Below are 144179 nucleotides of genomic sequence, written 5' to 3'. Positions count from 1 at the left end.
ACTTCCGTGTTCATGTCCTAAGACTTCCTACTATGGAGGAAAAGAAATCAGGTGAGCTGGTTGGAGATGAATTTGGAGAAGCCAGCTGAGTTGCAGTCATTGCACCTGCTGAGGAGCAGCATCCAGGGAAGAGCTAGGAGTTGAAAGTCCAACCCATGTTCTACCCTATAAATTTTTTAAGAGTTATTTTATTTTTATTTGAAAGGTTGATTTACAGAGAGAAGGAGACAGAGAAATATCTTTCATCTGCTGGTTTGCTCCCCATTTGGTCAGAGCTGAGCCAATCCAAAGCTGGGAACTAGGAGCCAGGAGCCTCTTTTGGGCCTCCCAGGTGGATGCAGGTTCCCAAGGCTTTTCCAGGCTATAGCAGGGAGCTGGATTGGAAGTGGAGCAGCTGGGACACAAACTAGTGCCCATTTTGGACATCAAGCTTGAAGACTGAGGAATAGCCCACTGAGTTACAGTGTCAGTCCCACCCTACCTTTAAGCTGTGGGACATCCATCTTGTCTAGTTATGTACTCAAAGTTGAGGTCATCAATGGGGTGGGATTTAAGGATTCAGGGTTGACATGTATCAACCATGATAATGCTTCTTTTGCATATCCAGCATTCAGTTACTCTCTTGAGTTCTTTAATGTCATAATCTGCCTGTTTGCTCATTTTGATAAGACACAACGTGATGTGTTTGCAGAGAGCTAAAAGGAGTTATGAAAATAGACACCTGACTCCCACCCCAAGTGATTCAATATGTGATAAAATGATGGAATCTGAAGCTCTGATTATTGCAAGAAAAAAAACCCCTCTCTTTGACAATAAACAAAATCAAGGGCCTTGTGCATATTAATAGTTTGGAGGTGTAGGTGAAACTGTTGTTCTTTAATAACATATGTAAATGCTTCATCATTTTAATTAACAAAGTCTTTTTTTCTTATAATTTTAGCAGGAGGTGTCTCAAGGTAAAAGCACAAGACCTGGATTTATGTGAATACAGTTTTTCAATTTCATCACTGAAATTTATTTTTTTGTTTAAAATTTATTTTATTTTTATTGGAAAGATAGATTTACAGAAAGAGAAATCTATGGTCCACTGGTTCACTCTCTAAGTGGCTATAAAGGCCAGAGCTAAGCTGATCCGGAACCAGGAGCCAGGAGCTTCTTCTGGACCTCCCATGTGAGTGCAGGGTTCCAAGGCCCTGTGCCATCCTCTGCTGCTTTCACAAGCCATAAGTAGGGAGCTGGATAGGAAGCAGAGCAGCCAGGACACTGACCAGTGCCCATTTGGAATCCTGGTGCATGCAAGGCGAGGATTTAGCCGCTGAACCATCATGCTGGGTCCTCATCACTGAAATTTAAAATTAGTGTTCTCCCAGTGTGAAAAGAGATGGCGAAGACTTTACTTGTTGTCAAAGGCATTATGCCAGAGATTGAACCTTTCTTAGGTGGATTTGAATGAATTCCAGAAGTTATTTGTCATGATATGTCATCTCCCAGAACCTAATCTGTGGCAGGTACTTTTATTAACAAATTTTATATACTCAAACACAGTGGCTCAAAGGAACCAGTTTTCATTCTGGCAAGTTGTAATTTCCCCCCTCCCATTTTAGCCCATTGACTATATATGTAAAATTAGGTTTGTCTCAGAAAATACAATCTGTGAGTCAGAATTTGCATATTTCGTATATCCTAGCTGAAGAATATCTTCTCAAATTTTTAAGACCTTAAAAAATGAATTGGGAAAGATAACCAAACCTTGGTTTAGCAATTTCCTTAATAGTCTTATCATTTTGTCATCCCCAACAATGCCAAATTGTTAGACACTGTCCTTAAATGATGTTTGAAATCATACATTACTTTTTAAGTGTAAGGAGCTATTATATGAACTTTGAGACAAAACCAAGCTTCTACATTCCTGATGGAAATTAGACAATGAGGCTAATTCCTCCCTGCTTCTAGAAAATGAACTGGGTAACCATGGGCTTGGAACCCACATAAGGGTTCCTGCAGGAGGAGGTCTCACACAGAAGAGGCCAGTCCCTGAAAGGCACGACGTGTCGCCATGAACTTGCCATCACAGTTTGTTTTGGGATGGATGGCCCTCTTACAGTTCATCAAGACTATAATGTCTTGACTTTTTCTTCTCAGGTTCTTTTCATCTTCACCAATTCATTGACTCTATTTTATATAAGGATTAGGGGACACAATTTCAGATCTGGACTGAGCACTCTGGATAGGGCAGAGGTGAGGCGCACCTTGGCGGCTTATGATCCTACAGGTTTTGAAAGACCTAGGGTGTCTAGAGAATCTCTAAAAATTAGTCACAGTAGAAAAACAAACTTGGCTGGGTAGTTGGTACGGCAGTGAAGATGCTGCTTGGGAAGCCCGCATCCAACATCCGCGCCTGGTTTGAGCCCCAGCTCTTCTGCTAATGTCCACCCGGGGAAGGAGCAGGTGAATGTTCAAGCACGTAAGGGTCCTTGCCCTTCATGTGGAAGACCCAGATTCGGTTCCTGACTTCTGGCTTCAAAACCTGGCCCAGCCCCAGTTGTTGTGGGCATTTGGGAGAGTGAAGTAACAGATGGAAGATGTCTCTCTTTCCCTTTCCTTTCAAAGAAAAAGAAAAAGCACATAATGTTTTTCAAAAGTCTTTCAAAAACACAACACACACACAAACACACACACCACTCCCACACCACCCCTGATCTTGGGATCCAGGAGTCTAGGACGAGATATTCTCAACATTCATTCTCAACATTCATTCCAGTCATGCAGTTGGTCAGAGAGCTACAGCTTGAGAAACTCTGCAGATTGAGCTGTAGCTACATGGCACTTTTAATGTTGAAGGAAATTGATCAGCTATTAAAGTCCTGGCTTTTATTTGTGTAGAAATGATGACGTTCTGTCTCAGTAGTCTCAGTAACCTCAAATGAAGGAGGGAAGGTGGCATGGTGTCTTCTCTAGGAGACACCGTGAATGATTTTGATGACTTCTGCAGCCTAGTTGGAGGCTGCAAGGCAAGAGTAAATATTCTCAGAGATCTGTCCTGGGCACAATGACCAAATACAGTGTAAGAACACTGACCTGTGCTTACAATAACGTGTTGTCAACTCACTCTTTCTGCATTGATTTGTTTCTTATTGACTCATGACTGAGCCAGTCAATTAGCTAAGAATCAGCACAGAGGATAATGATGTATAATAATAATGGGGTTACAGTTGATCCTGGAGGAGCAAGGTAAAGAGTGACAACTCCAAGAAGTGAATTCTGATGCACTAGCAGCTACATAAGCACAACAGCACTCTCAGGCTCAAGATGCCGTTGTGTGGCTTTCATGTTTATATCCTTATTCTTATATAAGGATATTACTATTATAAGGCTGCACAGGCCAAAGATACGTTAGACCACAGGATAGGTAGCATGGACATGTATTATGTGTTCTACGATGGCTTACCTTGAGCAGGCAGTTGGTGGAAAATAGTCATGGATCTTAAAGCTTCTAGGTCATTTAACGAATGTTTCTGTGCACTGGGAGTAGGGCTTCAGAGACCTGGCTCATGTTTTATGTTGACCACCATCCAGACAGCTGCCTTGAATTTCTCAGTCAAGCTGAAACTGGCATTCAATTTCTGGTTGTAGCAAACAGATGTAGGAAGCTTTCTAATGTTTTGGGCATTTGTTGTCTTTTGAATGGCCAACTCACTCCCTCAACCTGGAGACTTCAAAGTCCTCATTAATTGCTTCAGATCCCTGATTTCTATCTCAAAACCTGGAGAAGAACTTAATGAAGATGCATTTGGGAGAGGGACCTTTCCCCAGGAGTTACACAGTGTCGGGGAGATCATCAGGCAAGGTACAGGCATTGGGGTCCCTGCTTCTGGTTTCAGAGTCTTTTGCTTCTTTCTCTAAGTCATTTTCTTCCTCTGCAAAAGAAATAATTCCATGTCCCCATATCCCAAGCCTTCATGAAATTGAATCTCAGTTATGGAAAAGTCCCAAATCAGATTCTGAGGAGGCAAACAGGTTAGGGAGAAGCCCTCTGTCAGAATTTACTGCAAACTGTGCATAAAATATTAAAGTCCTAAAAAGCAGACACAAACATCAGTCTAGGGGCTTGTTGTAACCCCTGAGTTTGTTTCATAAAGCCAAGCCAGAGACAAGGGTTTGTGTGTAAGTTGCTTGATTTAGGAAGTGAGCTCAGGGCACCAGGAGAGCAGAAGGAGGAAAAACCCAGCAACTACTAAGTTGTACTACTGTCTTTAGCCACAGTGGTGGGCTACTGGAGCGGATGCTGCTGGTACCCTCTGAGAACTATGAAGAGTCCATCTCATGAGATGGGCATGTGGCACAGATTTAAGACCCTGCTTGAGACCCCCTCATCCCATATCAGAGTTCCTGGGCTTTGAGTGCCAACTCCACTTTCGATTCTAGCATCCTGCTAATGCATGCCCTGGGAAGGAGCAGGTGATGGCTCAAATACTTCTTGGGTGCCTGCCACCCACATAGGAGATCCACATGAGGCTTTTGGTTTTGGCCTGGCCCAGCCCTGGCTGTTGCAGGCATTTGGAGAGTGAGCTGGAGGATGGAAGATATTTATAAAAATGTCAATAAAAATGTTGAAAAAATACATTTCATAATTGTCTCTGCAGGGAACCCACTGGGTCAGACATCCACAAGCTGCTATCCTGATTAAGGAGCAACCCCAGGAATTAATTCCATCCAATGACCAGGTTTGCACGGCTGCTTGGTGATTCCTGTAGATGTTGCAGGTAGAACTCCTAGGTAGGCATGCAGTAAGGTGCACTCAGGAAAACCAGAATCAAAGGTTGAATCTGGAGAGGGTGAAGTGGACGCAGTCACGCATAATGCAGTGCTCAACAGGCAGGAGAATGAACAAGTCAGCTTCACCCTTCACACCTTTTTAAATGGCAGACTTTGGAACATTCTTCCGTTGACTCGACATGGCATTGGGTAGCTTCCTTGTCCTCTTGCTCTCAGACCTCCAATTGCATGTATGTTCCTCCTTGTCTTTTAATATCTTAAAGTGTTTAAATTGTGCTTCCCTTCCCCATGAGAAACTGGTCTCCTTGAGTAGTTTGGGACTGAGCTGAAGCCTGTTGACCTGAGTTCACTTGGTAGATGATAAATTCTTTCTTTACAAGTGTGATTATCTTTACAGGGGCCTGTGGCATCTTCCTACTTCCAACTATATTGAGACCCTCACTAATTAATGGGGCTTGGAAAGCAGCACATTTAATGAGGGGCAGGGATGTGGGAGCACAACGCCAGGGTGGTGTTCGGTTTTCATCAGTAATTCATTCTGTTCTTTGTGTTTGCTTCCATTATGATTCCTTTACAGCCAGTAGTACTCAGAAAGGACACATATGTAAGCAGCTGCAGCCTCTTCTTGACATGTGCTGTGTGCAAACAAACAAGCAACAGCAACAACAACAACAAAAACCCCCACACACAAAGATACTAGTCCTTTCTCTGCTTAATGCTTCCCTACTCAGCTGCAGTCCTCGCCAGCTGGAGATACCATCGAGGTGCTGAGCAGTGTCTAGGGACTGTGATAGGTGCTCAGGAGACTAGCATTTGTTGAAATGTTTCTGCTGGAGGATCTGCAAGTGAACTCAGTGTTTCTTATGTGAATCTAGAGCCACTTACACAAGAATACTCACGACAACCATATTCAGAGTGTAACTGGGATACTGGATGGTTCTCGAAAGGCATTCATTCATATTATGGTTGATACGAATTCAGCTCCCAGAGGGAGGGCTGTAAATAACCTGTGGTCACAAACTATTGTCCCATCTAACTTCTCACTCTAGGGTATTTTTTTAAGATTTAAAAATTTTTATTGAAAAGTAGATGTACAGAGAGGAGAGACAGAAAGATCTTCCATTCAATGGTTTGTTCCCCAAGTGGCTGCCAACAGCTGAGCTGAGCTGGTCCAGAACCAGGGGCTTCTTCTGGGTCTCCCACAGAAGTGCAGGGTTCCAAGGCTTTGGGCCATCCTTTGCTGCTTTCCCGGGCCGCAAGCAGGGAGCCGGATGGGAAGTGGAGCAGCCAGGACACAACCTAATACCCATATGGGATCCTGGTGGATGCAATGTGAGGATTTAGCCACTGAGCCATTGCACCAAGCCTTCCAGCTCTAGCTCTAATGAAGCAGAATCTCTCAGGAGGGTGCCCAACAACCTGTGTTCAATTCTCACAGTTTCCTAATAACCCTGAAGCTTGAAAATCACTACTTAGGAAATGGACTTTAAGGTAAAGATACACCAGAAAGAAAGATGGGAAATGATCTTAGAATGTATACCATTCTTTAATCCTCTACTCCCCATACTTATCTCTGGCTTTGTGGAAAATTCAGTGCATCATCATCATTCAGAATATGGTGATTTTGTTAGTGACCTGGTCATCTTTTCACCTGCTCGAGAGCAGGTGTTTCTTATTTTCTTTTCTGTATGCTTTTATGTTCAGACTTTTCAAGAAATTCTGATCAGGCAGGATTGTTACCATGTAATACAGGATGCTCCAAATGGATAACATTCCAGCCAAGTTATTTCCTTGGTAACTGATCTTGCTTATGTTCGGTAACAAGTATTCATGACTGCTTTTTCATGGACATTCATCTTTGGTGCAAGGATCTTCACATGTGGCAGCTTAATAAAGAAAACGCTAGATAGCTTTAATCCCATTCCTCTTATGGGAGTTGTATGCATGGCCAGTCTCTTGTGCTTTATTATTATTATTTAAAGATTTACTTTTATTTGAAAGGTAGAGTTAGAGTATGAATGAGAACTAACTATATTTCATCTGCTGATTTATTCTCTGTAATGGCCAGAGCTGTGCCAGACTGAAGCCAGGAGCCAGGAGCTTCTTCTGGGTCTCCCACATGAGTACAAAGGTCCTAACACTTGGGTCATCTTTGGTTGTTTTTCCCAGGCCATAGCAGGGAGCTGGATCAGAAATGGAGCATATGTGATACTGGCACCACAGCTGGAGGCTTAGCTGGACACAAGAAGGTCCTAATTGTTAGGACAGGAATGAAACATGAGTACTCAAAATATTATCTAGAGCTGTGTCACATAAGAGCACATAGTAATTGGATATCACCTGTGCCAGACATGTTTTGTAGGCATTTCATTAGCACACGTACTTGTGATTCTCAGAAACAAATATGGGTAATAGGTGTTCCATTGGCTTCATTCTATACGTTGAAAAATTGAGGGACCGAACTTGCCCAAAAGTTTTATATGGTTGAACCACAAGTGGAGCCCAATGTGGTTTGGCTCCAAAGCCTTTGTTCTTTATGATTGTTGGGGTCATGACAGAAGAGTAATGTGTTGTATGTATGTGTGTCTGTGGGGAGGGGGGAGAAATAGGAAAATGTTAAGAGGGAGAATGCAAGGCATAAGTGAAGTTAGAGATGCAAGGGTGTGTAGAAATATTCATTGGTATATGTTATGAGAAGTAGTAGGAATACAATAACAGGTGCCACAAACCACAAAACAGAGCTTAGCTTACCTAGAGGACCAGATAAGATTCCAGCAAGAGATCCTGAAGTTTCTTTTCCTCCTTTCCTGACCTTAAGAAAGAACTAGAGATAGCTTCTAATTGTCTATCCTTGCTTCTGAAAAGACCATCATGTTAAACATCTCCCTTTGGAGCCATCATTCTCCATCCTAGCCTGAAGACCTGGCTCTACTTGACAAAGATTTGAGAATTTAGGTGAGACAGGAAAGCTTACATTTGAGAATGGGGAAGGAAAGATGATGAAGGGGTTATGAATACATTGTGAAAGAGCATGAAATTTGCAGTAGCGAATGGAAGGAATGGGAGACTGCCCTGAGGATATGACTGCTGGGGTCCAAGCCCAGAGCAGCTCCTAAACCTACAATCTTGCCTCCACTAGAGGTCCAGACAACTACTCCAGTAATTTAGGAGAGGGAGCTATTGAATGATCGGGAATGATTATCTCTACTTTCTTTTGTTAGTAGAGAATGATCTGATCTGCTCGTGTGCCCCAGTGCTGGACCTGAGCTGCCTCCTACATCCTTAACCTTTTCAGTAAAACACAGCAGTCAATGAAATATCCTTTTCCCTGGCTACACAGGGACCTTGGCAAAGAGCTCCTTGGTACTTCTGAAATGGAACCTTTCACCACTTTTCTTTTCCCATCAATGCCAGCAGAAGTAACATGGGAGCTTTCATTTGAAAAATGTCATTCTCATGTTATTCTCAAATCACAGTAGATCGGTGTAGATTGGGAGTGATTTTGAACCATCCAGACTGGGGCAGGAGGGTGCACCAGCTGACTTTTGATCTTCCTAATTCTGAGCAGACAACTGGGCGGTGTGAGGGGTGGGTCCTACGCGTCATTTGGAACTCCCAATCAGTTTCGGTGCTAAGATGGGACTTTGAAAGAGGAGATGGGGTTCTCTGGGTAATTTGTTTCTTTGAGAAACACAAAGATGTTTTCAGGCAGAACCGTGACTCCAGGGACCACAGGAGGTTTGAGACAATCAAACACGTGATGGGAAAGATCTCTTGGAGAGGTTTGACTGTTCATCTCCACTGGGACTCCTCTCCGCAGCACATCATTGACTTCAAGGCAAGAGGCCATGAAAACACCTCCCCGAAGACAGTAAACTCTCTGTTTTCTAAAGTGAATGGAAAAAAAGCGGCGTGTTTTGGTTCCCTATATCAGTTTCCAGAAATGAGTATATCGTGCAGTGTGCTTCAAACTACAACACAACAGAATATAATTAGCCATGTCTTGGATGATTCAGAAGCTCCTCTGAGACCTTGTCAATATAAATAGCAAGTATTTTGTGCTGCAGCTGCGTGGAAGGGTCACTTCTCAGTGTCTTCTAGCAAAGAGTCAGAAAAAGAAATAGCATTTCCTCGTTGCAGTGTATTTTATATCGTCCAATCAATTGGACCTTATAGTTTACCTGTAACTGCCAAAGGATTGTTACAGGTATGTGGAGTAAATACAGAAATGTAAGCTGTAGGCTCATTAGTTGCAAATGGTTATGTCTACATAAATTCTTTGTCAGGGCTGAAAACTGAGTGCCCTCAGTATCCTCTCCACCTGCCTTCCCCTACCCTGCAAAGGCTGAGAACCAAATACCACATATCCCAGGGCCCAGGCCCTCTAGCTGTTAGGCTATACTGGTCCAGGTTTGGACAAGAGGGTATGATGAGGTAGGCAGCATACTTTTGTTTCTGCTTTGATTTGTAATTGGTCACAGTGACACCTGCAATGTGGGTTACAGGGATCTCATTTTGCAGGTGTTGATATGTCTAGCCTAGTGCAGAGCCAGCTTCCTGTTCCTGGGAATTCCTCCCAATGGGTGGCTTTCTGACATTGACAGTCACACTGTAGTTCAGGATGTGGCTGTTAATTCCTCTCGGGTAATTCAGGAGTTCTCTTGGTAACCCAGCTGTATGTTGTGACTTTGGGAGCTGTTTCTGAAACCCCAACCTTAGTCTGTTTCCTTGGCTCTCCCATGATTCAGTGATGTTTTTCATGCCTTATTATGGTTCCCTTCACACTTAGATTGGCTAGTATAGCTTATTTTCTCTGCTACTGAATCCCGGCTGTGACTGATATTGGTATCAAGAGGGTTACAGACAGTGGACTCAAAATAAAAAAAAATTGGAAGATTGGAAATCTGGCTTTTTTGGGGACCTGATGTGTTTTGAAAGGAGCACTGGTTAGGTCAGAGTTGGAATAGAGTGCTGGCAGTGGGTGACATGCAGTGGCAGAGTAATGAGTTAAGTCATCAGCCAGCAGTCAGTTGGGATGAAGTGTCTGGTGAAGGCGAGGCTTTGGTGGACTCTGCCTGCTGGTCGTCATGGGGAGAGCGAGAGTGTGGAATATGAGGGAAATGCAGTTGGAAGGCTGTAAATACTGGAGAACTTGAAGAAAGAAAATGGTGTGCTAGGGGCTTTCATTTGATTGGTTTCAAGGATGTTCCAGAGAACCAAGGACCTTCTGTCTTAGAGGTATCCTTGATTTCACATAGCCAAAAAAAGCTATAGCTTATTTTATACAAACATAATTTGATCCTGTGATTGACAATAAAAAGATTATATGACCTGACAACGCTATGAGGTATATCTTAGGGGAGTTTTGAAATTAGTTTGCAAAGAATGGGGCTTGCAAACTGAAATGGGCTATTTGGGCAGGTTCACTCGAACCTGCCTTCAGATTCCTTAAATGCCTTTTTTTTTAAGTACATTTTTCTTTTTTAAAGATTTCTTTATTTTTATTGCAAAGTCAGATATACAGAGAGGAGGAGAGATAGAGAGAAAGATTTTCTGTCCGATGATTCACTCTCCAAGCGACCGCAATGGCTGGTGCTGCGTCGATCCGAAGCCAGGATCCAGGAACTTCCTCCAGGTCTCCTACATGGGTTCAGGGTTCCAATGCATTGGGCCATCCTCAGCTGCTTTCCCAGGCCACAAGCAGGAAGCTGAATGGGAAGTGGAGCTGCTGGGATTAGAACCAGCACCCATATGGGATCCCAGCGTGTTCAAGGCAAGAACTTTAGCTGCTAGGCCACACTGCCGGGCCCTGATTCCTTAAATGCCTTTGAATCCCCTCTGAGCAGTATAAGTATCTTTCTCATCCCCTCTCTATCAAGGCCTACATAGCCTACATAGACTCCATGCTTGTTGTTCTAGACTTAAAGAGTTAAGCCCTCTTATGCTTCAGAAGGACATATATAATGTCTACCTAGGAATACTAGGTTATACAGTCAAAAAATAAGATTTTCTAATTTATGTCAGCAAAATCTGATTTTGGTGTGGGAATGAATGATCAGAATCTGGGTTATATAAGAATTGATTTTTAAAAAGGATTTATTTAATTTTTATTTGAAGGATTTACACAGAAGGAGAGACAGAGAGAAGATCTTCCATTTGCTAGTTCACTCCCCAAATAGCTGCAGCAGCCAGAGTTGAGCTGGACCAAAGCAAGGAGCTTCCTCTGGGTCTCCTATGTGGGTCTTGAGCCATCCTCTGCTGCCTTGCCAGGCCGTAAGCATGGAGCTGGATGGGAAATGGAGCAGTAGAACACGAACAGGCATCCATGGAATACTGGCATTTGCAGGTGGAGGATTAGATGGCGGAGCCATTGTGCCATACCCTAGAAGAACCAATATTTTATTGAATTTTTAAAAGGTTAATTTTATTTATTTTAAAGGCTGAGTAAACAGAGAGGAAGAGACAGAGAATGAACCCTCAATGGCCACAATGACTGGGGCTGAGCCAAGCCAAAGCTAGAAACCTGGAGTTCCATCCCAGTGACTTGGTCCACCCTCTGCTGCTTTCCCAGGTGTATTAGTAAGCAGCTGGATTGGAAGCAGAGCAGCTGGGATTTGAATCGGTGCTCATATGGGCTGCTGTTGCTGCAGGTGGTAGTTTTACTCCCTAAGCCACAGTGCCAGCTCCAGAATCAATGTTTTAAAATGTCTTGATTTATTAATATGAGTGTATATTTCAAGGATTCTAGATTCATTGAGTAGGCACAACTAGGCATTGTTACAATTCTGTAGGCCAGGGGTGAAGACAGGAGATGCTACTGAAATGGCCACTTTGATAACATTGGGTCTATTGACACACTGAATGGCAAAGGACAGGAAGCAATAGCAAATGCCAGAAGCATGGCAGAAGTAGGAACAAAGGGCCAGGTGCATCTTTGTTGGTTGTTCACTGAACACTGCATTTCTAGGCATATGTAGGTGACAAGTCTACCAGGATATCTGACTAGCTATGTCTAACTCTATATATCAACCATCAGTTCTATAAAATTCTGCAAAACTGAGGCCCAATTTTAATTGCAGTGATGGAAAGGCAAAGGCTTTCATCTAAGGAGTTTATAAACGTGGGCCCCTGAATGAGGAGGAAACCAGGAGGCTGACGTTCTGATAAGAATACAGTGTCAATTTTCTTCCTAACCTTGTTGTAACTATTTAATAATTCAGATCCACACTGGGGGGAAAGAAGGGAAAAATCAACGTGTTTGAAGGCTTATTGGATTCTGACTTTGACTAACATTAACCCCCTGGGACCTACTGTGAATCACGGGAAACACTGTGGTTCTCTAGAAGTGAAAAAAAGATGGAATCTGGGCCCGCGTTTATCTCCGTAATCCTGGCAGGTTTGTGAAATCATCCTGTGATTATTTCCCCACCTCATGGATGCACTGTTGGAGTCGATATTTCGGTATTTTGGGAATTGCCACCATGGCTTTGTGGAAGGAAGGCTGTGCACTATGAAGGCACGAGTGGGAGCTAGAGGTGCTTCTCCCTATCAAGAGTGGATGACAACAACAACAGAGGTCTACAAAACTCCAGGAAATTCATGGGGCTTTGCACCATTATAGAAGACAGCAGGGGTGGTTATTTCTCTCATAGTCTGCTGTTAGCTCATCTGTTTGACATTTTCAGGAAAACCATGAGTCTTGGAGCTCACCAGAAGATTACTGGAAAATTAATCAGAGAGGGACTGTAATTGTATTTGTGGCTTCATACATCAAATTAACACAGCTTTTGGTACATGATATGGAGCTCTAAATTTGACAAATATCCTTTTCTCCCCTGTTCCACTTAGTACTGACGGCCAGAATTTGGTGTATTTTGCCTCACAGAGATAGCCCTATCCTATCTGGGCTATATGAACCTCAAATTCTGAGTCATATTTTTGTTGCTGGGATATTGGATCAGACCATGAGGTTGATGCTCCATATCCATTCACACTTTTCTTCTGGAGAACTTCCCTTAACTGCAGAAGTTACAATCAAAAATGCCGTTTCCTGGACATTCTTGCAGTTAAGCCTTTGGATGCCATTGAATCTGAGCCAGTTAAACGTGTGTGTGTAAGATGTAGGAAGCAGAAATGAGGCTGAGGCTGTACTTTTTGCTGCGCTTGCTTTTCTGCAGGAAGTGCAGCCCAGGAGAGATGATTTTTCTTCTGGCAGTCGCATTAGCACAGGTGCAGGTGATGGCTAGCTGATTGGTGAGTATAGAGGAGCATCCGCACACCAGCAGGTATCACAAAACCCAGTGCAACTTTCTGCCATGGCCGCTCTCACAGTCGGAGCCTCTGATCAGACCATGTCGTGTCCTTCTGAGCACAGCAGAGGCAGAAGCTCCTTGGCAACCACCGTGAACTGGGCTCCTCTGTTTCTGAAAGCTTGACTTGGAGGCTATGTCTTCAGCTCTATCTGTGATTCAGTAAGTCATTGAAAACCCCATAATTAACATATCTTAAAAATTATTTTTTATTTATCTAAAAGACGGAATTTTTTTCCTATTGCTTCAATTCTCCAGGGGCCACAGCAATAAGAACTGCTGAGCTCATTCTGGATCTCCCTCTTGGAGGGTGGGGAACCAAATGCTTGAGCAGCAAAATTAGCAGGAGATCAGAAGCAGAGCCAGGATTTGAACCTGGATACTGATATAGAATGTGGGTATCCCAGATGGAGCACCGTCCTCCCCTTATAACATTTTCCTCACTTAAATGAACTTTAACAGACTCAGTTTGCTATGAGTAAACTTGAACCAATGTAAGGCTGTAAGAATCCACTTGCCAATATTCTTTATGAGGAGCAAGCAACGTGCTGATGTGGCTCCTCCACTATTGTTCATGGTTATGCCTTTGGTTATTCTGAAGAGAAACCTGGCAAAGGATATGTGTCAGTTTCTGTCTTCCATTTCTCTTTCACCTGCCTCTGATTCTGATGGGAAACTGGAGGGGCCAAAAGAAGTGAGACTGAAAGCTGCTGAGGCAGTCAGGGGGTTAATGATGGGGTTTTCAAAATTCACCTGCATATTAGAATCAACTGGGAAACTTTAAAATTCCAGATCCCTAAGCTGTCCCAGACAAATTAAGTTAAACTCTTCTGGTGTGGAGCCCAAGATTCAGAGGTTAGAAAGTCTTTGAAGGGCTTCCAATGTGCAGCCCAGGCTGGAGAGCCACTTCCGTTGGAAAGTGAGAGGAGTGTGAGCAGCAGCTGTGGAGAAATAACCCACCAGTAAAATAGTACACTTACTACCTTTCTGTCCAGAACTCAAAATAAGGTCTCCTTGAGTTACAGTCAAGGTGCTGGCAGGGCTGATCTTGTTTCAGGAAACCCTGGAGGGAATCTGCTTTCTTGTCTAGTTTCAAGAGTTGCCTGCAGGCCTTGATTCTTGGCCCCTTTCCATCTGCAAAGCTGGTGAAGCCTGGTGGAACACAGCACCTCTCTCTGGTCCTGCCTCCCTCTTCCACTTTGAAGGAACCTGATTGCAAGGGCTCACTGGGACAATGCTAAATCATCTCCACATTTCCAGTTCTGTTGCTAGACAGCATTAGTTCCTTGTTACTGAGTGACCCAACATAGTCTTAGGTTTTGGGGTTGATATGGATAACTTGGGGCCCAGTGTGGTGGACTAGCGGCTAAAGTCCTCGCCTTGAACACGCCAGGATCCTATACGGGTGCTAGTTCTAATCTTGGCAACCCCACTTCCCATCTAGCTCCCTGTGTGTACCCTGGGAAAGCAGTCGAGGATGGCTCAAAGCCTTAGGTTCCTGCACCCACATGGGAGACCTGGATGAAGCTCCTGGCTCCTAGCTTTGGATTGGCTCAGCTCCAGCCATTGCAGTCACTTGGGAAGTGAATCATCAAATGGAAGTCTTCCTCTCTATCTCTCCTCCTCCTCTCGGTATATCTGACTTTGCAATAAAAAATAATATGAATCTTAAAAAAAAAAAAGATGGATAACTTGGGGAGGACCATTAGCAGGCTTGTTTTAAGGAAATAAGGCACAAACATACTGAGGAAGAGACAGCCTAGGTCTCCTCCTCTATACCTTTGGAATATGAAGAGGCTACTAGAGGGTCCTCATCCCTCAGTGCCATTATGCTGCTAATTGTTGATTAACAGGAAGCCCGGCGCACTGTGGATGCACACTTCTGTAAGAAGCAGAGGAGACTAAATCACTAATAACTAGGTAACTTTTGCTAACTTACAAAGCCCTATGTCAGTGCCTCTCAGTTCCAAAACCTGGTAGGCTGGCTGTTGACCAGGGCAAAGCAAAAACATGCAGGCCATCCAGTTGGCTCATCTGTGTGTGGTTTCTTGGGCTCTGCTAAGGCATCAGGAGGGACCTGCCAGTTCCTTGTTTCCCTGCTTTCCAAGAGACATTTAAAATGAACCATTCAAAATTGAGAAGTATTTATGCGGCAGATGTTGTCCAAAGCATATTGCTTTCTATCTGGTGACCGCTGGATGCAGGCCAACCCATCTAAGCTCCTCTGGGGACCACATGTGGCAGTAAATTCATCCAGCAGATTTGCTAGGGGAGCACTGGCTCATGAGAGTATTTCTGGGATTTTTTTTTCTTTTAACCTTCCTGAATAACTGGTAATACCTGCTTAAGGCACTTGTGCCAAGAGTACCGGAGGCATGATCTGTGACATAAAACACGGTGAGCTTAGCATTCATTTGTTGGCAGGCTGCAGCAGGTTCTGCTTCCCCAGGAAATTCCTGGCTGAGCCCCCAGGTACCCTGCAGAGGCTCACAGTGCCGCTTTGCCCTTCTGGCCTTAAAAGCATTTAGATAGGCTGGGAACAAGCAGCTGCAGCCCCCAGCTTGGCACCCAGCCTCCTGGACTGCAAAGTAGGTAGCCTGTGGCCACACTAGCGGAAGGGGAGGAGGAGGAATGGAGTCAGGATGCAATGATAGGATCACCCTGGGGTGTCTCTCTGGCTTAGCGGCTGTCCCAGCCCAGACTCAAACCTTGCCCTTCTGTGTTCTTGTTCCTGCAATCTTGCAGCTGAGGCCAGAGGCCACTTTACGGGGAACTCATGGGAGGTCTTGATTGCCTGGGCCAGGAGAGAGGATCTTTCCATAGCCAGTTAAGTGAATGGTCCCAGGAAGTATAATAGCAGGATTGAATCCTAGAAGTAAGTAGGAGGGAAAAAAAAAATCACTAGTTCTTTCATTGTTATAAAGAAACCAATAAAGATCACTGCATTTCCAATCTTGGCACATGGTTTCCTTTGTTATAAATGGAATTTTAGCTCAATTGGCATCATTTTTTTTAAATAGAGGATGAGCAAGTTTGTTATTTTTTTAAAAAAAATAGTTATTCATTTATTGAGAAGGCAGAGTAGTGGAGAGGGAGACACAGAAATAGATCTTTCATCAGCTCATTCATTCACCAAATGTTTGCAACAAATGCCTTGGGCTAGGCAGAAGACGAGAGCCAGGAACTCCATCCAAGGTTCCCGCGTGGGTAGCAGGGACCCAAGTGCTTGGACCATCTTCTGCTGCCTTCACAGGGCGCATTAGCAAGAAGCTAAACAAAAAACAGAGCAGCAGAGACCCAACCCAGTGGTGTGAAATGGGGCTCCAGCAGCCACTTAACTCACTGTGCCACAAAGCCAAGTTCTGAGGGGTGGAGGGGGAACCTCTTCCTGTGCATGGCACCTCTTTTCTTGCCCTCCCTTTGCCTAACACTGGATGGAGTTTCCATATGGGCCTAACTGTGGCACTAATAATACCGCTGGCTGTGACCCAGCAAACCTTCCCTTGCCAGACACCGTGGAGCACCCTTGGGTTGGCACCTCACTCACTCCTCTGGGGGCTTGTGGAATGAGCTGAGCCTGACAAGGTGTGCAATGGCTCTGCTATGTCCTTTGCCAGCATTCCAAATGATAAAGTTACTGGTCAAATATTTGCAATTTTGTTTTATACTTAAAATATGCTGGCTAATATGATAATGGCCACCAAAAATGACCTAGAACAGACTTATAGGGACTTGGAAGTGTTGCTTTATTAGTTTTTTGGGGTTTTTTTTTGGAGGGGGGGGAGTCATTTCCCTAAGCAATAATGGAAGTTCTAGAGGCTGTTGTTTCATACTGAAATTTAACTGCTGTTTTCTGCACAGCAAAATAGATGCTGGCTAGATGTAGGCAGGATGAGTAAGAATGGAAGAAGTAGGCAGGTGTGAAGCTGTGAGCTGAGCTTCTATTGATAGGTGTGATACTAGCCATGATTCTCAATGCTTGGTCCCGTGAGAAAGCGAAAGTACCAGCACTATGGTGCTGCATATTCATTCCCCCAAGCAAGTCCCTTCAGGCTGGCTCCAATAGGGAGTTGAGTTTTGTTTTTTCTTCTTCCTAAAGTATACCTTCTTCACTGTTGTGGCAACCCCAGTGTGTGCAGAGTTTCTCAAAGTTCCTCTGCTTCACATGTGAGTCCTGAAGGTCACCTTCTAAGGCAGATGTGCAAGGGCTCCAGGGACCTGCCAGTGTTCCGTGATCTGGCAGTTGTGTGTTCACACCTGGGGGCCCAGAGCCAACCTGCTCAGGCACAGGGCCCAGGGCCAGCCTGCTCAGGCACAGGGTACTGGGGTAGCTTGCTCAGATACAGGGCCAAGAGCCAGCCTGCTCAGGCACAGAGCCCAGGGCCAGCCTGCTCAGGCACAGGGCCCAGAGCCAGCCTGCTCAGGCACAGGGCCCAGGGCCAGCCTGCTCAGACACAGGACCCAGGGCCAGCCTGCTCAGGCACAGGGCCCAGGGCCAGCCTGCTCAGACACAGGACCCAGGGCCAGCCTGCTCAGGCACAGGGCCCAGGGCCAGCCTGCTCAGACACAGGACCCAGGGCCAGCCTGCTCAGGCACAGGGTACTGGGGTAGCTTGCTCAGATACAGGGCCAAGAGCCAGCCTGCTCAGGCACAGAGCCCCGGCCAGCCTGCTCAGGCACAGGATCCAGGGCCAGCCTGCTCAGACACAGGATCCAGGGCCAGCCTGCTCAGACACAGGATCCAGGGCCAGCCTGCTCAGGCACATGGCACTGGGGGAGTACAGTCTTGCATCAGACCCTGAGAGTCTTTCATCATGTGTCTGTGACAATGAGGCTGACGCAACAGAGCGGAAGGGCTGGCAGCGCTGGGAGTTAAGTCACTCTGGCAAAAGAGCACAGAGAAGAGTACTCGAAACACTCTCTTGAGGCATTCAGATTACTAGCTGCTCATTGCCAGAGAGCATCCTATGTATGATTGATTGGCTGATTGGAGAGGAAGGGAGGGACAAAGGGAGAAAGGAAAGAATGAGGGAGGGAAAGGGCAAGGGGAAGACAGAGAGAAGAGAGTATTAGAAGGCAAGCGCCCCTCCTTTAGGACGTGAGAAAAGGAGGTGAAGGAGACTCTGTGGTGAACTTTAAGTACTTCCCTATTGATCTACTCTTTTATAAGGGAATGAATTCATTAAAAAAAATACATTAAATAAAAGGCAAAATGATTTAGCATAACTCTGATGTGATTTAGAACAAGAAGAGGCTGCAGAACCTCAGTGGTTTTTCCTAGTGTATTTCTGGGGTGTAACTGAATATGTGGAATTGACTGTTCCCTGACCCAGTTCCTAATGTGATATTGTGATCAGATGCCAAGGTGCACTGGGAGTCCTACCCATACGCCTAAGTTGTTGTCAAATACCTGTTTGTTTCGGATTTCTAAATACTTAAGTTCCTTCCTCCTCCCACCCTTCCTTCTATAACAAATGCAGGTCTATGCTGAGTGCCATGTGGGACAAAGCACAGACACTCAGCTTTTGTTTTTAAGAAAATTACATACTGGCTTGAGAAACAAGATAAAACGGGGAAGCAGGTGATCTGTTATATGAGATCACACCATAAGCTTGGCGTGTGTGTGAGTAAAAACCGATAGGCTGTGTTATGAGATGGCATTGCGAACGCAGATTTCAATGACGCTGACCGTCCGAGGGTAATTCAAACAGGACACTGTTCAACTCTTCCCACTCCTCTCTAGCAGTTCTGATTGGCTGCTCCTGTATTGGTTTCCACTATTCTCAAATTGTTCCTGTGTGAGAGTAACTGCCAAACATCTATCTTTAACATAGGAAATATGAAGAGTCCTACCCAGGGATTTTGCCAATAGGTCCCATTCCTGCTGCCAACTAGCTCCAGGTACAACTTGCCCATACTCACCTGTCACCTGAGAACATCTCTCTTAGAACACAGTGGGCCTAATGTCCTTTGTGTTTTATTTTTATAGATTAATTTATTTGAAAGAGTAACAGAGGTCTGGGCCAGCTGAAGACAGGTGCTAGGGCCTCCCTTCCCATGTGAGTGGCAGGGGTTCAAGTACTTGGGCCACCTGCTGCTGCCTTCCCAGATACGTTAGTAAGAAGGAAGCTGGATCAGAAATGGAGCACCTGGGACTTGAATCTACACTCTGATATGGGATGCTGGCATGGAAAATAGTGACTTAACCTACCATGTCACCATGTAGCCACCAACATGATGCCAAAGAGAGACAGGATTAGGAGTTGAACCAACTGCCTATCCTCAAAGCCTGCAGGCTTGGCCACTGCCTTCAAGAAAGAGAAGGGAAACGAATCCTGTTAAGTTTTGCTTTGTGCCGGGCACTTGGTAAGCACCATCACATTCACTGTTTTGTGTAATCCTCATCACAGTATTTAGAAATAATGTACAGTCTCTAGTTTTGTGGTAGAAATAAAATGGCAGCTGCAAGTGGTTAGGTGGGTTACTTGAGGTCACACAGGCAGCACACAGCAATAGGGCTGGGACTCCAACCCGAGTTTTTCTGACTCCCAAAGCCCCATGCCTCTTCCATGATTTCAGGTGATAAGGAATAGAGTGTTTGGGGACACAGTGCTGGGATACCACTAAAAAGTGGTTTTTGGTGATCTTGGAGAGCCTCTGCCTGGCTCCATGTTGTCTTTGTGTGGGTTGTAGTCACCCGCTCGTCCTTCCCTGTAGCCCCTGTCTTCTCCCTCTCCTACCCTGGCCTCCTTTCCCCTCCATCCTTCAGCCACTTAGGAATCTCATTTTTAATTTCCATCAATAATGTCATGAGTTAGTTCTCTTGCTTTCTCCTGATATGTTCCCATTTCCACACTGTAATTCACGCTAAAGTGGTTTAGTGATGAATGTTTCTGTTTTTTGTGCCCATTCTGAATTTCCAGAGGCTGGGAGCCACATCCCTACCTTTCATCTGTTTCAGGTTCAGGGCTAAGGAACAGGCAATCTGTAAGTATTTCTCAATTCGCAATCCTCTCTGGTTGCCTGTCAGTGTCCACTGCAACTTCTCCCCATTGTGTCATTGCAAAGGCATTCCAAGCTGCTCCCCATTGGTGCCAACTCACGCTCCACTTCCTGCCCTTGGCCTCTCACATATCATGTCCAGCTTCAGAGGGAACTCGGGGATGAAGGCTGTGCTGGCTGCCATGATGAAGTCTATTTCTGTTGTTCTCCATTTGAGTGCCCCTTTAGGGACATGTAGCTTTTGAGCCTGGAAAATAGAGAAGAATCCTCTTCCACCTGCTTTTCACCTTTCTGTTACCTAACGTATGTGGCAGGGCAGAAGGTGATTACAATTTAATATTCTGCTTGTATTGTCAAAGCTAATGGTGAGGCAGGCGTTTAACCTTTGATTAAAGTTATTAGTACCCATGAGTATAGATAATGGAGTTTCACAACTCTTTTTCATAGCAGAATCCCAAACTTAACCCTTGCATGTGAAGACATTGACAGTGAAGACATGAGGCCTGACGTGAAATATGTTTATCCTTCCATTTATAAAGGTGAAGAGCCCATTCATTAATGAAATTTCTTAAAGTTTCCCCTTGTTCTGCCAAGCCACAGAGAATGTATTTTTCAAAAGTCCCCATTTTTCAGAGAGGGAAACTGAGACTCATTAAGAATTTTGTTTTCTTAACACATGTGGGTATCAGCTGTATGGAATAGTCCATCTGTAAGCCTCCTTCATCCAGGACCATCTTCAGAGCACATAAGGCTCTCATCTGGCTAGCCATGTGCTCTTGACACAGACCCGATGCCTATGCTGCTTGTATATTTGACATTAGCAATGAAAATGGAGCAGACAGAAGAAGATTTCCGTTGTTTTAGCAAAGTTCATCAAGTGGGAAAAGGTGAATACTTCATCTCCTTGCCCTGGCAATATGACCAACATTTCTCTCTCCATATCCCTTTTCAATCTTCATCTCTCCTACGGGAAGATTCCTCGTGACAGTGCTGTGACGGTCACTCAAAAAGTAATGCTGAGGCATACGCATGTCAGGTAACTGAAAAGCAGCAGTGTTGGGGTGGATCCTAAGAATTCCATATACACCGAGGATGCCTGATTCAAATACTTTCCATCTGAGTCAGAACCACCTTCTAACTAGAGTGGCTCTAGGCCACTCGGGTGTTTCCTTGAGGACATTTAAAAATACATAGGACATCCGTTGTCATGGCAACAGGGACATAAGATGGGCAATGGGGGAGGTGGGACAGGGACCTACCAGCATTTGGTGTCTAGGGGTCAGAGATGCTGAATTGTAGCAGTTCTCAAGGAAGGCCACCCAAGGAATCATCTCACCAGAAATGCCTTATAATAACGCCTGTGCTGAGAAACAATGGGAGGAAAAGGCATTATATGTAAAGTAGTCATCATCATATTTATATTTACTATAATCATTATATATTTTTATTTTCTTTACTGTGTGCCAGGCATTAGACTCTGATGGTGAAGTGAAAGCACTTTTGCCCTCAGGAAGCATAAGGTTGGTGGGGGAGAGAGCATATTTTGCCATGACAGCAATAACCCAGGAGGCCAAGTGAATAGAGGAATGCCCTGGAAGGATTTTCAAAGCTCAGGCTGCATCTGCCACTGCTGAAGCTGAAGCTGCAGTCAGCAACGACAAGGTGGGCAGAGCGGTCTGGGGACGGAGCATCTGTTGCTAAGGCCTGGAGGTCAGAGGGCATGGTGGCTTGGTAGGGGGAAGGGGGCGAGGCCAGAAGTTCAGTGTGCTCCCACTTCCAAGGTGAGCTGAGTGGGGACTAGGGATGCAGATGGAGAGGGAGGCGGGGGTGCAGGCTCCTGAGACTGTGTAGGAGCCCCGAGAAGCCTCACTGTTTCAGCTGAGGGAATTATCGCAGGAGCGTACAGCAGGGCTGGCACCCTGGAATGAAGTTTTGTGAGTGCCCATATTGTTACCCTCTTCAGACACGGACAAGTCCCCTGAGGAGCAGCTGGAACCAGTCCTCCTTGTGGTTGCACGGCTACCGTGTGCTCCCAAAGGCTGGCCCATCCTCTCCCACCTGTGTGTGTCTGGTCAGCAGTGCTGTCATCAGCCCCCTGGCGAGGAGGGGCCTTCCATGGGCAGAGATCTCCCTCTACTTCTGAGATCGCAGGCTAAGCTGGCAGCCTGGAATACCAGGAAGACTCTAGAAATAAATGATCCGAGTTGGAATTCTAGCCTCACCCTTGGTTCCCCCTGTGCCCTCAAGTGGGGTTTTTAACCTAAGCACCCCCATCTGTGCAGTGGCATGATGAGAAAGACTATCTCCTGGGGGCTGTGTAACGATCAGATGAAAGAGCATGTGCGAAGAGCGCAGCACTCGCCAAGGAGCAGCTTTTATTCCAACAAGGAGTCAAGTTTAGTTCAAAGGTTGAGCGTGTGCCCTCTCAAGCCTCATGGGTAGTTTGCAAGTGAAGTCCTGGGACTTGTGACCTTGGGCACCTACTTACACTCAGCCCACCTGGTTTTCCTCATTAATAAAACAGAGGGTGTTGATCGTCTCTCCTCTAGAGGGCCGAGCAGGACTTGATTTGAACCATGAAACCTGTCAGAAGAGCACTTGGCCTAAAGTAAGCGCTCATAAATATTTCACTAGTATTTTGCTACAGTGAGCCAGACAAGCAAGTGGGAAGGAAGTCAGATTCTAAACTTTGAAGAAGGAGAGAGTGTTTTACAAAGACAGGAGGGTAAGGAAATCTGTGTTATTTGAATGCTTAATAAGTCCCTGGAACATATCATTGCAAGAGTTCTTTGGAAGGTTAAACATGACAAGGCACCCCAGTGCTCACACAAGACGGTTGCTGCTTCCTCCACGTGTGGCAGCTGAGTCTTACAGAGTTTGTCATTGACTGGTGCAGACATCAGAGGATAGGCAATGAACCCTGCATGACTGACCCCTGCATCTTTATGCCCCCTCCCTACCTTGCTGTGTCCAGCTGTGTGAAGTGATGTGATCCTTAAGGCAGTGAAGGTACCAGGAAAACGGTTCCACTGGCATCAGAAGGGATGCTGGATTGCCACCTCTAAACTTTCCTTCCTTTCAAGACACTAGGGTGCCTGCCGACCTCTGCACGACCAGCAGGTGTCAGTGCTAACAAGGAATTCCTCCACTGGGTTCTGCAGAGGTAGTCTTCGTCTGCCAGGAGCACGGCAGATACAGCCTTGCCAGGAAGGTTAGCCTGGAGGTGCCCTTGTTCCAATGGGACTCTGGGTCAGAGGAACGTGTGCAGCAGAAATGAATCAGAAATCAGAAAAGTGGTGGCAGAACATGTGGGTCTTTAAAAGTTCATGGTGTCACTTTCTAAGGAATCATTTGTATTTGAAGGATGGAAGTTTCTTAAAGGTGGTTAATTCTGGCAACTGAAGTTATCAATTGGTTATTGGTTATCGGTCTGTAAAATGTTGTAACTGTGGGTTTACATTAGTGAATAATGAAATGCAGTCTACCACAGATGCAAATTTTAAAAACATATACACAATTTGAAATGCCCTGTAGTTTAGAAAATGCTGACTTAAAAGATGATGCCATGGTATTATTTTAGATGGAATCTTTTATGTTCAATGTTTGAGAAGACTTAATTTCCAGGATTAGAGGAATTGAATGGAGAAAACACTTGCTTTGGATGCAGATGATGTTGTTAGGGATTCAGTTCTCTGAACCTCAACTCTCTCATATGTAAAAATGGGTAGAATTAGGTGCCCACATGGGAAGGTGGCAGGCATGTGGGGGCCTGGAGGTGCAAGCTTGCTGGGGGCCTGAGGGATGGTTCCGGCAGGGATGTGCAGGGAGCTGGGGGCCTGCGCCCAGATGGGCAGAGTAAGCCTGGTGATTTCCCCATGTCCTTGGTCCCAGGAGGGGTGGGGACAGACCTAGGATAACATGCTGGACTCGTGCACTGGTGGACCAGGCTTGGAGCACTGTTAGCAGGCCTGGGTTCTGGGTGTGTGGAGGAGTAGGGTCCTGGGTGGACACACATACTGGGAGTTTGGGACCTGGTTGGCAGGCAGAGCTCCACATCACTCCCCTGGAGGCCAGCCCATCATTCCACTGGAGGATTGGGCTTAGGAAGGCTGCACTGGGGAACCCAAGTGCTGCTGGGCTCAGGGACCTGTAAGGGGAAGGGCATGTGTGGGAAGGAGGAGTGCTGAGGGAGTGTGTTGCCACCGAGGAATGGCTTCTGTGGGACATCCATTGACAAAGCCACTGTACTTGCAGGTAAATGAGGGGGCTGACAACGACTAGTTTGGAGGGGGAATCCAGCAACTTAATCCAGGTGGCAGGAATCAATTTCTTGAACCATTGCCAGTGCTTCCCAGGGCCTGTGTAAGCAGAAAGCAGGTGTCAGGAGCTGGCTTGAGTATTGAACCTGGGTATTCCAATGGGAAATGCAGGCATTTAAACAAATATTTACTTATTTGAAAGTCAAAGTTATGGATGAGGGTGAGGGGAGGAGAGACAGATTTCCCACCCACTGTTTTGCTCTGTGAAGGGTCACAGCATCCCAAAGCCAGAAGATTCATTCATGTCTCCTACATGGGTGATAGGGGCCCAAACACTTGGGCTATCTTCTCTTTAAAAGGTATTATTATTTGAAAGGCAGATTTTACAGGGAGAGAGGTCTTCCATCTACCATTTCAGTCCCCAAATGGCTGCAGTGGCCAGAGATGGGCTGGCCTGGAGCGGGAAGCTAGGAGCTTCTTCTAGGTCTCCTATGTGGGTGCCAAGGATTTGAATCATTCTTTGCTGCTCTCCTAAGTCACAGGCAGGGAGCTGGATGGGAAGTAGAGCACCCATGACATGAACCGGCATCCATATGGGATGCTAGCACTTGGGGGTAGAGGAATCGCATCGGCCCCCATCTCTTGCTGCTCTTCCACAGCCATTAGCTGGGACCTGAATTTGAAGTGGAACAGCCGAAACAAGAACTGGAGACCCATGTGGAGTGCCAGTGTCACAGGTGCTGGCTTTGCCTGCTATGCTACAATGCTGGTCCCCAGGTATAGGTGTTTTAACCTCTTTCCTGCTAGGCTAAACATCTGCCTATTAAACCAACAAACCTGCAGTAAGTGCAGTCTTGACATTGATAAGCCTAGGTTGACTAACACTAAGGAATAATTTTAACAATTTTATATTTTTTAAATTCTTCCTTTTTCTGTTGTAAAATCAGTTTTTGCTTTACATGTTTCTGAAATATTTATTTGAAAGGCAATTACAAAGAGAGAGGGAGAGAGAAGGAGAGAAAAAGAGAAGTCTGTCTATGGCTCATTGCCCAGATGGCTATGTGTACATCTAGGGGCTGAATCTGCAGCCAGGTGACTGGAACTCCATCCAGTCTCCTACATAGATGCCAGGAGCCCAAACACGGGCCGTCTGCTGCTGCTGCAGGTACAGCAGGTTCAGAAGCAGAGCAGCTGGGACTCAAACTGGACCTCTGACATGGACTGCCAGCATCATAAGCAGTGGCTTAACTCACTGTGCCATATTGGCTCCAACCTTTATGTATATTCTAGAGGAAGAGAGGGAGAAACAGACAGAAGGAGAGACTGCTTTCCTTCTGCTGGTTCTTTCTATCAGTGACCACAGTGTCCTTGTTCTGAATCCAGGAACCACGAACTCACCCAGCTCTCCCGAGTGGATGTCAGGACACTAACCACACAAGTCATCAATCCCCACTGCCTCCCAGGCTCTGCACTGGCAAGAAGCTGGGGTCAGGAGCCAGAGTACTCATCTCCCAGGCGCTCTGAGATGCATGTGCTGTGTTCAAGGTAAGGCTAAACTGCTCTTGGGGTTTATGCTAAGACAACTTACAGAGGTGTGTTCCAGAGCTTGTAAGGGCCTCGCAGTTCCCTGCAGAAAGTTTCTTATACTTGCACTCCTTTTCAATCCCTGTTACTATTTTCTTGGGCCAGATGCATGTCTTCCTTCCCCCATTGGGTGATAAATTCCTTGCACCCTCTCGCTGATGCCATATGGGTGGCTACCTGCCTTCATAGCCACCGTGGCGAGGCAGAGGAGCAGCTGAGGCTGTGGGAGGCTATGACATAGTTACCAAGCATCAGAGCCAGGATTCAAACCCAGTCATCTGAGGCCAGGGCCGGGGTTTGAACCTTCAGCCCTCATGGCCTCTCCCTTTTTCATGGCCTCCTGACACCCACTAGCTCATCACTCACGTGTTGTCAACCTTCCACAAACAAGGTTTGTTGGTTGGTGGGTAGACCCAGAACTCGGGTCTGATTCCCTGCAGAGGAGTCGCAGCCTGAATTGCTGCATCCAGCTTGCGACGGAGTGTTCCAGAACCCTGGGCCAGGCCTGTGGGGACCTGAGCTCAGGGTATAGAGGTGAGGGAGTGTTTGCAGGGGAGAAGATGCCCACAGGGAATGGAAGAGGGGCCTGGGAAGTACAGCTAAGGGGTCTGTGGTGCTCACAGCATCATTGGGGGGAAGGCAGAAATGGAAGAAACTACAGGAAGAAGGCTGGCTAGACATCAAAGGCCAAAGTCATTTGAATTTCATAAATGGATCTGTGAGGGAAACCTAGAAAGTGGAGAATTAGGTCTTAAAGACTCTGGAAAGGTCTGTAGAAAGAGAGCCGCAGTGAGAATGTCCCTGCCACCAGGCCCCATTTTCCTAAGATAATAATGACCTCATGTGGGCAGGGCTTCATTGGCAGGGTTTTTTCTCCTTGTCAACCTATGCTTTCATCAAGGCTACTCATTTCTCCTCAGAAACCAGGATAATCACAAAGAAACGGGTGGAACTTCGGCTCTGGTTCTCCAAATAGGATCTTGTTTCAAGGCAATAGCTTTGAAAGCTGGTATTATGGAGAGATTTTCTAAATTCCATTTTCTCCCTTCCTTAATAAGAGCTGGGCTTTGGGGTGTTTTTCTGGAAGGTTCCTACAGAAATAGGAGTGGGCAGCAGGAAACCCAAGGAACTAGAAACAGCTGGAAAGAGAAGGGGTGACAGGGAAGCTTCTGTCCCAAGACAACAGCTGCTGCAGAAGCTGCGGGAGCCCTCAGCTCTTGCCTCTGCCTCTACTGTCTGAGCTGGGAGCCCTGAGCTATGGGATGTGGCACCACTATTTGAGCTGTGGGTGGTTGGGAGAGGTCTGACAGGGTCCTGCCTTCCTGGGAAGAAATTCCAGGGAGGGATGGAGAATATGAAGAAGAGGGAAGGGAGCAGAAAGGCCAGAGGATTACATTGAAAGAGGCTGAGGATTGAACTAGAAAAAGGAGCTCCTTGAGACTTCAGTGGAAAAAGCCTGGGACCATCCACCCGAGGGCCAATAGCTGGGCTAGCTGTTGTTTGATGGGGCTTTAGTGACACACCTGAGCCCGGGTAAGTTACAAGCCACAGGCATTTCTCATGGATCAAGGTGCCGGCAGGTTTGGCTATCTGTTGAGGGCTGCAAGAAATGGCTCATCCTCACAGGGTGGAAGGCTGGAAGGCCGGGGAGCTAACAGTGCTCAAGACCTCCCTGACCCCAGACCTGATGGCTGTGATGGCATTGTTCACTTCTGACGGCCTTGCCTGACCATTCTGTCCCCCTCCAGGCTCAAGCTGGTATGGTCATTGTTCATGATGGTGATTACACATGACCCTGTCTTAGTTCAGGATGCCACAACTACAGCATACTAGGTGGCTTAGCCAACAGACTTGGGCTTCCTGCAGCTTCAGAGGCTGCACGTGCAGAAACAGAACAGCCCTGTGGTTGATTCTGGTCAGGGCTCACCTCCTGGCTTGCAGGTAGCCGCCTGCTCACCATGGCCTTACCCGGCATTGGCCCCGCACATGATCATGGAAATCTGTCTCAAACTGCCTTCCTTGCGAGCACTACAGCTCCATCTTTCAAATTTATTATTTTTTTTCTTTGAAAAGTAGATTTACAGAGAGTAGAGACAGAGAAAGATCTTCTATCTGCTGGCTCACTCCTCAAAGGATTGAAATGGCCGGAGCTGAGCCCGTCTCTGGCCAGAAGCCAGGAGCTTCTTCCGGGTCTCCCATGTGGGTGCAGGATCCCAAGGCTTTGGGCTGTCCTCTGCTGCTTTCCCAGGCCACAGGCAGGGAGCTGGAAGGGAAGCGGGGCTGCCAGGATTAGAACCGGTACCCATCTGGGATGCCAACACCTGCAGTTAGAGAATTAGCCAATTGAGCCATCATGCTGGCCCCTAGAAGCTCCACCTTTAAGACCTCTTTAACTTCCTAAGTCACGTTGAAAATGAGAACTTCCAGCTAGGCTCGTTGGCACTAGGCAGTTACAATTCAGTCCTTGCTAATTTGTCCCACGTTTGTTAACAAAACGCAGCTACACAGAGGGAGGGCTCTGTGTGATCACTGAGTGTCCATTGTCCTTTCCTGGACCTGGCACATGCTAGGCACCCAATACGTACCTGCTTAATAAATGGCGGGCTGCCTTTGCATATTGTAGTCCTGTGAGCAAACTTACTGGTGGACTCCAGCCCCTGAAACGAAGCCTAGGCCAGTGACGTCATCTTCCTTTCTCCAACCTTCCACAGTCCGAGCTGGTAGGAACAGGTATGGGGTCCCTACAGCGTGCCGGGAGGCTGTGCACCTTGTCCTGGGCACACAGCTGGCAGGCGAAGCCAGGGTTGAGAAGTGCTGATCTGGATGTGAGAAGTGGCATTTCTCGGGTTCCCAGGGCGCGGGGACATGCCCGGAGGATCGCAGCCAGGCCTCTGGCTCCCTGTCCCTTCCCACTCCCCGAGCAGGGCTCTGTGCTCCGGCCTGGGGCCACGCGGACACCGGCTCTGCCGCAGGAGGGCAGCAGCTTCCCAGGCACCGACGGCGGCCGTGCACGCCAGCCCCGCGCGTTCCCACAGAGCCGGGCCAGGCCGGGCCTCCTTCCCTTCCCTCGGCATGGACGGTGGCCCTGGGAGGGAGGCAGGTGGCTGGCACGCAGAAGGGGCGGTTTTGTTCTCTGGGAGAGGAAGCCGGGTGGTCTCCTCAGCGTCTGATTGTGCCCAGCACAAAACCCCCATGCAGCGCGGTGCTGCTGGGAGAGCCGGGCTCCACAAAGGTCCCGGAGGAGGCTGCCAGGGGCTGCTGGGCCCTCCGGGAAGGGGCCTGGCAGGGTCCCCGACGCCCGTTTCCAGGGCGGACAGCCGGGCAGAGACCGAGGCCTGGGGAGCCACGCTCCTGCTCCTCCATCCAGAGTCCCGGGGGCTTGTCCTTCCTCACAGAGCAGCTTTTGTTCTAGTATCTGAGAAGCCTTTCCTGAGGGAAGGGACTGTGCAGGGTGTGTGTGTGTGTGTGTGTGTGTGTGTGTGTGTGTGTGTGTGTGTGTGTGTGTGTGCGCCCACACAAGGGTCCCAGAAAAAGTTCGGGAGGAGTAAGTTTATTTGGTTGCATGTTTGACATTCATGTGTAGTTAAGTACGTGTTTTCCAGGAACTCTTGGAAGACTCTGTGTGTGTGTGTCTGGTCCATGTGTTGGACCCATGTGCCATGAGGAAGTGGCGACCATCGTTTATGCCAGGTTTAATTGGCCCTTCAACCCAGGCGACGGGAACACCCCATGATACCTTGAACCTGTAGACTTGTAGAACCTATAACAGGTTCACTGCCATTTACAAAAAAAAAAAAAAAAAATGATTTGGAAGGCAAAGTGCCAGAGCAACATACACGTTGGCTCTCCATCTGCTTGTTTATTCCCTGATGCCTGTAGCAATCAGGGCTGGGCTCGGCTGAGGCCAGGAACCACGCGGGTCTCCCATGGGGGCGGCAGGATCCCAGTGGATATTGCCTGCTGAGCCTCGGGCATGCCAGAAGTACAGGATGGCTGGGCCTCCAGCCGGACCCTGGAATAGAAGAGGCAAGGGGCCCCAGTGCTGGATTAACCCAGCCCACAGTGCTCACCCCTCACCGCCCTCTTTAACATGGCTATGTAAATGCTATTGTTACGTTGATGATTTGATTTTCTGCCCCCCTCAGTAGCATCAGTTGGGTCTTGTTTTTGCCTATCCGTCAGCCGTGGCTTACAGAAGGGGTCTTTTTGGGGGAATAATTCCCACCCACAAAGATTTGAGTTCCCTAAAGAAACTTTGAAAAATGCCTCCTTGCCAACATGACAAATGGAAAATGATGGTCTTTAAATAGCACAAAATGGAAAAAAAAAGGGCTACTTTTCTAAAAAAGTGCTCCCTAAATGAAAAAATGTGTCCATCAAGTGTGGAAGTGTCCTATGCTTCAGTCCTGAATTGGGTTACAGAAATATTTTGTAGGGGGGAGGGTGTGGGGAGGGTGAGAATAAGGGGAAAATCAGAAAGGGGAGGAAAGAACAGGTGAGTCCTCGTGCTGTTTCATGCTGTTTCAAGCGTGGGTCAATGAAACAGTTTATTTAAGACAGTTCTGTGGAGTCTTAGAGGTGACCAGGAGCTTCTTACATCTTAATGTAACATGTTAGTGTCCCCGAGAGATTGCCAGTACTAAGCATCAGATCTGGACCCCATTCTAAGGTATGTTTTTGCCTTCAGAAAGAAATCAGAAATTGGGGCGATTAGACAAGACTAGCCCGACATGCACAAACCCTTTGACCTATTGGAGTCAACACAGGTGGTCTTGAAATCTTCATTTTACTTACATGCAAGGTGGTCAGATTAATACATATGCCCCATACATTTTATACAATGTGTTTATACACACTCTATTACTTGATATTTATACCAAATCATGTATTAGTTACTTGAAATTCTGACGTTACAGGGATGTCTGGTAAGGTATCTGCCAACGCTACTTGTGTGTGTAGGGTTCAGCAAAAAGCAGGTTTTAAAATAGAAGTTTAGGTTAGCAGTTTGTGGGTAGTTATCGAGAGCGATCTGTTACAAAATGTTACTATGCCACCCTCTGCTGGGGAGACAGGATAGACTGCATGGGATGCTGAAAGACACAAGGAAGCTGGAACCGGGGTGCCCAGAAGGAAAGGGGTTCTTGCGGAGACAAGAAGGAACTTCAGACCCTGCGATGGCCTTCGCTGACGGAGTCAGAGCTGCGGTCCTTGGAACCGGGCGCTGCTGAAGCCGGCTTGTCTGCGAGACCTTCAGCTCCTCCGGGGAGCAGGGTGAGCTCCGCGCTCCCCCTGGTGGCCCCTTTGAGTATCACTGCCTCAGACGCCACTCGTTTGTCCCGGAAATTTCTCCCACTTTCCCCTCCCAAGACACTGCCTTCACTTTTCCTGCCTTTTCCTCCTCCTTCCCCTGTCAGCTTATTCATTCGAAGCCTGCCCTCTGAGTGACACCTAGCGACTGCTCTGGCCCAGGCCGAGGCCACACAGAGTTGTGCATTGTTGCCCCAGTTTTGAGACCACCCAGGCTGGTGCCCGAGCAGAATGAATGACAGCTGCTGGGGTCAAGTGCCCAGCGGGATTCTGCCGGAACGGGGGAGTGCGCTGCGGCCCTGGTGGCGTGGTCCCCACAAAGGACACCCGCCCCCGGCGGGAACCGAGTCATTCCTCCAGCCCCACGCAATTAACAGTGCCGCGGGCTTCGGGTTCTTTTTCTCCACCGGGTGCATAATAAGAAAAGCCGCAGGAAGGATTTTACTGGCCAGGAGAAACCTTTCCTCTTGGGCGAAAGGCGTCCTGCTTTAAGTGACTGGGAGTGGTGACAGGATGGGGTTTGGAAGGGAAGCGCCTTAGCCCCCCAGTGTAGGCTCAAAGTGTAAGTCACAGCCATCTATTTTAGCGATGTGCTTGAACTGCACCCTGGTTGCTTTTGGGAACCAGGTCTGGATCCACTGCTCCGCCCTCGCATTCACACTGTGTCTGAGCTGCCACGTCCCTCATCCCAAAGGGCTTCCCCCCTGTCTCCCACAGGTGACAGAGCAGAGCACGCTGCACCCCAGACGACCCTACCCAGGACGGAGGTGCTTCCGTGAATGGCTCGCTGCTGGTCACCCTGCTGGTCAGCCCCCTCCTTTGCCCAGCTGGACCATGCAAGTACCGGATGTGTAACATGTTAGGTGGATTTGTATCTTTTTTTGGTCTGAGACCATTTTAGAGAAACTGGTGGAAAGCAAGGGTTTGTAGCTTCCAGAAAAAGCCAGTGCAGTTGCTCTTAACTTTCAGGTGTGTGGGCCTGTGGACAAGAGACCCTGCTCGCAAGTGGCTCCTCTTCCCCCCACCCTGAGAAGGTTGGATGGAGGGGTCCCTCACGCAGCTTCAGTCCGCTGTGTCTTGACATGGCCTACCCTCCCTTGATTGAGAAGGAGCCCTTGGCCATTCGTGGCCAATAGAGCAGTTCACAGGCATCATGGCTGTTTCTGGAATAGTCCTGCAGATCTTATCCAGCTCTTTCCACAAGTGGCAGCGAGTAATCACTGAGGTAAATCTACCTCATTTGAAGGTCAGGCAGGAAATTAGTTTTTGGGGAAGAATTGGTGGCAGTATTACAGCCCTCTAATTCCAATGTGGAAATGGTTCAGTTTGAGAACCTGGAATCTGACATGGCTGAGTAGGTGCAGACAGTTCACGCCCCCTCCTGGGGCCAACCACAGCCAGCTCCAGGGCTTGGGCAGGGAGAGGCAGCTAGGGCGCATTTTCCCTGGGGCTGGCTCCCCCAGCTGGTACTTGCAGGATGTGACCGGCGGTGAGGCGTCCTAGCCCAGCCCTCCTGAGCTCGTGGCAACACTTGCATGTGTGGACAGTTCTTTTCTTTCAGGAAGAATAAACAACAGCAAAGTTGTGGATGTAAAACTTTTTTTTTCTTTTTAATTGGAAATATTTCTACAAAGTAACGTTTCCCAGGCTGCACGGAGTGCCTGTGCTGGGCTGGCGAGTTACCCTAGAGGACCTGCTTTCCAGAACAAATGGTTAGTACAGAACACAAAGATGACAGGATGTCACAGAATTGATTTGACATGATTAATTTTTGCCCTACTAGCATCATGACAACCATGCACATTAAGTTTTGTAGTGTTTCCCAAATAGAACCTGGGTATTACATGGTTGCTGTCGAGGCCTAATGTTAGCTTTTATAGGCACATAATGCTCAGGATCTATATAAAAAAAATCTAATTGTGTATCAGAGGCTGTATGTCTAGATTTTCTGCGGGTTAGCGTAATGAAGTCCATTTGTCACCATTTTTAGGCAAACTCCAAGGCAGCCGGGATTGTCTGACCACTCCCACCGAGCGTTTGGACTGGATATTCTTGAGGGCAATGAAATCTCCTAGAAATCCCGTAGCTGCCTCACCTGAAACTGCCGTTTTGTCTTGCAACCTCGCTGACATTGTCACAGTACTGACTCATCTTCTACCATTTCTCTGAGGGACACAGACAAAACAGAAGCAGGTGCCACTCCAGCTGCAAGTTCTGAGTGATCGGGTAAGTGGAATTCGACACAAAGAAATATCATGTTTCTCTCCTTCCAAGCACTTTTGATTAAAGTCATTTCCAGATAAGAGACCACCCATCCAGTGCATGGATCTTAATTAGGGAGCGCATTCATTTGGCTTCTATAAAGTGTAGCAGTGAGTTTATATTTTGGTACCTAGACTTCCTTGGGGGAGTGATTTTAAACTGGAGAGAAAAAATGCTTCAGATTAAAAAACAAAAACAAAAAAAAAGAAACGGTTGTTTAAATTCTTCCTAAGACCTCTCCTCTCAGTATTTTCATGACCATTAGCTCCATTCTTTCTGGCTCTTCTGCGTCCTGTAGTAAGAAAATGAGCTCCCTTGCTGGTGCCCCATTTTTCTCAAAGTCCTTCAGCAGTGGAGTGATAGGGGCCATTTGCCCCAGAGTCATCCCTTCAGACTGGGATGGCAGGAAAGAAGGGTTTATTTTTCTTACTGGGAAAGCCTGAGCGAAGGATTCCACGAATGACCCCCCACTCCTACCACCTGGTACCTTAGCTGACCATTTTAGACACGAGACCCAGGGAACCACTGGGCCATCCTGCCCCTACTGGGACATGTTGATTAAGTGCCCTTTTGGAAAGCTCCATGCTCCAATGGAGTGGTATTGTTCGGAAGTATACCTGATGCAGGGAAACCAGAGGGCGGGCTCTCTGATGTCACAGAATGGTTGGCAGGTATGATGTTGGGTATCTGGGACTCAGGGACAGAGGATACCGTGACCGCAAGGCCATTCAGAAACTTCATTTTTGCCCCTCTCCACAGCTTGCTAGATGTCTGTGTTTACTGTCCCACTATTAATAATGGTACAATCAGAAGAAAAAGGTAAAAGAAAAACCCTTCTACTGTCCAACTGGTCATTGATTGTAGTTCAGCAAGTCAATCTTTGAGACTAAAAATCCAGTTGGGTTATGAGGGACTTTGAAGTGTTTTTAACCAGACTATGTTTTTAAAACTTAATGAAAAACCAATTTATGGGGTCATATATCAGATAAATTAATCAGATCTCATCAAGATTATTTTTGGTACACCTTGTTAGGTAAGACAGGACAATGATCTAGAAGTTTCAAATGTGGATGAAAATTGTGTATTTTGGGTCACTGCCAAATCCTCCCTTGTGCTTGGATTAACACCTTGTAATCCTGCTGGAGTAGGGAGGACAGGGAGGGAAGGGGCCTGCTGGAGAGGAGGAGCTGTCGGGGATGGACTCATTGTGACTTGCTTTACGCTGGTCTACATCTTGGTCTCACTGTCAGTGGCTTTCTCAGCTTCGCTGTCCTGGGCGATCAGCTGGTAGGGCTTCTTCATTTCATTCTCTTCAATCACCGAGTTGCCCATTTCAACGTCCCGGTTCTTCAGTTCATGTCGTGACAAGTGCTCGACAATCCCAGCTCCCAGAGAGTCCCCCAGGACGTTGGTGGTGGTGCGGAGGCGATCCCTACGGGCAGGGCGCGGAGGGAAGGGAACACGAGGCTCCTTAACAATTTCATTTCTATTGGAAACTGACCAGAGAAGTCTCCAGAAGCAGCCCTTCCGACTCAGTTTGGTGTCTCTCCCAAATGCATGGATATATAACCGACAGGCAGCATTTCTGACAGTAGCTGCTAAAAGTTATAAGAATATAGAGCTGATTTGTTTTTAATCAGTAATGTCATTGTAGTTAGCTAGAGTCCTAACTCGGGGGTGGGGATTAAAGTTTGCCTTAGTTTTGGACTGGCTTGCATTTAGACCAGTGGTTCTCAGTGTGACCCAGACAGCCATTCTCTCTCTCTCTCGTGAGGTAGGATCCTGCAAAGACTATATGATGTGTTCTATCACAATACACTGAACGCGGACTTCCAGGGCTCCGGCTGACTGGTATTAAGCGGGATAATGTTGGTATATAATTTATTATCACCCTTAAAATAGAAATTTTAAAAATTCCTTTCTATAATTTGACAAATATTTTAAAATGTCTATAGTCATTTTATTTGAAAGACGAGCTTTTATCTAACTCATTTACTCTCCAGCTGCCTGCAATAGCTAGGCTGCCCCAGGCTGGAGCCCAGAGCCTAGAACTACAGCTGGGTCGTCTCTCAGGTGAGTGGGGGTGAACGAAGCACTTGAACACATTGTTGGGAAGTTGGATGGGAAGTGGAGCAGCTAGGACTTGAACTGGGCATTATGAAATAGATTATAGGCATCATAAGTGGCTATTTAACCATGTGACAAAATTGATTGTTGTAACCCAAAGAAAAAAATGCTTTCTTGGTCCTTCAATACATTTTTAAATGGACAGCTCAAAAACTTTGAGAACCATGGCTTTGCACCATAAAAGTGAGTCTGCGTGCTGGGAGTGCTGACTGTGGCCGACAGTGCTGTGTAGCGCCCTTGGACACAGCCTTCATGGCACCCCCAGCAAGTAGCAGGCACGAGCATTGCCATGTGAAAGAGGTGGAAGGTACAGTGGTAGGGTAATTTGCCCAATATCACTCTTCATGTTCATTGGTTGGCATCAGGTCAATATAAAACGCCTCCAACATCTACTGTCTCCTATTAGGCATTTGTTTTAGGTATCCTGGGGAAGATTTTTCTAAAATGGGAGGAAACTTGACAGAGCCCAGGGGCAGAGATGGTTACCTGGAAGGGCAAAGGAGAAGGGGGCAGGGATGGGGGCTGAAGCTTAGGATCCAAGAGTGGAGAGGGCACGTTCGTGCAGGTTTCCCTGGAGCCAAAGGTCTGTTCCACTGAAGGACATGAGATCTCTTGCTCCTGTCTGCACGGCCACTCCTTGCTCTGTCGGACTTGGATGGGACAATCTGGGCTGCATTCCATACCCTTGGAATGGGAAGCACAAAGAGGAAGGGCCCGAGCCAGCATGCAGCTCTGTTCCAGCCACCATGGGCCACATTGTGCAATGTGGACACAGCCTTGCTGATGTACGCTGGCTTCACAGACTCTGGGTTTCCCAATCCCTGAATGCCTTGCTGGAGTGAGAAGGATAGCTGCCAGATGTGCCCTCTTGACTGATAAGGGAGCAAGAACACATGCTGTCTGGGGCTTGTTTCAAGGCCGTAAAGACCCTCTAATTGCAGGTCTGGCTGCCCCTCGTGGAGGACCCCTTGACAGCAGGCTGCCCTAGCGCAGCAGAGAAGGGGGACCCTCCAGTGTGAAGTGCACCCAGTCTGAGTACTCACAGGAACCAGTCCACTGCGATGATGAGTGTGATGTCATCAGTGGGCAGGCCTACAGATGTCAGCACGATGACCATGGTGACAAGACCAGCCTGAGGAATCCCAGCTGCTCCAATACTCGCGGCTGTGGCTGTGATGCTGTTGAAAGAAATATGGAAATAGGAAACAAACGTTTTTTACAAATCTCCCAAGTAGAAAGTGTGCCCTGAAAAACACACAGGGGGCCCAGCGTAATAGCATAGAGGTTAAAGCCCTAGCCTTGAACACGCCAAGATCCCATATGGGCGCTGGTTCCAATGCCAGTGGCCCTGCTTCCCCTCCAGCTCCGTGCTTGTGGCCTAGGAGGGCAGCCGAGGACAGCCCAGAGCCTTGGAACCCTACACCCATGTGGGAGACCCAGAAGAAGCTTCTGGCTCCTGGCTTCAGATTGGCTCAGCTCCAGCCGTTGCAGCTGCTTGGGGAGTGAACCATCAGACAGAGGATCTTCTTGTCTCTCCTCCTCTCTGTATATCCGCCTTTCCAACACTCAGGGCTAAGGCCTGGCTTGCTGTGCTGGTAGGAGAGGACGTGATTCATACATGTGTAGCTGAGGTTTAAAACAGTGAGCCAGGGATCAGACTGTTCTCTGTCATGTGCTAATCATATGTCAAGGAAGATGACGTATGACCTTGAGTTGGGTCTATCGTGACTTTAAAATGAAGCAAGCGGAGGCTGTCTGCTTTTGCACATCCCTGTGCATTTTGTACAGTATAAAATGCCACAGAGTTAATTAGACTTGGCTCTAGTCATCTCCCTATTACATGGAGGGTTGTAAAGAACTTGAACTTGCAGGTAAAGCTGTCCTCTTAGAGAGCCATCCTGGCCCGGTGACACAGAGGGGAGAAAGAAGCAGAAATGCCCAAAATGCCCCATTTGGGGTCTAGAAGAGGGCATTTGTTGTAATCTTATTTTAACTTGTCTCTGTGCAGGATAATTTCAAATATAAAAATTTGTGGGGGACCCCCCCCCAACCCTGCAAAGTGACTTAACATTGTATTTTGCAGATCAAATTAATAAACAGCTCACAGCAATGTAGGAAAAAATGCTGATCTGGATTATGAGGCCTAAAGTCTTCTGTGGTGTTAGACATGGTGCGTGGTATTGGCCAAGGAGCCGGAGTGGGGAGTACGCTTGAATGTGCCCATGGTGCCCAGAGACAGCCTGCGAGGATGCCAGAGAAACTGGCAGAGAAGCTGCCTCTCCCAGAGGAAGCTTCGGGACTGGGGGAGGCAGGTAAAGGGCAGGTACTTTTCACTAAGCACCTGAAATGTAGCAGTTAAAAAAAAAAAATCTCTGTAAAAATCTAGTTCTCAACCTGCTTGTCAGTATGGTCTGTCATCTAGCTCACACTTCCTAAAAGTCAGCCCCCGTGCCCCCAAAAAAGCTCATCTACTTTTTAAACTACATTTTCACTTTCTAAAAACCTTACCTATATAAGGTAGCATTTTTTAATGCTTCTTAAAGTACAATGTATATACTAAGTATTTTGTAAACCCTGAAGTGTATCTTAAATGTGTCGATACACAAATTAAGAGGCAAATTAGGGATGGTGGGATTCCATTCAGTGTAAACAGAATGTATGTGTGTGTATCTAACTCACAGGTCTTTCTAACCCAACACGCAGCACGCTCACCTAGAGAAAGAGCAAGGCAGATACAGAGGCAGCTAAGTCTCCATTTTTACCCGCTGTGCTGCTGTATTATTTGAATGTTGGATGTTCACATCTGTCATCTCAAAAATACTTGCTGCAAACCTCAGCCTTTTGTTTGCACAGAACTTTCCTCGTACCTGATGGTAATAATCTGGCCGAAGTTCAGTTCGAAGTTGTTGACTTGAGCGATGAAGATGGCGGCCAAGGCCTCGTACAGGGCCGTCCCGTCCATGTTGATGGTGGCCCCCACAGGGAGCACGAACCTGGTGACACGCTTGTCCACGCCGTTGTTCTCCTCCAGGCACTTGAAGGTGATGGGGAGGGTGGCAGAACTGAGGACAGTGAGAGAGCGCGTGTCAGCTAAGGGGCTGCTTTCGACCCTGTCTGGTCTCTTGGACAGACAGTTCCCTTTAGGACATGGGACAGGAAGGAACTAAGTCAGCACTGTGTAAAAGGGGAGAGGGGTTGGCAAGCGTGGGGCCTTTCCTGGGGTCACTGGGCAGCTCTCCCTGTGCCTGGCTTCCTCTTGTGACTGCTTACCCATCACAGCAACCTCACTCAGGCAAGGTCAGCTGGGAGCGGGGGAAAGACAATGGGCAGCAGAGATGGCTTCAATACTGTCCCCAAAAGGACGCCTAGCTGGCCATTCTGTGAAGCCCACTTAGATCAGCTTAGCTTCAGAAGGGAAAGACCCAGTTGAGGGGCTGGCATTGTGGCACAGCTCGCTAAGCTGCTTGTTGTAGGGCTGGCATCCCAACTCATAGTGCTGGATTCAGGTCTGGTTCTTCGGCATCTAATCCAAGCTTCCTGCTAATGCAATTGGGAAAACATGTGGTGATGGCTCGAGTACTTGGACCACTGCCACCCACAGACGAGACCTGAACCCAGTTTCTGGCTCCTGTGGCCAACTGGGCAGTGAATTAGTGGGTCCAAGATGTTGTTTTCTGTGTCTCTCCTCCTCTGTCTTTCAAGTTAAGAACCTTAAAAAGTATTTCTGGAAGCTTCAAACCCTGAAGAAAAGATCTCCTCCTTTCAACCATAGGGGCCCTGAAGAAAAGATCTCTTCCTCCTTTCAACCATAGGGGCCCTGGTTCAAAGCAGTTTCCCAAACACATTGAGGAGTGGGCGACACGGTGCACCCACCTCGATGACGTCCCCAGAGCTGTGATGAGGGCTTGGAGCAATCCTCCAATGAAAACCCAAGGGTTCTTCCGTGTCACCAGGAAGTACAGGAGCGGCAGGACGATGACGGCGTGGATGAGCAAGCCAACGATGACCGTCACTGTGTACATGGCCAGCTGTCCCCCGATCACACCCATGTCTTCCATCTCAACAATCTTCCCTGCGATCAGGAAGAGGATGCCCAGAGGGGCGTACCTGTGGAGAACACACAGGTGACTCGAGTCTGATAAGCCATTTCCTGCCAAGTACAGACTGGTAAGAGAAGGAGAGGGAGGGGTTTCAAACACTTTTGCTTTAGTTCCTGTTCAAACTTGTAGAAACTGGGTCCTACATTATGTTGAAGGGCCCATGGTTATCACAGAGCTGGCTTTTGGCTTTTCCTCTCACTTGGGATTGCTCTGGGACAGACTATCCCCCGTCACCTAACCCTGTGGGGAAAAGGCAGGTCCAGAAGTTTTGTCGTGCACCTGTTTTGCTAGATGGACGTATTTTCCTCATACCTGGCTCACTTTTCTGATCCTCCGAGACACCTGCCCTGAACTGACACATACAGATCTTGTATGCCTGAGCTGGATTGCCAGTTACAGTGAGAGGCACAGGTTAGTTCTTCTACTCCATGGCCCCTTTTCCCAGAACTTCACAGCACAGATAATATTCTTAGTATTACTCTTCAAATCTCCTTTCTCTTGAGGTCAGCTATGAGGAAAACTTTTTTTTTCTTAGAGTGCAAATAGAAAACACTATTTATGGCAAATAGCAACGTTTGCCATAAATAGAAGGTGACGAAAATACATTCAGAACTATTAAAATGAATAATGTGCACATACGGATCAGCACAACCGGGGGTCCTAATGAAGGAGTGTTACCCCCAGCTTACTGCATTCGGGCCTATTTGCCTGCGGACTAAGTAACTCACAGGCACAGGAGAACCCTTGCTGCTTACAGGCCTTGCCACCCAGCTTCCATGTCCCTCGCCCTGTACCATTAACCACAACCAAGCTCATGTCACTGAAAATCAAGGAGCCAGTCGCCCTCGAGGAGACGAGTCTGTTGGCAACTGTGGAAAACTAATTTCAAATTGGAGAGAAAAAGAGGAAATCCAACAATGCTTCTTCAAAAGTACAGGCCAGGAACTCGCAGGGGTACCCGTTCCCAGATGTCATCACCCAGGCCTGGGTGCGGGGCTGAGTACTGCAAGACAAGCTACATGTGAGGTTTGTTCAGTGTTTGAATGGGCTTCTTTCACAGGAGCGCTGAAAGGTGCAGGCATTTTAATGATGTGAAGATGAATGTTCAGCCTGAGCCCCGCCAGGACTTCAGAGAGCCTTCCAGTTGGAAGCTGCTATGGAGACCCCATTGTGGTACATCACTGTGCCCTAGTTCATATCCATCTTGTACTAGCTGCTAAAAAATGGATTTCTCTGGTTCTGGTGGCATAAGGACAAAGGGCATTTTGGTTCGTGTTGATGAGTAAGCATTTTCCTTAGCCAGGGACGCCTTCCTGCCTCGGGCAGGGGAGAGCCTGCACTGAAGCACCGAGAAGATACTCAACCCGAGGCCTACGCCAAGTAAACAGTTCTCTCCCTGCTGGAAAGAGAGCTTCCATTCCAAGGTCAGTGTTCCCCTGGAGAATTGGCTTTTTACTTTGTTTCGTGCTATATGAAAGGAAGTTTTAGTAAACCATGCTTGGCATTTTCCAGGAGTCCTACAGGTATGGTAACAAAACTGCCCTGTGCATTTAAGGCTGACCCAGAGACATGACCTCTGTTCTTGCCAGTGGTCTAGGGACTTCTCTACATTTGCAGCCTTCGGCTGGGAATTCCCTCTACGTGCCTTTGTGCAGCTGGCTTCCGGTCTTTCCGGTATTAACAAAACATTGTCACTTCTCCAAGGCCTCCGTACCATCATGGCAGCACATTTCATGCCTTTTCTCCAGTCACTTGCTGTTATTTTTGTCCTAGCATTTGTGACTAAAGCATATGGTTGATGGATCTGTCATCTGTCTTAAAAGCATCTAAGATCTAGGATATCAATTTTTTTTCATTGCTGTATCCACAATGACCGGCATCATATGATTATCGTACAGTAGACTTTATCAATAGATGAAGTAATCACTAGATAGATCTGAAATGGAGGAATGAGGAGTGGAATTCCTTTTCCACTAGGATAAATGGACATCTTTCCAAGACAAGGCCATGGAACTTGTTAAGAGAGGCTTACAGACATACGTAAGGCCTTGGTAGGCTCAGAAATTGCAGAGAGAGAGAGAGATTGAAAGAGAGAGAGAGAGAGAGTGTGTGTGTGTGTGTGTGTGTGATGAGAATGAGATCACTGCAGCCATTCTACCTGTTGACAGCTCCCTCAACAGAGAACACCTGCTGACGGCTGTACGCATCCTGAGCAAATGGAAATACATACCACATAATCACGGCCACTAGTCTCATGATGGCTTCGTTGAGAGAATCAAAGAAGTCTCTCAGGGCCTGTCCCTGCTCCTTCATGTTTCCAATCACGAAACCAAAGCACATGGAGAAGACCACGAGTCCCAGAGCATTGACCCCATTCACAGATCCCGGAACTGGTACCAGCTCCTCGGTGATCCGTGTGAGGGTCTCCATGGCCTCGGACACGTTGTTAATCACAGCACCCACGAGCGTTTCATTGGCCTGGACGGGCACTCGAAAGCTTCTTTTCTCATAGGTGGTTTTAAACTTAAAGATAAAAGCACAACAGGGATTAAAGGTGATTTCCATTTGTTCTTTGTAATTCTCTGCTGTCCAATTTTCCTTAGTGATATATACTGCTTTGTGTCCTAAGAATAAAGTCATTTTCTCCCTTCCTTCCCTCTATCAGCTCACTCATTTATCCTGTGGCAACCCCCCACGACTTCCTCAAAACATAAATATATAACTCAAATAACTATAAATTGAATTTTTAAAAGCATAAATATTCTTTTTTGTGAGGATGATGCTATAGGAACACACACACACACACAAATCACCAAATATCCTCTCAAATCCCACAGCTATGAATAAAATAACTGTGCTAGTTCTACATTGCGCAATTGCTGAGTTGATCCAATCAAACGGGACATATAATACCTTAAAATTATAAAGTACTCATGTTTGTTAATGATTTCCACTGACCAAGTCCTCCAGGGATCAGGCTTAGTTGGAGATTTCAGTGGCTATGAAGTGTTCCAAAAGCAACACTCTTCAAGCCATTCCTAATATTATCAATGCTTAAGGATAGATGCTTAATAGGATGACAACTTACTTTCTCCAAGTCCACAGTGGCATTTCTCTTCTACCTCAGAGATGGTCTTTTCCCCATAGCTGCTGCATAGATGCCTCTGACGGGAGACACTGGGTGCATTACTGTGGTCATGGGACGCGAGGAAGCCCATCCCGCCAAGACTTTAATGAAAGGAGAATGCCTGGCATTGGTGGCATGGGTTATAACATCATGAGAGTGTAGAAATGAGGACTGGATCTAGGCTGGGGAAGCATCCACAGCCTAGCAGGAAGTGCTCGGCCCTCTCTTTACCAGGAATAAATAGAGGACTGTCTTGTCTCCAGGGAAACCACTCTTCCCAAAGATACGGCCAACTGTACATACGGTGGACACCCTTAAATGTCCAGTGGGACTGATGGGTAATTTCAAGCAATGACAATAGACTGGCTTGTCTGTCTCGTATTTGTCAGCTCCCAAATCTCTTTCAAAGGCTGTGTGTGAGTTCTGTGGCTTGTACAGGGTAGATTTTTTCCATCCTGTTCAGCCTTTCCTATGCCTCCCTGCACCTTAGTTTGAAGCTTACTCAAGAATTGGAATCTCATTTGCATTCTGGTCTAAGTGAGGCAGATCTGGGGAGATACATTTGCTTCCCCTTCAAAAGCAAATTCAGTAAATCTAAATTTTTTCCATATGAAAGACATGGAAATCAGCATTTTTTTAAATATCACTGACCAACTACAATTATCAGCCCATGGTGCTGGGCTTGGCTGTTTGAACTGAAAGGAGTTAGTTGCTTCCAAACAAATGAAATTAGAATTATTAGAATATGACCCCTTAGCCTTTTAAAAGAAAGGATTGTTTGAATTTTTCAGCATGCAGATATATCACCTACTAAAGTCTCCATGAAAATCTTTATAAAGAGGGAATTAAAAGCGATGGCACCATGACATAGCAAGTTAAGCCTCCATCTATGGTGCCAACATTCCATATGAGTGCTGGTTTGAGTCCTGGCTGTGCCACTTCCATCCCAGCTCTCTGCTCATGGCCTGGGAAGGCAGTGGTGGGATGGCCTCAGTGCTTGGGCCCCTGTACCCGCAAGGGGGACCTGGAGGAAGCCCCTGGATTCAGACTGGCTCAGCTCCAGCTGTTGTGGCAGAAACCAGCAGATGAAAGATATGTCTGTCATTTTCTGACTTAACTCTGCCTTTCAAACAATCTAAAAGACAAAAAAGAGGAAATAAAAGTCCAAAGGAAGACTTGAACATGTAAACTCCAGTCACCAGGGTGGGCATTTAGTCTAGGGGTTAAGCTTCTAGCTGCAGCCTGTAATGGAGGGCTGGCGTTGGAACTCTTCCTCTCCCAGCTACTTGCTGACCCACGGGTGACTTCAACTATTCTGTCCTTCATGGGAAGTCTAGATTGGCTTTCTGGCTCTTGGTTTCAGATTGGCCCAGTCCTGAGTACTGTGGGCATCTGGGGAGTTAAACCAGTGGAGGGAGTGAAGCTGTGGGAAGAGCTTTGGCTTTTTATGTCTTTTCTTTATTTTTTTTAAAGAAGATCTATTTATCAAATAAGTAAGTAAACAAAAAGCCCAGTTCTCCATGAAGTCGGTGTTTTACCGAGATTTTAAGCAGAAGGGCTAAGGACTCACCACTGGAGTGAATTGGCACTTTCTGCAGAAATGCTTTGGGAAGTGTTATTTAACTCACAAGGGTCAACTATTTCCTTTTAATATTTTAAGCAAAAAAGCCATTTCATGGCATGAGTTTAGAGTGAACTTAAAGTGTTATGTTTTTTAAATACTTATTTTCTACTTGAAAGGCAGAGTCTCTCTCTACGACACAAACACAAACCTTCCAAGAGCCCAAAATTCTCTCTGCGTCTTCCTCATGAGCAGCAGGGAGCCAAGCACACAAACTACCACCTGCTGCCTCCCAAGATTTACCATTGACAAGAGGAGCGGCTGGGATCCAAGCCAGCACTCCAGTACGGGATGCGAGTGTCCCATGCTGTCTGCCTTAATAGAATGTGTTTGTATTTACAGCACAGAGACAGGGCTTGCTTGGCTCAGAGGCCAGAATGACTGGACCTCACTGGCCTCCAGGCAAGAGCTCAGCACTCTGAATATCCCTGTCCGAGAAGCAGAGTGGCGCAGTGAAGAGAGGACAGAATGTGGTTGGAGTCAGGTGGGCTACTTACTATCTGTGAAAACTTGTCCCTGTTCCATAACTTCCCTGAGTTCTCAGATGAGTCGTCTCACAGTGAAATGAAGACACTGATACGCCCCAGAGTTATGTGAGGACTAAATATAACATGCCTGGCCCAGAGCAGGCATTCCATAAATGATAAGGACATTCTCTTCTGAGAGCGTTCTCTTTTAGGATCCGTAAGACCTTTTGTAGACTTGTAGAAATAAGGTCAACTGATTTTTATACTAAACCCAAACTCCAGAATATCCTAACTTTCCTGAAGATAAGTTGTAAATGTATTTTGTGTTGGGGTGGGGGGCTTTTTACATGTGAGGAAGCAGAAGCAGGAGGAAGGTCTCTTGATTAATCTCCTTAATAACAGAATCAATGAGAACTTGTATATGCAAGACACATTGTATCAGGAGACTAAGAACTCTTCAGTGTAAGCTCAGAGTGCCGCTCCTGGAAAAGACACTCAGAAAATGAAGTGCTTCCCATCTGATTGGAAGGAGTAGTTCTTAATGTAGAGATGTAATATCACAGAGAAACAGACTGTACCACTTGGTTTGGTATGCCAAAGAGGAATCTGAACCGTGAGTTAGTGGCTGTGTTTACCTGTTTAAAGCAGGCTTCCACCAGATTTGGAGGGAACATGTTCCTGCAAAGAAACGAACAATCACGTGAAAACGTTCCCATGCTGTAAGGTTGCTTTTTGAATATTGTATCATTATGACTAAGGTTGGGAGTGTATTGAATCAAGCAGCCAATGGACAAAGATTTTGCTGGATTTGATGACTTGAACACACCCCTAAGGACTAGCCAGGAGAGTGAAATTCCTTAAGGACCACCAACTCTTCTATCCTCATAGGAGCCAGTGGGAATCTTCATTCAGCCACAGCATCATTAAAACCCTGCTCAAAGGAAGAACCAAACTGGGAAGGGAAATGTCACTAGCCATCAATATTCTGGCTGAGGTGCTATTTAGCAGTGGCTATTGCCCTGAATAGTCTAAATTAAAATCATGGTCAGAACATGGTTATCCTAAAAATAAATCCTCCCAAAATCCAGGTGATGGATACTGCCACTGAATTACTGGAGCTTCTGAGGCTCCTTGGTGGCTAATGGAGAGCTGGGCCATAAAATCTGAACTGGTGAGAGCCCGAGAGGTTGTTCAAGCAGCTGCCAATGCGTCAAGGAGGGACAGAAGCACATGGTGCTCTGAGGGATCAACTAGCCTTGATATAACAGGATTCTAGCTCTCCGAACAGTAGAAATGATAGGGAAAGAAAATATAACAAAACACTCCTTCCCAATCCAGACTACTTGAGGACAAAGTCCATAAAAATCATACTGAAAAGTTTTAACCAGCTGTATGAGCTGAACGATCACATACCAGCTGAGGCTAAGTTGGTAGGAAACGTCATTCTGATGAACTAAAGAAGCCCCATGGAGTTGGCCGGTGCTTACACTCAGATGCTGCAAAGTTACCCATGGGTAGACTGAGACATGTTTCCCTAGGAGATTTTGTGTCCCCTAACTCTCTCCTGAATCTACCTGCCACAGAACAATTCCTTGGTTGGCTTGTGAACCCAATGCTTTAGAGGAGTGATTTTCCGATGTTCAGTGGGGAACCCCTTAGAGTCAGCGTTGGTGACTGACACAGCAATCACTTCGCTGGGAAGAGGGAAAGATGGGAATAAGGGAGGCAACTTTGGGAGGACAGGCTGGCTGGGGCTACACAGTGGGTGAATGCTAAACAGGTGGCGATCTGGAGGCCTGTGCTGGGACATCTTCCACTTTCCTTTCTCGACTCATCCTTCGTTCTACTCTGTACGTCCTGGGAAGCTGAGCCCTGTGGAGTGCAGCCTGTGGCTTCTGTTGCCTTCTGGCTTCTCATCGAGATTGACCGAGTGGCCTGTACCAGTAGATCACAGGCTGGAGGGAGACTAATTCCATGTGTATATTTTCCTGGCTCGCTCTTTGACATGAAGCAGCAGTTCCTCTCCTCCAGTTAACGATGTAGCTCCCACTCTGAGCCCCTCTCCCTTAGCCACAGCTCTTCCGGGTTCTAGCAACAGCCACCACCTTTTGCCTCTTCACAGCTCGGGGTGGCAATAAAACAGCTTTCCACTGTGCTGGTTCTCTGGTGCCTCATTATCCACATAACTTGCCTGAGCCTCGCCCCCTGCCCCCATGCCTTTGCACACTTTCTCCAGCGTCTGAGTGTCTTATGAGACCTGAGTGACACAAGAGCAGGTATAGAGACAGCAAGTGGGGATATCACACTTTGACTTACTTCACAGTTCTATATTAAACCTACTGTATCTAGGTCTACCCCAAGCATTACTTAAGATTCATTTGTAATAGGGTTATATTTTGTTCAAACAACAATGCTGAAACCAGACTGGAATCTTAATCTGTCAATTCCTTTCTTCATAGCACAAGAGGAAAACCTTGGGACAAATATGACCAAATCATCTCCAATGTTCCTTCTGGAACTTCATGGATGTGCGTAATGGATGATGATAGGGATCATGAGTTTTCATCAGGAGACTTCATGACCAGACCACACTTGAATAAAAAGCTGGATTAAGAAGCAGTCATTTTTCAAGGTGGATGTCAGAACAGAGAACTCAGTGACCAGATTCTGACTCTTAAAAGCAGCACTCTCTCCTCTCATTTTATGAGACCAGCAAACATATCCTTCCTTTAGCTTCTGCTAGAAAGCAGAAAAAATGTGCCCTTCCTTTAGGCCTGGCAAGGCCAGCTGAGTCAGATACCTCTTCCAAGGGTCCAAAAGAGAGGAGATGGCAGTCAAAATGTACTCCAGGGACGGGCTTGCGAGGACCTACCTGATCAAGTCCAGGAAGGCATCTGCAGCTGTCACTTGTACAATTTTGCCTTCTCTGTGCATGTTTTCCTTTGTGCCCTTCCCAGGATGGATGATGATGACAATGATTATGCCAATCACCACGGCAATGATGGTGGTAGTCATGTAATAGACTACAGCTCGCATTCCCATCTTTCCTGATGCCTTACTATCTAGGGCCGCCATTCCTGGGGAAGGCAAACAGAAGATTTTCAGGTAATCAGTTCCAGGGAATTCTACAGTGGAAGTCAGTGGGAGCAGCATTTCCTTCCATAGTCCCCCTACCCTCATCCCACTTGGCAAAGGGATTTTTTAAAATATATATACATCTTGGAATTTGGCCCCAAACTTACAAAGCATCATAAATGGTGAAGAGGAAAAGCTATAGAATAGCTAGAAATCAACCGCATCAGCAAATACACATCAACTGGTTTTATTTGTGGTGATTTTTTTTTTTCCTCCCAGGGGTTGATTTCACACACAAAAATCTGCTCTCTGATGATTTCAAAGTATAAATGATTTCCTAGTTAACTGTTAGCTGGGGAAAACTGAGTGTGAGTAGTGAGTATATGTTGTGAATATAAGGAGAAGTACTGTAAGAATGTTCTGGCAAGTTAATGCAAGCACTGGGGATTCACACAGATGAACACATTCAATTCTTTCAAAAGAAATGTTTATGCATGTATTTTGGAATTATATTTTTCCAATGTATAATTTAAGCTATCATTCTGATCACCTGTTTTCAGTTAGCACTGAAGTAGACATTGGGATAAAAGGTCAAAGTTCACAAGCATTTCCTCTGTTCCATTTATCTCACAATCACAACTTAAAAATATATACATTTTGGTGGATTTTTGAAAAACTGCACAGCCTTTCTCTGCTATCCAAGCAGGTGTATAACACCTGAGTGTGTCTTGATCTGCAGGACACCCTCAAGGCCCACCTCTGGCCAGGTGCTATCCTAAGTTTAAGAAGGTGCCATGACTTTCAGATGGAGGATCTGTCTCTCCCTCTCTATAACTCTGTGTTCCAAATCAATATTTTAAAGAATATGAAGAGCTCAAAAGATTAAATTAGTTGTTTCCCCACTTCCTTCTTCATTCTCCCCAATGGACTAGATTATTGGAACGAGATAACATAATCCAATTACACTTTATTGTTTAACATGTATTCAAAGAGTATGTTTTGATCCTATCAATGAGGAGTCTCAGATTCTTATGTCTTAATATTTAGGTAATGACTTTACATTAACTTATACAGGTTATTTAAAAATATATACAAAAAAATGTGATCACCACATGGTTGGGTTTGCTTAATTAAATTAGGTGTGAATTGAAACGACATCAACTCATCATTTCATTTGCATTTGAATATAATTTTCATGATATGCAATTATTTTTAATTACAAACTACAAAGCAAATTTAAAAACAAGTAACTAAAGTTTTTGATAACAGCAAGTAGAATAGAGGGGAAATTAAAATCTGGATTGTATACAATTAAGTTTAGGGAAAGTTTGCCCTCTGAGAATGCCAGCTGCAGCTTCTATAAATGAAGAGGTTAACTTTGGCATTGGGATTCAGTGTGTGAACTTCTTACTCCTGCTCGTTTTCAGGAAACCCAACCTCTGTTCATTAAAATGGTACCACTCAACCACATTATAAATGGACTAATCTACCCTAGAGTATCCTATCCTCCCCTTCCACTCTCAGGTCTGACTCACCTCTCAAAATATCTTGGCTTTTCTATGCTCAAAACAATCTATTGGAAGGGGCTCACTCGCCCATAATTGCCTGAATTTTGTCACCCCCAAAGGCTGTCATTCTCCCAGCTCTTTTCCCTGCCAGCCTGGGGAGCAGGATAAGCACAATGGGCTGGGATAGCCTTGCGAGCAGGGGCAAACAGCAGAGTTTTCTTCCTCTTTCTATTCTGTTCCCATGCAGCTCTCTTCTGAGCTGCAGCCCACCATTCCTGGCTACAGTGAGTCAAAAGGAAAGCCAAATGGGTGAGGACAGCACGCTGGAAACCAAATCCACAAAGAATGAGGCTTCAACTTCCTCCCTCCCCCATGGCAAACTGCTAATGCAGTACTCATTTTAGGCCTGTCAACTTTTAAGAAATGAAGCTTGTAGCTTGTTTAATTAGAAAAATCAATGAAAAACTTTTGCCATACTCCCTAATTCTGAATCTGTGAATGCCATCCATCAAGGCATTTTTGGGGGCAGTAAGCACAGTCAGAATCAACAGTCAACACAAGGTCATTTTCCCTCGAAAAGATCATGGATTTTCCATGCTGGTCCTTCCCCCGAGGAGGTCTGCAGCCTTCCTTGCCCACCTCTGCTTCTGGTACCCATGCTTGTAAAAGTGAGGAGATCACCAGGAGCAAGGCCATGCAGGTGGCAGGGCAAGAGCAGCAGAGGTGTCCAACCTGTTACACAGTGGCCTTAGCACTGCTGGGAAACCAGGTGGGAACTCTGGGAGACAAAACCCCAGGGGAGCAGGATGCCATTCATCCTGTGCCTCAGCTGAACTCTGACCACCCACTCCCCCTGGCGCCATGAAATACGAGACTCTCTTCATCCTGAAGCTAAACACAGAGCATGGCTAGGGACAAGGGCAAAGTCTTAAATCACTTTGTCGAAATGGGAACTTTGGCAGGAACATCCTAAAGGCTAGAGAAGGAGGAAAGTCCACTTAGCCTCCTCACTTGAACAAACGCGACGAAAGGGAACTGGGGCAGTGGGAAGGTGGGAAGCCATCCGGGTATGTGAATACTGGTGGGAGTGTTACAACAGCCATGCATTCATCTCAGTCCATGGTTGAGAAGCATTCCAGAGCTGGTCCTGCAGATAATGATCTGAACTGGTCTCTTTGTCCTCATCTGGTCTGGAATTAGCTAAACTAGCTCCTTTTGAGACACGCTGACATCTTTATTATGAAGTTAATCTGCCATCAGAATCAAGTCACTCTTAAAGGAACCCTGGGACACTGCTCCAGGGGCTAAGATGGCTCTTCCAGTAAGGAAGACATTGATATTTTGGGGGTTAACTTTTATGCTGGTCCACTGACTCACCAAGTGCCACCTCTGACCGATGGTACATGCTTATTTAATTTCAGGACAGCTGGGTAATGCGAATGTTGCCAACACTATTTTATGGGTGAAGAAAGAACAGGTCAGAGAAGGTAACCGATTTGCCCAGGATTGCATAGTAAGTTCAAATGAATGAAGTAGGGAGGGCCATGGAGACCTCCTGGCTGAGCACTTGGACTTGACTTTCTGAAAAGCTATCCATTAGTAACCTGTCATCGAGCAAGCAATGATTTCTGTATAACTTCTTCATGTTTACCAACGAGTTCAGCACTGACAGTACATGGAATGAGGCACTTTATGGAATGGACATTAAAACTTTGCTTCAGACACCTGGAAGTTTTAAGCAAGCAGCATGCACTTGGGGAAGAAAGTGGAAAAGGGTAATTCTTGACACAAATAGACAATGACCTCTTTATTTATGAAGACAATCATTTGCTAATCAGTTTCATGCACCAAATAAGTGATTTTTTTCTTGAGGAGCAGGAGAAAATATTTCATAAATATGTATGTGGAACTCTAAGTCTGTATTATAAATTAGGTTTCTTTGAGTGTAACACTTGGTAAGATTACTTGGAAAAAAGAAATATATATTCAGCCAAGTATTGAAGACTAACACAAACAATGCCAGTTTCCAAGGGTCCGTCATTTGCTTGGATTTTAGTCTCCCACCTGCTGAAAACCTCTGTCTTTTACATTAACCTAGCATCGTATCCCACTCCTCATCGGCTTCCTCTCCTCCATCCTCCATCACGCCTCCTGGTTTTGAAATGTGGACTCTAAAGAAGCCTTCTGTTTCAAATTGTCATTCTGCTGCTTTCGCAGGATGCTTCCTTGCTCTTCCTGGGACCAGGAAGGACAGTGGGGGTGATGGCGACTGCTGCACCTAGGTTTTAATTGTATTGTGGAAGTGCTGCTCCTCTGCAAAGCACTTCTCCAAAACCCGTCTAATGAAAGCCGCCTGTTTGCAGCTTCAAGACGGGCACGTTTACCACAAGGAAATCAAGGATGGGGTCACGGTGTACCGTATTCATGAGAATACAAGGAGCTGGAGTTTTAAAAGGAAATGTGAAACTCTACCACTACATTTCATACTACAGGTGGAAAATGGGCTTCCCTGTGCCAAGTGGCTGCTCACTGCTGCCACATGTAGGACCCTAACGGAGGAAGTGAGGGAGGGGAACCAAAAGCAGTGAAGGGATGAAGTAGGACCACTCAGCAACTACCCTCAAATCTGTGTCTAAGGCCATGTGAAGCTTTCCTGCCCTCTAACACTTGGATCCTTTATAGATTGTTTAAAAAGTTCTAGGGCCTGGCACGATAGCCTAGTAGCTAAAGTCCTCGCTTTGAACGCGGTGGGATCCCATATGGGCACCAGATTGTATCCTGTCAGTGCCACTTCCGATCCAGCTCTCTGCTTGTGGCCTGGGAAAGCAGTCAAGGACAGCCCAAAGCCCTGGGACCCTGCACCCACATGGGAGACCCAAGAAGCGCCTGGCTTCTGGCTGTGGATTGGCTCAGTTCAGGCCATTGCAGTTGCTTGAGGAGTGAATCAACAGATGGAAGATCTTCCCCTTTATCTCTCCTCCTCTCTGTATATCTGGCTTTTAATACTAAAAATAAAATAAATCTTTAAAAAAATGTTTTATGAGTCTATGGGATCTAGAATTGAAGGCAAAGAGTGCTTAGATTTCATTTTTGCTTGGGGTACTATGTGCCCTTGGTTTTCTCATCTAAAATATTAATCTGAAAGATATTAATCATTTACCTTGCAAAATCAGAGAAATCACCAACCATCAATGTCATTGATAAATGACATTATCACTCCCTTTCCTAGAATTTTAGTGCCAAGAGACCAGAGTAATAAGTTTCATTGATTCCTGTACCCTCAGAGCCTGGAACATGGGAGGTACTCAATGATTATTTGCTAATTCATCAGTCTTATTATTGCTTCTATTGTTCAGCATAGAATCACTCTATGAATTTCAGGCACTAAAGGTACATTTGTTGGCCCAGCGCAGTGGTCTAATAGTTAAAGTCCTTGCCTTGAATGCACTGGGATCCCATATGGGAGCCGGTTCTAATCCTGGCAACCCCACTTTCTATCCAGCTCCCTGCTTGTGGCCTGGGAAAGCAGCTGAGGGCGGTCCAAGGACTTGAGACCCTGCACCCATGTGGGAGACCTGGAAGAAGTTCCTGGCTCCTGGCTTCAGATTGGCTTAGCACCAGCCGTGGCAGCTGCTTGGGGAGTGAATCATCGGACGGAAGATCTTCCTTTCTGTCTCTCCTCTCTGTATATCTGACTTTGTAATTTAAAAAAAAAAAATCTTTAAAGGTACATTTGTTTTATGTTGAAATTCTGACTCACCAATTTTGGTCATTTGTTCTACCAAGTTAAAGTGCAAGTTCTGTTCTGTCTGGAACTCTGAGAGTCAGACTTTGTGGGGGAGGTGACACCATACCTAGTGTCACCTTGAACTTCATTCCCAGAGAGGGCGCAGGTAGCTGGGGGCGGGGACTGTCATTCACAGCAGAGTCCTCCTACAGCCACCACCCACCTTGGTCCCCATTTCTGCTCACTGCCTCCCCCAACTCCTATATGTTGTTCCTTCTTTTACTAGTCGATTTCGCTCTTGCACATGAGCCCATGGAAGTAACTGTTTTATTCTATGTATCCACAAACTAGGAGGATGGACCACATGGAAAACAACCAACAATGCAGAGGTGAGTGGCTGGGTCTGAATGAGTGCCGCCTAGGTAGATCATAAAATTGACAGGGAGGTCACGGCACAACCAGTACTGTCAATGAACACAGGAGAATAGGATGGAAAAGTCCAGCGCACATCAAATGCTCTTCAGATGTGTGGGGATACAGGAGTTACCAGGTCACAATGCAAAATGTACCAATCACTGTAGGTACCAACCAAAAAATAAACAAAAAATCTGCAAGCGTAAGCAGTTCACTTTTATCAATGATGACTCACAGTGAAGACGGCTAACCAGTTCCACCAAGAGCCGAGCACAATTGTGTAGCATTCACAGTCAATTAAATCACAAGGATTTTCACATACGGGTTTTCATCCTGGCCAACATTTCCTTTCTATTATGGCTTTTCATAAGATCACAGAACTTGACATTTCATTAGCACAAAACACTACTTAGCTTTCTAAAGTTGAATTGCCCAAAAATGACAAGTGGGGCTTCCTCAACAAATGTGTTGCTTATGATGGCAAATAACTTGTCAGGCAAATTGATTTTTTAAAAATTTGACCCTTAAAACTTGTCAACAAGTCTTTTTCTTCTAACTTGAACGTTCCCTAGGACAATGAAGAACAGAAAAAGCCAAAGAGAAAAATCTTCTTTTGAAAAAAGTTGTTAAATGGAAAAAAAAAAATCAGTGAGGCAGACAATATTATTAGTAGCAGGAAGAGTCAAATAAATCACTTTTGACCTCAGTCTGGTTAGGCTAAGCAGACAGTCCCTTTCCCCTGGCTACAGCTGTGTTCTGGGAATGAACTTTCATATAACGGAGCAGAGGGTAAACTGAGGCCCCATACCCACCACCACTCACTCTAACATCCTGGTACCCTCTGACTTAATCTTCGGGATGCCCATTTCCTCTGCAGGTAAACCAGCTGGTAGGAACTCTGAGTGGCCACGTTTTGTTTCTCCCTATAACGGACTTGCTCAACCGACAGGCTCTTCTTACAGCCCAACGCAGTCACACCATGGGGACTGTAAAGCTGTTGGCCAGACAGCTCACCCCAGGGACTTCCTGCCACTCTCAAGGCCGCCGGAAGCTCCCTCGGAAGGGCGCAGCTCCGGCATCCCCTTCTCAGGGCCGGCAGCTGCCCGCGCGAGCCCCACAGGGAGGTGATTTAGATACCCATTTACCCTCCACGTTAGCCCATCCTTTGCTCACAGTATTGGAATGTGCCGCACAATATGCTTTTTTGAAGAGGGACCAGAGAGTAATTCATCTTCTTTATGTGTGCTAAGCAGAGCAAGAGGGAGAGCCGAGGCGGACCCACGACGAGCTGGGGAGCTGTGATTAGGAACAGCTGACGGCCTCAGACCCTTTCTCTGCTTACCTCATTGTAAGAGCAGAACACAAAGGAATGACTGTCCTCCTGCCAAGATTCAGAAACCAACGGCCAGAGAAAGTAGCCGCGAAAAGCAAAGCATGTGTCGGGCAGAGTGGGTGATGGGTTGATCAAGGCGACTCTCGGCTGTACCTGCTGGACCTGGCCTTGGACAGAAGTCTGTTCTTGGGGGAGAGGCGTGGGTGGGCGGTCCCCTAGATTCCACTGGGCGCACTGGTGTCAGTGAGGAAAGGGGGCAAGCTCAGCAGCAGCCAGAGCGAGAGGGCAGCAGGTTGCTTCAGAGGTCCCCCACTATTTTTTGTCACAAAATAATCATGACTTCCAAAAAGAGCAGTTAGTATTTTCCCAAACTGCCCTGTTCCCTCTGGATTGCATTTCTTGCTATGGAAAAGACCTTGTCACATGACATTCTTAGGGAGTTGATGGGAGGGGGGGACACATTTCCTGGCTGGTATAATGCTGAGTGGTCATGATGGAATTATGTAGTGGGGCTCAGTTTGTTAAGTGTTTCAGGTTGACTATAGAACGTATTAGGCTCACGGACGGGGTGCCCTTTCTTCCTGCCAATGATCTGTCCCTCACAGAAGAAAAAGAAATGAAAGTCCCCTAGATGTTGAAAGCAATACATGGGGCCCTGTGCGGTAGCCTAATAGCTAAAGCCTCACCTTGCATGCACCAGGATCCCATATGGGTGCTGGTTTGTGTTCTGGCTGCCCCACTTCCCATCCAGCTCCCTGTTTGTGGCCTGGGAAAACAGTCAAGGTGGCCCAAAGCCTTGGGATCCTGTATTTGTGTGGGAGAAAGAAGCTCCTGGCTCCAGACTTCGGATCCACTCAGCTCCAGCCATTGTGGCCACCTGGGAGTTAACCAGCAGACCGAGGACAGAGGATCTTTCTCTGTATCTCCTTCTCTCTATATATCTGCCTTTCCAATAAATCTTTTTTTAAAATAAATATATCTTTTTGGGAAGTATCTAAAAAAAAAATGAGTAATATATGGATGCTAAAAACCAAGTCAACTGGCCCAGCTTCCAGAAGAGCAACTGAAGCAAGAGCAGGACTCCAGGCCTTCCTTAGCAGAGAGCTTGGGAGGCAGTAAGTTCCCAAGCTCCAGGGAGCCACACAGGCCCGTGGGCACCTTGTCTGTTCAATTTCCCATTCTTCAGCATCAAAAAGTTCTGGAATGAGGACCTAACCTGAGAACTCTGAGTTGAATTTTATTCTGAAAACTAAAATTCAGACTTTTTTTTTTTCAAAATGATGCATTTCTAAAAAAATAACCAGAAAGCAACATGTATCCACCTTATCTATTTTCTACAGGAAATCTACATGTGACTTTTACTATATGAAAGAATGGCTATAATTAATTGTATACTATTGATTTATAAAATGCAGATTCACATTTTGCCAGTTAACAGAGTATTCAGGGTTACATCTTTGAGGGCAGTGGTAGGGGGTAAGACGATAAAGACTGTGTAGATAAAGAGTTGATACCAGGCGGAGAGATCAAAAAGTAGAGAGACCAAAAAGTAGACAGACATTTAACAGAAAAATTTCTATAAGCACCTTTATCTCGGCGCACTTCTTGGGTTAGGGCCAAGAACACTCCATTTTAGTTTTGGTTCATTTTCTCAGCATTTAAAAGCTCATCAATTGTTCTTATCTAATCTATAAAGGAATGGTCACGCCCAGGGAGCGGGGGATTATTCTTCCAGCTACCTGAGCCAAACAATAAAGCAATATCACTTTGTAGAGTGGAGGGGGAAAAAACCACCAACTCTTATACATTTTGGAATTGGTCAGCTTTCCTCATCTCTTACTCATAGTAAGAACATTCTCTCCTTAGAACAGGAAAAAGTACATTTTTTTGCCCCTTGCTCTGAGGGCGACAATGCAAACAATGGGATTGAATCATCCCCGATCGCCTGCAGACAATGGCCAATACTTTCTTCCTGCCACAGGAGCAGCTGTGTCTGCACAATCTACTGTTTACTTCCGTCATGTCCATGTGTACAGTTACTGCTTCTCGGTTTCATGTTTTGATGTTTTGTATTTAGGACAGTCCCTTACATACACTTGTTTTATCCTGAACAGCTTTCAGAGTTCCAGGAGGATGTGCAGAGAAAGGATGTGGAAGTGACATCTGGTTGAATTGAGGTGGATGTTGCTTGGGAAGGGTTGGGAAAATCTTTGAACCTGGAATTTACAAGGCAGTTGGAGATGCTGTCATCACTCTTCAGGGCAAACACCACTAGTGAGTGAATTCACCTGGGCAAGATATGATCACCACAACGACACGTACACACACATATATGATTATACACTATAACATATACCCATCTATTCTATATATTACCATATATATACCACTCTTACACAAATATTCACATGTGAGTGCAGGTGAACTAGCATCAACGACTCAAGGCAAAGGGAAGCAGAGTGCCAAACACCGATTCGAATCAATCAAAGGGCTGTGCTGGTCTCATCACAAATAAAAGAATGAATTGATAAAGGTAGTTGAATTATACTCTTTTTCCTGAAAGTGACTATTAATTGCTTCTACAATTAAAATTTTCATTTCTTCATGAATTATTCAACATTTACTAAGGACTTTTTAAAAAAACAAAATATAGATTTTTTTTCTTTGAGAGGCAGAGAGACCAAGTTCTCACCTGTTCTTTCCTCCCCCAAATGCCCACAGTGGTACCTGAAGCCAAGAGCAGACAACCCAACCCAGGTCTTCCCCAGGGGTGGCAATGACCCAATTGCTGTTAGCTCAGAGTGCACATCAGCAGGAAGCTGGGCTAGAAGAGGAGGAGCTGGGATGTGAACCCAGGCACTCTGGTATGGGAAGCCCAAGATATGGAGATCCCAACGGATGCACCAAACACCCTCCAGGCTTAATAAAGCAAACAAAAACCTGGCTGTACTACAATAAATAAGATTTTAAAATATTACTATGGAAATGCCCTGGAGAAATAAGACATATGCAATTACATATAAGAGTGAGTAATAATGGAATTAGGAAAAAAAAAAACCCAGAAATTTGTTGGTGTGTCTAGGAAAGAAATGGCTGTAGCCACAGTGAACACAAGATACTGCTTGGTTTGAATCCTGGCTCTCCTACTTGTAACTTTTGAGCTTCTTGGTTAACAGGTTTGTTCTGAGAATAAATAAATCAACCTGTGTGATGCTTTAGAACAATGTCTGCCACAAGGTCATGACTATGTTTTTGTTTCTGTTGTTTAAAATAAACATTTTTAGCTGTGACGGGTACCTTAAAATACAAGATTTCAGTAAAAGGGGAGCATGTGCTAAGAGCTTCATCTTCCAGATAACCCTACATGGTGGGAACTAGCAGAGGTCGGTCCTCAGAGAGCAGGAAATGGGGAGGTTAAAACACTTGTTCACCAGCACACAACTACCGACTGGCATTACTGCCAACTGACCTTGGTTCTTTCTGGACTCCAGTGGATCCTTTATACTGGATCTTTTGTTTTGCATTGGGTTCATCATATGGGGGTACTGTAGCAAGAATCTGTTTAATGCATATTTTAAAGGATGCCCCATATCACAACATGAAATGTATGCATATTGCATAGTAACAGGCAATGATGAAAGCCAGTTGTCACAACACAGGGAGTATCGTCTGCCCCTGGAGTAAGATGTCTGCTACGCCACTGGACTCATCACCTCGCAGTTTATCTGCTAAGGAGCTATGCTAATGGGGAAGCCTAAATCAAAGGAGAAAACTCTGCCACGGCTCATCTCTGACTGCGAGGACCCTGGGTGCTTCCTAGAAAGCCCAGGCCGCCTGGTGAAACAGCAGCAGCACTTGCCCTTCCCGTGCAGTTCTACCCAGCCTCCTGCATGCTGCCATGTAAGCACTCCTGGTCCCCTTGACTAGCTCTTCGACACTGCGTAACTTTGAATTTTGAAACAGTGCTTAGAAAGAAACCGAAATTCCCTCGAGACAAATTTTCTGCTTTTGGAAGAATTCAAAGCAAATCTGGTCTACGTCATTAGGGGAGATTGTATCTTTTTTGTGCAGAATAACTGTGTATTGCTCCTTCAGGTAATTGTCAGGTGCCACTATTTCCAACAGTTTACCTAATCTGGAATGGCGCCCATGGCTCCATACTCCGGCCCCCAACCTTCCCTGAACTTTGCTTCCCAATTAACGCCTCCCCTATTCTCCCAGGCCAGCTAGCCTGCTCCATATTCCCTAGCGGTGCCTGGAGTTTTCCTATCTTTGCATCTTTGCTTTCAAGGTTTCCTTTGTGCTCATTTCCTGTGGAAAACTGACAGCTGGTCCAGCCCCCGAATTCCCACAGCATTTGCTTTGTGCTTCTTGGCATCATAACCTGCTTTGTTTTACGGTCATGTGCGTACCTGTTGGGCTTGCCATTAAAATTTTCAACTCCTTGAGGCTAGAGTCTTACACGAGGAGGCAATGTCTGAGTACCTTTATTGCCTGCACCAGTGAACACAACAGGAATCCAATAAATGTACCTTGGATCAGATTCAACACTCTGAGTAGCTACTCTACTTTGCCAGGGTCCTTCCTGAACATGTACAGGGCTGAGCAAGTAACTCCTGATTCACTGTGTCCAGTGCAGGGAACAGGGAATTAGTACTGTTTCTATGGAGGAAGCATGGAGTTATATTCATTCTTTTCATCACTACTTCCCACTGTGGGCTCAGGTGAAGCTTCTAGTCACATGGACTGCTGCCAAGCCCTGTTGCTCCCCATCCTGTAGCAGTTGCGTAACTGCCTTTTGGATCGCAACGCAGGAATGTACATTTATCCCCATGGTCCAGCCTCATCGTGTTGGTTTCCATCCAGCATTGCAGCCCATTGAAGTCATTCTGATTTATGACCACAGGCATATGTAGCAGAAGCCATTCTTTTGCAGCTTATGTCATCTGAAAACACAATGTAGGCGTCTTCTACATCTGAGTCACTGATAAAAACACGGGACAGGACATGGTTTTCTAAAAACTTCACTAGGGTACTTCACTGAATATGTTTCCAGGTTGATTTGGAGTCTCAGACACCTCTTTTTAAAGGATTTATTTATTTGAAAGGCAGAGTTACAGAAAGGAGAAATAGATGGAGGGGAATCCACTGGCTCACTCTCCAAATGTTTGCAACATCTGGGGCTGAGCAAGAACAAAGACATGAGCTTGGAGCTCCATCCATGTCTTATACATGGGTAGCAGGAGTTCAAGTGCTCAGGTTGTCTTCTGCTGCTGCTTTTCCAGGTGCATTAGCAGGGAGCTGGATAGCAGTGGCAAAGCCAAGGGTGGCCATATGAATGCCATGGGATGGCCCAGGCCAAGAAGGAGGATCTCGTCCTCTCTGGGCAGACCCTAGAGATGGAAGTGCCAGGAAGGGCCCTACGTCTGATCCTCTCTGGCAAGGAAGCTGAACGAAAGGAGCTTTGAAGTTGATGTTCATGGGATGGAAGCAGAATGCCAGTGGTAGCAATCACCACTGTTAGTCTGGTGACTACAGATTCAGGTCACACGTGCTCACTGCCCTGGTCTCCACTGCAATTCCCAGCAGGCACGTACAACAAATATTTTAATTATGACCGCTATTATTTCCACTCCATAAAGGAGCCCCGAATACCAGAGACTTCTCCCACAGTTAGAGAGGGCTGTGACTGGTTTAGAATCCTAATCCTCTACTCCCAAAGACTGTGTTCTTAAGACCTAAACAAATTACCACAGGCAAGTATGTACTTGCTGCAGACAAGCCCACCACCATTCAGCAGGACCCTGTTCAGCCTTTCTGATGCAAACGTTTTGTTTCTCTGCAGAGATCGATCCAGGGCTTGGTGTTGAACAGTTCTGTGACTTCCCACCCCAGCACCTTGCACACAGCTAGCCTGAGGAGCTCAATAACGAACAAAGAAGCCCAGGCGGGCACCACTGCAACGCATGACTTCCGGTGCAAATGCAGTGTGGACACAGAAGGGGATGAAGTGTGAACCCATGGCAGATGCTGTCAGGACTAGTTACCATGAGTGGGGAGAACACTCGGAGCCATGCAAGATTTGTCAGGGCAGAAAAGGTAATGGGGCCGCCCGGGGCCTTGGGAGTCCACAGCATAGGTTGGATGCCACGTGGATGCTTGAGCAATAATGCTTAAATATGTAGAAATGTGAAATGCTTGGAGCAGGGAGAGGAGTTTGTAAAGCAGTAGGTGAATGGGATACCATAAGCAGGGGAGCTCATATGCAAGCGACCCAAATGAGCCCTCATTTTGAAGTGTAAGAATGAACCTTCCACTGGCTCAGGCAAGCACACTGCATTTTCTGCACCTGCAGGTAACTCCTGCTCTGCTCCCCAGCGGCCCCCTCAGAGGAGGACTGACGCCTCCCGTCCTCGGCTCATCTGAGAAACGCATCTCCAGGACTCGCTCCAGCCCTGGAGACAAAACTGAGCTTTGGCATTCAGAGCTCACAAGCCCCAGGGTTAGTACAGCATTCCTCAGAAACAGCACATAAGACTGAGAAAGGGGCACTGTTAAGGATGAGGAAGAGAGGGGCCCTGGAGCAGAGGGCTGGGGAAGCTGAAACAACCCGTGAGCCAGCAATTCTGGCAACACTGCTGGGACTACTGGGAAAGCTCATCCCAAAAGGAGGAGCAGGATCAGGGCCAAATCAAATCTGCCTGTACATGTTTACCAGATGTAACTTTGAGAGGCAAGAATTCTGTGATGGTGATGTCAGAACCGATGAAGAGGTTAGGAGAACTCGGGAAGAGCTAACTGGGGAAGCAAAGGTTAAGTGTTTACATGACGTGGCAGCACATGGAAGGTTGAAAGGCTGAGCCGGTCCTAATTGCCAGCCACAAAAACATGCTGCCAAACACCTAGTGTCTGTCCAAATCTACTACAAACCACTTCTTCAGGGAGGGAATGTGAGGGATGGCAAGCAGCTGCTGAGAAGCGTGTCAGCCAGGGAGGCTGCCTCCACGTGGCAAATTTATGTGCAGACTCACTAGATAACAACGTTACAGATCCCCAATGTGCAGCAAAATGAGGGGAGGAACCCAATCACCCAGAACACGGAAGGTCTGTTCCTCTAAGGGGTCAGGGGCGTACCGCCCTGGGGAAATGCATTAAAAACAATCCACCAAGCCATGCAGCTTCTAGACTGGGCTTGGTAAATCCCTACCTGCGCTCCCCAGCATGTCAATTCTTAGTGCCCTTCCCTAAATCATTACAAGGCTTGTATTTTACAGGAGCCATGCCAAGTTTTCAAATTCATCTTTGAGAAGTATCAATTCTATCTTGTTTTCTAGAAGACATGCATAAGATTCCTAAGAATTTTTCTTGGCAAAATTGTCTTCTACTGTGCTTTGTACCCGAGTTATCGTGCGAGAATAAGAAAGTCATGTGATACAGTGGTATTAGTAAGACACAGCTATATTGGATTACTTTCTTTTTACTGAACATCTGTGGCCTGGATGTGGCTCTGTGGGTAACCTGGGATTCTCCAGAGGTCTGTAGAAGACGTGAGTCTAGCTCTGTCTGTAACTGTATACCTGTTATTGAGGCAGAGGATGAAAAGAACACAGCAAACACACATTGTTCCATTTTTAAGCTGTAGGATTCAGCTCCAGGGGAGGGAAGAGACCTTCTCTCCTGCTCTGAAATTTACCGAGAGCCAGCTCTTCTGCTAAAGTGCAAATACAACTTCCAAGCTTTGAAGACAGAGGGCCCTAACTACTGAGGGGGAGTGAATGGAATGTGTGTGTGTGTGTGTGTGTGTGTGTACACATGCCCACACCAGTTGAAGGCAAAACTGCCAAAATAAACCTTTCCTCACATCCGGAAATGCCTGTCAGGGAAGCTAACTAGCTGGCAATCAGAAAACTCGCATGCAATGCTGGTTTCAGTGATAGGTACGCATGTGTACACACACACACACACACACACACACACACACACCATGGCTTTAGGAAACATTCCACCAAGTACTCACAGAAAGACCGAGTCAGTGAATCTTTTCAGGAAAATCACAGCAAAGTTCTCTTGTTTAAAAAGAGAAGTACACACACACACACACACACACACACACACACCCCATATAACCCGGCAACAGGGTGCATTCCTCGGAGTCTAAATGCTTTTTTTCCTGGTCTGATATGGCCCAAGGCAGCAGCAGAGTAGTCACGGGACTTTGGAACTTTGATCCTTCCTCCTTTCTGAGATGCGGGTGTACAACCTAGTGGTTAGGATACCTGCATCCCATATGGGAGTGCTCGACTCAGACCTAGCTCTGGGCTTGAGTTTCCTGCTGATATAGCCACCTCCGAAGCAGCAGTTATGGCTTAGGTAATTAGGTTATTGCCGCCCACGTGAGACTTAGAGCCTGGTCCTGACTCCTATCTGGCCCACGTCCAGGCCAGATCTGGGAGTGAACCAGTAGGTAAGAGAGGCCTCTCTGATTCTCTACCGCTCAAGTTAAAAAGAACAAATAATAATAATAAAAAGACTGAATTCTCAGAGAAATGTTACATGCTACAAACATCCAAAACTCTTTAAAATGTGACTGGTGACTTGATAATAATCCTCATCCCCCATGATGGAATGCCAAGATACTGACCAAAACGACCCCTCCTCTCATGACACTTTTGTGGTTGGCTGAAGATAGAGCTTAATATCGGGGCTGTCTAATTACAATGTACTGGGGGAGGTTTCCTGGAGGAAGTGACATACAAGGTAAGACAGAGGGTATGCAGGGCCTGGAGGGGAGAGGCAGACCCCGGGGCAGGAGTCCTGGGGGATATGGGGTTGGTGTCTGGGGAGTTGGAGTGTCATCAAGTGGAAGGACACACAGGAACTACCTAAACTATGCTGAGATAGTCAGCTTTTATTCTAAAGGCCACACAGGGAATGAGGTCAGAGTGGAGTTTTAGGAAGATCAGAAGGTCTTCACGTAAAAAGAGGTGGGTAGTGGAAGAGCAAGCCCCTGGTTGGTGGGAGGAAGACAGAGACAGGAAAGAAGTAATCATGCAAGGGTACTTCACAAAGTTGGTGAGCAATGGAATTAAGGCCTAAGTTCATTGCGGTGTAAAATTTTAAAAACCCAAAGTTTTTTGATACACATTTTAGTTCCTGAACATTTGGACGTGTCATTGTAAAGCAGGAAGTTGCCTGGACTCAGGTGAAGGGGGTGGACATAGCTGGAAGGGAGTTAAGGAGGCAGATCAACAGGGCTATGGGGTGCAGGAGTGATCTAAGGAGAGGGCTGAGTTTCTGGTCCTTAGTTTTTACGCTTACTGGGCTAAGAAAAAAAAAATCCAACCAATCATTTTAAATAGCTTTACTACTTTCTCTGAATCTAAAATAGCTAAATTCATCTCCATATTTCCATTCTTAGAGCAAGAATCCACTTATTCCACATGCTCCCACTGACTTCATAGTAATGAATTGTCTCTGTAAACTCTTAGTAACTTAAAAAGGACCAGTGGCTCCTTTTTGGCAGGGAGATGGGGCAAGAATTATGAAAGCTTTGTCTACAAGCTTATTTTGCCAACAGTTTTAGTTATATTTGTTGGCTGCTCTTTCTCACTGTAGGTATATGGAAGTAGCAATTGCACTGTAGCACAGGATGGTCCTAATTCGATATTCATTGGTTGATTAATTTATACCAGCTCCCAAATGCTGTGGTTACTGAGGTTCTTCAAAGTACCCTCCACCTGTGGACTTCTGCTTGTATCCCTGTGACTTTCACAAATGAAAAGCAATGAGAAACGGAGGACGATGTTAAAAATAAAATCTTATGAAAGAGGCATGTCATGCGTGCAGAGGGCATGTAGCACTGCTCGGGATGACCATAACCCTCCTTGCAGAGCCAGGTTTGTATCTCAGCTGCTTTGTTTCTGCCTCCAGCTGCCTGCTAATGCTCATCTTGAGACATCGTGGGTAATGGCTCAAACCTTTGGATCTCGGCCACCCATGGTGGAGGCACACATTGAATTCGAGGCTCCTGGCTTTGGCCTAGCCCATTCCCAGCTGTGGAGGGCATTTGAGGAGTGAACCAGCGGAAGGAAGATATCCCTTTTGAGTAAAATGGGAGGAGCAAAGGTGAGAAAAAGAGAAAAAAAGGGGCGAGCATTGAGGGTAAAGGTGAGGGAGAAGACAGGAGAGGGAAAGAGTCAGACTATAAGACTGGAACAAATTCAATGTATGAATGTAGACTGACTCAAACTCTACAAAGAGAAAGAAAATGATAAGTTTCCGAAATGGACTAGAGGACATTATTAAAAGATTATTACCAATTTTAAAGTAAGTGATAATGGGTATGAAGATTATGTCTGCGGGAAAGAATTCTCAGAGGCAGATAAATGACTAACTGGAACCGGCCCTTTTCTCAGACTATAGGAAGTTCCCACCCTGATTTCAGGAGGGAGGGTTTCTGCTCTCATCCCAGAGACACTCTGGACAGGTTCACCCAACATTTAATCTGGTTTCCCCACCTGCCTCTGCACTAAGAGGTGGATGCCCATAAAACAGGTAAACCAACACAAACTCAACTTCCATCTGATTCCAGAATCTCTTCATAAAAGTGAAGTTCATGTTTCTAAAATTCGGAACAAAGTTTAAAGGTGCTCAAACAATCTGTGATGGAACATTTTATGATTCATTACTTTTGGGAAACTGGATTCCCAACTAGGAAGGGACAACTTACTCAAGGGCTAGAAAATGAGAAAAATTATTAGAATAACCCTTGGAGTCCCTTAACCTATAGAACCTATAGCTTCCTCTGCACCTTCACTACCAACAGCAAAAATAAAAATAAAAACAAGAGATTACATTAAGCACTATGCATGACTGGAAGAATTTTAAAATCCTTCAAGTATGTTGTAATTGAAAAAAATTTAAGAGCCATGGATCTGGACTTGGGATATTTTCTCAAAATAAGCTATACCTTGTCTTTTCAACACAGTCAGACGTTATTTTACAACAAATCTGGTGGAATGAAGTTCCTGAGAGGGACAGAAATATCTAAAAGTCAAATAACAAACTACAGAAAAGGTATAGCCCTGCGTTTGATGTCACTTTTCAAACTGCCTTGTTGCCCAACAGAAGATAGGATTGTGTTTTCATCTGGAGGCTTAGAAGTAGGAATTTACACCAATTGTCTGGTTTTTGTTCTTTTTTTTTTTTGCTTTGTTTTGTGATAGAGATAACAAAATTCTCAGAGAATCCATTGCCAGTGATCCAATCAGATTAATTCAGCGAGGGCAATTTTGTGACTTTTACAGTTAAACACACAGAAAGAATATAACAGCGGCATTATCCAATCAGTACTGCTCATTATATATGCTATAGACATATGTGTTGGGTGGGCTTTGCGTTATTTTTTCCCTTGCACTGAAATCTTAGGTCATTAATAAAATTAAGGTCATGAAAGATCAAAGCCCTACACTTTTCCCCCCCCCTGAATCTTTTCACAACACATGTGGTAAAAGATAAAAATTGCTATCTCCGCTGACTACTCATTCTCTGAGCTGTTCATGCTTTTACAAAGCCCTTTCCCAAATCTCTTTCCTGGTGAAGCTGCACTTTTTCCTGTGATATGGACTATCTGTGCTTGTAGCGGCGCTGGTAACAGTGACTTAGTACTTAGTACCACAAGGCCAAAAGAGTTTAAAAAAAAGATTTTGCAGACTGGAATCAACTGAACTATATTCAAAGTTACATTAGTAAAAAGTTTACATTTTGATATTAAAGTTTGTTGCTCAGAGTAGTATGGTTCTTCCTTTAGACACACAGGATACAGAAATTTGCATTCATTTCCTTTCAACACCAAGGCAGGGTCCTCCTCCTTTAAAACTTAATCATGGAAAGGAGTTTAGACAAATAATGATTCTTTGTACATCTAGCCATGTGCTTGGTCCTCAGAGAAGGGACAAGTACAAATCAAGTGGTAAGCTCATTGCTAATTAAAGCCTTAATTAAAAGAAAAACCTAAGTGATCACACAGACATGCAGACTATTTTACATTAACTCTTACTCTCCCATTCCACAAGAAACAGTGCACAATTAAAAAAACAAGGCCAAAGAAAGAAATGAGAAATGAGTGGGTACTGTAGTGCAGTGGCTTAAGCTGTCAGTTGGGATGTCCTGATCTCAGAGTGCCTGATTCAAATCCTGCCTCTGCTTCTGATTTAGCTTCATGCTAACATGCCTGGAAGGCAGTAGATGACAGCTCAAGTGCTTGGGCCCTTGCTACTCTTGGGAGTCTGGGCTGGAATTCCTGTCTCCTGGATTTAGCCTGATCCAGTCTCAGGTATTGGGAGTGTCTGGGGAGTGAATAAATGAAAGCTATCTCTCTCCCTTTCAAATACATATCAAACAAGATATGCTAATGAGAAAGTTACTGAATAAACTGTGATAAAAGAAACTGTTCCCTTTTAAAGTCTAATAATTTAGAGTGACTGCTGCCTTTTTTCAAAAAACGGATTTCAGTTGTAAGCACAAAATAAAATAGATCCTTAAGGAAAAGCCCTTCAGCAAGATTTGCTGCCTTCTGATGTTGACAGAATTATCCATCCCTGGAAGAGCTATCAGTTCTATCTTAATTTTTATACACGGCTCTTTCAGCATGGGTTGGCTGACTGGTGGAACATTAGCAACAACATTCCAAAGTGAAATGGACTCAGATTGCATTTACACAGTGGGCTCGTTTCCACCTCCCGCTCATCTGAAAGCCAAAGGAAATACTCTCCCCAACAAAAAACTTCGAAATGGAGTGTATCTCCACTGAATGTCCAGAGGGAAAATGCGTGTTTTGGAGGATCGAGGATGCTTTGGTCAGAGAAACTCACTACAGCTATTTTTGTCTTTTTTTTTTCTTCACACTGCAGACCATTTCATTCATGTCTTCCTTCAAAGTTTGCATTGTGACTGGCATGCGGCTGAAAATAGAAGTTGGTCAGCAGTGAGTGTTGGTTGAGAACTCACAGTGCTCGAGGAGTTTTTTAAGAGAAAAGTGACCCAAGTATATTCAAACTACCAAACACCCATGTATTTCTAGCAACGTAATCAGAGAAAAACAAATGAAAACGTGTTATTCTGTAGTGTCCTGTGGGACCACATTTTACTGGAAGAGATACCAGAGCGTCAGGACTTCGGAATGGATGATTTCAAAGGGGAGAACGAGTCACTCATGGGACAGGTGCTGTGCCTGGCCTTTATACCCCAGCAGCTCAGTAAGTTGTGCTTCCCTCACGGTGCACTGAGGCAGGGATGACTTGGACCTGCAAAATGTCAACAAACTGTTTTCTCACAACTCCTTGAACGATTCGTGTGTACTATGAAGACAAAGTTCTCCAAGGTTTAGGAACCACTTGGTGAAATTTTCTCCTTTGAGAGAATGACACCAAGAAAATGTTTTTCTCAGGGGAAAATACCTTTCCATTAGGGAGCTGAATCATCGTTATCAACATGAACACTCGCTCACAGAATGGCTTGAAACCCCTGGGTGGCTTCTACTGAGGTGCTGACAGCAAAAACTCCAGCAAAATAGAGACAGGCTGTCTGCCTTCATGCAGCTTGCACTTGGGGAGCCACTGAGAGCAAGTCACGGGCTGGAGAACAAAGGGCACACACAGCCCAGACTGTGGTTTTGTCCAACCACTGCCGGCAGACGGTAACTGAGCAATGCCTAACATTTCGGTTTCCAAAAAGCTAGGATATTTTGTTTATCCTCTGGATGGTTTTTAATTTTATGCCCCTTGTGTGGATTTCAACACAGAAGAGACAATCTGAAAAAGCAAAATAAACAGAGGAAACCAACCAGCAACCCTTCGTGAAAAAAGCCAGTCCTTGTTATTCAGGAGGGTCCGCACAATCCTCTGTCAGTGTTCTTTGGAATTCCAGCATATCCTCGGACCAAACCGTCAGCCAGCCGGCCCCCTGCCCTTGCGCCAACGGAGGCTTTGAAGCCAGACACTGCTGCCTCTTTTGACACCGCCTTCCCAACCATCTTCCCCCCTTTACTGCACAGTTTTCTTTTCAAGTATTAAGTGGCTGACATTTAGTTTGTATCAGTTGTTTCTGTGGGGCAACTTCTTTCATGAACACAAAGGAATGACTTTTAGCCAGCACGTATGAAGAAACATCAGAAATCCTGTGGAAATGGACCGAAAGGTTAACTTTATTTTGGTGCCAAAAATGTTGAATTTTGTGCAAACATTTTTCAAAAAGTTGATGATGAAAGACGCACATTATGAAATATGAAAAAAGTATGGATTTTAAGATTTTTTTTTTTTGGCACCAAAATGAAGTTTTCTTTTAACTTTATTTTCCCACAAACTTTCTGAAGTACTCTTTTACATTCCTTACATTTCTGAAAGCTGTCAGCGTGGATATGAGAGGTGGGCTGGGGTTGTAGATGTATTCAGAAATTAGTCATAATTTATACTACGACATACTGCTTAGGTAAAAGTAAAGTTTCTGTAGCCCCTGCTAGGAATTCATGACAGGTGATAACGAATGCTCAGTTTGGCTTTCCTGGGAAGCTTCACTTTGGCTGTTTCCTACTGATGGGCAAAAGGCAGTGGAAATCATTTTTCCAAGATGTGGAGTTCGAGTCATAAGTGTGGTTTTAAAAATAAACTAGGTCTGATAATTTTAGAAACTTTTTATATAAGAGTTCTCCCTTCTGCTGGTTCACTCCTCAAATGCCTGCAATGACCAGGACTAAGGCTGGGATCCAGGAGTCCAACCCACATCTCCCCGGTTAGGGACAGGAACCCAATTACTTGAACCATCACCTGCTGGCAAGAAAATGGAATTAGAGGTATGAAACTCGGAAACTAATGTGGACTCAGGTGTTCCCTCCAGTTGAAGGTCTCTCATCTGGTTGACTTACTCTCCAAGCGACTGCAGCTGCTGGAGCTGCGCCTATCCAAAACCAGGAGCCTGAAGCCTCTTCCAGGTCTCCCACTCGGGTGCAGGAACCCAAGACTTTGAGCCATCAATGATTGCTTTCCCAGGCCACAAACTGGGAGTGGGATGGGAAGCAGGGCCACTAGGATTAGAACCGGTGCACATATGGGATCCTAGTACATGCAAGGCAAGGGCTTTAGCTGCTAGGCTACTGCGCTGGGGCCCTCTGCAGCATCTTAACAGTGCTGGCCTAACACTCATCCCAGTGCTATCATCTTAAGGAACAAGGGGAGGTGGTGGTGTCATTTGCAGTTTGTTTCTAGCAATGGGAAGTTTGATATTCACTAATACCAGCGTTTTTCACTTAAGTAAAAAGTGCTTGTGTGGTGTTTATGTCAGACCCTTGCGCTCACTTGGGAGTTTTTGAATTCAGATGCTTATTTAATGGGAAATTATACCATGACTTCATGTCATGTTCCCATAGGACATCTGCATTCCAAAAGCAAAATCCAAATGGTTTTCTAAAATCAAATAATGATGCTGTGTGCCAGGAAGAAGAAAGAACACGTTAAGGTTAACAAATTCATTCTCTCAACTTGAAGACTTCTTAGAAATTTCTTTATTCTTTCTTACCTTTTACTTGATGAAATGCTAACAGAAAAAGGGCTTGAAAGCTGTTAAGCATTAAATCTAAATTGTGTTTGAGATGGTCAGGCATGCTTTGATTTAGCAGTTGACAGTACTTAGGGAAATAGCCCTTCCCAGTTTTACTTCTCACTGTACATGAGGCTTATCATCTCACAGTAAATGTGTTTGAATTTTGCCTTACAGAATTTGAGGCAAAATATTTTTTACCCATGAGTGTGGTGATTTTTGTTTGAGGACTCCTGCATTGATGTCTGGCTCTAAAACTATGTTTGGAGCCAAAGGAAAGCTTTCAGCAGTGTTAGAGTATCAAGGTAAGACTACTAATTTCTGTTCCAAAGTACAAAAGAAAATGGCTGGGCCCAGCGCCGTGGCCTAGTAATCAAAGTCCTCACCTTGCGCATGATGCCAAATGGGCACTGGTTCTAATCCTGGTGGCCCCACTTCCCATCCAGCTCCCTGCTTGTGGCCTGGGAGGGCAGTCAAGGATGGCTCAGGGTCTTGGGACCCTGCACCCATGTGGAAGACCTGGAAGAGGCACCTGGCTCCTGGCTTTGGATCAGCCCAGCTCTGACACTTGCAGCCACCTGGGGAGTGAATCATTGGATTGAGGCTCTCTGTCTCTCTTCCTCTCTGTATATTTAACTTTCCAATAAAAATAAATAAATCTTAAAAAAAGAAAATGGCCAAGATTCTAGTATAGATGCTATTAATATTTCCATTTCCCCTTAAATATCTATTGTATAGTTAACTATGCTGATATTAACGTTTTTTCTGTAGATCAATATTTTATACTTTGGAAAAAAAACTTTAATATCTATTTACTTGAAAGGCAGAGTAAAACACAGAGAAACCCAGGGAGAAAGAGGGAGTAGAGAGAGAAAAACAGAGATAGCTTCTATCTGCTGGTTCTCCCTCCAGTTGGCTTCATGGCTGGGGCTGGGCCAGGCTGGAGCCCAGAGTCTCATCTGCACGTCTCATGTGAGCACTTGGGCCGTCCTCTGTTCCTTCCCCAGGCTCATTAGCAGGAGCTGGATCAGCAGTCCGGCAGCCCACACCCATACGGATGTCAGTATCACAGCTGGTGGTTGATGCTGTACCCTCACTATGCCATACCCCTAAACCCAGAACATTTTATGACATAATTTCAGAAAGTTAGCTTTTAAAAGCTCCTAGCACAAACACCTTAGAGAATAGTACATTCAAATTGTGGCTCAATTACAATTAAGCGAAGAAACATTAAAGCACAGGAACATACTACAGGAAATTTGCAAAGAAAGGATTATCAACACAAGTGACATAATCAGATTACCATACTTTTTTGGAGTAGGAAGGACTTTGGAAAAAAGAGCAAGTATAAAGTGTGCACATAGACTCTAACTCTGCTATAATGAAAAAATCGTGTCCCCGAATTTCATAGCATAAATATGCTATTGCATCATCTCCTACTAAAGTTGTATCATGTTTTGGCTGCAGGAGGTTTTTGGTGATTAGCATAAAGCACTAGTACAGAAATTTATACCATAAATGGAGAGAAGAATCAAGCTTAGCTTGCAATTATTTCTTCAAGCAATTGCCAATGCTTGGTATAGGTGTTCTGTGTTTGTAATGGGCCATTAAAGAACATAAGCTATGTCAACATTGTTTTACTGTATCACCTTATGTTGCCTTTGCTTTTAGAAATATAATGAAATACCTGGTAATTGCTTCAAAAGAAACCAATAGTGGAAAGGGATATAGGTCAGAGTGCTATAGGTGGGAAAGAAACCAATAGAGGAAAGGGATATAGGGATATAGGTCAGAGTGCTATAGGTGGGAAAAGAGTTACAGGGGGATTACAGATGAAATAACATTGTATGTTTATGGCGCTGGCATGATGGCTCTAATAGCTAATCTTCCACCTGCCAAATGCTGACATCCTGTGGGTACCAGTTTGTGTCCTGGCTGCTCTACTTTCCTTCCAATTCCCTCCTTGTGACCTAGGAAAGCATAGGATAATGGCCCAAAGCCTTGGGAGCCTGCACCAGTGTGTGGAAGCTCCTGGCTTTAGATCAGCTCACCTCTAGCCATTGCAGCCATTGTCAATCAGTGGATAAAGTTCTCTCTCTCTCTCCCCCTCCCTCCCTTCCTCCCTCTCTGTAAGTCTGCCTTTCCAATAAAGGTAATTGTGGTTTGTTTAAATGGTTGCTTCCTATAGTTTTCTTCCCTCCCAGCATACTGAAAAGTCCTGGTAATATGGATGTCATGTTAACAGGTTGAGTCAAGAAAGTTATCATCTTGCTCTGCTCACTTAAAAAAAAAACTATTTAAAACATAGGAGGAGAGAGAGGAGAGAGAGAGAGAGACTGCGATAGTGCTCCCACCTACTAGTCCATTGTTCAAATACTTCCAACAGCTGAGGTTGGGCTAGGCTAATGCTACAAACTCAGAACTCAGGAACCAAGTTTGTGAGCCATCATGTGCTGTTGTCCCCATGTGCGCATTAGTAGGAAGCTAGACATGAAAGCAAAGCTATGACTGAAATCTCCAAGCAGAGTATTAATCATGATGTCAAATGCATCATTCCTCTTGACTTTATAGAATTCTTCATAAAAGATTAGCCAACATATTTTCTGATTTAATCACTTGCTTCTGGAGGCTCAGAGAGCTTGGACATTGACCACTTCTAATCCAGTATCAGAGGAAACTCCCTTGGTAACTTAAGGGAAGCTACTTCTCTTTGAAGAAAAACCAGGTGGAAACTCAAGAAAAACCAAAATGGCGAAACCTTGCTCCGCATATGAGAAAGCCCATTATTTAACAGTTCTGTGCAGGTAAGTGCCTATGCAAAGCGATGAGGTAATGCGTTGTCTTCGAGGCTGGGCACTTAAGGTTGTTGCAGGGACGTTCACCATGACGCTAAAAGAAGTTCATCTTGCCTAGTGCAAGTATTTGCAGAAACAAAAGGCTTGGGAACCTAGATTCTTTCCAGACTCAAAATATTCTGGCACATCAGTCCAATAGCAGAGAATCACAACACCAAAGCTGACTTTCTGCTTATCTTGAGATGACCACTGAGCAGAGGGCTGACAGGATACTGCCTGTGACACTGCCACAGAAAGCCTGCTGCGTTTCCCATCAGCTGGAGTACTATAAAGCAATGTTAGTTCCCGAAGCCCCTTTCAGCGCAAGTGACTGGAGAATGTTTGGAGAAAGAGGGTCTGAAATTGGGGCACTATTTGCACATGGTGAAATTAGTGTGAGTGAGATAGCATGAGGATACTTCAAAAAATTATGCTCTGGGATCACAAGGTAAATATTGATGCACAAAGGTTTTGAACTTCATGCACTGAGTTTTCCCAGTGTACACTGGCCATGGATTATCTGAAGGGCTGCCTCACTTCAGGAATGACCTCCATCCCCAAAGCTTTCCTGCACCCCTGGTCCTCAAGTACAAACCTCCAGGTTCAAATTGAATGGGAACTTGCTCTGCCAAAAAATATCGTATCAACAGAACAAAGGCACCGATTCCTACCCTTCAGAGAGCTGAGGACATTATCAAGTTGATCCTTTAAGAGGAGGGAAAAAAACTCTTATTTTCCTTAGAAGTCAAGAAAGCTTTAAAATTTTCTATTTTTTTAAAAACTTCAAAAACCTTTTTTCCAAGCCAGAACTGGCTAAAAGCATGAGCTAGCAGTGGGTGGTTAGCTTAGCTGCTAAGACAGCACTATCTCACCGGAGACGCACATGGCTCTGAAACCTGACTGTCCCGACTCTGGCTTCCTGCCAATGCTGACCCTGGGAGTCAGTGCTCATGCCTCCAACAATGTGTCCCTCCCACCCATATGGGAGACCTAAACTGTATTCCCAGTGCAGAGCTTTGGCCCTTTCCAGTACTGGCAATTTTAGGCATTTGGGGAGTGAACCAGTGGATGAGAGCTCTCATTCTGTCCTTCAACTAAATAAAAAGTCCATAATGCAAATCAGACACAAAGCCATTGGCCAACTGGAAGCTGCTGCAGTCAACGGCTAAGCGTTGCCAACTCTCTCAGGCCTAAGCCCTTTGGAAAGTAGCCTACCATTCTGCCAAGCCATGAGCCTGGGGCCTCTCAGCTTTCTACTGAAGAACTGTTCAAGTTTTCACCACAAAAATCTTCATAAACATCTAATTCTGCAGTTTCATTGACCACAAGCTTTGTTCCTTTAAGCCAATGGTTTGTTGCTGATGGTTAAAGAGCCGTCGCAACCTCAGCCTATATTGAGACCACTGTCCCTTCCCAGGTACAGGACACAGGAAGTGCCAGGATCAGTTCTGGGAACACAGTGGCACATACGGATGTGGCCAGGGTGGGGAGGACTGAGGGGCACAATATAACTGGAACACCAAGCTTGTGCCCCTGAGACAGTCAGGTGTGCCCCTGCTACCAGCTGGAAAACTGCCATCCTTGGTGACTCCACAGGGCACAGGGAGGATCTGGAGGTCTCCCTGAAGGAGCGGTACACAGCTCAGCAGTGGCACTAAGGGAAGGTTCAGGCAGCACTGCATGGCCACCTTCTGAGATGCTGCAGAGCAGATTCCAGCTCAAGTATGGTTGTGTAGTATCACTTCTTTTACTTGGGACAGCCTGGAGTCTCCAACTACTCTGAAAGGAATGGTTCCTGTGGTTGAAATCCCATCAAGCATGTCCCCTCGACTTCCCATTTGTGCAGCCACATTCCTTAGGGTAGCTTTTGCTGGGAAACTTACAGGGCTTGTCTTTGGCTCCTTTTGCATGTAATGGTCAAACACTTTGGTTGAGGAAAGTAATGCAAGAGTAAAAGCAAATGGCTTCTCGTCTCCTGCTTACAGGATGATTTCCTGGCAAGAGAGCCTGGAGCTGGAGACAGGGGAAGAGAGACGGGCTCCTGGTTCCTTCCCTACTTCTCCATGCAGTTCCTACTACCTGTGTTCCCACTATCCGAATGTTGCAATCATGGGGTCTAATAATCAGATAGGATCCTTGTCTTTTTAAATTTTTATTTGGATTTGTTTGAAAGGAAGAATGACTCAGTGCGCACATGGGCAAGAAAAAGAGAGCAAGAGATTCAACTACCGGTTCACTCTCCAAATACCTGCAACAGTGGGATAGTGCCAGGTCAAAGCCAGGAGCCTAGAACTCCAGCCTGGTCTCCTACATGGGAAGCAGGGATCCAGGTCGTTTCTGTCTTCCCAGGTATGCGTTAGCAGGAAGCTGGAGGGTAAGTGGAGAAGCCAGTACCAAGACCCAGGGATCCTTCCATGGGACACAGGCAGCCAATGTCCAGCCCAAAACCTTGCCTTCCCCACTTTGCTGTCTTCTGTCCCAGGAATGTCCCTGGTATATAACCTTCTCAACAAGTACTTTCAGAACAAAGGAGTCTTCAACAGAAGAGTAGCTTCTGGAATGACCACACTTCTATGACCAAAAACCAAATTCATGAAAAACACAAAGTAGCAACTCATTAAATTCCCTTTCTACATAATAAAAAGCTGGTTAGTGCTTTACACACACACACCCCACAGTGGTTCCTCTCACTATATCCTACTTGCACCAGCTCTGAGGAAGGGTATAGCTCGGCTCCCTCCATCCCTCCTGTGAACAGTCCTGGAAACAATGAGGCAGGAACAGCTTTCTGGCTGCCGAGGACCTTGGCTGCAGCCTCCTCAAGATCGCTTGGTCTCAAGGCTGCTGTGGAATAGGTCTGAGTGCCGAGATAGGCTGTTTGTGACTCACGGTTGGCCAGAGCTTTTACTCACAGTGTGCGAGAGGCGTGTGGAATTTGCTGCCCAGAAGACTCCAGGGTGCCACGCAGTGGGGCCCGGTCTCTCAGGAAGACAGGGCAGTTGTGTAACCAATGATAATATTTAGAGCTGTGCAGCTGTGATATGGTAATCAAGCCCCATGCTGCAGGGCAGAAACTACTCTCGTCAGTGGTGCAGAAGGAATGCTCTTGGGCTCCCAGTTAACTTCAGGGTTCCTTCAATTTACAGTAATAAGCAAGTCGGTACTGTAGAGATCAGACAAGTGAGGCTTGTGGCAGCTCACGCGGGTTCTGTCATCTCTAACATTTCCATTTGCGTGTTGCACACGGCCAGAACAGCTTCTCCTGCTGCTGCTCCTGCAGCCAGCAGCCACCACTAAAGGAGCACCTGCCACACATCAGGCATAGATCCTCGCAACAACCCACAATACCCACATCTCCCATAGCAGAGAATGAAATTCAAACTCCTCACCTCCTGAGATACCTTTGCATTTCAACGCAGTGTGGACCAGAAAGAAGGGGAAAAATCCAGACTCTTTCCTATCCTGCAGTGCTTGAAGGATTCAAAGCGGCCTCAGCTATACATCAGAGCCACAACAATGACTAATTTAAAATGTTAAGTTTCTCTTGAGTTTAGCTCTTATTTTTGCAAGACTATAACCAATATACCCAAGAGCGAAGAATTGCCTAAATCATTTTCTTTGGTTTTTGCTTCTCTTGTGGGAGATGTGACTGACTACACACCTTAGTTTGCTCTTTTTTTTTTTTAGTGTTTATTTTCCATAAATTTCATTTCCATGTCCATGTCCGCTTCCGAGACCGAAGATCGGCTTAAGACCACTTGGCGATTATTTCTACCCATTTGGTAGCCTGAGCCATGGGGCTGTTGACCTGTCTTCATTGGTGAACTGCTGAATGGGCACAGAGGGCACCTGCATGCCTTCAGAGCGGTCTGCAAACTTGGGCTGGTTGCGTGAGGGCGGTCCACTCACCCTGAAATTCCTCTGTGGTCACAGCCTTTACATCAGTGGTCTACTCTTCTTTTTCAGTCTCCTCAGGACCTTGGTAGAAGCAAAAATTAGTCATGACCACTTACAGGCGTTCACAGGAGATGACACCAAGCACGTGCCGAACCTCGTGGGCCAGCATCCACACCAGGTCCCCCGGTGAGCTCTTGTTGCACAGGATTGCAATGTCCATGTAGTACAGAGGAAAGTCTACGCTGCAGTGTGATGGTGGGCAGGTTCACGAATTGACGCCTCTGTGAGGAACCATGGTCACTCCTGGGACTGGTCACCACTGGAAGCCGCAGCTCCTGGAATGCGCTCTGGATCTGTTAGTAAAGGTTCCAGCTGTGAAATGGCCAGCGATAGGAGTGACTCCTCTGGCCAGTGTTCTGGGAGGCAACCACGCTGACGTCAGCGGGGTTTGCAATTGCAATGCACTGCCAACAGAAGCTTCCCTCGGGTCCTCTTGAAGTTGATGATGTGGAGGCCATCCCCTTTCCTTCTTTAGATGTGCTGTTCCATCTGGAATTCAAGGTTGGTGTTGGCCAGGTGGGTTCCTGTGGCCAAGAATTTGAAGACACTCTCCTTTCTGTGCGGGACGTCAAGGGCTCCATTGCGACAGCTTCCCTATAACCTATACTTGAAATCAAAGGCAATGCTGTATGGACCCCTGCCTGGGAGTGTGGACAAGACTTTGCTCTTTCTATAAAGACCACTTCCCAGAAAAGGAGCCTACATAGAGGTGCAACAGTTACTGTTTTTATCCTGTTCTCTCAGGTAAAGCAGCCACGACTGATTTTTAAAATTTGTTTTTGCTTTGGGCAGAATTGTTTCTCAAGGGCACATGGGTTCTAAAGCGCTCATTTTTGAGGATGCTCAGGAGCAAGCTGGGTCACTTGGAAGGGACATTTGTAAGGATGATTTCCCAAAGGGACAGAAGCCCAGTGGTTCTGGTGGTATGAAACATCAGCCTTTATTAAGATCGTGTAAGGCTTGATTTTGATTCCTAGTTCTAGCCCCTACAGAAGTAAGAATTCAAAGCAGAGGCATAAATATATTCACAGGCGAGAAAGAACAGGATTTGGTTAGAAACAGTGAACATACATTCACACACTGGCTGACAGATTTCCTCCACGAGAGCACCAGAAAGTTGGCTGAGAGTGTGTGGGAGGAGGCCAGGGAAGGACCCGCAAGCAAGGTCCAGAAGTCAAAAAGCAAAATGGAAAGCTGCTCCCACGTGGGTCAGCCCCTCTGTAAGGCAAGGATGTGGGCGGGGATCCTAACTGAATATACAACAGGATGGAGGTCATATGTGAAGCTTTTTGGGCATTTGACGGAACCTCCATGTGGAGTTTAACTTCTGTGTTGTCAGTGTACAGCATTCAAGAACAAAACTCTCCTTTCTGGAACTACAGTGAACCAGGTTCATTTCCCTTTTACTTGGATCTGGAATAGAATGTGTGTGTACCTTGCATGAGTTGAGATGCAGGGCATTTCTCTCCTCCATAACTCTTGCTCAACTTCCTAGGGGACATCTGAGTGTGTTCAGTATCTAGATTCCAGTGGTTGACATACTTAGAGCCCAGTGACCAGCTGTGCACCCCCAAACACTGCTGCTGCTTTTGCTGCAGCTACTCCACACTCAACCCCTCTACTTAGAATTTACCCCACCTCACAGAAGCTCCCCATTTTCCGAGAACTAGGGTGATACCCAAGATGGCTTCTCAGGTGAGTCACTGAGGGGCTGTGCACACTCAGAATGAGAACTGAAGCAAGCTCCAGCTCTTCAAGATTTGTCAGGAGGAGGTGGTAGGTATGACCACACAGCACAACCAGACAAGGCATTTAAGTAGTGTCCAGTGAACCAAATCAGGCCGAGCCAGCCAAACCAACTCATACTTTGGGAATGAAATATCCACTCTGGATGCCTATCTTGACCCAGTCAATAGGAATGATTGCCAAATGTCTATTGTATGGTATGTTGGCACAGGCACGATTCTCCTTGTTCAGGAAAATATGTACCTGAGTAAAAATGTATCTATAAGGCTTTTCCCCCAGCGTCTCTCTGGGAGTTTCTGGAATGTTAGCACATATCAAGGATGTTTGGAAAGATTGGAATTTCAGATTCAGGAAAAGGAGACAGTGGCTTAGAGGGTTATCAGAACGACAACTCAAAAGTATACACTTGAAGTATAAAATGTGTGTTTTGTGTAAGTGCATAGAAAATGTCCTAAAATCTTCCAAAATACAGTGCCTAAGACACACACAATAATGTCTTAGTGCATTTGATCTTTTATCTGCACAGCCTCTGGGGAGTTTCAACACTGGAGTACTGAGTCTTTGAAGCCTGCTCCCCCTGGGAAAGGCTTTCTATGTGAGCTTGATCTCTGAATTCTTAGTCTGGTGTCCCTACCAGGTGCTGATCAGGGCAGCTACTACACAATGGAGTCAGAGCTATAAGGTGGAGAGGTTTTTCAATCTTTGTTTAGCTGGCAATACACACGGTGTTCAGGTGGCCACTGGCTGAGTTGGGCAGCAATGGAAAGTCAGTGAGAGCCTGCCGAGTGCCTCAGTTTAGCAGTGCATTGCACATTATTGCTAGCATTGACATTAAAGCCTGAATCTGATGTCAGCAGCTCAAGGGACAGATCACGCCTGCTTTTCTTGGTTTATACTGTTTTGTGGAGTGGAACAACATTTACAAATCTGAAGATTTTTTGCAAAAATTTCAATTTTTGGATTCTCTTGGCAAACAAAGATCTGGCCCTTGAAGACACCTGGCAGTATGGGCTGAAGCTGAGCAGCCTCTTTCCAGGTCACGATTGTCTCCTTGCCTTTCCTTCTCCCCCCATTGCTGTGCAGCACAGCATTCTTCCCAGTTATCATCACATGGGCCCCTGGTGCTTTTCTTGAAGAGAAACAGTTCCCTGAATCAAAGTAGGAAAACAAAAGCTAAGTAGAAAGGGCAGCTTTACAAATACTCATTCACCATGTGCTTGACCACTGCAGGTACCCGAAATTGCTTTTCTACTCTAAAATAATGGAGTCCAAGTTGTTCCCCACCCAGGCAGCACATTGTCCAGTAACATGACACAGTACACACAGGGTCCCTCAAGAGTCTGTAATTTTCAAAAGCTCTCCCCTTTCCTTCTCCCTGCTTTGTACCCCTAATTTTTAAATTTAGAATCATTAACATTGAAAGCCAAGAAGGAAATTCTTATTTAATCATTCATTCTAATTGATCCTAAGTATCTAAATTACCATGCAGCTTGGAAAGCACACTGTAGAGGCTGACACCTTACAAATGTCTTTGGCAAATTAACTTCTGCCCCTCAGCCTCTTTGTCTTAACATACTCCTAGCCAAGAGAGAAGATTTTCTTAATGGTTCTATGTAGCATTTCTCCAGCTTGCAATTAAATTATATTTTAAAAGTTCCTCTTACATCGATTGTTTGAAGCTTTTAATTCTGTTGTCTTTAACAACAGAAATATTAAGAAATATTGACCATTTATATATTTGTGTAAAGTTTCCAACCAAAGCTCCTATTCCTTCAAAAAGTCAATGATTAAGTATGAAAAACATGAGGAACAAACTATGTGCTGGGACTCCCTTAAGGGGAAGGAACACTTTTTTTCTCTACTTTTCTAAAGAATAACACAGCAGGTTAACAGCACAAGTACTACAAAGTAAAATCCTCTAAACATTGGTTTCATTTATGAAGAGGTCCTGGAATCCAGGACCTCTGAGATAGTGGGCAAAAGGACAACTAATTTTTCATATAGCATAGTTTGCCCCAGGAATGAGAAGGAATTCCCTGCTGTACCAAATAAATGCAAGAGCTCTATTCTAGAAGTGTTATCTGCAATGAATTTGTTCCTCCCCTCTGTTCACAAAAAAAAAAAAAAGTAAGAAAACAAGAATGTTCCCTCAAAATCAGCATTTAATATAGTTGCTCTGATGAGAACAGTAACTACTATGCCCAATCCTGGTCAGCAATGGCACAGTCCAATTCCACAAAGTAGCACCCCAAATTATGACTTTTATGGGTCATTTGCCTTCCACTGGGAGCACAAGCACATGCAATCACTTGTTTAAAGCCCCAGGCAAGTAGAAGCCAGCAGGAATCTGCAAGGCATTGAGGAAAAATTTGACATAATTCTTGTCCAAGCAATGGCCAACCCTCCAAGGCATGTAGTAGCCAGAATGTTACCCCATGACTTTTAAGTTGTACTAAGAAGTTCTCATTCCAGAGATCTTGTAAGGAGATCATTGGGATCCTTGACAACCCCCTGGGAGGGGGAAGAGAATCTCTGTGCCAGTTCATACAGAGGCAGAGAGGGGATGGTAAGCCAACAGGGTCAGTAATACCTGCACTCTGGGCTTTAGTTACAAACCCAGAAAGCATCCTGCTCAGGCACTGCCTACAGAAACCCCTTCTCTAAGTCAGAAACAGGAGTAGGCAGGATGGAAAGCATAGTAACATTTTTCTGCAACTTCTTGGCTCCATTCATGTTCACCAATCATATACGCAAATCACTTGTTTTGGCCATGCAGGAGTAAATTGATACCTTATGGACACAGAAAGTAGAATCCTGTCCTACAAAGCTTCCTCTTGCTAAACATCCAAGTATCAACTGACAAAATATCCAGATTGCAGAACCTCCCCCTCCCTCCCCACGCTCCCACCAGCGTAAGAGGCAATGGGGTTGGGAAGGGGGGACAACTGGAGAAGGAAATGAAATCATGCGGGTGCACCAGGAAGAGATCAGTGTTGGTGGCAGCAGAGTTGGTGAGTGTGTTGTGGGCATTACCTCTTGCTGGGGCTTCCAGGAAGGCTCCCGCTCAAGTCCTGCTGGCTCTGAGAACAAGCATTCTTGCATCAATAGCTAATAGGCTGTCCAACCAGATGTTATCTGGGTGGGATAAGAGGGTGAGAAAACAGACCTGTTGTACGCTGTTGTCAACTACATCACTGTGGCGAGAGAAGGCTGGTCGTGTGGTGTTTAGCTGGGCACCTCTTCCACGGCGAGGCAGACCACATTACATTGCTGCTTAAATCCATTTCCTCTTGTGATTGGTAGAACACGAGCATTATAATCATTCATGCATTACTAAAGCTTCTGTTCCATCATTTTGAAGGGACAGTAATTTTTTTTTTCTAGTACAGAGCATGCATCCAGCAGAAAACCTTAAGCATTCATTGGCTTTTGTAAGCAATCTTTCGGAATAAGCATCAAATAACTGCAATGGGGTACCTGTGACAAGACTGGAGATGATTAGCGGTAGGACCAGCATCTGTAACATCCGCATCAGAAGTTCCCCAGGAAAGGAGAAGTACTTGACCTCCCGATAGCTCATTTTGTACGGTCTGAGGGTAAATCCCAGGATTGTACCTGAAGGTATGAAAAAAAAAAAAGAAAATAAATTCAATCTTTACAAGAAAAAAAAAAATCAAAGCCACAGTCCTAGATAAATGAGTAAGTGTTTAGCTGGTGGCCACTCACGTCTGGCAAGTGCAAATTTATTCAAGCAGCAAATATTTGTGTAGCTTGGGGAGCAAGGGATACATTTATCCCTGCAATCATTATCTAGAAGGGTCTGACTGTATCCAAGGTTTCAATTCAAACTTCTAGAAAAAAATCTCTGGTTTGAGTAAATGGAAAATTTCTTTGTGTAACTTGAATGTAGCAATACCCATTTAGCTATGGCTCAGTACAGTTATAAAGATTGGCACAAAATTAAGAAACAAATCATGCATTCTCAAACAAGGTGATGTGTGGGGGGGGGGAAAGGCCTTACAATGAACTTCCTTTATAATAACAGATGTTAGAATTGCGAGCATAACCACCTGCAAAGGGTAGCCAATTTTATTCTCATTCCAATTGGGGGAAAAAAAAAAGAAAGACTTCGTGTTCACATTGTTAATCCATTTTCATCATGTCCTGTCTGCACACCACATTCTCTCGCTATGTCTACATGGCCTTGACATTGCCTTGGCAACGTATTGTACAGACTTGTTCATGGCTGGCAAGAGAAGACTCCACAAGGAGCAGAAATTTTTCTCCCAAAAGTTTCCTCTGAAAAGTTGGGGGAAGATACAAGAGAGAAAAAAAACACGGTTTCCTCATTTTTTCCTCTGCTCCTGAAACTTGGAAATATATTTTCAAAATAATTTTATAAGTCAGTCTAAATTGTACATGACACTATCGACATGTGCAGACATTAACAAAGGTACTGAATAAATTATTGTCTCGCCTCTCCCTAATTTGTCTCAAGAAAATGTACTCATTCTAATATTAACAATCTTTTCAAAAATTTACTACATGTAATTTCATGAAAAGAAAAAGTTCACATAAGTGATCAAGAAAATACCCAGTACTGAGTTAACCAAAAGCTAAAGAGAAAGGAGAGAATAGAGGGTAGAAATACATTTTCCCAAAGAATACAAACTGTCCTTTGCAGATTGAACTATATCAACTTCTTATGAAATGGGTTTTTCATATGAAATAGGATACCAAGTTCATCTTGTTGTTAACTGTAACTTCCATTTCAATTCCTAGGTCTCAGCAATCATGAGGTATTGACTATAAACATGGGGTCTTCAAAAAGTTCATGGATAATGACTAGTATGATAAACTGCAGGGGTTTCAAATTTTTTCTATACCAAAATAAGGCTAACTTTCAATTCTGCTTTTCCAGAATTGTTTGGGAAGCAATCTCATGCCATGATATTCTATGATTCTATGTGACTAGAAAATCCAGCTGGCCAAGTTCTCAGGGCCTTCAAGGAAACACCAACCCACCCCTCCTCCTCTCCCACCCCCTACTACAAGGTAGCAGTAAGGTGCTCAGAAGAGTTGGTCTAGAAAAGAACAATGGGAGGCCAAAATGCCCACAATGGCTCTGCTCTGAAAAATAGCAAAGAGCTAATGCTTCCCGATCTCCTACTATGTGGTGGGCACTGTTATCAGTGGTTTACCTGTGTTACAAGTCTAACCCTCCTAGTAATCCCGTTGGTGGGTACTATTACCACCACCTGACTGATGGAGAGACCCAATCACAACTAACTTACAACTTCCTCAAAGTCAAACACACTCAGACGGCAGAGCTAAGACTTAAAGCCAGGCAGTTCCAACTCAGATTCCATGTTCGTGAACCACCCTACAGGCTGCCTGCCTTCTCCTGTAGCACCAAGACAGCTGTCACTAGCTCATCCACCAGTTTCTTTCAGAGTGCTCCAGAACATCACTAAACACATGGAAATCGCACAGAATTTGCTTTTCCATATACAATCACTATAAACATTTCAATCTCATGGTATCAGACCCAATAACTGTTTCAGGATTTTCTTAATTGGTGAACACTTTTGTTTCTATTTTTCACTTCTAGGAAGAACACAGAAATGGATACAAGCAAACTAATTTACATGGAAGGGTATTTTTTGGTTTTCGAGAAAGGAAACCAGGGGCTCAAAGGATCCGACTACTACAATTTCTGTCATCAAATAAGTAAATATTTCCTAAACTCTCAGCAGCAGCCTATTATTTACCATAAAGAGAATGTTAAAATATTTCATTTATATCATGAATAGTATGTCTGCTTGTTTTATTTTGTAATTAGTATCTAATGATGTTGATAATTTATTTCCACCAAGTATCTATCAAACCCTATTAGTTATATATATATTTTTTAAAGATTCATTTATTTCTATTGGAAAGTCAGATTTACAGAGAGAAGGAGAGACAAGGAAAAAGCTCTTTCATCTGCTGGTTTACTCCCCAGATGGCTGTAATGGCTGGAACTGAGCCAATTCGAAGCCAGGAGCCTCCCCCAGGTCTCTCACTTGGATTCAGGGTCCCAAGGCTTTGGACTGTCCTCTACTGGTTCCACAGACCAGAAGCAGGGAGCTGGATGGGAAATGAAGCTGTTACATGAACCAGCGCCCATGTGGGATCCTGACACATGCAAGGTGATGATTTAGTCACTAGACTACTGTGCCGGGCCCAGTTCCTAGTAGTTTAAGTGGTTATATAAATGTGTGTTTGTGTTCAGACTAGGTTCTTCATATAATACAGATAATTATTCTTGGCCTAGGTATAAAATAATTTGTCAGAATTATTATTCTAATTTGCATGCCCTGTTACTTTAAAATATACAACTTTTTTTACATTTTTGTAAAATCATGTATGCTTTTTATTAGATGATTCCTCTAAGAGTTAAAAGCTTTGAGCCTGGTGCTATGGTTCAATGGATAAATCTTCACCTTGTAAGCACCAGACTCCCTTGGGTGCCATTTCATGTCCTAGCTGCTCTACTTCCTCTCCAGCTCCCTGCTTATGGCCTGGGAAAGCAGTGGAGGACGGCCCAAGGCCTAGGGACCCTGCACCTGAGTGGGAGAGCTGGAAGAAGCTCCTAGCTTCCGACTGGCTCAGCTGTTGTGGCCATCTGGGGAGTGAACCAGCAGCTTTTAAAAACAAGTTAAAAGTTTTCATTTCCTGCTCGGCTCAAGCTTTGATAAACATTTAGATTCATTTTTCTTTCCTTGATCCTTTAATTGCTTTATTTTAGAATATTGAACCTTTACTTTTTCTTAATTTCTAGTTTATATTTCATTATTTTCAACATGTAATTCAACACAGCAATAACCGTAACACATAGACTCAATAACAAGTGATAGATAATTCGCCTTCCAATCAAATGCAATTTTACCAGAAGTATCTGCTTTCATATTTTAGATACATCTAAATATTATCCATTATTAAACTTACTACCAAAAACATGTACAATAAAAACAGGGAGTTCATTTTCATTATCTGGAACTTGAACATATCAAGTTGTTAGGAATTTTAGGTATTTTCAAATAGCAATTAAAACTGGGCTTGGTTTTACAAGTGTATCTAAATTGGCTGTTATGAGAAATGTGTTTACTAGGGCATCAGGTTAAGCCACCACTCAGGATGCACATCCCATTTCAGAGTACCTGCGCTCAGATTCTACCTCTGCTTCCAATCCAGCTACCAGCTGGTGTGTGCTGTGGGAGGCAGGAGATGATGGCTCAAGTCCCAGAGTTCTTGTCATCCATATGGGAGACCAGGACTCAGCTCCTGGTTCTGGGCTGGGCTAGCCTGAGCTACTGCAGGCAGTTAGGGAATGACCCTAACTGCAGGTCTGTCTCTTGTGCCAGTCTCTGACTTCACCTTTGAAGTCAATGAAAACAGACATTTTGAGCAGGGGAAATCCAAGCACCTATAAAACTGTATCAAAAAAAAAAAAAACTGTATCACATAATACAATGTTATTAACAATAAAAAAATAAGTTTTAAAAAACAGACATTTTGTAAAATGCATTTACTCACATACAACACTATTTCTAAGAGTAGAGAGAATGCACAAAAATCTAATTTATGATTTATAAATCATCGAGAGCCCTGGCTGCTCTCCTAATGACATAGGGCCTAGAAACGAGATAAACCAGGATGGATAAAGGAAGCAATTATTCTAAATAATAGGATACATGATCTCTTCTCCCAAAATCTGACTTGTGCCAACATCATCTCTAGGCCCCTGTGTACTGCCACACCAGCTACACTCAGCCTTTCCCCCCTTAGGGGTCTACCGCCTTTTCTTCTCTTGTCCATTGCATCTACATTTCCTTACTGCAACCAATTTTAAGTGAAGAGAGAAAAGTAAGCCGGCTTAGTAAGTGAACTCTAGGTAGTCTGTGAAGGACAGTCTGTTAATACCCTAATTCACTACCTAGATATCCAACCCAAAAAGTAGGACAGCCAGGCAAGGCAGTCTCGAGAGGTGGCGATTCTTTTTTAAATGTTTACTTATTTTAATCTACTTGAAAGGTGTGTGTGTGTGTGTGAGTTGAGAAATTTTCCATCCTTTAGTTCATCCCCCAAATGTCCAGAATAGCCAGTGCTGGACCAGGCTTAAACCAGGAGTCAGAAACTATTCATGTCTCCCATATGGGTGATGGAGACTGGAGTACCTGTGACACCTTCTGCCTGCCAGGTGCATTAGCAGGAACTGGATCAGAAGCAGAGTAGCCTGGACTCAAACCCAGCACTCCAACATGGAATGCAGGTGTCTCAAACATAGGCACAACCACTGCCAAAGCCCCTACCCCTATTATCAGAACTAATACGTGATTTGGCATGGAGGATTCTGAACAAAATCCAGTGATCTTTGTATTACACTTTTATTGTCTCTCAAACACAAACACATCCTTATAGGATAGGTCTGAGAACAGTTTTAAAGATTTATTTATTTTTATTACAAAGTGAGATATATAGAGAGAAGGAGAGACAGAGAGGAAGATCTTCCCTCTGATGATTCACTCCAAGTGACTGCAACGGCCATTACTGGGCCGATCCAAAGCCAGGAGCTCTTCTGGGTCTCCCACATGGGTGCATGGTCCCAAAATATTGGGCCGTCCTTGACTGCTTTCCCAGGCCACAAGCAGGGAGCTGGGTGGGAAGTGGGCCACCAGGATTAGAACCGGTGCCCATATGGGATCCCGGGCGCATTCAAGACGAGGACTTTAGCTGCTAGGCCACGGTGCTGAGCCTGAGGACAGTTCTTATGAGAGCCTGGAACCCATGCTTTCAGCATCACTAACTTCTACATTGTAGATGTCCTGTGTAATAACTCAATGTCTTTGTACTCTTTATAGGTCTTACTTGTTGAGAAAGTCAAAATATGATTAGGTCACTGTTTAAAATGGCAACACCAGGGCTAGCACCATAGCAATAGTAGCAGTGCTGGCATCCGTTATGAGTATCAGTTTGAGTTCTGGCAGCTCTGCTTCTAATCCAGCTTCATGTTCATGTGCCTGGGAAGAAGATGGACCAAATCCCTGGGCTCTTGCCTCCATGTGGGAGACCCAGAAGAAACTCCTGGCTTTGATCTAGTCGGGCTCTGGCGATTGCAGTCATTTGGGAAGTGAACCAGTGGGCGGGAAGATCTTTCTCTTGCTCTCTCTGTGTATGTGTGTCTCCTTACCTCTCTAACTCTGCCTTTTAAGTAGAAATAATTCTTAAATAAAATGGCAACACCAACTCCCCTTTTATGGATTTATTTCACTAAATGTACAGTTTGAATAGCCTCAATTTTCCCTCTATTACACAGATTTTAATCACTGAAACCCATCAATAATCAAGGTGGAAAGAACACTGAATGAACACATGGCTTGGGGCACTCATTCCTAATAATATCTGATACAGCCATGGAGCACACAGTAGGTATGGCCACAGATCTATCGGAGCTATTTCCATCCACACCTCACAGATTAAGAATCAATATGTACATAACTAAATTGCCAAAATCATGCAGCTGGCATGGAGTGAGTTCCCGGGAGGCTTAGGCAGGACTCGGCTGCTTGGCACGGGCCATGGTGAATGACTGAGGTGGACTCCACATCCAAGAAGCCCAACACCAGAGCTCAGAAGTTTCAGCCCCTCTACTCAACTCACATCTCTTAGAAATAAAATGCTACAAATTCACAGAACCTGAGGTAGGACACACTATTCTGCCTACCTTTTCATTCTGTTTTTGAGTCAGCTTAACTAGATCTAGACAGAACTTAAGATGGAGGCAAGGTCTTGTTGCTTTTGCTTAAGTAAGTAAATATCTAGGGTTTTTTTTTTTCCCAACCTATATGTTGAATGAATCGACAAAAGCCATTTTTCTTCGGCTTTTTGTTCAGACCCAGTAGGGGAGGTCGGTGGGAGGGTCAGCCAGTCATCAAGCATCAAAGCAAAAATTGCTTTTGGGGGAAGCAGTTTAGGTTGCCAGTGACGTCCCAGCCCTGCCACGAGGAAGCCGTCCTGGAAACGTGTTCCCCCAGCCTGGTGTGCAGACTTCTGCGAGCTCTCCCACTCCGCCCTTTCCACTGCTGAGGGCTGGCAGGTGCAGTGTGGGAATCCTGTTGTCCTCTGGCGCAGTAGCTCAGTGGCAGACTGGGATTCATGAGCGCAACTGCCTGCAAACACAGGGATGTCAGCCCCAGAGCTCATGCAAAACTTTCTGTCCCCTTCCCCAATCCTCAGTGCAAAAGAACAGCTCTTTTGGTATTGGGAACTCAGCAAAACTAAGAACCAGAAAGACCTCTCAGCAGAATTTGTTAGAATTGAACCAAACTTTGCCAAGCTGGCATTGAAATTAGCAATATGCAATGGAACGATATCCCACTTGCTCTCTCTCACCCATAATCTCACAGTATTCCTGTTTTAGGATTTTAGCAAACTTTCAGCATCTAGGAGATGTTCAATGTGATCGAAACGAAGCACACTGGCGGAAGGCCTGTGAGTGAAGATGCATCTCTGCTTAAGCACTTGTTCTCTTCTAAGCAGGGAATCCTGAAGGGATCGTCTCCCCAGGGACTTTCTCCAACAAACACTTCTTTGGAAGATTAAATATCATCTTGCTTTCTAAACCAAGACACAGTATACTGTACACAGAGCCTCAAAGAATATATCTCTGGCTTGCTTTGTGAGGCCAAAAACACAGGTTGAAAGTTAAAGACCTGGTTTAAGTATCTGGTTCATATTTAATCTGATAAAACTATTGAAAACATTCAGATGCTGCACAATAGCCAAGAACAAAAGAATGTGGCTTGATCTGAAGTAAAATTTGGACCCAATTATCCAAGTTAAATTTTATAAATATTGAAATTTGAAACAGTTAGATGTGATTATCATTCCTCTCCTATCTACAAAACCTGTTATGAATATATTGGTAGATTAAAGTCTCCTAGAGTTACTACACACAATCCAAAATCCTCTAAGAGGAGTATCTCAAAGAAGTTCTGATACCAGAAGAAAATTTCCACAGGCCTTCATCTTGAGAGAACAGCCTCACACTGCGAGGCAAACATAAGGAAGCTACCAAGTACCCAGCCCAGATGAGCCAACTAGCATTTACACTTTAATCACACTAGTCCAAGGCCATTCCAATTCTCATCCAAAGACTGGCCTGAAGAGCTTCAGCTAGGAAGAGGCATTGCTGTGCACTTGCAGTCAAAATGGCACGAGGAAAATCATAGTTCCAAAGATTTTTACTGCTAGTACTTCATTGATTTTATGTAGCAAAATGCTACTGTTTCCCAAGGAATATCTTTTATGTAGAAGAAAAGTTGCAACAACCAGGTATACAGTGCAACATCACAGGTATGCCATCCCATCATCATTGCCAGACTCTACTGGGCAGAAGCAAGAACCGTGTTCCACCTGGACTTTGATTACATATCGAAGTGAGGGATATGTTGGCCATAGAAAGCTGCTTCTGGTTGGTAGAGAAGAACTCCAGTCCACGTCCTGTGTTTCAAGTCTTCTTGTGATCCTGGGGACAAGTCCTTTTCCTTCTGCACCTCCTTCGTTTTTTTCTAATTTATACACTATGAAAACTTCAAACTGAAGGTCACTCTCCTTGGATAGCTGTTGTAGTCTTTTAACTGGTCTCTGAATCCAGATTATAAACCCGTAGCTTGTTCCCAATACAATGACAACGATATAGATTCACCAGGCTGACTTTTCAGGCTTAGTCCACAAAGAACTTTCTAAAAAGATTTATTTAAGAGGCAGAGATAGAATCTTTCATGCGCTAGTTCACTCTTCAGATGGCCTCAACAGCTAGAGCTTCCTTTAAGTCTCCCACATGAATGCAGAGGCTCAAGATTTTGGGCCATATTCTGCTGCCCCAGGAACATTAGAGGGACACAGGCTAGAAGAGAAACAGCCAGGAGACAAATGTGTGCCTAATAGGGATGCTGGCATTAAAGGCAGTAGCTTAACCTCTAAGCCACAACACTGGGAAGAACAGTTATACATGGAGAGATGTACAGACAGGATAGGTAGGGGTGGGGGCAGAGAGCAAATGACAATGACTGCAAGAGAATGACATCTTCCATCCTGCTGGGCCACTTAAATGGCTGCAGCAGCCAGGTAGAGCAGGTTCAAGTCAGGAACACAGACCTCCATTCTGGTCTATTACATGCATGACAGGGGCCAAAGTGTTGGGGCCATCCGGCACTGCTTTCCAGACACATTGATGGGAAGCTAATATATATATAATGTCTTAATGAGGCCTACCCTGGACTTTCTTCTCCCTCAGCTACTTTTGTTTGAACAGCTCTTATCACTTTCCACAATAAGAGTTTTCCAATGTGTTATGTATGATTATTCTTACTAAAATATACATTCTACACAATCAGGGTAGTTTAAATTTGGTTCACAGATGTGTGCACCCTAAAGCAGATCCTGTCATGAAGTACTTAACACATTCAAGAGCACAACTTGCTCTCTTTTAGCCAGCCAGTGTCCACCATGTCTGGCTTCAGCTGGTTTTGCACACACCCCAAAGGCAGGTCCCTCCTTCCTAATAAGTCTCCTTCTCCAATACACTCCAGCAGCATAGGAGCCTGCCCTAAGGGACAGCTCTTATTCTATGCTGTGCGACTTCTCTCTGGTTGATCTGGGCCAGTGGATCTTGATTACACCATGTCTCATGGCCTTTGGTTTCTAATTCACCAAAAATGCATAATGGCTCCGAATCCCTATTCCCTTCTCTCACCAGGAGTTTTGAGTGAGTAAGTGTGAAGGCATCCAAAGGCCATGGACCGAGGGTCAGAGATGAGGGCTCTAGTACCCATTCTGTCAGTAAATTAGGCTCAAAGATTTTTTTATGTAAATGAATTAATCTTCATATCAAAACCACAGGATTTACTATCATTGTCTCATTAATCAACCCATGGAAGGTTCCTGCTTTCAGACTGGCTCAGCCCTGGCTGTTGTGGGTATTTGGAGAATAAGCCAGTAGATGTACGATTTCTCTTTCCTATCTGCCTTTCAAATAAAATGAAAATAAGTAAAAAATTATAAACTGAAAGTACTGTATATCTTAGCTACCTTTTAAGTTCATCGTTTCTTCCAGTGAAGTTTAGATTACTTAAACATGCAACATGAAGTCATTCAATGAGTCAAAATTCTTTACCAATTTGATCATTATCACTTCAATGGCAGGTGTGCAATAAATCATCAGTTGAGGGATTAAATAAAAGTTTCCGTTTCAGGACTTGGCCCAAGTTTCCAGGCATTTTCTGGTGAGAAGCTATCACTTTTGGTGGCATGTTCCCAAACCTCCCCCACTTCCTGCTCCAACATCCTTCAGAGGTTTGGGGCCCCTGGTCTGCTTCACTCTTTCCGATGGCATTTCCTGTTGCTGGGGGGTGGGAAATACCTACTTGAGCCTTGCTCCACCAGAGGAGCCTTGAGCAGCCCTGGTGACTGAGGACCAAGTGAGGTGTAGCTACAGACCAAAGCCCACGTGACATGTAACTTGAGACAACCAGGTCAAACCATCAGACTCTCTGCAAAGTCTGCTGCTCTCAAAATTGTGTCAATAAGGACTGTGTAAATAGCAGTTTCATTTATAAACAATCCTACAGGCCTTCCTAGAAATAACAAAGAAAAATTATACCATCGTAAAAATGTAGAAGAGCTCACTGGGGAGAGAAGGGACTTGGAGAGGGGTAAGGGAAATCCCAGGGTCTATGGAACTACATCATGAAATAAGTCAAATTTTTAAAAAAATTAAAATAGTCAACAATATTATCTGATTGCCAATCTGTTCCAGGATATGTTTGAATGCCCAAAGTTATGGTTTCAAATGCTGCAATCACATGCTAATCTTTTTCAATAAAGGCTTTGCTGTGTTTTCAAACTGATCTAATAAAGTTCTATGCATTTCAATAAAAAATAGCAAAGAAAATCAGCAGATAAGGGGGGGCATTATGGCTCAGTGACTTAAGCTGCCACTAGGATGTGTACATCCTGTATCAGACAGTACTGGGTTTCAGTGCTGGCTACTCTGATTCTGATCCAGTTACCAGCTAATACGCTCGAGAGGAAGCAGGCAACAGTCTGAGCTCATGATTTCATCTGGCCTGGCCTTGCTCCAGCTATTGTGAGCGTTTGGGAGGGAATAGAAGATTTCCTTCTCTCTTCTTTCTCTCCATCTTTCTGTCACTTTGCTTTTCAAATTAAATACATACACTATCAGAACTGGACTGGTTGCCTTCCTTTCTGGAGAAACAAATGCTCTTTTGAGTGAGTAGAAACTTAAAAGTGAAATGTATTTGTAGCTTTTTCCACGTTCCCTGTTACATACAGCAAAGGTGCCCCATTTCCATCCAGTCCCTCTTCTGTTCTTTCAGAACCTCTGCTGTGGTCACTTTCAGGTCTCTGGGCAGCACAAATAGAAAATCTCTCTGCTATTTCCTGAGTTTACATTCAGCGCCAGAGTCAGCCCACAATATCTGTGTGTAACCCTAACCCTATTGGCACCAGCGTTCCATGGAATTATCACAATGTGAAACTGGACCTGAACAAGCCAGGGTTGGCCTGGATGCCAGGGGCTCTGACTTCCGTAGTTTTATTTCCAGATATCTTGTATTTCTAAGAGCCTTTGACACAGTTTCAATTTACAACTTTCTTTTGCTGTACTGATGGGTGGTGGTGGGTGGGGAGGGCTCGAAGGGAGTAATTAAAAACTGATCCTTGGATCATCTTGTTTAGCCTGGTGGAAGAGTGTGGCTGATAAAGGATACAAAAGTGCTTGCAAAGTTGAAAGCATACAAATAAAACTGCGTATCTGAGTCAAACCCAGGATTAGATGCAGACCACTCAAAAAGCTGTATTTCTGAGTCTGTGCTGAAATCACATATTTTTCAGTGTACCAATTAAAAACAATGCTTATATATTTATCTGAGGGGTAGAGTGATAAGGAAAGGAGAAATATAGCTAAGAAAGATCCTCCATCCATTGGTTCACTCCTCAGATGCCTTGCAGTAGTTGGGACTGAGCCACCACAGTCAGGAGCCAAGCACTCCAGCCTGGTCTCCCATGTGGGTGGCACAGATCCAAGTCCTTGAGCTATTACGTGCTACCTTCCAGGGGCATTCACAGGAAGCTGGATTGGAAGCAGAGGCAGGTCTTGATCCCAAACACTTTGACAGGGGATGTGAACATCAACAGCTTCAGCTTCACCTGCTGCACCACCGCGCCTGCACACCTGTACTTTCAGGTTTCCTCAGTCTGTGTCTGTCCAGGCTGCTCGAGTGGAACAGCCCACTCCTGCTTACTCTTTTGTAAAACTACATGGTTTGCATAGAAAAATCACTGCACCTTTACAAGGTCCAAACTGGCAACAGTTGTCAAAATGAAAACCTATACGCCTTTAGATCCAGCAACTAACTTCACAACTAGGGTTCTATTACTTAAGTGGTTTCACCTGGGTAAAACACACTTGATACAAGGCGATTCATTATATCATTTCTTAAATACTAATACTGAAACATTGAAAATAGCCTATCAATTGCAAATTGCATAAAGTCACAGTACCCTAGCACAGCCACAGAGACCAAGAATCTTTACACTCTTCAGAGGCATATTGCACCAGAGGGAAGCAAGCAATGTAGCAAGCAGGCTAGGTAGTGTGCTATTTGTGCTATAAAAAGGTCAAAAATTAGTAAACCTATATTTATACTTTTAAATTAAAGGCATATAAGACAAGGGATGACACATAAACATTCTGAGGGCAAATGTAGGTGGGACACTTTAGTTTTATATCTTTCTGTACTCTTATTTTGGACTACGTAAATTAGATTCACATCTGACTAAGCTCTATTAGACATCACTTCCACTAGATGCCATTAAGTCATTTCAGGGATGGGTTTGCTCCTCCTCAATCCTGCGTTAGTTCACTCCCACAACAAGTTTACTCTTAAATTAGGAACAGGAACCTCACTAGTGTGCCCAGATTTGTAATGAGTGGACCACTTTCCAATCAAATAGTTTCTGGTTTTGGGAAAGAAAAGAAGTCTGTAAAACCAAGTCCATTATTATGGGTCTGTGAGCCACTTCAACCAATGTGGGCTTGGAGTTTCAAGTATACCAAAACAAAAAACCCACCTTGTAAGCCACTTGGCAAAGGGGTCTTCTCTCATAGCCCATCATCCTACATATATCACTGCAATGCAGTAGTCAAAGCCCTGGACAGTTCACCGAATGCCAACTTCATTCTCAGGACTACTTCACTGACCTTAAGTCAGTTTAAGAACTCCCATCGGGTCCAGTGGTGTGGCCTAGCAGCTAAATTCCTCGCCTTGAATGTGCCGGGATCCCATATTGGCATCCGTTCTAATCCTGGCAGCTCCACTTCCCATCCAGTTCCCTGCTTGTGGCCTGGCAAAGCAGTCACAATACTTTGGGACCTTGCCCCTATGTGGGAGATATGGAAGAAGTTCCTGGCTCCTGGCTTTGGATCAGCACAGCACTGGCTGTTGTGCTCCCTTGGGGAGTAAATCATCGGACAGAAGATCTTCCTCTCTGTATATCTGACTTTGTAATAAAAATAAATCTTAAAAAAAAAAAAAAAAAGAACTCCCACCACCTGATGACAACTGAGGTCACAGGCAGTCTCGGTAGATCCAATCTCCTCCTTGGTGTATTTACCCTCCCATTGATTCAGAGGTAGAGACAACAGCCAAGTCTCCAGTTACACCCTTGTTCTAAACATAGGACTTCAAACAACAGGTATCTAGAAGAGGGACCATCTTCCCAGGTTGGGAAGTGTAGCAGCTGCCCATCTGTGCTCTCATTCAGAATGAGGGAGACTCAACTCAGGAGGTTCCGAATGAAGCCTCCCCTGCTAATGATCGGCTGTCATTTCTCTGGAAAGCAGCAGCTGTGTGTGGCCTGAATCCACTGTTAAAGAACTGGAGAAGTCTCTTTGGGGCCAGAGGGAGAGGATGAAGATGGGAACTCTGTCTTGAAATTCAAACCCTGATTGTGCCTTTCAACTCACTGATCCTAAATTGTCCTTCAAATCTTTGGCACAGAGGATAAAAGGGAGTGCCTACACCACTGTTTCAGGGTCTGTCTTGGTTTCTCTAAGCCTTCTGGGGTGTTATCTTTCACTTCTTGGTTTCAAAACCTCTTGATCTTTTTTCCCATAAAATTTTATTTATTGGAAAGGCAGATATACAGAGAGGAGGTGAGACAGGGAGGAAGATCTTCTGTCTGTTGATTCACTCCCCATGTGGTCACAACAGCCAGAGCTGAGCCGATCCGAAGCCAGGAACTTCTTCCAGGTCTCCCACATGGGTGCAGGGACCCAATGCTTTGGGCTGTCCTCACTGCTTTCTCAGGCCACAAGCAGGGAGCCGGATGGGAAATGAGACCACAGGACACGAACCAGCACCAATATGGGATCCCAGGATGTGCAAGGCAAGGAAGACTTTAGCCACTAGGCTACCATGCTGGGCCTGTGTCTTTCCTTTTAAAATGAAATTGAGACAGAGAACAGAAAGGCATACACAGAAAGAGCTTGTCTGTTAGTTCATTCCTCCAACGTCCACAACTGCCAAGACTTTGCTGGGGCCAGACCTGGAAGCCAGCAACTCAATTCAGGTCTTCCATAAAGATGACAGAAGGCTAATATGGTGCCATCACCTGCTATCTTCCAGAATCTACATTAGTGCAATTTGAAGCTGAGAATCTAACCCAGGTTCACTGATGTGGGCATCTTAACTACCAGACTAAAAGCCAGCTTCTAGGCACCTCTCTGGATTGAGCAAAGTGTTGTGAATACTCTTAACTTAGGGAATACACTGTAGGCGACTCTCATAGCACTGAAGCTGGACATAAAACTCATCGTTATAATACCCTATGAGTTTAATCACTAAATTTTGTGCCTCCAAAGTGTTCTGTGTGTTGCCTACTTCACAATAATGAGACAGTTCTCCTGTCTGCCAAACCAAGCACTGACGATCGACAATATCCCAGTGTTCTCAAAATATCCAGAACGTACCTGGGATGCACACCTTGGGAAAGGCGCACCAGCTCTGCTCGTGTCCCTGAGTAGTGTGAGCACTGCCGTCTTGTTCACGCCAGGGTAGAGCAAACTTTTCTTTCTCTGATCTGTGAACAATGGGCAGAAGTGGCCTCCATGGAAGTGTGTTCCATGTGGGGACCTGGAACACTGGTTAGGTGACATTTGTCAGTAGCCCCAGGACTTGACTGCCCTTGGGAAAAAGCGTATTAGCTTGGAGAGATCAGTGCAAAAGCCCGTGAGGTACCAGTCTGAGAAGGTTCTCTCAATGATACAGTGACAGGAATTACAGATCAAAACTTGCAGCTGCTGTGCCATATATTCTCACACTGTAGGACTAAAAGTTACAAAACTTGGAAGATGGAAGCAGACAGTAGTTCAAACTTAACTCTACAGACAAGGAAATAAATGGTTCAGAGATTCTTTAAATTATAAAGCTAGTGAAAGCTAGAGCTGAGCCTATAGTGTGTACATTTAGACTCTGAATGCTTTACGGGGTGAGAACCAAGAGGGAGGATTGACCATGGGTTTAAATTGCTACGCAGAGAGCGATGGGAAAGCACTTCCAAAACTACCACCACAAAAATTGAAGGCATCGTTATTGCAGGTAATTGTTCTGCTTATTTGATCAACTACAAAAGAAACTGGAAGCTGCCTGCTCAGTTTTATCGCCGTCTCAATGAGCAGGAAGAAAGACAGAGCAAAATAAGGGCCAGTGATAATTTTAGAACAATTTCACACCATCTACTCCCTGCTTCAAAATCACCTTAACCAGACAGGGTGGGTCTGTGCCCACCCTGCTGATGGGTAACTGAGCCATAGACCACCCCCCAAGATGTGGGTGCAAAGGGGAAACAAAGAGGTGGGGACTCCTCAGATGGTCCCAGGTAGAACAAACAAAACACGCACCACTGAGTGTATTCCAACAGTACTTATTTGTACTTTTTGAAAATGCTCCTTTCTTGAGATGGGCACCTACTCTGGGCACTCCTTCCAATAAGTCGTCTGCATTGTGAGAACAGCTACAGTGGGACTACTTTCTGATTCTGCTTGGGAAGCTGGATAGGAAAGGGACAAATAATGATGGTGTCACTGAGGCTTTCATTTCTCTTTCAAAGTCCTTTACAACTATTAACTCTTACTACAACTGGTTTGGCTCTTCTCCACAGACAAGGGTATAGATGCCACTTCTAAACCTGCACTAAGTAAATGTCTTCTCCCATCCCTGCTTCTCAGCCTATGCAGTTTCCTGGGTCTAATGGGTCTCCAGCAGACCCACATCATCCCATCAGAGTATATTCCATCTCAAGCCATACCGCAGATGCTAACAAAAGATGGCAGAGGCCATAGCTTGTGGGAACCTCTCCTCCCCCAGTCACCTCAAACTCCTCCCCCATCTCATTTCCAAAAAGGGTTAAAGAATCCGTAAGTCAGAGACTGGAAATCTGTCCTCCATTCTTTGCATTCCTGTTGTCCACTCTAAATGCATATGACTCGTTAGGAGCTTCAGAAGGCTAAGACCATCAGGATGGGTGCCACAGTGTCCCCTAACACTAACTCCATGCTTGTAGTGGTCCCACTGCCAGTTGGTTCAGCCCAGCAGCTGAGAGTAAAACACAGCAGTTGACCTGCCTAGCTGACTGGGTCTGAGGCACAGAGCACCTCTACAGCATCTCTGAAAGAGGATCGCTCTCAGGCAGGAAGGGCATTCACATCGTTTCAGAGTTGCTTCTGCCGTAGGATAACCTGATGCCCAGCTCAACAATTACTATCATTAAGCACAGCACCAACCCGATTCAGTCAAGGGACGCGGGAATACCTCCCAGTTCTGACTCTAGCACTGGATGTGCCCTGCAGCTGCATCCTACAACTCCAACTAAACAGCTTCCGAACTGAACTCGTTGTCTACAGGTGCTTTCTACCTTCATGGGTGCTACCCAGCAACCACCTGGGCACTCGTGGCAGCAAACACACCATCTGGTACTGTGGGACAGCAGGCTAAGTCAGTTTGTTATGCAGTCACCCCAGAGTTCGTTCGAGTCCTGGCTACTCAGCTTCTAATCCAAATTCCCGTTAATGCACCTGGGAAAGCAGAGGAAATGCTTGACACCTTCCCACCCAGAGACCTAGATGCAAGTTTTGGCTGCTTGTTTCAGCCTGGGCCAGCCTTGGCTGTTGCTGCCACTGAGGGAGTCAACCCCTGAATGGAAGCTCTCTTGTTCTGCCTTTCAAAATAAGTCATTAAAAATATATATACTTTACATTTTACATTTACAGGTCACATTTTACAAAGATAAGGATAGAGGAAGATCTTCCATCCCCTGATTAACTCCCCAAGTGGCCACAGCAGCCAGAGCTAGGCTGATCCAAAGCCAAGGGCCTCCTCTGGGTCTCCCATGCAGGTGCAGGGTCCTAAGACCCTCGGCTGTCCTCTACTACTTTCCCAGGCCACAAGCAGGGAGCTGAAAGAGAAAGTGGAGCAGCCAGGATTAGAATCAGTGCCCATATGGGATCTGAGCACACACAAGGCAAGAATTTAGCCACTAGGCTACTGTGCTGGAGCCCCAAATTAGTCATTTTTTTCTAAATGAAAGAAAGTAGAACATCAGCCTGCAGTCAAATTGCTCATTGAATCCCTAACTGAGCATCTCCCATCTCTCCCAGTGTGGAGTCAGTGCAGACTACTAGTTAACTGCACTGATAGCTAATGGATACTTCCTAAGCCTGGGGAGCAGCACCTGGAATAGTGTGGGAAACAAAGAGTACAAACTTGGGCCTGGTGCAGTGGTCTAGTGGCAAAAGTCCTCGCCTTGTACGTGTCGGGATCCCATATGGGTGCTGGTTCTAATCTTGGCAGCCCCTCTTCCCATCCAGGGCCCTGCTTATGGCCTGGGAAGAGGCTCCGGACTCCTGGCTTTGGATCGGCTCAGCTCCAGCCATGGGGGGTGATTGGGGAGTGAATCAAACAGAAGATCTTCCTCTCTGTCTCTCCTCCTCTCTGTATATTTGCCTTTTCAACAAAAAGAAAAATCTTAAGAAAGTATGAACTCTATGAATGTCAACTATGGGATTAGGATCTGTTTCTTATTTGTAAAATGAGAATAACGGAATAACAAAAATGCCTCCGAGTTATTAATGAAATAACATGGTTACACTTAAAGATGACGTTGCTTGGCACACACTCAGAGCTACCTGTTACGGTCACCAAGACATGTTAAAGTTGTAACAACAGAAGGAGCTGAGGTCCAGGGGACTCCCACCTTCTTTAGGATCACATGACAATGTGACAGTCCCAACTGGTGGATACATGCAGCCCTAATCTTCAGCAAAGCCCTGCTCTTTTTCCAACAAGATGGCATGTCTAGGTCCCCCTCCCCAAGTAGCTATTAATGAGAAGTGAAACCGCTGAAATACCAGAGAAGTCACACACTTGTGTTACACATTTTCAAATGCTCAGAGTTCACTGCAAACTTCTCTACTGCCACCTCCAAACTTTGTACACTCCTTCATCCTCTTCCTCATCACTCCTCTGTCCCACTGAACTACCCAGGAGGAGCAAGAGAGCCCAATTACCAAGTGATCCGCTACACAACAATGTTTAACAGCACTGAGTATTTTTTAAAGAGTAAAAACTTAAGCATTTAGTAGAGCATAACTAGGTAATGGATTACATGTGAATTGAAAAGATCCAAACTATAGAAAAATGTATCCAGAGGGAAATGATGTTCCTTTCACTGTATTCCCCAGAAACCCAGTTTGTTTTAAGGGGCAACCAGTTTCTTAGACATCTTTCAGGAGACAAGACAGGATTTTGCTGGACTTTAAATCAACGACAAAGAATATTAGAGGATGTGGGAAAATGTTTAACACTTAAGAAGAGTTTTCTTTCCTGAGAAGTCTTTTTCCTCAAATCAATATAAACGACAACTCAAATGCAAAAATCTGCATGTGTGTGAATGTGACAAGATCCACACCAAAGATGCTAGCAGGCAGACGACACTTCTCATGAAACACACCAACTCAATGTCACTGTTTACAGATTCCCGCTCCTTGCAGCCAGTCTTATCCAGTTCTTCGCAATTACGGACCTGAGATTCTTTCAATTGTACTATTTAGCCCCTAAACAGGGAAAAAGGAGGCATTCTGTGATTTGAACATGGCAAAGGACTTGTCTTTTCTTCTGCAAGATGTCTGAGGCCACCACGACTCGACTACCACATTCTGAAATGAGAAAGTGTTTGTAGTGACCTGGGCTAACTAGCATGGATGATCCAGACTTCAATTTCATTTAAAAATGACATCCAGGGCCTAGTGCCTAATGTTCTCGCCTAGCATGTACCAAGATTTCAAATGGGCACCGGTTTGTGTCCTCACTGTTCCGCTTTCTGTCCAGCTCTCTGCTTGTGGCCTGGGAAAGCAGCAGAGAATGGCCCAAGGCCTTGGGACCCTGCACCCGTGTGGAAAACCTGGAAGAAGCTCCTAACTTCTGGCTTCAGATCAGCTCAGCTCTGGCCATTGTGACCACTTTGGGAGTGAACCAGCAGATGGAAGATATTCCTGTCTTTTGTGAATCTGAGTTTAACAAAAATAAATAAATCTTTTAAAAAAAATGATATCCCAATTGGACAAGTAATGAAATATTTATAACTTTTTATCCTGACTATACAAGGGAACTGCAAATATTCATGGAAACAAAGTTTATTGGCACAAAAATCTGAAACCTATGCAGTTTTCATAATACGTATTTGCCAAATTTACTGAAAATCTTTCATATGGATTCACATTTCTACTTCTCCGTCATATTTTCCCTGATTTCCTCAAGTGTACATTCATTTTATTTCAAACTGTTAAAACAGATTTAACAAAAGCACTCATCATAATACAGATTTTCCCAGTGTTCACTAAAAACAATGAAAGCTAAGAACTTGTAAGTAATAGCTATTGTTCTTCACAATAAATCTTTGGCGACACTATTCTTTTCTTTCCTGTTAATATTTTCCATTTTTTTTTCCCAATTTCATAGCAAATAAATTAGAGTTGGTATCCAGACATCTTTTCCTCTTATTTCATCGAGGGCTGACAAAACCTAGGGACAATCTGGATGAAGCCCTGGGTTGCCATTGGGCCCTCAATGGAAGAGGCCCCAGCAGATAACTGAAGGGCTCTCCCTCTCTTCCAACTCTGTTGGCCCCTAACTTGTCTGTTTGCTATTCTGAGTCTTGGGTACAGATTCAGTAGTCTGACCATCACTGAGCCCTGTTCATGAATTTCTTTGTCAGTGCCTTCTTGCTGCTTTTGTCGCCTCAGTTTCCATTAGTAAAGCCAACCGCAAGGGCATTCAGCCAACTTATTTCCCCCAGCTCAGCCAACTCTTACTGCAGTTCTCACAAGAATGTTAGGAAAGGCCCCATGGGGCTAGGAAGTGATCCCAACACTCCTAGAGAAAATGGATTCTTAAATCCTGGTATGAGCTTCCGTTAATTAGAGATGTGATTTCTTTGTCCTAATCAATTAAGAACTTCCTTCTCCATCTTCTGGCTTCCATGTTCAAGTTTTAAAACTTTTCAATTCCTCTATTCTTTAATGGAAACATTTCTATCTTAGAAATAGAATTCATCTAAGGGTCAGCCTCTTGGCACAGGTTATACCTCCACTTGCAACACCAGCATACCACACTAGAATATAAGTTCAAGTTCTCTGATCCAGCTTCCCACTAATATGCCTGGAAGAGTGTAGGGGACGGCCCCAACACTAGGGCCCCCTGCAACTCACATGAGTCCTGTGTGAAGTTTCCAGCTCCTGGCTTTAGTCTGGCTGTCTCTGACCTTTGCGGTCATTTGGAAAGTGACTGAGAAGGTAGAGGATCTCTCAGTCTCTCCCTCTCTGTCACTCTGCCTTTCAAGTCAATAAACCTTTTTTAAAAGTAAGTGAACCTCATCTGGTATTTAGAACACCATTCTGAACAGGTGCTTCTGCATCCTTTCTAAACACACACAACTGTTACTGAAACCTTTTATCTTACACATATGGGATTGTGAAATAAATGGACTGTTTTTCAAGAGAATGAAAGGTGTGGATTAATTATTTGTAGAATAAGCTTTTTGCGAAGTTTAAACGGGTCAATCCTGTGGTAAAGCAGCAGTACAGGGTGACTGCATCTAGCACTGCTCACTACCTGGCCTCAAGTGACAAAGGGCAGCAGTTCCCAAAAGATGTCAACTAATCAACAGCACCGAGGGCAGGATGGCCAGATGAGAATAGTGGCTGCTAGTCTTGGACTGAGTTTGACCTCCTACTCTAGTTTTTATTAGCTTTCCTACAATGGACACACCTTTGATCTCTCTATGATCATTTTTATCAATAAAATCCTAGTAATCACACATATGCACTCATTTCACGGGCTTGAGGATTTAACAAGTATATTTATGTAAGTTGCCTAGAAAATAGCTAGAGCAGTTCTATGGAAATGCTTGCTTTTATTGTTGTTGCTTGGCTCAATAATGCCTATGGTTAGGAGTAAAAAAGGAAGTGAAGCATAAGGCATTTTGTGTCGACTTGCAGGGAAATCACATGGTACTGAAATACTTCCCCTGGGAATATATTCAAACCTAGAAACCTACTATAGGAAAGTCTTCACTTCTCCCAGTCAGAACAAGTTATCTTTGGACATCTCAAATTTATTGAATCACCAACAATTATAAAATCAAATATATGCAGATGGAGTGCATCTAATGTCTTGTGACAAACCACACTCTCCAGTATTTTTGTCTATAATTGAAGAATCTTTTTTTTCGTAGATAAAAATCATAGCATATAAATAATTTTAATTAAATCATTAGCTCTATATAGTTGTCCAGAGAGGTTGGGAAACTTCATGAAACAGATTAAAACTGTAGATGGAGGATTTTTTTGGTGGCCAATTGGTATAAAATCACATCAGAACTTTTTTACAATATGGCATTGGCTCAACACGCTTGCCAATCTAAGGATTTTGAGATTGGTTTGGTCAAAGAATTCCAAATAAGTGGCTTTTCTCAGCTACATTTTAAAGTAGGATCCATGCCACTCCTAAAGTAATAAGCTATAATTCAGATACCAATCAACCCAAACGTTTTATTAGTATAACCACGCTCTGTTGGAAAGAAACTGAAATGTTTCAAAAAGGGTATAGCTTGTTACAGCAGGCTCTGTGAGGCAATGAATGAAAGATTTGTGTTCACATTTTCCCCAATTTATCTTTCCTCATTGCTGGGTGGGAGAGTGCAATCACATAAGAAATTTGGCCTCTGCATCCAAGTATTGATACACAGCTTCCCGTCAGCACCAGTTAGAGTATAATTACTATCAGGCACTTGCATCTCAATTGAGGGAAATTAAATGTACAAATTAAAATGAAAATGACATTTTATAATAGTTATATTTTGGCCAAATCTAGATCATGTTGCTTATGTTTGATAATTTAATCATTAGGCGTGAACGGTTGAGTGATCACTTTTAGCAGTCCATGAAAAAAACTTGATTTACATCTTTTCTCTATCCAATCAACCGACTGAATGTTTAATGATGCTTCTTTCAGATTCTCATGTGTTTACCATACCTTGCTCCAAACATGCCAGCAATATGTCATTTTGTGAAACAAATCTTCCAGTTTAGAGGAAAGCCTTGGCTATCACTGTGAATACCTATAACCCGTCCATCTGATAATGTTCCCAGGCAGCCAGATGTCAGAGAAACAGGATAGTTCCTTTTGTTTTTCACCCAATGACTCACCCACAATGACAGCGGTGACAGTGAGCAGCACAAAAGCATTCCGAAACAGGTAACTTTTAACATCCTCCTTTGTGATGTTCTGAACTTTCTTCTTGGCCAGAAGCGTGCGTTTCCGGACTCCTTGCTGGAATCTCTCCATTCTGCCCCCAATCCGGGCCTCTTCTCCATTGCCTTTGGTCATAGTTTTTTTTTTTTTAATTCCTAGGGAGTGACTCTTCTTTGCACTTCAATGTCTTGGAATTGCCTCCAGAAAGCCCAACAGCCTCTTTGGTGTGAGAGACCACAACTGGAATGGGAGAGAAAGAGACAAGGGTTACGGTCTCGGAGGGTGAGAGGTCAGGGAAGGCTGTTGGCAGACTGCAGAACCTCAGGAGGAAGCAAGGATGGGTGAGCTGCGGTACCAGGCTTCAACTCAGAAACCAGGAGCAGAGATGTACCTTTGCTTATTAGAAAGTGCAAATTTCTCCCTCCAGGGAGAAGCTTGCCCAGAGCCAGGTGTGACAACGACCCCCAACACCACACTGTCCCCCACTCCTTAGCATTTAATAAAAGTCCACTCAAACTGAATGCACAGGAAGTGCCCGATAATTCCCTGATAAATCACACACATGGTTGAAATAACAACCAGGTCAACAGACAGGATTAACATACTGAGACGTTACAGTTGAGACTCTGTTGTATGCAGTAAAATAACTGGCTCTCTGCTTCATTAACAAAAAGCCATGATAAAATCAACTAGTAAACATAGTCATAAATAGACCTAGGTGTCCTCGGGACACGGGAAATACTACTGGCTATTTTAGAGGGTAACATTTTTCCGTGAAAGAAGCAAAGAGTTCTGGACAAATCTATAAATTATGTCTCTTTGTGATTCATTTTCATTTTTATCACAAGTGTAAGTAGAAAGTAGCATTTGTCTCGGTGGCAAACACACTTGAGTCTGAGGAGCTATCATGGACTTCTAAGTATTTTAAAATTGGGGATGATTTCTAGAACAGATAAGGAGATGAGCCTAATTTTCATTCCAAACATTACAGTGTGTGGTTTCTGGTTTCGCCAAAGCATCTTAGGGTATTCAGACACAATTAAGTAGATCTTTGCCCTGGGTGGAAATCAGTGGTTCTGAAATCGCAAGGGATTCTTTACAAGTTTTCTCAATCCACAGTCTTTGCCGTGATCAATTGCAGTGAAAATCAGCCATGCCTGTGAAAGTCTCTGGCGACGCAAGCAGCCAGCGTGTGCGACTGTGGGGGGAGAACTGGAAACCCAGGGACTGCTGACAGCTTTTCGCATACCCAAAGGTGAAGGGAAAAAAAAATTCTCTTCACCAGTTTGACATTTACATAAAATTGCAGGTTGGGGATCAGTGATAATAAGCCCTCCAACTTGTTTAAGACTTCACACCAGATTAAAAGCTTAGAAGTGCAGAAATGTAGGAGGGGGAGAAGGGAGCGACCAAACTTTCCCCCTAATAGCTCCGATTCCCTTTATCAGCCACTTTTCAGCAAGCAGCCTCAATCTTGATTCTTCTCCATATCACTAAAGCACAACCTACTCCCAATACGCACTCTGAACATGACTCAACTCCCAATTTCGAGAGCATCCGGCACGCAGACACACCACACGCTCAGGATGAGAAATTACTAACCCGACTTTACCAAAATGGCTAGCTTTTACTACTGCTCCTCCTCTGCTGGGGAAACTCGGTGGGGAAATAGGACTAGAATTGAAGTCCCACAGCACGGGAAGCTCCACTTACCTCTTCTGAGGTTGAAACGGAGGGAAACTTCCCAGGCAATGACAAGGTGAATTCCCCAGCAGGTACCACGGAGCCCCAACGCGCAGTGAGCCACGCGGGCTAGCCCTGACAACACTCATGTGCTCTCAAACTGCAAGTTACTATCAGGCAACTTAAGAAAAGGGGAGGAGCCTGCGGCCGGCAGAGGGGGAGTGGAGAAATGAAAACGGCACCGGGCAAAGAGGGAGAACCCTGAGGTTTCTGGAATATTGATTAATCTTGGCACAACCGGAACGGGCTTGCTGCCTTTGTTTTACTCCTTCAGCTGCTTTCAGCCTTTGTCAGCTCGGTTCCATTAGAAATGCAAAACCGGGACCAGGAAGAATTGCAAAATAAGGAGCGAGCGCGCGAAATCACACACACACACACACACACACACACTCGGAAAGCGTCTTGATTAGAACATTTCAAAGACTTTTCTAAGGCCAAGTTTATCACTGCACAGTATTGCAGGTTTCTTCCCTTGAAGAGAACGCGAGCAGTGGTTCAGCCAGGCGAAAGCACACTAACGAAAATAAGTCTTTCGATTTTGAATTGGGAAATAGCTGACATTTCTTGGGAAGACCCCGAATGTGATCTAACAGAGAGGGAAAAAAATGCTTAGCAAAATTCTCCAAACCATCCTAGAATTACTCGAAACACAAGCTGAGACATGCTATATTATAGTAGTTACAAATCCATTCCAACCAAATCTACTTTAAGCTCCAATCGCGTGCCTTACACTGAAAGACAAAAACACCAGGATTTCTGCCAAAAAGAAAAAGTGTATGTTAAGACAGTGCCAATGCACATTAGAAAACTCGGGATCTCAAAGCTAAAATCTCCCCTTTTCCTCCCCTCTCCATCCCTCCATTTATAGCAATCAGAAAATTCTCTTGGGCTCTAGAATAGAACAGATACTTCAGTTTATTGTTTTCCAAGAGAAAAAAGATTGAGAAGATGTTTAACACTTTTGTGCCCAACTCAAGTCGATTAGAAACACAAAGTCGATTAGAAAACAAAATTCACCCCCCCCCCAAAAAAAAATCAGAGTTCTGCATTCTTGTTCACCCAACTGCATAGCCTTGGTGCAAAGTCCACCCAATTCTTGGGCCTGTTATCTGACCAGAAAGTGGGTCGTTTTCCCCCTCTCATTAGTACATGCAGATATGTTACAAGGAAGCCTCTGGTCAGGTTCCGCTAGTCCCCATCAGCTAGATTGGAAAGCAATGATGAATCATGTAAATACCTTAAAAATTAGTAGCCATTGTAACTTTGGAATGATCTTTTAAAAGATTTATTTTTATTGGAAAGGCAGATAAAGAGTGAAGGGGAGGCAGAGAGGAAGATCTTCAGTCTACTGATTCACTTCAAGTGGCCACAATGGCCAGAGCTGCGCCAAGTTGAAGCTAGGAGTCCAGAGCTCTTCTGGGTCTCCCATGCAGGTGCAGGGTCCCAAGGTTTTGAGCCGTCCTCGACTGCTTTCCCAGGCCATAGGCAGGGAGCTGGATGGGAAGTGGGGCTGCTGGGATTAGAACTGGCGCCCATATGGATGCAGGAAGAGGACTTTAGCCACTAGGCTATCGTGCCAGGTCCTGGAATGATTTTTAAGTGCCGAAAATATACACTCTTGACAACCATAGCCTTTGGTGATCTTCCCTTCTGTTTTCCTAAATTAATAGTGTCTGTATCACATGTCTTAACAGTTATACGGTGTATTATACTTCAGTGTCCCTCTTTTATGTCAAGTTTTGGCTTCTCAAATAAGTTGCAATTTCTTTGAGGTCAAGAACCTGTCCTATGCCTGGCACATAGTAAACATTAAACAACTCTTCATAAATGGAAGGCATCATATTAGGGTGTGGGATAAAATGCTTTTCAACCACCTGGATTAAAACAAAACTTGCTTTTATGTCGGTGCCTCTGGTCTAAGTGTATGGAGCAGATCTCATTTTTCAACACAGTGACTCCTTTGGAAAAAGGGATTTTGTTCACTATACCAGGTCCTACCTGAGTAGGCTTAGGGGCTTAGGACTGACTCATTTATTCAGGCTTCTGGTGGAAATGGCTTGCAATTCAAGGGAAACTGGAAAGAAAAATCAGATGACAAAGTGAAATTTTGAAGCTGAGTGTACTTTCTGCTTTGTTTCTGCTTTTTCCCAGAGACGAGAAAAAAGAGCTGGAGAGCCACACTTGGGTTAGCCTAGAGATGACAAGACTCCGGTCCAGCTTTCTTTCCTAGTCTCTAAAGCTTGGTTGAAAACCATTTCATCATTTCAGTTTGTCAGACATTATGGAGGTCTGGTGTTCCTGGGAAATAACTCACCACTGAGAGTTTTGTTGGATGCAATAAAACCTCAGGCGAAAATGAGATGCAAAAAGGGTCTCAGTTCAGAGTTCATCCAAATTACAAGTTTTAGTCTGGGAGAAATAATTGCAAATGACTTCTTTTATGTACCATTTTCTCCTTCTGGAAAGTTATTACAATAATGCCCAGAGGCAACCTGGATTTACTCAGATTTGTACCTTCCTCCCTGCTACTTTATAGGCAAGGCCTTTGGAGCTTTAAAAGAGTTCTTTCCTCATAGAAACGCTACATAAACGAGAGATCCATAAATTATAGACTAGCCTCTGTAGGCTTGTTTCACTTACAACTCCTCGGAGCAAGGACACAAGAGTTAGGAAATCTTAGTAACGCCGACTTCTTGGAATGGCAAAAATGCCAACAGATAGACAGCAATATCATCCCTTTTGAAACATGTCAAGATTCATCTGCCATGTTGTGTCATAGGGAAATTTCCTTCTTTGGGGATAAAAGTGCCAGTATGACAAGAAACTACGGACACAAGCCTGTTCTCCAGAGGAGCACTTCTGTCCATTCAAGTATGAGAGATTGTGGGGATAAGCAACTGGTGATCAGAATACAGAGTAAGACAGTCAAATTCCAGCCTTCAAAACTTTTCTCCAATACAAGTGTAAGTAGTAACAACAACAACAACAAAAACCTGTGTTCTGGTTAATTTAGATGTTTGACTGGCTTGTTAGTTTCTATTTAGATAGAGAAATCAACTATAGAAGTGAACAATAATTCACCCTTACCAGACTCATTCACTTTTTGGCTATTCAACAAATGTGGAGCAACCAACCATACTTCAAAATAGTCTTTTTCCTCAAGGACCTCCAAAACATACATCTCTAATATATCACACAGTGGGCCAAAGTAGGGCCTCCGAGTTCACGGAAGCTGTGTGTTTAAGCCCCTTTTTCCGTTAGCCTGCCCGTAACACCAAGAGCATCTTGACACTGTGTCCAGCTCTCCACTGTATCTGGTGCCCAGCATGGTGCCCTAGGTAACAGACACAGCACAACACAGCAGAGAGGGGATTCAAATTCCTGCTGGAGAATAGATGGAGACTTTCAGACATCAAATTGAAGACCTTGAACTTTACTCCTAGGCTATGGGGAATCTCAGAATGTAAACATAAGAGTTAAATTTTAGATGGAATAAGAACATTTTCTGTAAGATGAGTTAGGAGGTGCAGCATTTACAAAGTGGGAGAGTGCCCATTCACATTAAAAACCAATTGCATTGAGAAAATACAGTGACTCTCAGTCTTGAGGCCCTTCAAAATTCAGTCTTCGAAGATTCATTTTATCTGAAAGTCAGTGTTTGAGAAAGAGAAAAAAGATTGTCCACTCACAGGATGACTCCCTGGGTAGCTGCAACAGCCAGTGCTGGATCAAGCTGAAACCGGGAGCTTCCTGTGTGTCTCTCTTGTGGGAGACAGGGAACCAAACACTAGGACCACCTTCTGTTGCTTTTCCCAGGCCATTTGCAGGGAGCTGGGTCAGAAGTGGAGTAGCTAGGACTCAAAGACCTAGTAAACCCTAACATCATGGGGGAGGACAAGGAGACCGTTATTTTACACGAACAATTTTTAATTACAAGTTAGCCAAGAGTTGTACATAACAGTATCTTTGAAAGCTAAGACAGTTCCCTCATACTAAAGAGGGTCTGCTTTGTAATGAAGACTTAATACTGATTTCATCAATATTGAGCTGTTATTCATAATTATTATAACATTTCCTTTCATTGCTCAACATTAGCCAAACCTCTGTAGTAACAGGCTTACTGGAGAGGGATCCTGTATGTTATATGACTTTAGCTGAGTATTAGCAGCAACAGTAGCCTACACTTTATGAGCCTTTATTGATTTATAAGTACTTTTATGCACATTGTCTGAGTCAATCTTCAGGATAATGATTTGAGGTGCAATCTATTGTTACTATTCCTCTATAGCCAGATGTTGAAAAAGATTTGTAGGGATTATGCTATTTTCCCAGGACCACAGTTCTTAAAACCTCTTTGTACTTTGATTTGTCTTTTTTTTTTTTCAGTTTCCAAAAGTAACTCCTAGTAGCTTTTATTATAGACACACAGGAAAGAGTGTAAGGAACATTAAAGAAGGCCTACTACGTGCTACCTCCTTGGGGACATTAGCAACAAAGCCCTCCCACTCTCCAGACCCAACAGGGCTGCTGGCCCTTCGAGGTGCTCCCAAAGCTCACATGAGTGTTAAGTTTCCAGTCATTACCACTCTGTACTGTGGTTCTCCCTCTGCAGACTGGAAGCCAGGTGGGCAGTGATAAGGGCTGCAAAGACAGGAGCCAAACAGAAAGTGCTTTGTTTGGGAACTGCCAGGATAAGTGGATACAATGTGCTCCTAGACACAGAAGAGCTCATCAATCCACCTGTAATTCTGAGGCTTGAAAAACTAAAGATCCTTTTTTATCAAATACAAACCAGATCCCAGCAGGGCTACCCTAAGGAAATGGGTGGGTGGGAAGATGGAGGGGGGGCGGCGGGGAGGCTACTCATAGTAGTTCACAGAAACTGGGTTCAGGCCCCTGGCACCTTTTCCATTCACAGATTTCCAACACATCTGAGTTGGGAACCAGGAATGAATAAGGAATTCAAGTGCTTGTGCGGTAATTCCTTAGAGCCTAGTTCAGGTTTAAAATTGACATCTTTGAACTTGTAGTCTTGGTGTTTGCAGTCACTAAAACATATGCTCCTTCCCCTCCCAATTCTGAATGTCATCCATAAAATTAGGTTGGACTAGATTATTTTTCTCCAGTCGTTTTCCCCAATTCTAAATTATGACACGCCAATAATGGGCTTGCTGCATTCATTTTGGTCTATTCAGCTAAGGACACAATTTTTATATACACTCAATGATTAATGGTTTCTCATTAGGTTTCCCTGCCACAGATTAAACACAAACATAATACAATCCCCAAAGGAAGCTTATTGAAAGGCACGGGTTTTATGAAGTACCATGATGACATGAATCTCTTATAACTGTTTACTGGTATAGAATCATAATTACAGCAATCAAGACAGATACACATCTTTTCTAAGAAAAAAAAAGTAATTATAATTTAAAAGCACACAGCCCAAAGTTGCCATCACAAAAACGACTATTATAGCAACTATTTCGCATTTGGACATTTTTTTGGCAGGAGGTTTGGGCATTGTTTATTGTGAGTCAGAAACAGGCACTGAGAAAATATGCAAATTTTGCGAGCAACAGAAAATGCAGCTTGGAGTTGAGAAAGCAGAGTGAACGATGGAGACTGTCTGGACTTTGGGCACAAATCAATCCTAGCAGCTGGAATAACTTTGGGTCATCGGGTGCTGTTACAGTCATGCGGGTGTAAGGCCAGGGTGTTTAGTTTACATGCTAAAGCATACATTCAAGACTAGTGTTCCCCAAAGTCCAACTTCTGCTAACGCCATGTTTACAGATGGATTCCAGGCTGAAAGACCAGGGCACGAAGCATTCAGAATGGCTAACTGTTCTGCTTCCCTGGTCACAGCAGTGGAAGTGCTATCACGCAGAGACCTTCACCCAGGGCTGGAGCGAAGGCAAAGGCCAGCCTCCCACCTCACCCAGCTGCACCTCAGAAGACAGCATCACATTTGCTGAAGTAAAACCGGTGGGGTTAACCAGCTTGCTCCTGCCAGTGGGCCTCACTTGTGTTTCTATGAGGGGTTACACAAAGACCAATGAACTTTTCAAAGTCTCTTAGGTAGAGCAGGTGAAACCAGGAGATGTTTCATAGCATTAGAGAAAAAACACAGATCAGGAAACCCAGGCTATGTAAGTTTGGAATGGCACCGATGGCACTGTAGAAGTCTTCCCATCCAAATGAAAGGAAACTTGAGTTTCACACTATTTAACCCTTTATACCAATGAGTTTCCATGATGAAACAAATATGACAGTCATGAGCCTGAAGTGGGTGTACAGAGCCCACAGCCATTCTTCATGCTTCCTCTGCTTTTTCTTCCTTTTTTTCCTTTCCTTTTCCTCTGCTTTCTACCTCCCCCTCTCCATCCCCTTTATGTAAGGCATCAGCTCAGCATCTAGACCACAGCCTATTCTTAAGTTGTCAGGGCAAGATATAAAAATGACTGTAGGGCCCAGCACGATGGCCTAGCAGCTAAAGTCCTCGCCTTGAATCACATATGTGCGCTGGTTCTAATCCCGGCAGCTCCACTTCCCATCCAGCTCCCTGCCTGTGGTCTGGAGTTGAGGATGGCCCAGAGCCTTGGAACCCTGCAGCTGCATGGGAAGCTTGCAGGAAGTTCCTGGCTCCTGGCTTTGGATAGGCACAGCTACGGTCATTGCAATCACTCAGGGAGGGAAGATCTTCCTCTCCGTCTCTCCTCCTCTCTGTATATCTGACTTTGCAATAAAAATAAATCTTTAAAAAAGATTGTAGTACGAATGTTCTCAGAATAAACCACTCAAACCAGCAAGACGACAGAGAGCACCAAAGTAGTGAGATGGCAACGAGAGACTTTGTATAGTCACAGGATGAGGGGGTGGGGGGGCCCATCGGGATTAAGAGATTAGATTGAGAGGACGGTCATGTCTTATGACCCTATGACCAAGCTGAGCTCCAGGACAGACTTGGCAAATGAAATGGACAAATTAAATGGTTTGTACCCAGTGAATGGCAGAGTTGAGATCAGAACCTAGTATTAGTGTCCCCTGGCTCTAATCATTTTTCAGAGGAATGCATTGTCCTTTAATCACGCCAGCACTCGGAGAAAGCCTGGGATCACAAGATTCATGTATGACATGGTTCAAAAGCCAAAGTTATAAAGCTGCACTGCCCAGTGCGGCAGCCATTAGCTACATGTAGGCACTGAGTACTGCAGTCGAACAGGAATGGATCTGTTGAAAGTATACATTGGATTTTTAAAACTTAGTTTCACCAATTAAAATGTCTAATAACTTGTTAATATTGGTTACTTATAATATTTTAGATAGGAGTTAAGTATATTAAAATTCATTTCACCCTTTCTGTACTTTTAATGTAATTAGATAATATTTTTTATCAGTTTACCTGTATATCTGTATTTATTAAAAAGACTGATGGAGAAATAGCCAGGGAGTCAGGAAAGGGTAAGGGGCCGACTATCAGACAAGCCATGTCCGTTGCCCAAGTCCCATCACCTCCCGGCCCCAGTCAACATGGCTGAAGACACAGCAGTCACTCTAAATATTGCAATCTACCTTCACTTTCCATCCTGTTCCTAATGAGAGGATGTCTTCCTGGAGAGCACCCCTCCCCTAGTCCCACCCTAAATCCTGTCTCCTTCAGATCCTCAATAAGGGCCTGTGCCTTAGTTAGCACCACGCCTACCCCATAAAAGGATGAACCCAGCCCACGTGGCAGCCATTTATGTTTTTTTTTTTCTTGCTGTTCAATAAATCCTGCTTTTCTATTCACATCAACCTATGGCTCCTGTTTCTCATAAGTGGCAAGACAAGAACCTGGACTAGGTCTAGCTGGCGGTCCAAGTCCAGCCAGGGCTCTTGATCCTCACCAGGAGCTCATTCCCCAAATGCCCACCACAGCTGGGGCTGGTCTAGGCCAGAGCCAGGAATCTGGAACTCCATCAGGTCTCCCCCATAGGTGGCAGGGACCCACGTATTTGAGCCATTATTTTCTGCCTTCCAGGATAGAGTAGCAGGAAGCCGGGTCAGAAGTGGCAGAGCTGAGATTTGAACAGGCAAATATGGAATAGTCACCCTAAGCTGCACCTCAACACTTGCCTCAGAAAACATATCCCCATTAGAGAGAGCTGTGTTAAAATGATTACTCTTCATGGAGGAGTCCTGGGAAGAGGAGAGAATTAGCAGGGCCAGGGAAAGCCTCTTTCTAGCCCCCATGTTCCCAATTTATTTAAACAGGAACACGTGGTAGAAATATTTGGGCTCTGCACAGACTCAATGCTAACGGTGAGAACGATAATAATGAGAACAGCAACCCTTAAGTCTTCTCTGTGTCAGGCGCAATTCCAAGCAATTTGTATTTGCCGCATTTACCCGTCACCGCAATCACAGTTACTAGGTTCTGGTAGCCCCACTCAACCAATGAAGTGAGGAAGAATCTGAGACTTCAGTCGCCACGCTCCTGAGCTGGCTGAAGCCACTGGAGTGGCATTTCACCCCACTCCTCTTGCAGTCAGCACCCAGGTGCCACCAGTTCTGCTTCGTGGCGACTGACACTCCCAAAGAAAACATCAGCTTAAGAATTCGGCGAGCTTCCACTACATTTGAAGACAGTGGAAGTAAAATGGGACAGGAATAACAGGCTTACAACAAGGATCTCGCCACAAGGCAGGAAAAATAGGCACCGTAAATGATAGCACAGAGCGAGACCTCCCGAGGTAGATTAACCGGAAATTCCCGAGGCAGACCGGAGGGGATGGGTCCCGTGGAAGAGGCAGCGTTTCTGGAAGAGCTGCAAAGATGAGGACATTTTTCCAGTGTGAGGGAGAGCTAAGAGAGGCAGTCCAGGTGGAAGAACCAAGAGAGAAGAGGGAGAGAGGAGGGTGAGCTCAGAACGACCATTTCTACATGTCAAGGCATGAGAGAAAAGCGGTGATGCCCAAGCGCAGGCCACAGTTCCCGTCAAGGAGAGGGAAGAATAAGCAGCGACTGCTTCCTAGACAACACAGTCACAGCATTTCTTAGGGGAAAAAGATCTGGAGCAACTTCCAAAATCAAAGCGCGGCTTGTGTTAAGTGCAGTTTGTGGAATCGTTATCTAGCCCCCCCCTTTTTTTATGATAGTGGTAACACCAATTTGGAGAACTATCCAATCTTCCTGAGCCAAAAGGAGTAAATAACACGACCCTGGGAGCGACTCCCTGGTAGCTGGCTGCCTTCCATACACCAAGGTGTTTATCAACAGAACGAGGGAGCCCCAACACTCCCAACACTGCTCTGTTCAAAACCCTGGTTTTTTCCTCTGTTAACCTTAGACCTGCCTTGATGACGGCGGACTCACCAAGGCAGACAGAGAAGTCTGGAAAACAAAGCAATTGCACAAGACGTAGAAGGTAGTAACTAATTTTACTACACTTTCCATGGGAATTCCATTTCAACTGTCTGGTCTGCTTTTCTAACGTACTATTTAAAACAGAACTCACCTCTCCGGTTCTGGATGCAGTGCTGGAGTCGTGTTTCTAGAAGGCTGCTAGAACTGATACCTTCCTCCACCCAAACCAGCAGGACAAAGAATGTGCTCCTCCAGGTTCCGCTTTTAAATCCTTCCAGAAACTTGAAACCACCAGGTGAAGCCTATTGTTACGGAACCATTCCGTGATTAAAATGCGCTATCAATCTAATCCCAGCTGGGGATTGCCTCCTGTTTAAAATTGTGTGGGAGTGAGTGGAAGCAGGTGAAAGAAGGCCTGCAGGGGGCGGGGGAAGGTAAATGTACTCCAGTTTGACTCTCCAGTGCATCAATCTTTTACCGAAAACTTGTAGTGGTCAACACCCAGCAAATCCTACTCCTCCCATAGCTGGCCCTGTCCCTGCTCAGTGGGGCTGCCTCGCTGGCTCTACTTTTATCTATCAGGAATGTCTGGACTTCCCAGCCACACACACGCACCCTCTCTCACACTCTAGTCGCAAATCTCCAGAACCTGAGCTCCTAGCCAGGGAGCACCCATCGATTCCTTGTTGACCCTTTCAAATTAAGTCTTTTTGATGAAATGCCAATCCTTTAAGTTACTGAGCAGTATGGAAGCAGGCTCTTGCTTTAGGCGTGTCTTGAGTCCTTAGAAACTACCCAGCAATTTCAAAGTGCACCTGTCTGTATCAGTTGAAACTGGTGTTCCGTGTGTGTGAGAGAGAAAAGAGAGAGAGAGAGAGAGCAAATCATCCCCAAAGCCAGAGTCTGAAATTCCATCAGGCTTTCTTATGTGAGTGCCAGAACCCAAGCACGGCAACTATCACCCACTTCTTCCTAGGATGAAAGTAGAATCCCGAGTACAGCTTGGTGTTCAAACCAGGCACTGTGACCAGAGGTGCAGGCATCCCAAACAGTGGCCTCACTGCTATGAGGAAAGTACTAGTTTGTTTCTGTTTGGGCAACAAATATGTATTGAACACTCTGTGCCCAGCAGTATTTACCGTGCTGTGGATGAAGTGATGCACAGAAAAGAGGTTTCCACTTGCATGAAACTTACCTTCTAGTAGGGGAGACAGACCTTAAACGAACAAACAATCAAAATGCTGAAAACTTTAGGAAAGGATTTTGACACATTCAGATAGAAAGCCATTATAGGGATGAATGCAGAGTAAAAGGGATCTTTTAAAAGGTTAAATCTCTGAGGAGAGTGGTTAGTAGGGGAACAGACTGATTGGGATGCCCCACGTGAGATCATGGTGGTTCGGACTGAACTGACTAGCTGCAGAGGTGGCGGCACAATTTGGGGATATTGTTTGAAAGAACAGCGGTTGGGATTTTATAGAAAATTGAATGCAGGGTATAAAAGGGCAATGAAAGATGAAAATAATGTTTGAAGATGGAGAAACTTGGTTAATAAGAATTTAACTGAGATGGAGCAGAGGCTGAAGGTTCGGGTGAGGTGGAGAATGAAGAGCTGTGTTTTGGATTCTCGCAGATTTGCAAATGGAGATGTGCAATAAGCAGCAGAGAGAGGGAGGAAACCACCGCTGGAATCGCAGTCTCTGGACCTGCCACACCCGAGGGGTTTAATGCTGTGGAGGAGGGCACCACCAGAGTGTGCACCGGCTTAACGACAGAAGATTAAGAGATCATATGGAACTGGGCACCGACAAATTAAGTGTTAAAGCTACTTTGTGGGCTTGACATTGTAGCCTAGTTGCCAAAGTTCTTGCTGTGCACTCACCGGGATCCTATACGGGTGCCGGTTCATACCCCAGCTGCTCCATTTCCCATCCAGCTCCCTGCCTGGGGCCTGGGAAAGCAGTAGAGCATGGCTCAAAGCCTTAGAACCCTGTACCCACATGGGAGACCCAGAAGAAGCTCCTGGCTCCTAGCTTCAGATTGGCTAAGCAACGACCATTGTGGCTACTTGGGGAAAGAACCAGTGGACAGAAGAGCTTTCTCTCTGTATCTCCTTCTCTCTGTATATCTGCCTTTCCAATAAAAATAATAAGTCTTTGGGCCTGGCGCAATAGCGTGATGGTTAAAATCCTTGCCTTGCATGCGCCAGAATCCCATATGAGCACCGGTTCTAACTCCAGCAGCCCCGCTTCCCATTCAGCTCCCTGCTTGTGGCATGGGAAAGCAGTTGAGGACGGCCCAAAGCCTTGGGACCCTGTACCCAAGTGGGAGACGTGGAAGAAGCTCCTGGCTCCTGGCTTCGGATTGGCTCAGCTCCAGCTGTTGCAGCCACTTGGGGAGTGAACCATTGGACGAAAGATCTTCTCTGTATCTCCTTCTCTCTGTAAGTCTGCCTTTCCAATAAAAATAAATAAATCTTAAAAAAAATAAGTCTTTAATTTAAAAATAAAACCTATTTTGCTAAACATTATACACGTTCAGACACCAAAGAGCATTACAAAAGCCAGAATGACATCTAACTAAATCTATATTTCTGTATCAGTTGAATATTGGTAGCCAATTTTTTTCCCTAAGCATTTATCAGCTCCCTCAGTAACTGAAGGAATGCAAAGGAATGTAGGAATTTACTGGTTAGGGGAAAGGCAAGGAACAGACTTGTCTGGGGTGTGGTCAGGACAGGAAACCAAAATTTGAGACATTCAAGTGGCAATGTTGCACCACTGTCCTCTATGGAGGTCTATAGGGAGTTAAACACAAGAGAAGGCAGGCAGAGCAGACACAGGGTTTCATCAACATCTGAACAGTGTGAGCACAGCCAGAGAACAGATACCCTAGGAGAAGGCCTTGTGGGCTCTCCAGTGTCTACAGATGGAGAAGATGGGGAGACTAAGAAGGTGACAGACAAGGGAGGACAAAGCAGAATTAGTGCCTAATCTCCAAATTAAATTCTGCAAGACTTCTAAATACTGGAGTCTCAGGTACTTTCTAAATTTAACTCAAGGCTAGAATACCATGGGGGTTGATTTCAACTTCATCTCTGAAATTCCAAATCTTTCCAGGATTACATACCTGCAGTCTTGTGATTGCTTTCCCGAAGGAGACTGTAATTTCAGGGAGTAAGGGGGAGGAGCAAGGTTAAGTCAAGTCATGGCATGGGGTGCTGCATTGCGTGGTAGAGGGCTTTTCTCAAATCCCTGGTACTATTCTACTTCCCATCAGTTTTCTTGTTAATACCTTGGGAAGGACCAGGTGATGGGGATCAAGTATTTGTGTCCCTGCCACCCACAGGGGAGACCCTGGTGGGGTTCCTGGCTCCTGGGCTCTGCCTGATCCAGCCCTGGATGTTATCGGCGTTAGGAAAATGAACAGCTCATGCAAGATCACTCATAATCTCTCTCTCTCTTTCAAATGAAGTGAAAATGAAAGTTTTTTTTTTTTTTTTTCTTCAGCTAATCAGTACTGCCCAGGGCCTTTTGGCCCGGTATGAGGTATGAACAATCAGGGTGTTACCTTTCATCCCCAGCCTGCCACGTTGAGGTGTCCTTTGGAGTCTCTTTGTCTTGAGTTGAAGAGTACAGCATTCTTTTCATACTTTGAGCAATCTCAGCGGGCGGGCCACACTACTAACTGGACTTTGCATTTTGCACTTTGCTTTCCTTTGTCTTCGAGGTTATCTCTGAGACAATGTTGATCCTGAGTCTGGAGAAGTCTTCCCTAGGGCTGTGGATAGAATTCATTGGTCAGTGAGATTGAATGGGAATATGGCTTCTTTGTTTTAATTAATGCTGAACTGAATTTCAGTAGTTTGATTATGGGTATATGCAGAAAATTGTATTAGTTAAAAAAAAAAGACAAAAAACTTTTTTCCCTTTGTCACCTATGCACTTCTCCCATCTGCTGGTCCAACACACACACACACACCCATCCTCATATCTCTCTCCAACCTGCTTAGTCATTCCCCAAAGGCCCTCAACAGGTTAGCTGGGGAAAGACCAACACTGAGGCTGAGAGATGGGACCTCAATGAAGGTCTCCCACGTGAGTGGTGGGACTATAATCCCTTGAGTCATCACAGCTGTTTTGAAATGTGCTAACAAGCAGGAAGCTAGAGTCAAGAGCTGGAGACAGTCTTGAACCCAGGCAACTCCAATGTGAGATGATGGTTTTTTTTTTTTTTAAGATTTATTTATTTTTTATTGGAAAGGCAGATGTACAGAGAGAAGGAGATACAGACAGAAAGATCATCTATGCACTGGTCTACTCCCCAAGTGGCTGCAATGGCCAGAGCTGAGCTGATCCAAAGCCAGGAGCTTCTTGTGGATCTCCCACATGGGTACAGGGTCCTAAGGCTTTGGGCCATCCTTGACTGCTTTCCCAAGCCAAAAGCAGGGAGTTGGATGGGAAGCAGGGCCTCCAGGATTAGAACCAGCAGCCATAGGGGATCCTGGCGCATGCAAGGCAAGAACTTTAATCACTAGACTACTGCACCGGGCCTGATGTTTCATTCTTAACTGGTGTATCAACTGCTGGCCCAAGTGCTTGCACAAAATCACATTTGTTTTAGCAGTACCTGAACTTAGTCACCATTAGAAATCACAGATACATTTGCTTTGTATAGCTCCATATGTCATTGACACTCATCAGTCTTGCATCCTCATAATTCCCTGGCCTGATGAAAAAGCACGCGCGCACACACACACACACACACACACAACCACACTCCAAGGAATTGGCTTTCTTTGAAATTGTCTGCAATTGGCCTTCGATAGGAGATGATGGTTTAGAAGGCAGAGTAACCTGTATGTCTGACCGCATATCCAGTGGGTGTCCCTTCTGGGCGTCACACCACTCTCTGGGACGGGACACTAACTTTATCCACAGTGTGTGCTCTTGTCTGAGGTTTTATATTTTTTATATTTTTGGTGGTGAATCTGTGATTATTGCTTTTTTTTTTTTTACCATGATTTTCAGGTTTTGAGTTTTTCTTGGAAAGGCATTTCCCAACCAAAAGTTAGAAAAGTATACTGAATTTGCCAATGTTTCCTTGCGACAGTTTTATAGGGCTTTTGCTTTGTTTTGCTTTTCATGTAGTACTTTAATCCAATTGGAATCTTTTTTAATGTCTGCTGTGATGTAAGAATCTAGCTTCTCTACTTGTTTTCTTAAAATAGCAGCCAAATGTTCCAACGCGATTCTATCTTTCCACATGCACACTTACTGATACAGTTGATGTAAACCATAATTATGTATAATTTTATGTTTTGACATAAACATACACCCATGACATTATTACCACGATCGAGAAAGTGAGCCCTTTTAGTTTTAAAATAACTATTCAATAGTTAATGTATTCATATAGTTCAAAATTCAAGGCCACAAAGTGTTTTGTTGTAAAAAAGTTTTTTACTCCTATTCAATCCCCTATTCATTTTTTTCTCACGATGCAGTCAGGTCATAAGTTGCTGCCATATCTTTATAGAGATATTTTATTCATGTTTAAGCAAATAGATGTACATTACACACTCACAAACATGACATACAATAATGTCTTATGCCACAGTTTTCACTCTTCTGTTTTTATCTTGATAATATATCTTGGACATCATTCTATAACTGTATTTGGAAAAATGTTCATTCCCATTTGCTTCTGATATGTATTAGTTTGTTCAAATTCAACAAATACTGATTGAAATAATACTACGTGTGAGGCCATTTCCGAAACTCTGATGAATAAAACAATGCTCTCCCTCATGAAGTTCACATTGTAAGTGGAGTCTGTCATTTTTTTTTAAAGATTTGTTTATTTTTATTGGAAAGTCAGATATACAGAGAAAAGGAGACAGAGAGAAAGCTTCAATCCACAGACTTGCTCCCCAAGTGGCTGCAGTGTCCAGAACTGAGCTGATCCAAAGCCAGGAGCCAAGAGCTTCTTCTGGATCTCCCATGCAGGTACAGGGTCCCAAGGTTTTTGGGTTGTCCTTGACTGATTTCTCAGGCCACAAGCAAGGAGCTGGATGGGAAGTGAGACCCTTGGGGCATGAATTGGTGCCCATATGGGATCCTGGCGCATGCAAGCTGAGGACTTTCACCACTAAGCTACTTTTCTTATATAATATTTGTGTCACTAGTAGATTTCCATACACACTTGGGTCTATCTCTGGGCATTCTACTCTGATTTATTGATCTGCCTGAATATTCAGTGCATTAACCTCAGTGTTTTAATTATTGTAGCTTTGTCATATAGACTGTGTATTCCTACTTTTGTTTTTCACAATTGTCCTAGTTATTATGCTTGTTTAGTTCTCCACATGACTTTACAATCAGCTGACATAGTCCAATATATCATTTAATCCAAATGTAAGAGTTCTTCAAACAGTCCATGGAACACATATGTAATGAAAAAAAAAGAGGTATGGATTTCAAATGCCTTTTCCCACTATAATAAATATCCTTTCATTCAATCTTCTACACACTTTTTGTAGTACCTAGGCGTTTGGTTGTGATTCCCCAGGAAACGCAATGTATAGGATTTCTTTTCTCTGCCCAAGCTCCAAACACATTGAGAAAAGAAGATAAATAAGTAGGCTTTTGAGTAACCTTCAATGGAGACAAAGGTGGAGAGAGCAGTTAAGTATGGTCTGTGGACAGGCTTATGAATTAAACCACAGAATTGGGAAGGTCTCCTGTACCCTGACCCCAACAGCCACAAGAAAATGTAGTCTGAGGAATGTTCCTTAGTAAAGAAGTTGTTCAACTGGCTCCTGTGGCCTGCTGACTTTTAAGAAGAAGCAAGGAATTAGGCCAAGAACAATCTACTTTCCAAATGTTGAGGTCAGGAGCTATGGATTCATTGCAGCCTCCGCATGGATGACAGAGACACAAATATATGGGTTATACCCTCTTGCTTTCTCAGGCACATTGACAGCAAACTGGAACAAAAGCAGAGCAGCTGGGATTCAAACAGTTACTGCACTGTGGGATGCGGGCTTCCTGAGCTGCTGCCTATTCCGGTGGCAGCACAGTGCCAGCCGCAGGAACTCTTCTTCCTGACTGGCAGTAGTGAGTCAGGGGTTGGAGAGAGGCACCTTAGGAAGTAATCCTCCACAGGGAAAGGATTGAGTCTTTCCCTTCTGGGAGTCTGATGCTGATAGGAGTCAATTATGAATGTGCTGTTTCGAAGAGACATAATACACAGAATTATTCAGAAGAGACTCAGAAAGAGACCTTCATGTTCTACAGCAGTTTATTCCCTTTACCAAGGTTTTCTTGGCAACTAATCAACCAATGCCTTAGATTAATTATTTTGGTGTATTCTCTTGCTCCAACATAAACACAAGAGAAACCAAGAGGACACATTTCTCCATTACTTTTTTTTTCTTTCTTGAAGTGATCTACAACTAATCTTTAGCAGCATTTCAAAGACAAGTGCTCCTCAATTGAACATTTAGCTGCGTCCTGTTAGAACTGGGATTGCTAGGGTTAAGCCTTCCCAGGAGTACTTGTTTCAGAACATCATCCCCCCCCCCTTTTTTTGTTCCATATCAGTCCTGCGGCCTGGATCTGTTGGACTCTTTTTTTTTCTTTTTAACTTTACTTAATTGAACCTGAAATGATGCTATACTACCTGTAAACACGGGTCACCTAGTAGCTCCTTCATTCCTTTGAGGGTATTCATGAGGTTACTGATGTGGCATCTGAAACTGGAGGACATTGTTTCTGATTTGCCGAACATCAAAGTGGACTTGTCCAGAACATAGGCTCTACTCCTGCCGCTATCCTGTGCGATTTGGTTTCACTTGAACAGGCTTGCAGTGGGCCAAGCCGTTCCTTCCAGGAATTGGCTGGCTCCTTCTAACCTGCCTGCTCCTGTGTCTATGGGTGGTGTGCCTGTTTTGGCTCCTCCTCCTGCATCTCATCCCATTCCAAAATACATGACTCCATGGAATTTCACTGCATTATTCCGAAACACATGGTCTGAAATGAAATTATGCTTATTTTTACATTGATATTTTCAGTCAACAAGGTAGGTGCACACAAGAAGAGAAAGAATAATTTTAAGTGTATATCAGTATTGGCAAAGAAAGGGAAGAATTAATTTAATTTACTTATTTAAAAAAAAAAATCAGCTTTATTATATAACTTCCCAAAGTATGAATGCAAGTCACGATTGCAAAAGCTTTTCTGGTCTTTCTTTCCATATATTTTGCTTTTATGATTTTTTTTTTTCAGTTTAAAAATCCTTCTGTAAGTGCCACCAAGTTCAAGCACCCTCCACTTGAAGAGCTTGTTAACCTTCATCACGGCATCTGTGTTGGATTTTGGGCGGCCCACAGAACTTCATTAAGAAGAAAAGTTGGCTCCGATTTCTTCTTTTTGTCCCCCCACTTGAGAAAAATAAAGCCTGGTTGTTTAAAGACGCTTTTTAAAAAATCATTCTTCAGCTTTCTCCTGATTTGTGTTTATTGCTAAAAGTTTTCCCAGGAAAGGGCTGAAGGTGACCCTGGAACAGCTCAATTCTCTTTCTGTCCAAGGGCTCCAGATAAGAGCCCTGAAGGAGGGAACACATTCAATCTTCACAGCAGGACGTGGGTACTTTATAATAACCTCTCCCACAGCCCCAAGCTCTCAGCACTCTTCACTTTGTACCCGTCCCCCCAACACAGCACAAAGGAAGACTTTGAAAAGTGCCTGGATCCCACATCCCTGCTGGGAGCACAGGATGCAGGATACTGCACAGCGGTCTTCAAAAAGCCCGCTAATTTTATTTCCGTCTCTGATTTCTGGGCCACAATCTTCTGCTTGAACAAGGGGAAGAGCAGCTGTGTAAATAAATATGGATGACTGCCACAGGCCAAATGCTTTCCCTGATGCCCTCACATGGACTCTCTGTTGATGGTGTATAGCCTGAGGACCTAACCCAAAGGGCCGTGAGATCTGCAATTCTCTGGTAAGAAACGTGTCAGGTATTAAGCATCCAGCAGATTGTTCTGTATATAAAAAGGGGGATATAGTGATTTAAAAAAAAGTCTAACTGTGTGTGTGTCACATCCTTGTGACGAGGAACTTCCAAAAATTTGATTTTCCTAAAATTGATGTCTGTCAATGACAATGGAAAAATTCCCCAAACATTGGAAAGTTGGTTCAAATTTTGGGAAGTAAAAACCTTTACAGATTTCTTCCACAGGAAGAAGAGGACAGGCAGAAAACTAATAAGCAAACAACCGAGATAAGTTATAAATTCTAGGCAAATAAAATTAGGCAAAAACAATGTGGAGAGGCCAACAGGAGCTCTTGGCTTCAGCCCGACTCAAACATGGCTGTTGCTTGTTGTCATTTGGGGGAGTTGGCCAACAAATTCAAGACATGTCCCTGCCTCTCACTCTGTAGCTCTGCCTTTCAAACAAATAAATAAACAAGCACAAATCTTAAGAAAAAATAAAAGCAATGTGAACTAGTGTTGAAGATGTTGAAGGTGTTAACAGCTGTGGCAAATACAGCAAATGTATTTCTTCATATTATGAATGATTTTATTAAGAAAGTAGCTTCACTAATAGTCATAAAAAATCAGTGAGGAGAAATTGGTTAGAGGTATTTGTGTGATGTGGGGTGTGGGCGCACTAGGAGGAGAGCAGAGCACCGGGTGCTTGCCACTTCAGGATGGCATTGATGGTTTTCTGAGACAACGAAGAGAAACCCCAGCTAAGAAATGAGTCTTCCCGCAGATGATGACTTCCGCCATGCTATGATGCAAGGAGTGGGCCCTCACCAGATGCCAGCGTCATGCTCTTGAACTCAGCCTTCAGAACTGTGAGATAAATAAATCTCTTTTCTTTGTAGACTTTCCAGGCTGTGGTGTCCATTTACAGCAGCAGAAAACAGAATAAGATACCCTCTTTTCCACTTTTTCAAAGTCTAGTGATATAACTGATATTTCCCTAGGAGTAATGCTTTTTCAAAAAGCTTTCATCATGCCTTTAAGCAAACAAAGCAAATAAATGGGTGAATATTTATTCTTTGTAGGCCATTTGAAGAATATTGCATGTCTTACAGTGTCTGCTGTCCTGCGAACACGTGGACTACTGACTCATGGTCAACAGCCCAAGTTCATTAGTATCATCAGGGTCACATGGGATAAGGGAGGAGGGTTTGAGGAATTTACACATAGATTATGGGAGTTCCCATAAGCCTTTCTATAGATCCCAACAATTGTTTCCACACCTTTGTCTGGAGGTGTCTCTCTTAGTTTTGTAAGCTAGGCTCATAGATATAATCAGTTGTCCTTCCACAGCAGTGTAGTGGATAAAGCCGCTACCTGCCATGCCAGTGTTGCATATGGGTGTAAGTTCATGCTCTGGCTGCTATGCTTCTTATCCAGTTCTCTGCTAACGGCCTGGGAAAAGCAGTGGAAGATGGCCCAAGTGTCTCGACTCCTGTCACTCACACAGGAGAGTTGGATGAAGCTGCTAGTTACTGGCTTTGGCCCAGCTTTGATCCTTACAGCACCTAGGGAGTGAAGTAGTGTATGAAAAATCCCCTCTCCCCAGTCTGTCTATCTGTTCCTCCCCCTAACTCTGTCTTTCAGAAAAATAATAAAAAAAATTTTTTAAGCCTAAATATTCAGCTGTTTGTCCTAGGGCAGGAGTGACACAGCCTTGAGTTGACCGGCCAGGAGATGGTTTTCCAGATCAAGGCTCCTCTGGTGTCCCTGGAGGGCACTGCTCAGGAGGATCAGGTTGTGCTCTGTGGTCAATCCCGTGCAAGATGAGGCTGTCCTGGCCCCGTGCTGGGTGCAAGCCCTGAGCACGCTGGGGGTGGCCTGACGCATGCTTGGAGGTAAAGTTCATGGCTCCCTGACTCGCATAGGGGAAGTGCAAGGTCAGACTCCTAAGGTGGCCAAACAGAAGACCCCCTCCAAACAGGCCCCCTCCAAGCCACGGATGCAGTACAACTGGTGCTTTGTGAACGTGGCCTCAACACCAACTCCTAGAGCCCCTGGCAGCCCTAGTGTCCACTAATAAAGCTGCTTCATCCCCTAAAAGAAAATAAAAAGCTATGAATTTCTACCAACCTTGAATAATCACTTTATAAAGCAGAATAATGTAATATACAAAATTGTACATCTGATTTATAAAAGCTAACAGGGTAACAAAAACATTTTTCTAAAGTTTCCAGTGTCTTTGCTTGTGGGTATTGAATAAGTTACCTAATCTCTCTGAACCTCAGGATCCTGATCTATAAAACAGAGGTAATAGCAGTAGGTCTTTTACAAGTCCTCTGTAAAACCAACTACGATAATTTATAGACAGTTTTTGGTTAGCAGTTGGTATATGGTAAGCACTCATATGTTAGTTAAAATTAATGTATCTCAAATATAAAAAAAAATGTATTGCAGATCCAGCATGATAGCTTAGTGGCTAAATCCTTACCTTGTATCTGCTGGGATCCCATAAGGGTACTGGTTCGTGTCCTGGCTGCTCCACTTCTGATCCAGCTCTCTGTTTGTGGCCTGGAAAAGCAGTAGAGGATGGCCCAAAACCTCTGGATCCTGCACCTGTGTGGGGGATCTGGAAGAAGTTCCTCGCTCAGCTTCGGTTGTTGAGGCCATTGGGGGAGTAAACAGGTGGACAGAAAATCTTTCTGTCTCTCCTCTCTGTAGATCTGCCTTTCCAAAAAAAAAAAAGTATTTTTAAAAAAATTAATGTATTTCATGTTTTATATGAATCAATTACATTAAAATATTACCTTAAATGAGTCATTGAACAGCTATCACTGTATGATAACATATGTCATTGCATAGCCATAATGTGGCAATAGGAGTTCTTGATATTATTAATGATTTCATTAAGAAATTAGCTTCACTAACAGGCATAAAAGTCAATGTGGAGAAACTGGTTACCTTTTTTGGATACCCATATTGGGTAAAGTTTTTGCTGCTAGGTCTCTTTGTAGCAAAAGGCCTTCGTTATAAAACTGTTTACATTTTCAGATGAAAGTAAATTCTTTGACGCGGATACAATTGTCAAGAGTAAGGGAGAGAATATCAGTGGAGTTCGTTTTCTCATTCGACTCCATACAAATTTTTTCTAACCTCTTACAGCCACCTTGCATACACAGTCCTTGGGAAGGGTTACAGTCTGGGGCTAGTTTCTAGAAGAGCATGAGTACAAAGAGAAGGGTGTATTAGAAGACTTCAAATCTTCCTTTCCTTTCATTGTAAATTCACAAAGGGATAGGAACTGCTGAACTGGGGGAATCAGAAGATTGGGGGTCCAGGTCCAGTTGAACTGCTCAGAGTTTTGGTGGGCAAGTCATTCAATATCTTGGAGAGCCCTATGCTAGATGACGCACTGGGCTTTACTTCTGAAGTGTCAATTCTGCATTCTGTAGTTCTAAGACTCTGACAACGGCACAGCTGGGTCAACTTGGCACACTTCCTATTTTGAGTGAACAATCTGACTCATGTAATCACTCACTCATTCATTCATTCAATGATATCTCTTGTCCATGAACTTCCAGCTAAGTAGGAAACTGGATTAGTCAAAAACTATATTGATACATTGTAATAACAGAATTTCATACCAAACCTCATGTAAAGATAGAAGGAGGATGCAGGCAGATAGGTCAGATTAGAAGCATGTTCGTCTAGGAGAAAAAAATCAGCCAACCTCAATCCTTTTTATGTTTTAGCAAATTCTATATACTAATAAAAACTATGGATTTCCTATTTGTCTTTGGATTTCCATTTGTCTTTGAAATCTCTTTACGAAGCAGTACTGAGGAGCACCTCCAGAGAGGGACAGATGGAGTGAGTATAAAAATGGACCACCCTTGGCCAGCCCTTCAGGGACAGCAATGGAGAGACAGCCACAAAAGTCACCGAGGTTGTGGGAGGTAGCAATAATTCACACATGGTGCCGTGGGAACCATGGGGAAGGAGTGAGAGATCTAGGGAAAGCATATTAGAGCAAGCACTTGACCTGGAGTTGGTGGGGCCACCTGCACCTTCAAGGTGGGGCCAGGTTCAGCCTGGGTTACCTGGAGGGAGGAACGTGTGTACAGCCCGAGGATAGGCACACAATGAAGGTGATCTTTTCTCTCTGCCTCCTGATGTTAATCTCTTGGTTTCAGTTTATGCACCATAAAGTATGAGTAATATTTCTCCTTGAAGGAACATAAATGCATCAATGTGTCAAGGCATTCGGCAAATGACAGAGCATTACTGTGGTTCTGTAAGGGGGCAGAATTGGAGCTGGGAGCGTAAAGAGCTGCCTTTTCCCCTAGGCTTTTCACAGCGGAAGTGGCAGTTACCAGGGAGCTGTGGCACTGGGTTAGCAGAGGGCACTGTCCAGCAGCAATTGCTGGAACAGGGCCTAATGGTGCTGAAAGCACTCAGAGGAAAGGGAAATGGAGCAAAGGGGTTGAGAGACATGGCCAGCTGACCATGGCCTAGTCTGACCTGGTCCAAGGGCCAGCAGGGACATGGTCTTAGGACAGACAGCCACGTAGCAGTGCAAAGGATGTGACAGACCGGCCATCTTTTTCTTCTCAGTCCCTCCTTATTATATGCTAAAGGTAAAAACTGTGATGAAAGGGCTGTAAAAGCAAGGACTTCAGGGGAAAGATAAACTAGGTTGGCTTGCCAGGACAGTAGCAAATGGGACAGTTGGCCTGAGTGGTGTGCCCTGGGCAGTGAGGGAGAAAGTCCTTCAGATGTGCTCAGCTCTGTTCACCTCCAAACCAACATACAAGGACCACTCCTGGTCACCTTCACCCCTGAAGTCCACCCACACACACAGAAGGTGAGAGAGAATTAATTGTAATGTAGAGTGCTTTGAAGATGAGGTGGGGAAGAAGAAAGAGGAAAAGAGAGAGAGAAAGTGTAGAACATCTTAAGGCCCTTCATGTAAGGCGCCCAAAGAGAAGAGAGGCTCCCATAACAGAGGTATGAATGGTATCTCCTTAGGTACCAAACACCTGCCAAAAGTAGGTGGCTGTTTTGGGGATGGAACAGGACTCATGCAGTGTTTGAGATGTGTTGTCTTGGAACATGTTTCCTATGCAGGTCCAATGCAGCAGCTTTCTGCCCTGGCGTGCTCCTTCTGGGTAGTTTGTGTGCTGAGTTAGATCACTGGCTAATGCTGCTTAGTTGACTAATTCTCCACCTGCAAGCATGGTCATCCCATATGGACATCAGTTTGTGTCCTGGCTGTTCCACTTCCTATCTGGCTCCTAGATTGTGGCTTGGGAAAGCAGAGGAAGATAGCATACAGTCTTGGGATCTTGAACCTATGTGGTAGCTCCTGGCTCCTGGCTTCAGTTCAGCTCAGCGCCGGCCACAGTGGTCATTTGGGGAGTGAAACAGTGGATGGAGAACCTTTCTGTCTCTTTGTCTCTCTATAAGTCTTCTTTTACAATAAATAACTAAATATTTAAAAACAACTTGGTAATGAAAAGGTTTCAAAAGAAACATAGGTATGGGCTGAAATTAGTAATATTAGATAAATAGGGATGGATGAAAAATTCCTGATGAATTTTTATAAAATAGTTGTTTTGCTTTGATATGGAAAAATATGAGTAACAGTTCATGCGAAACACACATTTCCTATTTTACCTTTTTTTTTTAAGATTTATTTATTTTTATTACAAAGACAGATATACAGAGAGCTGGAGAAATAGAGAGGAAGATCTTACATCCGATAATTCACTCCCCAAGTGAGCCCAATGGCTGGTACTACTCCGATCCGAAGCCAGGAGCCAGGAACCTCCTCTAGGTCTCCCATGCAGGTGCAGGATCCCAAAGCATTGGGCCCTCCTCGACTGCTTTCCCAGGCCACAAGCAGGGAGCTGGATGGGAAATGAACCTGCTGGGATTAGAACCAGCGCCTATATGGGATCCCAGGCGCGTATAAGGCGAGGACTTTAGCCGCTAGGCCATGGTGCCAGGCCCAGCTTTTTAGATTTTAAAGGTAACATAAGCCAGGAAATATGTGATAGGGTTGACCATAGAAGCCAATTGCTAAGGTTGTAGCAATAAGGGTATTATTGCAGAAACATAACTATAGAGGGGCAAGAACTGGCAGGCAGGCAGGAGGCAGGCACCGGGCACAGCAGTTCAGACACACTTGAGATGAAGGTGTTGGACACCTCCTCTGGGTCCCACATCCATCTCCAACCCTGGCTTTAGGCTGACTCAGGTGCTGGGAGCTGCATGCAGTGTCCCAAAGACTTGGATGGCTGCCATGTACATGGGAGTCCAGATTGAATGCCAGGCTCCTGGCATTGGCCTGGCCTGTGCTGGCTGCTATGGGCATTGGAAAGTAAACTAGTGCATGGGATGTCTTTCTTCATCCATCTGTCTGCCTGTCTTTCTCTTTGTCTTTCAAAAAAAAAAAATCTAAAAAAAAAAAATTGGCAAACAGAACACTAAGACCATTCATGACAGGGCAGGGTCTGGAAAGCATGCTGATTTTTCTAACAATTTCAAACAAATAGAAATTGTTGAAGGAATTATAGTGGTTTTTTCTAGAAACAGTAATAATTATTGTTAGAATGCCTAATTTTAATTTAACAGCTTCTTTGACCCAAAGGTATACTTTAATTTTTTTTATCCCTTACAACACTCCCATGTGTAAATCCATTCTAATTTTACAGAAGAGGAAAAATTGGTTACACAGCTCAGAAAACTAATATAGAAAACTTATTTTTAAAGATGTATTTATTTTTATTGGAAAATTAAATATACAGAGAGCTGGAGAGACAGAGGGGAAGATCTTCCGTCCGATGATTCACTCCCCAAGCAGCTGCAACAGCCAGTGCTGTGCTGATCCAAAGCCAGGAGCCAAGAACTTCCTCCAGGTCTCTCACATGGGTGCAGGGTCCCAAGGCTTTGGGCCATCCTTGACTGCTTTCCCAGGCCACAAGCAGGGAGCTGGATGGGAAGTGGGGAGGCTGGGATTAGAACTGTTGCCCATATGTCATACCAGTGCGTTCAAGGCGAGGACTTTAACCACTACGCTACCACGCAGGCCCAGGAAGATCTTTCATCCACTGATTCACTCCCTAAGTGGCCAAAACGGCCAGAGCTGAGCTGATCTGAAGTCTGGGGCCAGGAATTTCTTCTGGGTCTCCCATGTGGGTACAGGGTCCCAAAGCTTTGGGCCATCCTCAAGCTGCTTTCCCAGGCCAGAAGCAGGGAGCTGGAAGGTAAGTGGGGCTGCTGGTATTAAAACTGGTACCCATATGGGATCCCAGTGCGTGCAAGGCGAGGACTTTAGCCTCTAGGCTACTGCGTTGGCACCAAAAACTTCTGTCTTGTACTTTTGGTTCCATCAGGGTCACTTGTAATATATACATTCAAGGAACAATTTTTACTCTAATTCATAGTTAAATCTGAACGAGACCCAATGATAATGCCTGTATCTTTTCCCAACTCTAAATAGTCCCTCTTTTAACAAGCATGTGATACAGGAGCGTTCTATGAGAAGACACTGCATCCACATGTGAATGACTGGGGACAACTCACCCTTTCTGCTGACTTCTGCTGTCCCTACTAGCCACTTGGTCTACCCGTCAGCTATGTCCTGGTCTGACCACAGCCGGAGAGAACCACAAAACCACAAGATTCTCCAGCATGTGGGAAATATGAGAAATTACATGTTGAGTGTTCTAGAGGTCTTCAAAAATGCTCATGGAATATGTGTTATGAAAATACTAGGCATGTATCTCAACTTCTCTTACATCAAAACAAACGTACCATTTACTTCTGTTTTCTCATGAACTTTTTGTTGTATATTTGCATGTAAAATAGTTGCCGGTTATAAAGGTTGAGTAGTACTAACACAGATGGTATATTCAGAAAACAGCATGGATTTTTTTTTTCTTTTTTTTGTCACTGGCTGTTAAGTAACTCTACAAAAAATTTTGCAGGAAGACCACTCAACTGTAATGAGCTAAAAAACGAAAGCAAAAGCAAAGAATGACAGCAGTGAAGCACAATCGTAAGCCTGCAAGACCAGTTAGGTTTTGAACGTTCATTTCTCAAGCTAGTCATTGATGAATATAAAATGCACACGAAATGTTTGTTGACATTTGCCATGCATCAGAGGACTTCTGTGATGTCAGCAAACATACAAACAGAGGACACACACCTGCTGAAGGCAGCCGCAATATTTCAAAGGTAGGTTATTTTAAGAGGATTGTAAGTTCTAAAAAATTCTAAAAGAATTTTAACATGTGCACCAGTGAAAAGGTTTGTTTATATATTCTTTGGAGTAACTGGATTTACATAAAATATCAATTTCTCTAAATTAATTGTAGTCATTTTGAATACCTAGCTCCTTGTGCATGCACAAAGCAGCATTCAACTGTTACCATGAGCAGTTTTGCAAACAGTGAGATAATTTCAGTTTTATATCAAGGTTGTCAGATTCTTCAAAAGGAAGTCAACAGGGTAAATTCTTGCTCATGACTGAAGTTTCCTTTCATGAGAAAACTCATGGGATCAAAGCGAAGCGTTCAGAAGTTCATTTGCTGAAGGTGAACCATCTGACACCATTGTATAGTGTGATAAATCTTATAAAAATCAACATTGAAAATGATATTTTCACTCCCTAAGTGACCACAATGGCCAGAACTGAGCCAATCCAAAACCAGGAGCCAGGAGCTTCTTCTTGGTTTCCCTCGTGGGTGCTGGTTCCCAAGGCTTTGGGCCATCTTCTACTGCTTTCCCAGGCCACAAGCAGGGAGCGGGTAGACAAGTAGAGCAGTTAGAACAGGAACCGGCACCCATATGGGATCCTGGGGCTTGTAAGCGAGGACTTCGGCCACTAGGCTGCCATGCTGGGCCCAAATTTTACAAAATGTAAACAATTTTTGTATGCGCATAGGGTAACTGGATTTTTTTGTTGTAAGGCTAATAGCCTTTGAATGTTTTAACATCTTCTTTTGTAAGCATATCATTTGTATTTAAAAGGAAAATTAGATTCTGTAGACATGATGGAGTATTAAAGTGTACGAAGCATTCACACAAAAAAAATCAACCTTGGAGGAAAACAGGACTTCATTGCAAGCCTTGTATCTACACAAACTAGAGTAAGTAAAAGAAAGATTCTACAGGGGAAGAAATAGATGCAGAAGAGAAACTTGAGTCATTTCTGGCAACCACAAGAAGTCCTTATACTCCAGATGACCACGTGGGTCCGACCAGACTAAAAGAGACAGTCTAGCCTTTTCCACAACTGCTCACATGACGTATTAACCAGTGCCCTCCTTCTTCTCTTTCACACCCAAGACCCTGAAGTTAATTCAAGGATTTAAAAGAAAGAGAAGTGAAAGGAAAAGATCAGATCAGTATGTGCAAAATGTCAACAGTCAACTGTCTCTAGAACAACTTCTTTCAGGCACAAATCATTATTCATAATGATGCATGGAAAAAAATGCTTACTCAAATCTGAGTGAAAGTTTGTTCCTTTTAAAATTGGGCGATGAAGCTGATGGCTAAAAATAAGCAAAATCATCAGCATAGCAATGTATATTTTCACTTTGTCATGCATCACATGTTGGATAGCACACATGTTTGAGCTTTGAAGGTTTGCTTGGCAAATCAGCCTGATAGTCAGCCTTACTAAAGAAATTTTCTTGGGCCTGATGCGGTAGCCTAATGCTTAAAGTCCTCACCTTGCATGAGCTGGGATCCCATATGGGTGCTGGTTCTTATCCCACCTGCTTCACTTCCTTCCAGCTCCCTGCTTGTGACCTGGGAAAGGAGTAGAAGATGGTCCAAGGCCTTGGGACTCTGCTTCCATGTCGGAGACCGGGAAGAAGCTCCTGTATCCTGGCTTCAGATTGGTTCAGTTCTGGCCACTGCAGCCACTTGGGGAGTGAACCAGTGAACAAAGGATCTTTGTATCTATCTTTCCAATAAAAATAAATAAATATTTAAAAAAAATCTTTATGCTTGCATTTTGCTTAAAATCATTTCAAAGTATTTATTCCAATTACTTAATAAAAGGAATAATAAAATATTTAGCTTTTAAAGTATATAAAAATTACAATTATTAGAAACAAAGCTTGCTAACAAGGACATATTATAATTTATCCAAAACCACAGGAAGAAGTAAATGAATTGATGAAAACCTAAGTGTTAATAGTACAACATGTAGAAGAAATTTTCTGATGATTTATTTTTAAAATTAAATCAATATTAAATTCTAAAATGGACTGAAAATTTAAAAGCTTTTGTAGGACCCGGCGGCATGGCCTAGTAGCTAAAGTCCTCACCTTTCTGAACGCATGCGGGATCCCATATGGGCACCGGTTCTAGTCCCGGCAGCTCCACTTCCCATCCAGATCCCTGGGAAAGCAGTCAAAGATGTTTTGGGATTCCTGCAACCATGTGGGAGACTTGGAGGAAGTTCCTGGCTCCTGGCTTCGGATCGGCACAGCACCGGCCGTTGAGCTCACTTGGGGAGTAAATCATCGGAGGGAAGATCTTCCTCTCTATCTCTCCAGCTCTCTGTATATCTGACTTTGTAATAAAAATAAATAAATCTAAAAAAAAAAACTTTAGTAAACTTTGTAGAATCTGAACCATACTAAGTATTTAAAAGAATCATAAGCATCTCTTTTACCCTGAGTTTTATCGTATAAAAACTTTTTTTTTGGTTAGCGAAAGTATTTTTAAAGTGATGGGTCAGGGCAGATAGTACCTGTGACCATATTTGGTCTAAAATATTTACTGATATTAATTGAAAAAGGCAAAATTTGAGAATAACTTCTAATAAGAGATCTGCATTATATTAGCTTTGTGTCACTGAAATGACATATGTAAAATACGTAAAACATGTGAAATATGTTATGCAGAATAAAATATGTGAAACAAGCTGCCTATAAAGTGTACTTTGGCTTACTGTTTTGAAGGCTCATAGTCCATGATCATAAAGCCCCATTGGTTTGTCATCTGGTGATGCTCCTGCTGGCAGGGTTTCATTTCTTTCATCTGCAACGAAGAAACAAGCCAACTCAGTCTTGCTGACAGGCAACTCATCATTGGAGTGACCAGCCTAGCCATGCAGTGGGTTTGCCCACAGTGGTAGATATAGGAGCTACTCAAGGAACCCAGGTTTCCATGGACTGGATTGTCAGACTTGCTTTCATGGGAAAAAGCAATGCTACAGCATGCACTTTTGTTTCCCCAGCTGATGACACAACAGCTAATTATTTAAAAAACCTTGAAGTGCATGGCTTTAATCAAGAATATGCCTGGGACATAGCTGCAATTTTAGCTTTTAATGCCATGTCCGATTGCCTTGCTAATTGTATTGATCTAGTTTCCAACCAAGAATTCTATTTTCTGGGCAGAACTAGTGATGCTAATCACATCAAGAGTGAACTTGCTGGGCCTGGCACGGAGGCCTAGCGGCTAAATGCTCATGAGTGTCGGTTCATATCCCAGCCGCCCCACTTCCCACCCAGCTCTGCGCTTGTGGCCTGGGAAAGCACTCGAGAATGGTCCAGGGCCTTGGGACCCTGCACCCGTGTGGGAGACCCGGAAGAAGTCTCTGGCTCCTGGCTTTGGATCAGCTCAGCTCTGGCTGTTGCAGTCACTCGGGAAGGGAATCATCGGACAGAAGATTTTCCTCTTGTCTCTCTCTTTATATATATTTATTGACTTTGCAATAAAAATAAATAAATCTTAAAAAAAGAGTGCACTTGCTCCTCCTCAAGTACAAAAGCCTGACAAGAAAGACCAGTGTTTATTATTTCAGTCATATGTCATGTTACATCATCATACATTAATGAGGAAGTAATTTTGGGAAATAAAAAAGAAAGCTAGTCAATAGACAGAGAAAAAAAAACAAATTTGATGTTTGCTTGAAAAAAAATAAGCACATTAAATTCAAGAAACTTAGATATTATTATAACACCATGATCTAAACTCTGTGGTATCTATTGAAATTTGATTTCTTATCCTAATAATGTCCTTCAATGCTACTTTATTTCCCGATTCAGTGTCTAATCCAACATGCAACTACAGTTGTCAGATTTTTTTGGTCTCCTTTAATCTGAAACAATTCCTCATGTTTTCTCTGTCTGAAGCTTGACATTTTTAAAAAGAGAACAATTTTGTTATTTCGTAAAATGTCCCTCAGTTTGGGCATGATTAATTTCAGTCACTATGCCATATGCAATGTCAACTTCTCTTCATATTAGCCATGTTGATTTAGACCCTTTGGAAAAGATGTTGCCTGTCAGATTTTAGCTGTGTGACATGAGGTATAAGGGGGTTATTTCAATAAGTTTGTGGAAAATGAAATGAAAAGTTTATTTCAGGATAAAAAGTTGTAAAATCTTTGAATATCTTTTTCATTGTGACTTTTTCCATAAATCTTTTTCCCTTATAGTTTCTAAGAGCTACTTGGAGATCACATAGATTGATCTTTATGTTCAACATCAGTTGATTTGGTTAACTGCCCTGTTTGGTCAATAGGTGCTTTATGACACTGACTCCTTGTCTTTTGAGGCTTCCTTAGTGTATGAGCACCTCTGCTTTTCAGCATGAGCCACAGCAGGGGCATCTGGTACTCTTTCTGTTCTAACCCTAGAAGTACCCTTTCCTCCAAAGAGCTTTGAATTTTCAGTATAGATTGGGATTTGTAAACCAAGATCTGGGTACCAGATGTGCCTGTTATACATGCGTCATTGCTGTAGGATCTCTCAGTGGTGGTGCTAACACACACACACACACACACACACACACACACAAAGAGAGAGAGTGACTTGGCTTTGTTTTCTAATTCATGATCGTAAAGAGGAACAAAGATGGTTAAGGAATGGATCTAAAACAGTAGATAGCAGAGTCAGTGAAACTTAGGACAACAGTGGATGTTACATTCCTTACAGATCTTAGTGCTTTCAGGGCAGAGTTTTTGAGCAGATCTCACTTACTGAGATGGACAAGAATCTCTGTACAGTCATATAAGACTGTTAAGAAAGAGACATTTTGCAATATCCAGTTTTCTATTGTATCAACTTGGGCTTGGTAGGTGTTGAGAACCATATTGAGGATGCCTGTTTGGGAAGAGGTATACAGACAACTAAACTAATTAAATATGCCAGGAGTTACTGCTTCTGTGATCTGTTTTTACTCTGTTTGTTCCATTTGCTGCTTTTGAAATGTTTATCTGCCGTTGGAGACTTCTGTAATGAGAACATTTTTAAGAACTCCATTTAAAAAAAAAACTCATCAGTTTTTTAGACACCATCACCTGTTGACATGTAGTCAAGACATAATTCACAATGAAACATCTGTTCCTTGGCCATCAGTTCACATCCAGCAGGCAAAGCTTGTCTGCTCAGTTGCCTTTTCCTGCAGTTTGTATTATTTGAAGATGTCTCAGATCGAGGATTCAATTTTTTTTATCTTTACAGGGGTCACGTGATCCAACACACATTGTGTCAGATGTTTTTCTGTCTTCACCCACCAAAAAGGACCAAGATGCCCTGTACTTTCTTCCTCCAGTGTGGGGTTAACCCTTTCTTGGCTCCTCTATCTTTATCATTGTTCTCTTCTACTTCTTATCTCTTTATCTGCTACCTGCCAGGACAGGTAAGGGAAGAATTTCAGTTAATGTCTTCATGTAAAATTCTAGTTGAACGTATGAGTAGTGTATAAAGTCTAGTAGGGAAGATACCTGTGTAGAGATCACAATGTTTGAAACAGATGTTCTAACAAAGGATGTTGAGCCCACAGTGCTATGGGGTCTGTGGTAGGAAGCTCACTTGGGAGGCCTGGGAAAGTTTTCTTTATTATTAGATACTTTAAAAAGCATCGACATCCTACTTAAAAGATAAACAGGTACTAAATCACAAAATAAATAAATAAATAAATATGTTAAAGAAGGCAATGCTTAATCCAAAATAATGAGAGCCATCGAGAAACAAGGCCTCTTCAGGTATCTTTGAAGACTCTGTCATGGAAGAGAAACTGTAGGTAGTGGATCTATAGGAACCCAGCTGTAGCAGAATAGTGAGAAGTTGTGGAGTTTGAAAATGCGGGCAATGCAGAAGAGATAAAATCAAAGATTGTTTTCAAATGTGGACTCCACGGTGCTTGCTAACCAGTTGGAGGGAAGATGGAAAGCCGATAGTGATGAGGAGGAGTTAGGAGTCTGGGGTATAAAGGTGGCACCAGCCAAAGACATATGGCGGGTAGATAAGTAAGATATTACAAGTTCGTCTTTGGATTTGGATTTGAGGTTATAGAAATATAATAATTAGAAGCCTAAGTGTAGGATCAGAAGAATAATTTTTGTTTTCATTCATACATCTGGTAATTTTTAGTCCTGTATGTTTTTTCCTAACCATTCTATCCTTGTCATAATTTTCCTTTTTTAAAAATTATTTCACCACACATAAATACATCCCTAATGCCTTAGTAATCATATTGTGTGAAGTTTTTTTTTTAAAGATTTTATTTACTTATTTATTTATTTTTCTTGGAAAGGCAGACATACAGAGAGAGGGAGAGACAGAGAGAAAGAGCTTTCATCCGCTGGTTTACTCCCCAAGTGGCTGCAATGGCCAGAACTGAGCTGATCCGAAGCAAGGAGCCCAGAGACCCTTCTGGGTCTGCCATGCAAGTGCAGGGTCCCAAAGCTTTGGGCCATCTTCCACCATTTTCCCAGGCTACAAGCAGGGAGCTGGATGGAAAGCCGGGCTGCTGGGATTAGAACTGTGTCCATATGGGATGCCAGGGTCAAGATGGCTTACCCCACTGCACCAAAATGCCAGCTAATGGATTATCTTCTATGTGCTTGGCCCATGACTAGGAACAGGATATTATTGGGGTTGAGAATAACATACGTTAAACAATTGTTTATACAGAATCAAGTCCTAAAACAAAGGATAATATACTTAGGGCTGTTTCTCTGACAGTGGGTATAGCCACTGTGCCAGTTCGAGTCCTAGATGCTCTGCTTCTGATCCAGCTCCCTCTTAACGTGTCTGGGAAAGCCTGCTTATATGTCTTGGAAGATGGCCTAAGTGCTGGGGATCCTGCACTCAGGTGGGAGACTGAAAAGTTCCTGGCTTCTGGCTCCTGACCTTGGATATGCACAGCTCCAACCACAGAGGTCATTTGGGGAATGAACCCACAGATGGAAGAATTTTCTCTCTTTCTCTTTCTTCCTCTTGTTCTCCATGGTTCTGCCTCTCAAATCTAGTCAATCACTCAATCTTTAAAAAAGGATAGCATAACTTTTGGAATATGAGGAAAACAGGTAATATTGTAGAAGAGTGCAATGAAGAGAACGTGAAGAAAGGAATTGTATTTGAGCAGAGTCGTGGGAAGGATGGTGCAGCACAGATGTGGAGATGAACAGCTGCATGGGAGAGTGCAGAAGACTGCCTCGGGGGAACCGAACACTGTCCAGCACAAGACTCATACCTGCAAACCTATTCACAAAAGATTTATATCCAACATAAAAGGACACTGCAGGTTTAAAGCAACAGGTAGCAGATGGGCCATTTATAAAAAAATTTTTTTTTTCTGGATGAGTGGAGAGCTTGGAGTCCCAGATTATTCTTGTATTGTTCAAAGATTTCCTACAGTTTTCATGAAAAACAAACTTGCTGGACATACACTGGCCTTTTCCTTTTTGTGGTTGGGTGGTTCTAGAGTTTGCTGCGACTATAGGAATGAATTCAGGAAAAAGGTCCATGCCTGCAGTGAGTAGCTGAAATCTGCAAGCATTTTATCATCAATGTGCCATGTGCAATGGCTTTTCCTCAGTGTTTTTTTTTTTTTAATCTGTATTTGCTTCAACCTCAGAGACAATCTGTTCAGTCACCAGAAGGGATACCTTCAAAGAGTTTTCTTGGGTAAGGTCCACTCTTGTGGTCAGCCATGACCACTTCTTACTGTTCGGGGGCCCTGGCTTGGTGTTGATATCTTAGCTCTTGTTGGAACAGAAAGCAGAAAGGCCCTTCTTTTTCCTGTTTTTCATTTTGGAACACACCAGAAACCCCCAGGTAGCTTGTGAGATTGAAATGGTTTCCCAGGGTTGGTTGGTTTGTTTGCTTGCTTGCTTATTTTTCACTTTGAAATAATTCATTGCTCTATTTTCTTTCAAGAATCATCAGAGACAGCCAACTGTTTAAAATCCTTATAAATATAGACTGGGAGAAATGGGAAGCATGAAGTGGGCAAAGTCACTGTGCTGGCACAAAATCTGAAATCGGAGGAAAGATGAACAGAAATGTTGGTTCAGATATTCCTAAACTAAAATGCGAACAGGAGGTTTCTACCCAGTAATCATAACACTCCTTGCATAGAAGTTTTCACACTTATCTCTCTTAGCTGTCTGTTCAAATTTCAAACTTTTTACAATGGGCTCTGTATTCACCTATTTTGTTTATTCACGATAAGCAAGTCCTCTGGTTGACTCTGCACCCCTTGGATGAGAAGTCACATGGCACAGTACATTTCTTTGGCCTGCCTCACCCAGCTGTAAGGACAGATTGAAAGTCCCTGACTATAGTGTTCCTATTCTCCTCCCATAGCAAAACTGCTCTTGCAGATTCAGTTTTTAAAAGCAGCTGAGAGGTGGAGCAGGTGGGTGTGGGGCTGGGGGCAGGTGTCTTGTTGCAGCCCCAGAGAGTAAAGCAAGGCAGGGGACAGGACCTGCTTCCAGCACAGGCCTTCTCTGCCAAAAACAACTTATTCCTTCAAGAACCTCTGACTTATGTTTCTTAATAGGACTCTTATGGTTTCCTAGCTGCAACTTTGTCCCTTGGAAATGAAAGCTTATTATATTTTTATGTGAAATTTGAGTTTTGAGGTCATCTTTGTAGACTGATTCCTCTGCTTCATGCTCTCAAGGCATTTCTGAAGCTCAACTAAGCAATATCGATTTGTGGGACTAGATTTTAAACTCTACACATGCGGAGACTGAATGTTCTCTTCACTGCTGGTTTTCCAGTGGCTGGCCTAATGAACAGTGCATTGTTCCAAAATGATTGTTTCTTGAATGAACAAATGAATGAGTAAATGAATGATGTGGTCACTTGGGGAGTGAACCATCGGAGGGAAGATCTTCCTCTCTGTCTCTCCTCCTCTCTGTATATCTGCCTTTCCAATAAAAATAAATAAATCTTTGAAAAAAAAGGAACTAGAATCAACAATGACAAAATGAACAAGCCAATTAAAAAACATACAGATATTACATATTTTCTCTGATATATGGAAGTTAGTATATAATACAAAAAATGTATAGGAATGAAATGGACATCCTTATGATCCATGCTTTTAGCCTTGTTTATACTTCATGGAATAGAACTGTGGTCTTCCTACTTTGTACTTGTTTAATATTATGGTTGGTGGTGACCAAGTGTGTGATTATAGATTGGACTGAAGTACATCTTTGCAAAAATCAAAGCAAAAAAGAAAGCAAATAAAAAGAGGGATCGAAAGGGGACAAGAAAGAGGAAGAAAATTATGGTTATCTTGTTAGAACTATGCCTACAGAATACATGAAATCTGTTCTCTTTATATTAAGAAACACTAAAAAGAAAAAAACAATGATAGTTTCTCAGCCCATTTACCTGAAATCTCCAAGCACATGTTAAACACAAACTTTAGTTAAAAAAATTAAAAAGGAACAGGCTGCATGGGTGCCCTTCTTGGTCTGCTTCTACTCATAGCTGAAATTAGAAGACTTTATACAGGATTCTCCTGTATACTGATGTGTCTAAGACTTGCTACATTTATCTTAAATTTATCTTTCAGTTTTCTTGGGATTATTGGAGCTGTGTTGTTGATCTTTTCTCTCTCTGTTTAATTATCAGTGTCATAGTCATTGAGGCTGCTTACATACAATACCTTAGACTGGGGGATGTAAACCACAGATATTTCTGGAGACAGTGAAGTACAAGGGCAAGTGCCCAGAGATTTGGTGCTTGTGAGGACTGCCTTCCAGGCTCGCAGACAGCCGTCACCTTGCTTCTCTGTGAGTTTGCCTATGGAGAGCACAGGATCTGATGTCTCTTCCTCCTCTCATAAGAGCCCTAATTTAATAATTTGTCATGCCCTTCTCTAGAACCAGTTATTTCCCAAAGGGCTGACGTCCAAATATCGTCATCACACTGAGGGTCAAGAGTGTCAGCAGATGCATTTTGAGGGACATAAACGTTTAGTCCATAGCTGCTTCCTATGCACTCGTATCCTACACAAACTGTTCCAAATTTATTAAATTGCTTTATATTTCTGTTGAACTCCTCCCTCCTCAACAGGCAATGGCAAACTATCCAATTCCATGAGTCAAATTCTGGACCATGATTCCAGCAATGCATCATAATCCAATTCCAGATTTTGTCATTGAACATATTAGGATTCAACAGTTGAATCTGAGTTTGCTCATCTGCAAAAAGGGCCTGATAATGAAAACAACTAGCCACATATACACTATGTGAGATATTGTGCCAAACATCTTGTGTAAACACCCCAGTTAATCCTCCTGAAAATTCCTAAGTAAGTGCTATCATTATACTCACTGTAGACTTAGCGGACTTAAGCTAATTAGTGACATTACACAATTTTTTAGTCAGGGAGGGTGTTTTCAACATAGTTCTGATTCTAAAACCCAACAGTCATAAGTACATTTTACAGAAGAAGCTGTTTATCAATTGCTTATTTTTTGGTTATTATTTTTAATCATTATTGAGGATGAACCTACCATTTCCAATTTTTTCATTCAGTCAGTCATTTTGTATATGGGGTTCCTGCCACATGATGAGCAAAGAATTCTGGCAAGGCTCTGGTGAAATAGACAAGGCTACTGTCCTCAGGCAATTCATAGTCTAAGCAGAAGCAAATAGGAAAATGGATGGAATTGTTTCAGAGAATTCTAAGTGATCTGAAGAGAATCAGAGGTGATGAAGGAGTCAAGAATGACACCAAGGGTAAGAGGACAGT

General features: G+C 44.3%; 1 protein-coding gene across 4 annotated transcripts; it reads right to left on the bottom strand.

Moving 5' to 3' along the window:
• Window positions 1-34705: 34705 nt before the first annotated feature.
• On the bottom strand, window positions 34706-106917 carry SLC1A3 (solute carrier family 1 member 3). Of its 4 annotated transcripts, XM_040977665.1 has the most exons (10): window positions 106773-106917; window positions 105014-105299; window positions 82603-82740; window positions 47813-48017; window positions 45576-45618; window positions 41956-42248; window positions 39499-39732; window positions 38493-38687; window positions 36669-36803; window positions 34706-34930 (listed from the first exon to the last, which is right to left on the bottom strand). In XM_040977665.1, exons 2-10 carry the CDS (start codon window positions 105192-105194, stop codon window positions 34726-34728), a joined length of 1629 nt encoding a protein of 542 aa, XP_040833599.1. In that variant the 5' UTR covers window positions 105195-105299; window positions 106773-106917; the 3' UTR covers window positions 34706-34725. The 4 variants fall into 4 exon arrangements, with proteins under 4 accessions (XP_040833599.1, XP_040833600.1, XP_040833602.1 ...); XM_040977666.1 differs by lacking the exons at window positions 36669-36803; window positions 106773-106917; XM_040977668.1 differs by lacking the exons at window positions 82603-82740; window positions 106773-106917.
• Between the last annotated feature and the right edge of the window lie 37262 nt (window positions 106918-144179).

The sequence above is a fragment of the Ochotona curzoniae genome, unplaced genomic scaffold, assembly GCF_017591425.1.
Source record: "Ochotona curzoniae isolate NIBS_2020 unplaced genomic scaffold, NIBS_Ocur_1.0 contig_2754, whole genome shotgun sequence".
In the NCBI taxonomy this organism is placed as follows: domain Eukaryota; kingdom Metazoa; phylum Chordata; class Mammalia; order Lagomorpha; family Ochotonidae; genus Ochotona; species Ochotona curzoniae.
This window is presented reverse-complemented; position numbering and strand designations above follow the sequence as displayed.

Bases quoted from the DNA above. Each gene is read 5' to 3' on its own strand.
- SLC1A3 (XM_040977665.1), bottom strand. From the start codon at position 105,194: ATGACCAAAGGCAATGGAGAAGAGGCCCGGATTGGGGGCAGAATGGAG. The intron at 82,741-105,013 runs GTGAGTCATTGG...TCATACCTTCAG, and splicing joins TGTCACCGCTGTCATTGTGG to GTACAATCCTGGGATTTACC. The intron at 34,931-36,668 runs GTGAGTACTCAG...CCCTGCCCGTAG, and splicing joins ATCGCAGTGGACTGGTTCCT to GGATCGCCTCCGCACCACCA.